General features: G+C 48.0%; 5 protein-coding genes across 7 annotated transcripts in view; 3 read left to right on the top strand and 2 right to left on the bottom strand.

The window, feature by feature from the left end:
- The first annotated feature begins 12271 nt into the window (after positions 1-12271).
- On the top strand, positions 12272-14980 carry LOC126066081 (nuclear envelope pore membrane protein POM 121-like). The gene has a single exon (XM_049866900.1). It carries the CDS (start codon positions 12272-12274, stop codon positions 14978-14980), a length of 2709 nt encoding a protein of 902 aa, XP_049722857.1.
- Positions 14981-53573: 38593 nt separating this feature from the next.
- On the top strand, positions 53574-103043 carry KLHL22 (kelch like family member 22). Its single transcript, XM_049865674.1, has 7 exons — positions 53574-53617; positions 61616-61881; positions 75248-75413; positions 79681-80399; positions 86883-87075; positions 99798-100031; positions 102032-103043. The coding sequence occupies exons 2-7, from the start codon at positions 61655-61657 to the stop codon at positions 102407-102409; spliced, it is 1917 nt and encodes a 638-aa protein (XP_049721631.1). The 5' UTR covers positions 53574-53617; positions 61616-61654; the 3' UTR covers positions 102410-103043.
- Positions 103044-103113: 70 nt separating this feature from the next.
- LOC126066080 (uncharacterized) lies at positions 103114-106577 on the bottom strand. The gene is made up of 7 exons (XM_049866899.1): positions 106479-106577; positions 106354-106419; positions 106192-106299; positions 105015-105131; positions 104322-104390; positions 103791-103987; positions 103114-103513 (listed from the first exon to the last, which is right to left on the bottom strand). Exons 1-7 carry the CDS (start codon positions 106575-106577, stop codon positions 103372-103374), a joined length of 798 nt encoding a protein of 265 aa, XP_049722856.1. The 3' UTR covers positions 103114-103371.
- A 203-nt stretch (positions 106578-106780) lies between these two features.
- Positions 106781-118075, top strand: SCARF2 (scavenger receptor class F member 2). 2 transcript variants are annotated; one of them, XM_049865670.1, is made up of 11 exons: positions 106781-106941; positions 111737-111795; positions 111895-111996; positions 112234-112753; positions 112843-113061; positions 113204-113332; positions 113829-113932; positions 114004-114121; positions 114305-114420; positions 115471-115623; positions 116375-118075. In XM_049865670.1, exons 1-11 carry the CDS (start codon positions 106781-106783, stop codon positions 117283-117285), a joined length of 2592 nt encoding a protein of 863 aa, XP_049721627.1. In that variant the 3' UTR covers positions 117286-118075. The 2 variants fall into 2 exon arrangements, with proteins under 2 accessions (XP_049721627.1, XP_049721628.1); XM_049865671.1 differs by lacking the exon at positions 106781-106941 and adding an exon at positions 106979-107586.
- A 19263-nt stretch (positions 118076-137338) lies between these two features.
- Positions 137339-143018, bottom strand: part of ZNF74 (zinc finger protein 74) — a 17230-nt gene continuing 11550 nt past the window's right edge. For both annotated transcript variants that reach the window (XM_049865672.1, XM_049865673.1), the window contains one exon: positions 137339-141224. In XM_049865672.1, the coding sequence (XP_049721629.1) occupies positions 139570-141224 (1655 nt within the window). In that variant the 3' untranslated portion in view covers positions 137339-139569. The remainder of the gene's footprint in view (positions 141225-143018) is intronic.

The following is a 143018-nucleotide window of genomic DNA, read 5'->3' as shown; positions in this document are numbered from 1 at the left end:
GAGGTTTTCCTGGAGTTTATAAAGGGTTTTAGGTGGGAAGGATCTTATGTTTTATTCATTGCTTTCAGGGGGAAAATGCAGGGCTTTCCAGGAAATGGCAGGGTTAAAGAAATTAGGTGGGTGCACATCTGGAATCCAAGGTGGAGTCAATTTGGACAATGTCTGTCACATCACCACTGTGCAGTCCAAGTGGCCACTTGACATGACTGTAAAGTCGCACCCATTTTCACTGCACATGCCCTGCGGATCAGCTAATTCTGTTCGGGAAACAGCTTGTAGGGAAAAAAATAGGTATGTAGAATTCCATGCCTCAGGATGCAGGATGTGAGTTATCTTGTGACACTACCCCCTATTGGTGGAGTCCTGAAAAACAACTTACAAGAAAAAAAAGGGAGATGCAAAACTTTGTGACTCCCGAGCTGCAGGGCTGCACACGTGGGTTATCTTGCAGCACTACTCCCAGGATAGAGTCCCAGATCAATGGGCCATTATTCCAGTCTTGAAGCTGTCCAGCCTTCTGTCCCTGTCTCAATAGTATAAAGTCACAATGAGGATATGTGGGGGGGAGGGGTCTGCGTGCATTTATTTCTGTACAATTAGATCATCAGGGTATGACTGCATATCCCCCATGACATCAAGACATTGAGCAGTTCCAACAACACAAGGTGCTGCCACCTCTCTACAGCAAACCCACCCCACACCCCCTCGCAACCACTCATGTGTCTAAAATTTTGTCATTTCAAAAATGTAATATAAGGGGAGCCATACAAGATGAAAGTTTTTGGAATTAGCTTTTTCCACTCAGAAAAATTCTCTGGAGGTTCATCCCATGTACCTATCATAGTCTGTCCCTTTTTACTGCTGAGTATTTCATGGCATGGATGTACCACTTTAACTAGTCACCTGTTGAAAGGTATCTAGTGTGGCCTCCAGTTCTGGGCTATTACAATGAAAGCTGTTACAAACATTCATGTATAGGTTTCTGTGTGAACAGTTTGCATTTCTCTGGGATAAATGCCCCAGGATGCGACACTGGGTCGTACGGTAGTTGCATGTTCAGTTTTTAAAGAAACCACTTTATTGTTTTCCAGAATGTTTGTACCATTTTACATTCACACCAGCAATATGTGAGAGATCCAGTTTCTCTGGACGAGTAGAGACCAATAGTTGCATCTTAGATGACTGCTCATAAACTTTTAAGACTCCAGACACTGCTCTCCAAGCTAGGATGTAGAACATAACGTTACGAACAATGTTATGGCAAATGACCAAGATGATCCCAGGGACTATGATCCTAATCCTTCAAATTCAGTGTCCTGAATTGAACTGTGTTCCCCAAAAAATATGTGTCAACTTGGTTAGGCCATGATTCCCAGTGTTGTGTGGTTGTCCTCCATTTTGTGATTGTAATTTTATGCTAAAGAGGATCAGGCTGGGATTGTGACACCACCCTTACTCAGGTCACCTCCCTGATCCAATGTAAAGGGAGTTTCCCTGGGGTGGGGCCTGCACCACCTTTTATCGCTCAAGAGATGAAAGGAAAGGGAAGCAAGCAGAGTTGGGGACCTCATGCCAACAAGGAAGCAGTGCCAGGAGAAGAGCGCATTCTTTGGACCTGAGGTTCCTATGCTGAGATGCTCCCAGACCAAGGGAAGACTGATGACGAGGACCTTCCTACAGAACAGACAGAGAAAGAAAGCCTTACCCTGGAACCAGAGCCCTGAATTTGGGTTTGTAGCCTACTAGACTCTGAGAGAATAAATTTCTCTGTGTTATAGCCATCCACTTGTGGTATTTGTTATAGCAGCACTAGATGACTAATACCATACTTTTGAAGCTCTAGAGTCCTGTCACCAGATGCTCAGAGCTTTTACTAGGTACACAAGCCCAGGAGTCCGTTTACTTTTTGTGTAAGGTGTACAGATAGTCAGTCACCAAGTGTGTTGTGCACGCTCTCATCTACAATCCTAAACAGGCAGGGGTGATTGGTGTAGGCACAGGTATCTGGCTGTAGTAGGGGGTCATGCACTGAGCCAAGCACAGGGCTGACAGCCACCCCTGAGTATCTGTGAGCAAAGTGTGACCCTGTTCCCTGGAGAGTGTAGGGGGATGGATCTACAGCTGTACTATGGGCATCCAGTGCTGTTGGCTGTAAGGGCTGGGAGGCACCACTTAATTTTGGACCACTGTCACCAGTGGCTAGGTGGTATGGGTGGAGCCACCAGTCCTCAGGCCCCTGACCTGGGAAAGTGAGGACCCCGCTTACTAGGCAGAGCAGTGTCAAATGTCATGAAACTGCCTCTCCACAATATGGCCGATAAAGTTGAGGTTAGACTTCAGGTATATACCCCGTTGTACTGTACTAACGAGGGCGTACGCCGTTGTAATGGGCTCACACAGGTCTATGCAGGTGTGACAGACATTCAAAGCCCATGGACCCCTTATGCCTTTTCCTAGTCAAAGGAGCTGTTTCTGCCCTGAGTTCCCAGCTTAGGACAGCCAGCAGATTGTTTTTTCCTGTTTGTTAATTTGTTGCCTCTCCAAGGCCAGGAGATTGGCTCAGGGCGCGTGACGCCCAGGGGACGCGGCAATCTCTGAGGCCAGCTCGGACCCAGTGCAGAGCAGAAAGGGGGCAGGTAAACAGGAGAGAGGTTTTTCCCAAAGGGGCGCTTTTTGATTTGCGGTGCACATACTTATCTTTTACCAACTGAGCGCCACTTTCCACTGATTCTGGAGGTGTGAGTCGAATCTTGGCCGCTTGGTCTCTACTGATGTGGAAAAGGCATCCCGAATGTCACTGTTTGCCTCACTGCGCTCGTGTCAGTGGATCCAGCCTGCAGGGTGCTGGTTCTCACCAGGTCAGGTCTGGCAATTCCTTGCTGCTTCTGAACCATCTCTCCCTCCCCCTGCCACTCAATCTGATTCTTCAACTTTACCTTTGATGTTCAGGGCTCCTAGATTGTTATATATAATCGATTCACTTGTTTTGGGGGGTCTTTGTTGTAAGAGGGACCACAGGAAGACTACTGACTACTCTGCCATCTTGGCCCCACCTCCCCTCCAATCCCCCACCCTCTCTTTGAAGATAGCTCCTTCTTCTTGTCTTTAAATTCTGGGCTTCCCCAAGACGAATCCTTGCCCCAGGGGCTTCTCTTGCAGAAGAAAAAGTTTCATCTATAGACAACTTCCCAATCTACATATCCTACTTTGGGTGTAGAGTCCCTGGGTGGTGTAAAAAGTAAAGCATGTGGCTGCCAACCAAAAGGGTGGTGGTTCAAGTCCACCCACAGGTACCTTGGAAGAAAGGCCTGGAGATCTACATCTGAAAAACTAGCCACTGAAAACCCTATGAAACACAGTTCTACTCTGACACACATGGGGGTGCAATGAGTTGGTGTCAACTCACTGTGCACAGCAGTAAAACACTGTTCACCATTTCTGCAAGACCTGCAGAACTGTCGGAGGCTGTTCCATGGCAATGCCTACATAGTCCATGCCCCTCCCACTATACCAGGAGGAGTCCTGGCCTTCAGCCCATTTTCCTCCTTTTCCAGTGATACACAGTCCCTGTCCCCCCATCCACTTAGTCATCAAGCACTGTCAAAGTCTCACCTGTCTGGAATCTGTCTTCCTCTCAGTTTCTACCACTGTAGAATGCAGGCCTTTATCATCTCTCACCTGCTTAGGTCATCCACAACTGTTTCATGTGGGGCATTTTACGTGACAATCGCTGACCTAGGATTGGGAATACAGGGATGTAAAAGGACTGATTCCTAGCCCCCAAGAGTCTAAAACTCCTCAAAATGGCCTCCTAACTGGCTTCTCTGAGTCACCTCATCTCTGTCCTTGATTCATCTCCAGGTACTTGGGGGAACCTCCCAAATCTGTTGTTTCACTAAGGGCCTCAAACCAGTTCATTCCGGTTCCACCCCCTGATGAAAACTTGCATTTCCACCTTAGATACACTGAATCAGAACCTACATTTTAACAAGATCCCCAGGCGATTCTTACATACACACAAGAATTTCAACATAAGAATCACCTGGGGATCTTGTTGACTCTTATGTATACGTAAGAATCACCTGGGGGATCATGTTAAAATATAGATTCTGACTCAGTACATCTGGGTGGAAAGGCAAATTCTCAGCAGGGGGTCAAGCCACAAAGAACCTGTTCGAAGCCCTTGTTCCACTACCTCAAAGCATGCTATATGCCAAATATAAACTCAAATCCTTGGCAGGACTAACCTGCCAGGGGGCTGCTTACCCTCATTCCATTACCCTCTCCCAACTGCAGAAGCACTCTAAGCCGAAGGAAAGTCTTGTGTGCAATGAACCACTGACAGGCCTGTCGATCTAGTGCTCATTTACTCCTCACCTACTCCACAGGCTACTTTGTGCCTACCCAAGCTAACTGCCCAGGCAGTGCCTCTAGTATTTTGGAGCAATGGTAAGAGTGCACTGTAATTGTCCCTTTACTGGCTGTGTGTTCCCTGAGGGCAGGGGCTGTGTCTCATGCAAATTTAAGACTAGCAAAACAGCTGGTAAACACAATAAGTCTGGTAAATAAGCAGACGGTGTGAGGGGCTGGATTTCACTGGGAGGCACGCCTGAGTGCTCTGGCAGCCCCAGCTGGAAGGAGTTGCAGAGGTTGTGGCTGTGTGGAGAAGGTTCTAACCCAGCTCCTCGCTCCCTCCTGCAGAACCCACAGATGCTTTCTGCCACACCTCACAGGGCCCCCACCACCCACAGCCCAAATTGCATATTTCACTCACCCTTCTCCAATGCCTCCCTCTCTCCCATGATGCGCTTTCCTAGAAGAGGTGCCACGAAGCACTGAGACCTGTGAAACCCACCACAGACTGCCTCCTTCCCTTTTTGTATTCAGCATGAAGAAAGACAGGAAAATCTGCATCCAAGGCACACAAGTGACCAATGAGCAAGCTCAGGAGGAGGACTCATAGCCAGGGCTCGCTAGTTTACAGAGTTCGGGCCCCAGGAAAGCCCAACAAGCGGAACATGTCAGCCAAGAGTGGAGGCAGGAGCCAGGGGAGGGTTGCGCCCTGGGACTCACTCGAGTCCGAGTCCTCGGCATTTTCGGTCTCCAGGTGACCTCAGACCCCAGCAGTCCTGTGTCTCCTGCAGGTCTGGCCCAGCCTCGCCCACCTGAGAGGGATGGCTGAGGGGGAAATGTCCCCTGTTTCTGCTTCTTCATCCCTCCTGGCCCCTACCCACATTTGACTAACCAGCTTCGCCAGAAGGCGGTGCTCCGCCAGTCAGTCTCCTGCCATGAAATGTCCATGCCAGACCCTCGCTCCTGCCACCTTCGCCCAGCTCTGCAGCCATCCCCCTGTTACCCCAAATTGTGGATTTGAGCCGCCTGCCACAAAGCCAATACTGAGACAGGAGGAGGTAAGCAGCAAGAGGGCTTTACTGAATACCGGTATTCAAGAGACCAAACCAAAACCAAACGAAACCCAGTGCCGTCGAGTCAATTCCGACTCATAGGGACCCTATAGGACAGAGTAGACAGAGGGGGTTAAATTTCTCCCAAATTCTGTCTAACTCTAAAGAGCTAACGGGAGAGTTTTATAGGGGAAAGGTCAGGGTTACCTAATGTTTTTAAGCACACAGCCCACAGATGGTCTTATATATCACAAAACAACTACAAGAAACTCTTTGTTAAACTGAAGATATGCATGTCAGACATCTGGACTCTAATCTGTACATTTGTAACAGGCTGAAAAAAACTTACACAAGAATCTCTCAGCTAGTGGAACTGCTCTGCCAAGTCCACTCGGACTGAGATAAGGAGCAAGAAAGAAAGTTGCAGATCAAAACCACCAGGCAGCCTTCCTAGCTGCTGTCTTGCAGGCTGAAGGCCATTTGCAAAACAAAGCTCAGTCATGCTTGTTATGTTAAGAGTAGAACAAGGTGCTCACCCATATCCTGAACATAGCCTGCACCATTTTTCAAAGACTAGAGATTAATTGCAGCTTATACAGCTATACTAAAACAAACTAGAAAATATATTCCCTCTACTTTAATATTAAAACACTGGAGAAAATGTACTTTCTCTACTTCACCCTCCGCTGCCATCATCTCAACTGAAGTGCCAGGCCCAAACCCAGAAGCCGTTGGCAGTGCGGCAGCTGCTCTGGAAGTGGCGCGGGAATTGTGGAAAGTGCAGTTGCTCCTGGAGCCTTGTGAAGAAAGCAGTCCTGATCCCTGGCTTCTTGCAGGGCCTTCTGGACGATTCCTGGCTGCTGGAGTTACGCGCTCCTCTCCCAGCTCTGCTAGCAGATATACTTCACTTACCATATAACTCTTTCATTTAAAGCTTGCAGTTCTATGTTTTTTACTATACTCTCATATTCACAAGGTGTGCAACCCTCACTTCTCTCTTGTACGTTTTTAGGTTGCCATCTGAAATTTTTTCTGTAAATCAGTGGAAAGGTGTGCTTGCTGGCGTATCCTATATTGTGTATGGGCTTCAGATGCGTTTTGTTAGATCCTGAGCCCTGCAGAATTCATTGATTTATGAAAAACATCAGTCTCCTAACCTCATTGGCAAAGCCAATCCTCAACTGTCAAACCCACAGGCAAATTAAGACTCCCCCAAGGCTTTTGAAAGAAAGGGGTGGACTTCACATTCAGCTTAAGTCAGTACATTAATTGGGTTCCAGGACAAGCCTCCCCCTTCTGCACACTGATTCTACTGAAGGCCGATAGAGCAACAGGCACCTACATAAAATTAAGTACTACTTCCTTCATTCTTTGGTCTGGAGCTCTTTTCCTTCCTTTGGGGCCCTGAGATGGTGATGCTCAGGGCTCCCTGCTTGGAGTCTGGATAGGTGACTAGGGAAGGAGAGGTGGAGATGGCCACCAATCTCCTGGCCTCAGAGAGAAAGGGAGGCCACGGGAAGGCCGATTCTGAAACGGACCTGCACCATCCTGACACCTGAAGACAGCCCTGTGGTCCCCAGTCTGAAAGCAGAGGATTTAGACCCTGAGGAAGAAATGATGGAGCAGTCCTGCATCCCACAAATCACCCTGGGGATGTCCACCTGAGGTGGGCCCAAGCTGGCCAAGTCTCCCAGCTGGTTCTTGCAGGCTGTGGTGCTGTGACTAGTTAGAACTTTTGCAAGAACATCTATTGCTGTACTTAATTTTTACTACTATCTGGCAACCATACTCTTCTGTTTCCTCAGGTCAAGGATCCCAGGCCCTAAATTAAGGTTACACAGGAATTGGTTGCAGATCAAAAGTACAGGTTGTTTCATGATTTTTTATTTATTGTGGTAATATATAGAGAGAACTTTTTAGCATTTTAACTATTTTTAAAACCTTTTTTAATGTGTACAATTCTTTGACATTCATTATATTCACCATGTTGATTAACCATGAGAACTGTTTAAAATTTTTTCCATCACCGTTAACAAAAACTAAGTGCCACCCCTAGGCCATGACTCTCCCTTTCCTGTCCCTCCTGCCACTGGTTACCACTAATAAACTTTGGTCTCTATGCATTTGCCTATTCTGGATATTTCATATATGTGGGATCATACAAGATTTGTCCCTTTGTGTTTGCCTTATTTCACTCAGCATAATGTTTTCAAGGTTCACCATGTGGTAGCATGAATCAGGACTTCATTTGTCTTCCTGGCTGAATAATATTCCTTTGTTTATCCATTAATCTCTTAATGGACATTGGGTCAACTCTACCTTTTGACTACTGTGAATAGTTTGCAAGGAACAATGGCGTATAAATATCTGTTTAAGCCCCTGATTTCAATTCTCTTGGGACTATACCTAAGAGTGGAATTGTTGCATCATATGGTGATTGTATGTTTAACTTTTTGAGGAAGTGCTAAAACTGTTTTCCACATCAGCCACACCATTTTACAATCCCACCAACAATGGATGAAGGTTCCAATTTTTCCATATCTCTTAAACATTTGTTGATTTCCATTTTTCTAATCACAGCTATCCTAGTGGGGGTGAAGAGAAATCTCACTATGGTTTTGATTTGCATTCCCCTAATAACCCAGTGGCTCTGTGGCGATCCGCTCACGTAAAGATTACAACCTAGAAAACCCTATGGGACAATTCTACTCTGTCACACCAACTACTGAGTCAAAATAGACTCAGCCACACCAAACCATGACAACCACTTACAATGCTGAACATCTTTTCATGTGATTGTTCGCCATTTGTATATCTTCCTTGGAAAAATGTCTGTTCAAGTTCTTTGCCCATTTCTGATTGGGTTGTTTGTCTTTTTTCATGTTGAGTTGTAGGAGGTCTTTATATATTATTGATACTAAACCCTTATATGGTTTGCAAATATTTTCTCCCATTCTGTAAGTTGACTCCTGGCTTTGTTGAGAATGTCCTTTGATGCACAAAATTTTTTTCAATTTTCATGAAGTTCAATTTATTGATTTTTCTTACATTGTTTGTACTTTTGGTGTCGTATCTAAGAATCCATTACTGTTAGGTTTTGTTCCAAGAGTTTTATGGTTCTAATTCTTATATTTAGGTACCTAATCAATTTTAAGTTCATTTTGATATATGCTGTGAGGTATGGAACCAATTTCATTCTTTTGCATATGGAAATCCAGTTGTCCCAGGACCATTTACTGAAGAGACTATTCTTTTCTCCATTGGTTATACCTAGCACCCTTGTAAAAAATCAGTGTAAATGTCAATTGACCATAGATGTGTGGGTTTACTGCTGCACTCTCAATTCTATTCCTTTGATCTATATGTCTGTCCTTAACCGGTAACAGTCTATTTTGATTACCGTAGCTTTTTAAAAAAATACTACTTTATTTTGTTTTTGGTGAAAGTTCACTTAGCAAATAAGGTTTCCATTTAACAATTTCTCTATATATCATTCAGTGACGTTGGTTACATTTTTCATATTGTGTCAACATTCTTATTATTTCTTTTCTGCTTGTTCTGTTTCCATTAATCTAGCTTCCCTGACCCCTCCTACCTTTCATCTTTGCTTTAATGTAAATATTGACTGTTTGGTCTCATATAGATGATTTTTTAAAGGAGCACAGTACTCATGGCTGACATCGTACATTTTATGAGCCAATCTGTTACTTAGCTAAAAGATGATCTCTGAGAGTGGTTGCAGCTCAAAGTTTAAAGTGTATCACAGGGTGATAGTCTCCTCTAGTCTCTATCATTCAGTAAGTCTGGCCATATTTAAGAATTTGAGTTTTCTTCTGCATTTTTCTCCCATTTTAGACAGAGCCATTGATTGTGTTACTGGTAAGAACAGTCAGTAGTGGTACCCAGGCACCATCTAGTTCTTCTTGTCTCAGGATAGATGAGCCTGTGGTTCGTGTAGGTTATTAGTCTTGTAGACTAGTTTCTTCTTTGAATCTTTTGTTTCCTTATTTCTCTTTTGTTCCAGACATGTAGAGATGAATACTTGTGTCTTAGATGGCCACTCACAAACTTTCAAGACACCAGATGCTACTTACCAAACTAGGATGTAGAACATAAACTTTACAGTCTATATTGTGCCAATTGACTATGTGTTCCCATGAGACTACAGTCCTAAGCCTTCAAACCCAGTAAACCAATCCTGCGAGGTGTTTGGTTATGTCCAGGATGTATCCATGACAGTGCTCCAAACTGTGCCACCTGCCCAGTGACTGGCAGCACAAGCCATCCCTACCCTCCAACCACCGCAAGCAATGTGCATGTGCCCCGCCTACCCAGCTACTGGCAGTGCCCTCCTGATGCTCCCCCCCCACCTGGTAATTGGCAGAGTGCACGCCTGTGCCACCAGACCAGGAACCAGTGGCATGCATCTACCCTCCCATCCTCTCTCCCCACTGCTCAGTCTGCCCAAGGTGTGCTGGCATACACCCACAGCACCCGTAACCAGAAAGAATGGTCCCTGCACCCACGCCCCATCACAGGCCAGACAGGCACACCACCTTATTCGCAATCCCTGTCACATACAGACAGGCACCATCTGCACCTCTCCCAAATGACCAGCAGAAGATCCTAGTGCCCCCATCCAAGGTCCACCCAGCTGCTACATCACACATCCCACACGCAGACAGTTCTTGCAGGCTGAACGCACATGCACTTAAACCCCTTGACCCCCCACCACCTACTAAGATGCCAGTTCCTGCATGCACAGAGAGCCTATCCTGTCCATTTGGCTAGCACTCCGTCACAGCAGCTATAGAAGCAATCCGCCCTGACATCTAGAAGGTGCACTAACTGCTAGCACTATCCTGGAAGAACCCCACAGTCCTACAAGAGTTGTGGAGAAACCCTGATACCCTACACTTGTCACTCAATATCACGGAAAGACCCTGCTCTCCCACCTCCACCCTATCCTGTCAGGGAAGATAACAAGCCTAACCACAGAGGTCTCACACGTGGCTGTGATCCACCACACACACTAAAAACCAAAAGCCTGTTTCCTTTGAGTCGATTCTGACTCACAGCAACCATATAGGACAGAGTAGAACTGCTCCTATAGGGTTTCCCAGGAACACCTGGTGGATTCTAACTGCAAACCTTTTGGTTAGCAGCCATAGCTCTTAACCACTACACCGCCAGGGTTTCTGCCACACCCATTAATAAGAGAAAATTACATGCAGTCAACCAACACCACCAAAGCTGCACATAGACCACTACCACCAAACAACAATAATTAAAATAATACAAAGGAAGAAAGATATTCTAAAGAGAAAGAGAAGAAACTCCTGATATATCAAAACAAAACAAAAATTAGGACAAAAAAATACAATCAATAAAGAAATATATTAATTAATTAATTAACACTTTAATGCCTCAGAGACAGCAGACAATAACAAATCATATGAGGAAACAGGATAAGATGGCTCTAAGAAGTGAGCAAAGTACGGGGGCAGAAAACCTTCCTGAAGAAACCAAACCAAACACATTGCTGTCGAGTCTATTCTTACTCATAGTGACCCTATAGGACAGAGTAGAACTGCCCCGTAGAGTTTAAGAGAAATGATAATAAAATCACCTGATAAGGAATTCAAAAGATTTACATTTAGTCTCCTCAAAGTGGTCAAGGAAAACAGAAAAAACCCTAGGGGAATTAAGGACAACAATACAAGAACAAAATGACAGACTAAATAGACAATGAGAAACCATACAAAAACAACTAGAATCCAGAAAATTAACAGTGACATATCAGAAATAGATAACTTAATGGGAGGACACAGTAGAATTGAATCAACAACACACATGAGGAACATGCTTCTTAGTTCAATCACGTATACGAGACCAAAAGGTCAACACCTGCCCAAAAGCAATGATGAAAAGTCAGGAAGGGACAGGAATAATGGATGGATGGAAACAGGGAATTGAAGTATGGAAGGGGAGACTGATGACACATTACAGGGATTGCTACCAATGTTACAAAACAATTTGTACATAAATTGTTGAATGAGAAATTATTTGCTCTGTAAAGTTTCATCTAAAACACAACAAAAAAAAAGTTTTAAAAAAAAGTACACATCAAAAAAGAAGGTCCAAAACCAATAACTTGAACAAACAGAAAGAGAACAGCAAAAGAAGACCACAGTTGCCAAGGGAAAGGAAATAATAAAGATCAGAACAGAAATAAATGAAATAGAAAAAAAAAAAATAGAATCAGTAAGACCAAAGGTTGTTTCTTTGAGAGGATCAATAAAATTGACAAACCATTGGCCATACTGACAAAAGAAAAAAATGAGAAGATGCTAATAACCAAAATAAGATGGGCAACATTACAACACAACCAACTGAGATAAAGAGGATCGTACAGAATATTATGAAAATTCGTATTCCAACAAATTTGAAAACCTAGAATAAACGGACAAATTTCTAGAAACACAATACTCGCTCCTGCTTCCTCGGTTCCTTTGCGGGGCTCCTGTCCTCGCCCACACCTGTACTTAGAGCATGCTTTGCGCATGCGTCTGTTACTCACTAGTCCTTTCCACTTTCACTTGTTCCTCGAGGGCGCGCCATACTACCTGGCGCATGCGCGCATACTTCCCGCAGTCTGTGCGCGCGCCCCTTTTTGGCGCGTGCGTTCTGTGCACGCGCCGATGCATTGAAGACAAGTTCAAATGACGCGTCCCTGCAACCGGCCCAACAGTGCGCGCTCTGCCTTAGCCTGAGTTGGCAGCCAAAGGAGAACGCTCTGCACTTAAACCCGAACCTGTCCCTTCCAGTCGGACCCAATCAAGGACTGAATATTCACAACTGTCCCGATGGGCAGTTTCGTGGGCAAGCTTAGCCCACGGCCTCGGCCCCCTGCACTGGGGGCCGAGGTGCCGCCAGGGGGGCCCCTGTGTCCACAGCCGGCAGCCGGCTCCTGCCACAGCCCCCCAGCTACACCTGCCTCTGCCTGTGGAGGGACTCACAGGCCAGCCTACAGGTCTCCAGGGACTTTACAACAGCGCTTTGTAAGGTCCTCCTGGAGACGAAACCCCGGGATCCTGCAGACGCTGTGGTCCTACCTGGGGGCCCTCACCTCCGTGCGCTGCCCTCGCCCTCAGAGGAGGCAGGGGCTGTCTGCACACCACTCCAAGGTGCCCGGAAGGGCAGTGAGCGTAGGGAGAAAACTGATCCTCTCTGTGGTGCAAGAGCAGGCAGTAGCCTCTATGCTGCCCACAGCACCCCAGGGTGCCCAAGACTCTGGAGCAGAGAAGGCTGTGAGGAGTGCCATCGGAGAGAGCGGGAAGGGGATGGAGAAGCAGGAGGAAGAACTTCCGGTACTAGAGGCGCAAGACCATCAGAGAAGGGGCCCTGATGGCACTGGGAGGGCACAGTCTGCATTTAGGCCCCTGGGGGTCCACGGAGGTGAATCTTCCTTCCTTCCCAGGCCTGGGCCTCTGAAGAGAAGCCTCCATTCCGAGAGCTCAGAAGACAATTCCATCAAGACATCCCAGAACCCCTTTCTGAGCTCATGCACCAAACGAAATGCCATCACGAGCTCATACAGCTCCACCCAAGGATTCCCGCCACAGAAGAGGAGGAGAGGTCCTGCCACATCTCAGTCCCAGCTGCCCTGCAGGTCCACAGAGGGAGTGAGCCAGAAGACCCGGCAACCTCGAACTTCAGATCTAGCGAGAAAGATCCAGAGTGAAGAGGTTTCAGGTGTAAACTCAGGGCAGAAACACAACTTGAGTGACTGCTCTCCCACATATGACAGCTCGAGGCCCCGGAAACGCAGGATTCCTCTGCTACGACCTAGGCGAGGGGAACCTCTGGTGTTGCCACCATTCCCCCAGCCAGGTTATCGAGTCACAGCTGATGACATGGACCAGGAGAAGAGGGCAGCGCTCCAGCGCATCAACATCGCTTTGAGGGGTGAGATGGAAGCCAAATCTGGCTGCAGCGCCCCTCAGCGTTCAGGTGCTTCCGCTTTGCCTCCTCCAGCAGCTGCCCTACCACCTCCCAGCCTAAGTCATCAACAGGAGACATGGAGGAGGAAGCAGGACTCTCTGGGCACAGTGGCTGTCCTGGAACCTGCTGGAGTGGCCACCCCTAGCCATCCCATGTGTGGGAGGAAGCCCAGCTCATCAGACCCCCTTTTCTCCTCATTGCCACCGCTCCTCCCACCCACCTTGTCACACTTGCTGCCCTCAGCCCCTTTCACCTTGCTGGCCCCTGCTCCCACCCCACTATCAGACACTCACAAAACAGACCTGTCCTCTGGGCCCCCAATCCCTTCCGTGCCTGCTCCCACCCTACCAGGTCTGGACTCTAAAATGGGAAGCCCACCTCCTCACCTGCCTGCTCCTGTAGCTCCCCTACCCACTGCTCGCAGCACTGTCAGAATGGAGTCTCCTACACCTATGGCTGTAGATGATTCTTCTGTTTCCATCTTGGGGACCCCCTCTCCAACCAGGGGTCACAGTGCCCCTGTCTCCCAAGGCCTGACAGTCACTGGTTTTTCACTCAGCGCTACCTCTTCAGCCAGCACATCTGCAAGCTTGGTCCCACAGCCTGTTTCTGAGGTTGGGGTCACTCCCATGGACATCTCTCTGCCCTCTCAGACTCTCCTCCAGGGGTCTCCCATGGACACCAGCAGTCCCATCCCATCTGCCCAGACTATGCAGACGCTCCCCAGTGGCAGCACTGCCTCAGCTACAGACACTAACAGGATCCTAGCAGCTCCAGGGCCAGCCTCAGGCTCGAGCTCCACTCCAGGTCAGCCAGCCTTGAACACCATCACAGGGTCAGCTTTTGGGGGTTCACGTCCCACTACTTCCACCTTGGGCACCCATGTCACCACACAGCTGGCCTCAGGTGTCCCCCCAGCACTTTTCACCTCTGGTGCCACCACTACCTCTGGCGCCACCACCTCCATGCCCGGCACTGTTACCAATGGTAGGCCCAAAGGCAGGCAGCACCGCTCACCTGGTGCCAGCACAACCCCAGGTCGCTCCAAGTTGAAATTTTCAGCTACACCCATGGGCTTTGGGAGCAGAGACACTGGCTCAGATCTCAGCTCCAAATTTGCTGCACTCAGCTTTGGAGCAGGAACGAGCGAAGCCACTAGCACGCCACACCACAATAAGAGAAGCGTGGTCCTGAACACCAGGGGCTTCGCTAGCCAGAGAACCCCTTCAATGAAGACAGGACCCAGCAAGACTAAGAAAAATCCTGTGATTGGAGGCACTACTGCCCCTACTATAAGTCAGAACGCCAGGAAATTGCCCAGGCAGAGTCCCTTTATTGCAGGTGGAGAGCCTGACACCCCTGAAAGCAAGGCTTCTTCAAGGTCCATGACTGTCCCTGCCTTTTCTCAAAGTACCCGGGCTTCTGGCAAGCCCAAGGCAAAGAAGAGCCTTGTCTATATGGCTCCCTCATCACCTGCCCAAAGCTTTGCAGGACACAGAAATTCCAGGCCGTCCACCAGTTCATTTTCTTCTGGGTCAGGATCCAGGAAGCTGGGGTCTAAGAGGAAGTAGCCAGTGTCCACTTCTTCCAGGTGAGACTTTGTGCGTGCCCTGCATCAGTAGGTGGGTTATACAAATCTAGCGCTAGAGTCTGAAATCCTGGAGTGAGCTGAGGGCCAGAGATCCCTACTCTAAAGAGGCAGCGTATGGCCAGTCAGGGCAATGCAGTAGGGAGGAGGCAAGGAGACCATGAAAAGTAACTAAATTTATTACACATCACATTCCCCGGAGGGTACACAAAACAGCACGCCACGCAGGGCCACACGGGAGTATGACTGGACACAGGGCAACCACAACGGGAATGGTGAGAGAGAGGCAGCTGCTTTATTGGGGTTTCAGGGTGGGGTTATGCAGTTAGCTTGTCTCTGTGTGGTTAGCTAGGAATAATTTTAAAGTTTTCCTCCAGGGGTGAAGTAGCACCGGTCACCAGTGGGGGTTATCATATACCAAAGCGTGTTTCCTTGACTTCTCCAAATAAGGCCTGAGACTAGGGCAAAGGGCGAGAGCCTGGAGCTCAGAAACGGAAGCATCAAAAATGATGTAAATTGTTAGTGCAATGGGACCTGTGATGCTTCCACATTCTTGAGTGGTGTGGACTCATTGGTTTTGTTTTCCTAGGTCCAGATAGTAGGAGGAGCATTTTTTTTTTAACTGGGGTAGTGGGGACATGAAAGGCATGTGGTAATGCCTGTGAGGTCCAGTGAAAATGACCTTAATTAAAGTTACTACTAAAAAAAAAAATGTTACTACTAGGGGCAGATAAATATTGTTTGAAAAGCATTCTGAAACCGTGATGCCGAACTACTACAGAAAAGCCAGGAGAACAGAAACTGGTGGATTAAAAAAAATTCAAAGACTTTAGTAGCACTAAAAAAAAAGACTTTATTCTGCTTGTTAGAGTACAGTTTTTCATAGTAGTCCATTAGGATCCTTTTTTTTTTTTTTTTCAGTTGGGTCTGTTGTAATGTCCCCACTTCAGTTCTTATTTGGGTTATTTGCTCCCTCTCCTGTTTTTCTTTTGTCAAAGTGGCCAATGGTTTGACAATTTTGTTGATCCTTTCAAAGAGCAACTTTTGGTTTTGTTGATTCTTTTTCTTTTCTCTTTTTGATTTATATCTGCTCTGATCTTTATTATTTCCTTTCTGCTGGTGGCTGTGGGCTTCTTTTGCTGTTCTCTTTCTTTTTGTTGGAGTCATAGGGCTAACATTTTGATGTTGTCCCTTGCTTCTTTTTTCACGTTTGCCTCTATTTCTATCAGTTGACTTCTGAGCACTCCCTTTGCTATGTCCCAAAGGTTTTGGCATGAAGTGTTTTCATTGTCCTTTGATTCTAGAAATTCTTTTATTCCATCTTTGATTTCTTTTACCCAGCGTTTTTTAAGCAGGGTGGTGTTCAGTTTCCATGTACTTGATATTTTTCCTTGTTCTTCCTATTACTAACTTTTACTTTTATGGCATTGTGATCAAAGAAGATGCTTTGTATTATCTCAATATTTCGGATTTTGTTGAGGGTTGCTTTGTGGCCTAAGATTTCGTCTATTCTGCAGAATGTTCCATGTGTGTTGGACAAGAACGTACGCTTTGGTGGTGTTGGATGGAGTGTTCTATATATGTTTATGACATCAAGATGGTTGATTGTGGCCTTTAGATCTTGTGTCTCCTTGCTGAGTTTCTTTCTAAATGTTCTGTCCTTTACTAAGACTGATGTGTTGAAGTCTTCTGCTATTATCGTGGAACTGTCAATTTGTCTTTTCAGTGCTGTTAGAGTTTGCTTTATAAATTTTGGAGACCTGTCATTGGGTGCATAAATAAAACAGATGTTTATTATAGCTATGTGATCATCATGCATTGTCCCTTTAATCATTATATAGTGTCCTTCCTCTTCTTTGATGGTGGATTTTGCTTTAGAATCTATTTTAGCTGGGATTAGTATTGCTACTCCTGCTCTTTTTTGGTTCCTGTTTGCTTGATATACTTCTTCCATTCTTTGATTTTTAATATATTTATGTCTTTGTGTCTAAGGTGTGTCTCTTGTAGACATAATATTGATGGGTCATACTTTTTAATCCACTCTGTTTACTCTCTGTCTCTTTACGGGTGCATGTAAGCCATTTACATTCAGTCTGATTATCGATAGGTGTGAGTTTATTGCCGTCATTCTGTAGTACGTTTTGGTAGTACTGACATTTTCTTCGTTACTTTTACTCTCCTGTGCTGAGTTCCTTTTGTTTTTGAAATTTCTTTTGTTATTGTAGATTTTGTGTTTACTGAGACTTCATGTTTTTCTTCTTTACTTTGATGAGTAGGTTTGTTAACACTTTTGTGATTACCTTGAAATTTACCCTTATCTTCGTAAGTTTGAACTAACACCTTGATGTCGCCTTGACTTCCTCTCCATTTTAAAGTTCTACGCCTATACCGTGTATTCCCCTTTTATCATTCTGACGTGGTCATCTTTTATGGTTTGACGTCTCTAGTTTCCTGTTTTGAATCATTTAGTTTTGCATTATCGCTGAGAGTTCATTACCTAGGTCAGTATTTGACTGATACTGACCTGTGTCCTAGATTCAGGTTCTTGTCTGATGTTGTTGGTTCTCTAACCAAAGAACTCCCTTTAATAATTCTTGTAAGTTTGCTTTGGATTTTACAATTTCTGTTTTTCTGGGAATATGCTAATTTGACCACCATATTGGATAGCGTTTTCCAGGATATGTTATTTTTGGTTGGCATCTTTTTTCCTTTCAAGATTTTATACACATCCTGTCGTTGCCTTCTTGCCTGCATGGTTGCTGCCGAGTAATCAGAGCTTAGTCTTATCGTTTCCCTTTTGTACGTGATATTTTATTCTTATCAAGCCGTTCTCAGGGTTCTTTCTTTGTCTTTGGTTTTGGCAAATGTAATTATGACATGTCTTAGTGACCTTCTTTTGGGGTCTATCATATATGAAGTTCATTGAGCTTCTTGGATAGTCATCTTTTCCTCTTTCATGATGTTAGGAAAGTTTCCTGTCAGCAAATCTTCAATGATCTTCTCTGTGTTTTCCATTTTCATTCCCTGTTCTTGAACTCCAATCACATACCAATGTTGCTCTTGATTGTATTCCACACAGTTCTTAGGTTTTCTTCATTCTTTTCTCTGATTTCTCCTCAAAGTGGCACCCGTGAATTAACTTCAATTTCATTGATTCTATCTTCCATTTTTTCAACTTTGCTCCTAAAACGTTCTCTTGCGTTGTCCATTTCTGAGATTCTGTTGTGTATCTCTGGATTTCTCATTACTGTTTTTTTATGATTCCTAATTGTTTATTTATTTTGACATTTTGTTCTCATATTATTTTCCTGAATTCTTCTATTGCTTTGTCATGTTTTCCTTGATTTTGGCTATGTTTTGTTTGGTTTTGTCTGTGTCTTACATGATTTTGTCTGTGTTTTCCTTAGTCTTTTTCCTTATCTGGTGGTGAACCCTGAATGTTACACTTTTGAATTCCCTATCAGATATTTTCAGTGACTTTTTTTCTACTGCAAGCTCAGCTGGTGCTTTATTGTGGTTGCTTTTGATATTGTTTTGATATTGTCTGCTATTTATTGACTATAGGCTTGTTTTTTTCATCCTGCTTTTTTGTTTTGTTTGGTTATGTTTGGGTGTGTGGGCTGGGTGTACATTGTGGTTTGCTCATCTAGGGATGTGATAGTTCTTAGCACCTTTTCTGGGTGTGCACGGCCTGTCACTCAGCAGGTGAGAGAGTCTCGGTCCCTACTTAAGTTGCAGCCAGCAAACGTGGTCATATTTAGCCCTGGGTGTCTGCACTGTACACCTATCTCCTATTGGGAATCCATGGAGGATCCTTTCTGCCATGCAGGGTTCTTGGTATTATTTCACGACTTAAGTCGTATGGCCGGGAATCTCTACTCCATATCTCTATTCTTTCCCCATTTTCCATCAGTTTCTTCTTCTCTTTAGTGACTTCTGATCCAATACCTTATGCCTTCATTTAAGGTTCAGCGTTCCAGGATTGGCATCTGTGTCTGTTTTACTTGCTTTTTCAGGTTTTGTTGCGGTGGGTTATGTTAGTGTATCTGACTGGACCAACATCCTGGCTTAAACCAGTCAAACCCTGTTTACTAACCTCAAAAGTGTCCTAAAGTAACTTAAGCCTCATTAAGAATTATTAGAATATTAAAATCTCCACCCAGGGTGGGACTTATCTGCCATTTTCTGTACATTCTAAAGAAAAAAAATGCAATTTGTCTTACTGCACCTGTGCGTCGTGTTAACCTATATAGTCCATGATGTTTGTATGTACTTCCTTGCGAGGGACAGTATAAAAGGTTCTGATTCCCTTTGTTCCGGGAGCTTGATTTGAGGTATACACCTTCTTGCTCCTTGCCTGCATGCTTGCCATAAATCCTCTTCCTCCATCCTTACCTCAGTGTGTCCTTATTGATGAGAAGCCACACCGGACACGGCCTGCTTTGGGAAGCACATTCTGGTGAACCCGGATGGGACAGCACTGCCTTGCTCCTAAGATCACCTCCAGCTGATGGGAACTGACTACTCCTCCCAAATGTATGTCGGCGATAACATTTGCCCAGAGGAGATTCATCATCGGTCCTTGAGGTCGGAGCCCACCTTGGACCACTCGGTGGCTGGCTACATGAGGAGGAGAGAGAAAAGTGTAAGGTGTCCTGGGAGGAGGGAAAAGCTGCCCTTGGTGAGTACAGAAATAAGTCCTATAGTTCAGAGAGTGAGATAGACCTTAGATCTGGTAGTGCTTACCCAGTGAAGGTTGGGTCAAATACTTTCATTTTAAATAAGTGTTCTGTAGTTTCAAGTTTTGGTACCATAGGAAATAATGCAAGCATTCTTGAATGTAGTATATTAGTGTATATTTTTAAAAATTGGCCTTATGTTGGATATGACCCACTGGAAAAGTATAAAATGAAATTTTTCTGTAAGACTGTCTGGCCCCAAAACATGCTCTGGGGTTGCAAGAACTGGCTTGAGAATGGATCCTTAAATTAGGATACCATAGAGTAGTGAGATAAGAATACGTATGTTGAAGCTTTTATGTCATTGTAGCAAAATAAGAGTTTGCAGAAACAATGTAAAATCATGGTTCAAACTGAGGTCAAAACCCTTGTTTTATCTAGTCCTCAGAGGACCCAGTTTTAACTGGAGGTTATAGACCTTCCCCTTCCCCTGTAAACCCTCCGTCAGCCCTTGAGGCCCGTGGCGCTGAGATGTTGTCTAAGGTGCTCACTCGCAGTGGTGCACGATTTGGTCAGGGGACCCAGAACCTTCAACAGGGCTATATCCATTAAGGCGAATCCCTGCAACTGGTGGAGGCAAGGATGGAGCTGCAGGACCTCCAGCCATGGTCTGGGTACATAGCCAATTCACAACTTATGACTACTCAATTGGAAAAACAATCTACCAGCATGTGGAGAGGATTTTAAGCGAATGCAAGATCTCTTTGCTTCTATTTTTAAAACCCATTACCCAAATTGGGCAGACTATCAAGCATTATGTGGCATTTTACTCACTCCAAAGGAGAGGAGAGTGGTTTTGGAAAAAGCCAGGTAGGAAGCAGACAGTCTTCAATGGCAAAATGACGATGACCACACCCTCCCCTGTAAATCTGGCCATACCTAATATTGAACCCGTATGGGACCCAAACACCCAGACCAACAGAGCTAGTTAAAGTCAGTACCATGCCTGCTTGCTTACTGGGCTCAAAAACAGGGCACCCAAACAAAAGAACTTAAAGTTATAAAGTCAAACAAAAACCTCAGAAGGGCCCCTCCATCTTCCTTGAATGAATTTTCATGGTTTTCAGACAATTTACTGATCTAGATCCTGAGGTGCCTGAAAATGCTCTTAAGGTAAATATGATATTCATAGGGCAAAGTGCCACAAATACAAGAAAGGAATTACAGAAAGAAGAAGGCCATGCGGAAGTGGGAATCCCACAGTTGATAGAAATAGCCGTCAAAGTCTATTCTAACCAAGAACAAGTGCAGGAAAGAAGGAGAACCAGTTTGTAAAGCAACAGGTAGCTATGCTTGTGGCAGCCTTCCAGCTGACAGGATGTTTCTGCTCCTGGACACTGGGGAATTTTTCTCCGGGGTCTAGGACCCAGCCTCAGCACGGGAAGAACCAATGCGTGTGGTAAACAAGAAGGGCAATGGAAGACAATGCTGTAAGAGTCAGAAGGCCCTGAAGGAACCGGAAAATATTCTGATACAACAAGTGGAAGAGTTGGACTGAGGACTGGGGGCCAATATTATTCCAGTTTTCCCCAACCAACCCCCAATTAAAACACACATCAGCAGAGAACTGTTTGACTTTTTATTGGACACAGGATCCACCCATTCTGTTCTTAACCATCTGAAGGGACTCGTAACAAAGAAATCAATACAAGTGATGGGAGTTATAAGAAAAAAGGTTACTACGAATTTTATCCAACCCATGGAGTGTTCGGTAGGTGACTCTACATTGTTGGTACCGCCCTGGCAGTTTCCCCTTTAAAACAGACTTCTGCTTCAATATGTCAGTGACTTGCTCTTAGCAAGCAAGACTGAAGAAGAGTCAGATTTAACCTTTATCACCACTCTTAACTTCCTGGCCCAGGCTGAGTACAAGGTATTCAGAGCTAATTAATGCCCAGATTTCTCAAGCCAAATTTACCTTCCTGAGTTTCTGGTGCTCTCAGGGAAAAAAGATAATTGATCCCATAGAGAAAAGAAGCTATTTGTGCTATCTCACCTCCCCAGTCCTGGAGGCAACTCTGAGGATTCCTAGGAATGACAGGTTTTTGCAGAATGTGAATTTCCAGCGTTGGACTAACAGCCAAGCCTTTATACAAAGCAACTGAAGAAAAAGTTTCAGATGTTTTTGTTTGGACTATGAACAACAAAAACCTTCCACACAATTAAAGAAAAGCTCATATCAGGCCCCAGCCCTGGGGCTCCCCATTCTAGCAAAACCCTTTGAACTCTTTGTGCAAGAGAATCGAGGAATAGCCACAGGCATCCTAACCAAAAACTGGGGGACTGGTGACTACATACAGCCTGGAGACCACAATCAAGTGGAAAGGTTGAAAAAAAAATGAAGCTTAAAAGACTCTTAGCAAAGGGGGGTCAAGAAGCAAAATTAACATGGATACAGGCTCTCCCTGTAGCCTTGCTTGGGGTTAGGGCGGCTCCCAGAAGCAGTCTTAGATTAAGCCGTTTTGAGCTAGTCCAAGGAAAGCCCTCCTGAAAATTCATGGGCTGATGGATTAAAAAAAAAAAAAAAAATTTTTTTTTTTTTTCTTATCCGGTGACCATTTAATTGTATTAGGTGTAAAAACCGTAGAAGAGTATTTGCGTTCTTTGGCTGCTGTTCTTTATTCTCTCCACAGGTACACCCTTGCCAGACAAGAATATCCTCCTGAGGTGACGGTCCACCCATTTCAACCTGGAGATTGAGCTCTGCTGCATACCTGGAAAGACAAGCCTCTCCAGCCCAAGTGGAAAGGACCCTTCAAAGTGCTTCTCATCACCCATACTGCAGTAAAACTGGAAGGAGTCAAGCCTTGGATTCACCACAACGTCTAAAAACTGGGCCCGTTCCAGATCTCAGTTCGCCAACGGCAGCCTCAAAAGACAACTGGAAATGTGAGCCCTTACAGGATCTAAAATTTATGTTCAAAAGACTATGAAGCCTTTTTCATTTTTATCCTTGTTCCTACCCCTAGCCTAAGCCTGGCATAATCCATTGCCCAATTTAGAAGGTGCTCTCCACAACCAAGGGAATATGGCTTATCGCCATATTCCCAAAAAGAAGGAGGGATTGGATAGCAAGTGCAGACAGAAGCTATTCAGCCACTATGAAGCAATACCTGCTTGCTCTTCCTGCACGTTGTCAGCAAGTCCTTAAATGATACAGATGCACGTGGCTCAATTAGCAGCTGCTATTTTTTTTTTATGCCATTATCAAAGGAAACCTGCCAGCTCCTGTCCATTGTCCTCAAAGACCCAGAGCTCCGCGCGTGGCTCAGTTTGTGCCTTACACCAGTCAAACCCAGTTTACTCGCCTCAAAAGTGCCCTAAATTAACTTAAGCCTCATTAAGGCCTAATTAACTACTAAAATCTCTGCCCAGGCCAGGACTTAGCTGCCATTTTCTGTGAGTGCTCAAGAAAAAAATGCAATTTGTCTTCCTGTGCCTGTGTGCCATGATAGCCTATATAGTTCATGATGTTTGTATGTTCTTCCTTGTGGGGGCGGTATAAAAGGTTCTGCCTTGCTGTTCAGTGAGCTAGATTTGAGGTATACACCTCCTTGCTCCTTCCTGCAGCTTTCAATAAACACTCTTCCTCCCTCCTCACCTCGGGTAACACTGTGAAGGGGAGATTAGCCCAGGCCTGTGGGTTGTTAGTGGCTTGTTGCCAACTCAGGCACAGATGGACAAGCCTGGAGGCAGAAATCATTATAAGCCAGATTTCTCTGGGCGCGGAACTTCCTGAGTAAATGAACAAGGAATGGATAGACTCTGTTAAGCCCCATGTCTGCCAGTCACTGGACTGGGTATTGCCACCTTCCCTTTTGCCATAAACTAAAAGGCAAATCCACAGGGGAAAATGGTTCCAGACTGCCTGGCATAGGTTATAATCTTTTTATGAAAGTGTTTGTAAAATTTGATGGGAAAAAAACCCAGTGGAAAAATGTGAAAAACAGAATGTAAACAAAATTCACAAAAGGGACAATGTAAGTGGAGACCAAACATGTTTGAGTAGATGTAAAAAGGTCAAATAAACTGGCATTCTCTATCAAAAGCTAATCCGTCAGTTTTCCAGAATCTTTGAATTATTTTTCACTTACTCTTTTACATACCAGATACTGTTTCTGTTTCTCCTAAGTGAAATAATGATTTATCCATAATTTTATCATAGATTATAATTTACAAAATTGGAACATTATTTACAGTCATTCCAAATTGGATCTATTACCACATCTAATTCTAAGAGAATGGTTATTATAGTTATTAAATCTTAGAATATGCATCCAATAGAAATTATATTTATGAAGAATTTGAAATGAAAAAATGTAAGATGAGTTCAAAGAAAATATAAGATGAGTTCAAAGATTTGTACAATCCAGTCCTTGCCTGTCTCAGGCCTCGTCTCTGCCTTGCTCATTTGACCCCTGCCGCATTTTTCCTTTCCCTGAAGTATGCTCATATCGCTTATTATAACCTGGCGTTAAATTACACACACACACACAGTTGTTGTTTGCTTATTTAATGTCTGTCTCCCAGACCAGTGGGAAAACTCATGAAGACAGACTCTTTGTTTACTTACTCCACTGCTCACAATGCCTACAACTGTGCCTGCCACATAGTAGGAGCTTGGGAGAGACTTGTTTGATTTTTTATTACTGAATTGTAAGGGTTCTTCAAGTGTTAAGAATATTAATCTTTTCTCATAAATCCAGATTATCATTTGGCTTTTATTTTTTACATGTTTATTTTTGATTAGTGCATATATTTTCCGTTCAAGACAGTCTTTGATTCTAGAAATTCATATTTCATATAAAGATCATATAAATGTTCTCTTATACTTTGATGGTTTCTATTTTTACATTTAACTTTTCAATCCCTGTGGGATGGAGTTTGTTTGCTAATGGTGTCAGGTATGAAGTTTTTCCCAGAAATGTAACAATTTTCATTCATTCTTTATCGCATAATGCTTCTTGCCTATCTATTTATTCATCCATCCATCCATCCAAGCTGGATCCCATTTCTGAACTCCCACTACCACTATGTTTTATTAAAATACCACTATGAAAACCAGTTGCTGTCGACTTCAACTCCTGGTGATCCTATGTTTGTCAAGAGTAGAACTATGATCCATAGGGTTTTCAATAGCTAATTTTTCAGAGGTAGATTACCAGGCCTTTCTTCCGAGGTGCCTTGGATGGACCTCCAACCTTTCAGTCAGCAGATGAGTGCTTTAACCACTGGCGCCACTCAGGGACTGCTCCTTTTTCACTTATTCTTCTAACAAAACTATATAATCAAATTACTCACCATGGCAAAACTATTCTCCAGGATTTTATTGGATTTGCTATAAGTTTATACGTTTAATCATGAATTCTTATGATTTTTCCACATGGAATCTGCTCATCGAGTCCTCTTTCAATATTGTCAGTAAAGTTTTTAGTACTTTTTTTTAATAGATCTCATTCATGTTTTCTTAAGACTTTATTTCTTGTGTTAGATTAAAGGTGTCTGGAAATTCTTTGTTACTCCTCCCATCAACACTCTTTCCCTTGCTCTAGTCCTGTGACTCATTTGACCGATAGAATGCAGTGGAACTAGTGTTTCTGGATGTCCGAATTTAGGTCTGCACATGTGGAACCACTTTACCAAAAAAAGAAATCTGGCCTTTTGATCCTGATTCCTAAACTCCCTCCAGTAGTTGTCCTTTACTATAATTGGCTGGTAGGTCTCACCTAGTCTGACCTTTACCAGGATTGGCTGGGGAGGTCTCACCAACTGGTGAACCTGAAGATGGATTGGATAGGGTACATGCCTGGTGACTAATAAAAGCCCTAGAACATGGAAACTAAGATGGGGCTTCTTGATCAATGACAGCCAGGAGAGAAGCGTGTCATGGGTACCTGTCCTATAAACCACCCAGGACAAATTAAAACTGTGATGGTTTTAGAGGCAGCAACCGTGATGGTCCCAGAAAAAGCAGAGACAAGGAGCATACCCAGAAAGTGGCAGCAGAGTGTAAGGAACCAAACCCTGCTGAGAGCTGAAAGGAGCCAAAATAGCAGTGTGCACCAAGTGACATCATTTAGTTTCCTGTTTGAAAGTTTCCTGATGGGTGAGAATGGACATCCATTTTCTGGAAGGGTAAGCAGGTCTCCTTGAGACATTGAGGCCTCATGCTGTGACCCCTCCCAAAGCTCACTCTTTGCATATAATCGTTAGTTTTTGTATCCTTCTTTGTGATTTAAGTTTTTATAGCAGTTATGTTGTTTCCCTGGATTCTCTGTGACCATTAAAATGAACTAACAATAGAGAGCTCTGGGAGAATGGCAGGTGTAAGAAATAGAGGACAAGTGGGAGAAGCAGGGTATATTTAACCTCTGCCTTTTGTAGGAACCAGCATGAGCCTCTTGGTGATTCTCACGGTCAGGGTTGTCATTGCAGTTGGTGTTCCGGAAGTTTTCCCTATCTGCAAGGTCATAAGGAGACTTGCAGATGGGTTTCTTGGAATCTTTACTCTTTGGTTCCCCCTCTTAGAACTCAGTCATTGTGTCGTGAGAAGCCAACACCTCACGGACAGGCTTTTAGTAGGTGCTCTGGTCAAAAGACCCAACTGAACGCCGAGGTATGTGAATGCACCATCTTGGATGCTCCAGTCCAATTGAGGCGCTGCTGACCCCAGATTATGGAGGAGACATCAGGAGGAGCAGAGAGCTGCCCAGTCAACTTGTAGATTTGTAAGAAATAATAAATTGTCGTCCCGTTTCACTGAGTTTGGGGTGGTTTCTTACACAGAAATAGGTTATTGAAATGCTTGGTATTTTGTATTTTTTGGTGCTATTGTTTTTTTATTGTGAATAGGAACTTTTTCTACAATATTTTACAACTGGCATTGCTGAAACATAGAAAAGTTGTTTCCATATTTCTTTACTAACTGGAAAACTCAGTGAGTTATTTAACTATATTTAATCATTTTAACATTATCCTTTTGGTTTTTCTAGTTAATCACTTTTCTGAAACATATACTTCTGTTCCTTCCTTTCCAATATTATGTCTTGTTATATTTTGAATTTCTTGATGGAAACGTGAAATTTCCAAATAATGACAAACGGTAACGACTGTATCCAGAATCTTTGTCTCCTTCATGGCATTTATGGAAAAACCTCCAGTGTTTCACATAAATATTCTTTTTCATATTTAGGAAGTATTTTTCAATGCCTGATTTAGTAAGAGTTTGAATTTTAAAATCAAAAAGGATGTTAAATTTTATGAAACTGTTTTCTAGAATTTATTGAGATGATTTAGAAATCAAAATAGAGAAAGCAGGACATCAAATTGTGCTTGTACTGTTTTGGCTATCCATGGCAGTGTAACCATCCACCCCCAAAACTTAGTGCATGGAAACAGCAGCCTTTTTTTTTTTTTTTTTTTTTCTGATTCTGTGGATCAGAAATACAATCAGGGTTCAGCAGGGACAGTTTCTCTGCTCCGCCTGGCATCAGTTGAGTCTACTCATATGGCTGCTGTGTAGGGCTAGAAGGTCCAAGATTGGCTCATTCACATGCTAGAGCCTTGTTGGTACTAGCTATAGGCTGCGGCCCTTGGCTCTACTCCATGTAGATCTCTCTCCATTGATTGTGGTCTCTCTCTTTCTAGGAGGATATCCTGGACTTATTCATCTGTCAGCTGAACATTCTGTCAGTCAAAGCAAGTCACAAGTTCAGCCCAGATTCAATGGAAAGGGACATAGACTCCATCTACGTGGTTTTTTTTTTTTTATGTGGTAGTTAAAAAATGTGTGCACATTCTTTGATACTCCTCCCATTGAGATAATGGAGTCTCTGTCTCCACCTTTTGAGTCTAGGTGGCTTCAACACATAAATTATTGGCAAAGGGATGCAATGTGATTTCTGATGCTAGATCATAATTAAACCATCCTAATTAGCTCTCGGTCCTGAGGAAGCATTCTGAGAGAAAGTGGTGTTCCAAAAGTGCCAGGTAGAATCTGCATAGCCTTTTATGATTTAGTCTTGGAAGTCACATAGAGTTACTTCTGCTCTGACCAATAGAATGGCTCTCTCTACCTGCTTCTCTCAGAACACACTCTCTTCAGATGTTTCCTGTCAGTTTGCACCCTGTCAGAACAGGCTACCGTGCTGTGAGACATCCAGGCTCATGGAGAGGTCACGCGCAAGTCCTTTAGTTGACAAATTGAGCTGAGCCCAGCCTTTGAGTCCTCCCAGGTCAGGCTCCAGATATGTGAGTGAAGAAGTCTCCAGATAATTTCAGCCCACAGCTGTTTGAGTCATCCCAGCCATTTGAGTCTTCCTTACTGAGGCGCCACAAGTCGTGGGCAGAGACAGGCACTGTCCAAATTCTCCACCCACAGAATGTATGAGTATCATTCAGTGGTTGTTTACACCAGTGAGTTTGGGGTGGAATGTTATGCAGCACAGATGACCAGAATAGGGTTTGGTACCTGGACATGGGTGCTGCGATTAACAAAAACCTAAAACATGTGGCATTGAGTTGGGGACTGAGTAGCAGGCAGAACATGATGGGCCTTGAGGAGGATGCCAGTCAGAAACTGAGGAAAAGCAAAGCATGTAGTTGGAAGCTGGAGGAAAAGGGACCCCTGTTGTATAGTGTTAGGAAATGTACCAAAACTTTCACATCTGTAGTAAAATGGAGAACAGGAAATGTACCTAATAAACTAATGAATCTAAGAAAATTTCCAGACAGAGTGTTGAAGGTGCCGTGAGGCTGAAAAAGCCAGGGAAGAATCAGAAAGGCTTCCACAGCAAAATGCTGATGACCATGCCCTCCCCTGTAAATTTGGCCATACCGACCACTGAGCTGGGTTGGGACCCAAATACCCAGACCAGCTGAGCCAATTAAAGTCAGTACGATGCCTGCTTGCTCACTGGGCTCAAAAATGGGGCACCCAAACAAAAGAACTTAAATAAGGTATATAAAGTCAAACAAAAACCTGAGGAAGGCCCCTCCACCTTCCTCGAATAAATTTTCATGGTTTTCAGACAATTTACTGATCTAGATCCTGAGGTGCCTGAAAACACTCTTATGGTAAATATGAGTGTGGAGAGCAGGCTAGCTGAAAGCAAATGAGGAAGTAAACAACATGTGAAGAAAGGAGATAAAAAAAAGATGATGTAACCTAGAGGAGAAAAACAACTTTATCAACAGAAGAACCGGGACCAACTAAGTCACAAAAAAAAAAAAAAAGTCACAAGCAAGGACTTATCGGTATCAACCAAACAGGCTCAAAGAGCTCCAGCTAAGTTGTGAACAAGTATTTATCAACACCAACCAAAAGGGCTCAGAGAATCCCAACGTGTATAAGAGACATTGAGACTCAACTTTGCTCGGAGCATATCAGAGCCACCCTCTTGTGTACAGCGGAGAGATGGTGTGAGACCCCTCACCTGCTAGAGGACTCCCTGTGCAAGAGGTTGATCCACCGAGGTCCCAGTGCCAGGTGAGTTTGGAAGTAAGGGTGATTGGCCTTTGAGCCACCCCAGTCTCCAACCAGTCTGAAGGGAAGTCGATCCCTCCATGACCCTAGCTTGATGAAAGTCTTGCTGAGGCAGAGGCCTGAAATAGTGCTCCTGAGCCCAATGAGACAATGTGGTCAAGAGTGACAAAGGTGTCTGGACTTTCGACTTCGGAGTTTGTTTGCCAGTAAGCTTGCTTGCTCTCTTTCTCTCTCTTAATCTGTTGGTGGCTGAGGCCTCTGGCGACCGGGATAGCCAAAAACCTGTGTGCTTAATAATTAATAAAGACATTATAGAAAGACACAAATTGTTTGGAGCAGTCAATAGCGACCCCCTCCTCACGACAAGGACATTCATAGGACAAAGTGCCCCCAACACAAAAAAAGAAATTACAGAAAGTAGAAGGCAGGGTGGGAGTGGGAATTTCACAGTTGGTAGAAATACTCTTCAAAGTCTATTCTAACCAAGAACAAGTGCAGGACAGAAAGGAGAACCAGTGTTCCAAACAACAAGTAGCTATGCTTCCAGCAGCCTTCCAGGTGACAGGAGGTCTCTGCTCCTGGATGCTGGGGAAGATACGCCCATGGTCTGGAACCTGGCCTAAGCTAGGAAAGAAACCAATGCATGTGGTGTAAACAAGAAGGGCATTGGAAGAGAATGTCCTAAGAGACAGAGAGCCCTGAAGGAACCTGAAAATGTTATGATACAACAAGGGGAAGAGCTGGACTGAGGACGGGGGGGGGGGGGGCCAAAAGCATTCCAGTTTTCCCCAATGAGTCCCCAGTTAAAATAAAGGTCGGGGGAGAAATGGTTGACTTTTATTGGACACAGGAGTTACCCATTCTGTTATTAACCATATGAAGGGACTCTTAACAAAGAAATCAATATGGGCAGTGGGAAGAAAGTTTACCAGGAATTTTATTCAACCCATGGAGTGTTCGGTCGGTGACTCCACATTGGTACCACTCTGGCTAAAGACTTGTAAAACGGAGTTCTGCGTGACTTGCCCATAGCAAGCAAGTCTAAAGAAGAATCAGATTTAAACCCTATCACTACGCTTAACTTTCTGGCCCAGGTTGTGTACAAAGTATTCAGAACTAAGGCCCAGATTTCCAAAGCCAAATGAACCTTCCCGGGTTTCCGGCTCTCTCAGGGAAAAAGAGAATTACTCCCAGAAAGAAAAGAAGCTATTTGTGCAATCTCTCCTCCCTGGTCCCTAAGGCTACTCCAAGGATTCCTAGGAATGGCAGGTTTTTGCAGAGTCTGAATTTCCAGCGCTGGACTAACAGCCAAACCTTTATACAAAGCAAATGAAGAAAAAGATTCAGATGCTTTTATTTGGACTATGAACAACAAAAAGCCTTCCAGACAATTAAAGAAAAGCTCATATCGGGCCCCGGCCCTGGGGCTCCCCATTCTAGCAAAACCCTTTGAACTCTTTGTGCAAGAGAGTCAAGGAATAACCACAGGCATCCTAACCAAAAATTGGGGGACTGGTGACTACATGCGGCCTGGAGACCACAATCAAGTGGAAAGTGTGAAAAAAAAATGAAGCAGAGGCTTAAAAGACTCATAGCAAAGGTAGGTCAAGAAGCAAAATTAACATGGATACAGGCTCTCCCTGTAGCCTTGCTTGGGGCTAGGGCGGCTCTCAGAAGCTGTCTTAAGTTAAGCCCTTTTGAAGCTAGTCCATGGAAAGGCCCCTCCTGAAAATTCATGGGCTGACAAATGGTGACCACTTAATTGTATTAGGTGAAAATACTGTAGAAGAGTATTTGCGTTCTTTGTCTGCTGTCCTTTTTTCTCTCCACAGATACACCTTTGACAGACAAGAACAGTCTCCTGAGGTGACAGTCCACCCATTTCAACCTGGAGATTGAGCCCTGCTGCGTGCCTGGAAAGATGAGCCTCTCCAGCCCAAGTGGAAAGGACCCTTCAAAGTGCTTCTCATCACCCATACTGCAGTCGAACTGAAAGGAATCAAGCCTTGGATTCACCACACCCGTTGAAAGACTGAGCCAGCTCCAGACCTTGATTCACCAACAACAGCCTTGAAGGACAACTGGAACTATGAGCCCTTACAGGACCTAAAATTTATGTTCAAAAGGCTATTAAGTCTTTTTCATTTTTATCTTTGTTCCTACCCCTAGCCTAAGCCTGGCGTGATCCATTGCCCAATTTAGCAGGTGCTCTCTACAACCAAGGGAATACGGCTTATCACCATAGCCCCAAAGAGAAGGTGGGTGTGGATAGTGAGTGCAGGCAGCAGCTGATCAGCCACTATCAAGCAAGACCTGCTCCTCCTGTCCACTGTCAGCAAATCTTTAATTGAGCATGTGGCTCAATTAGCAGTTACTATGCACTGTTTTTTTTTTTTTTTTACTGGGATGCCATTCCCAAAGGAAACATGCCCTCTCCTGTCTGCTGTCCTCAAAGACCCCAAGCTCTATGCGTGTCTCAGTTTCTAACTTACACCTGTCAAATCCAGTTTAGTAGCCTCAGAAGCGTCCTAAATTAACTTAAGCCTTATTAAGTCCTAATTGAATATTAAAATCTCCACCCAGGGTGGGACTTAACTGCCATTCTCTGTACACACTAAAGAAAAAAAATGCAATTTGTTTTCCTGTGCCTGTGTGCCATGATATCTTATGTAGTCCATGATGTTTGTATGTTCTTCCTTGTGGGGGCCAGTGAAAGGTTCTGCCTCCATGTTCAGGGAGCTAGATTTGAGGTCTACACCTCCTTGCTCCTTCCTGCACGCTTGCAATAAATGCTCTTATTCCCTCTTCACCTCGGGTAACACTATGAAGGGGAAATTAGCCTAGGCATGTGGGTTTAGTGGCTTATTGACATCACAGGCACAGACGGACAAGCCTGGAGGGCAGAAATCACTATAAGCCAGATTTCTGTGGGTGCAGAACTTCCTGAGTAAGTGAACAAGGAATAGACAGACTCTGTTAAGCCCCATGTCTGCCAGTCACTGGACTGGGTATTGCCACCTTCCCTTTTGCCATAAATTAAAAGGCAAATCCACAGGGGAAAATGGTTCCAGACAGCCTGGCATAGGTTATAATCTTTTTATGAAAGTGTTTGTAAAATCTGATGGGAAAAAAACCCAGTGGAAAAATGTGAAAAACAGAATGTAAACAAAATTCACAAAAGGGACAATGTAAGTAGAGACCAAACATGTTTGAGTAGATGTAAAAAGGTCAAATAAACTGTCATGCTCTATCAAAACCTAATCTGTCAGTCTTCCAGAACCTTTGAATTTTTTATTATTTTTCACTTACTCTTTTACATACCACATACTTTTTGTGCTTCTCCTAAATGAAATAATGATTTATCCATAAAGTTATTATAGATTATAATTTACAACACTGGAACATTACTTACAGTCGTTCTAAATTGGATCTATCACCACATCCAACTCTAAGAGAACAATTATTATAGTTATTCAGAATAGTATTATTATAGTTAATCAGAATAGTCTGACTCCATGGACTTATTGTGTTGGCTACTTAGTCATGGTGTCCCTAGGAGTGAAACAGATCTGAAATCTACTAAATATTTACTTGATCTGTACAAGCAGAAAAATTCTAGGTCAAGTGAATGGCAGTCTAACTCGAATTGCCAGCATAGAGAGTCACGGCACCTCCATCAAATCCCAGACTTGAGCCAGGTGACACCTCACAGCCCTTTGAATGAAGGGGTGGGCTGGTCTCCTTGAGGAAGGACCCCACTACACTGCCAAAAACTTATACTATTAATCTTTCTCCTCACCTTCCCCAAAGGGGTCCTATGGCCTTTTACACGAGTGACTGTTCACTGGGGGAAAGGAAATAATCAGCTTTTTCATAGTTTACTAGATACTGGCTCTGAACTGACATTAATTCCAGGAGACCCAAAACATCACTGCAGCCCACCTGTCAGAGTGAAGGCATATAGAGGTCAGGTTATTAATGGAGTCTTAGCTCAGATTTGGCTCACAGTGGGTACAGGGGGTCCCCAAACTCATCCTGTAGTGATTTACCTAGTTCCAGAATGCGTAAGTGGAATAGATGAGCTCAGCAACAGGCAGAGCCCCCATATTGGATATCTGACAAGAGGAGTAAGGGCTATTATGGTAGGAAAAGCCAAGTGGAAGTCATTACAATTGCCCCTACCTAGGAAAATAGTAAACTAAAAGCAATACCTCTTTCCTGGAGGGATTGCACAGATGCACCACATCTCTATTCAACTCACCTATTTGGCCTGTGCAAAAAACAAACGGATCTTGGAGAATGACAGTGGATTACTGGAAACTTAACCAGGTGGTGACTCCAATTGCAGCTGATGTTCCAGATGTGGTTTCACTGCTTGAGCAAATTAATACATCTCCTGGTACCTGGTATGTAGCTATTAATCCAGCTAATGCCTTTTTCTCCATACCTGTTTCTAAGGACCGCCAGAAGCGGTTTGCCTTCAGCTAAGCAAGACCAGCAATATACCTTCACTGTCCTACCTCAGAGGTATATCAACTCTCCGGTCATATGTCATAATTTAGTCCACATGGACCTTTGTTACCTTTCCTTTCCACAAGACATCACACTAGTCCATTACATTCATGGCATTACGCTGACTGGACCTAGTAAGGAAGAAATGTCAATGAATCAGGCTTACTGGTAAAACATTTGTGTGCTAGAGGGTACAAAATTAATCGGACAGAAATTCAGGTGCTTTCCACCTCAGTGAAACTTCTAGGGGTCCGGTGGCATGAGGCATGTCAAGATACTCCTTTAAAGTAAAGGATAAGTTATTGCATCTGGCCCCTCTCACAACTAAAAAGGAGACACAATGCCTGGTGGGCCTCTTTGGATTATGGAGGCAACATATTCCTCACTTGCATGTGCTACTCTGGCCTATTTATCAAGTGACTGGAAAAGCTGCTAGTTTTGAGTGGGGCCCAGAACAAGAAAAGGCTCTGCAACAGGTTCAGGCTGCCAAGGAAGTTGCTCTACCACTTGGGCCACATGATTTGGTTGATCCAATGGTGCTTGAAGTGTCAGTGACACAGAGAGATGCTGTTTGGCGTCTTTGGCAGGTCCCTACTGGTGAATCATAGAGCAGACCCTTAGAATTTTGGAGCAAAGCCCTCCAATCCTCTACAGATACAGTTGAGGAACAACTTTTGGCTTGTTATTGGGCCTTAGGAGAGACTAAACACTTAAATATGGGCCACCAAGTCACCATGCGGCCTGAGATACCCACAATGACCCTTAGAGTCATAAAGTCAGATTGTGCAACAGCACTCCATCATTAAATAGAAGTGGTATATATGAGGTTGGGCCCGAGCAGGACCTGAAGGCACAAATAAGTTGCATAAGGAAGTGGCCCAAATGCCCATGGTCTCTACTCCTCTCACATTTACCTTCTACCTCCCAGTCTTCACCCATGGCCTCATGGGGAGTTCCATAAGATCAGTTGACTGAAAAAGACAAAATCTGTGCCTGGTTTATGGATGGTTCTGCGTGATATACAGGCATCACCCAAAAATGGACAGCGGCAGCATTACAGCCCCTTTCTGGGATCTCCCTGAAAGACAGCGGTGAAAAGAGATCCTCCAAATGGGCAGAACTTCGAGCAGTGCACCTGGCTGTTCACTTCACTGGGAAGGAGAAATGGCCAGATGTGTGATTGTATACTGACTCATGGGCTGTGGCCAATGGTTTGGCTAGATGGTCAGGGACTTGGAAGAAACACGATTGAAAAACTGGAGGAAAGGAGGTATGGGGAAGAGGTATGTGGATAGACTTCTCCTAATGGGCCAAAGAAGTGAAAGCTCACCAAAGGGTAATCTCAGCAGAGGATTTTAACAATCGAATGGATAGAATGACATGTTCTGTGGAAACCAGTCATCCTCTTTCCCCATCTACCCCCATCATCGCCCAATAGGCTCATGCACAAAGTGGCTATGGTGGCATGGATGGAGATTATACATGAGCTCAACAATATGGACTTCCACTCACCACGGCTGACTTGGCTACAGCCAACACTGAGTGCCCAATCTGCCAGCAGCAGAAGGTAACACTGAGTTCCCAATACGGCATCATTCCTTGAGGTGACCAGCCAGCAAGCTGGTAGCAGGTTGATTACATTAGACTATTTCCATCATGGAAAGGGAGTGCTTTGTTCTTACTGGGATAGACACTTACTCTGGATGTGGATTTGCCTTCCCCGCACGCAATGGTTCTGCTAAACTACCATCCGTGGACTTACAGAATGCCTTATCCACCATCATGATATCCCACACAGCATTGCCTCAGATCAAGGGACTCACTTCAGAGCAAATGAAGTACGGCCATGGGCCCATCCTCATGGAACTCCCCACCATGCATCGGTCAGTTTGTCATATTGTGGTGGCTTGCCTGTTGCTGTGATGCTGGAAGGTATGCCACCAGTATTTCAAATACCAGCATGGTACCCACAGTGGATACGTTTCAGCGGAACTTCCAGACTAGGACAGTGGAACATTGTCTGGTATAGTGCCTGAAGATGAGCCCCTCAGATGGAAGGCACTCAAAATAACAGTGGGGAAGAGCTGTCTCCTCAAAGAAGGTTGATCTTAATGAAGTGGATAGAGTAAAACTTTCAGGACCTTCTGTTGCTGAGGTGGCATGACTCAAAATGAGAAGAAACAGCTGCAAACATCAATTAACAATTGGAACATGGAATGTAGGAAATATGAATCTAGGAAAGTTGGAAGTCGTCAGAAATGAACTAGGCTGCATCAAGATCAATATTCTAGGCATTAGTGAGCTGAAATGGGCTGATAATTGCCATTTTGAATTAGAGAATCATGTGGACTACTATGCCGGGAATGACAAATTGAAGAGGAATGGCATTGCATTCACTGTCAAAAAGAACATTTCAAGATCTATCCTGAAGTACAATGCTGTTGGTGCAAGGGTAGTATCCACACACCTACAAGAAGATCAGTTATTATGACCATTATTCAAATTTATGCACCAACCACTAATGCCAAAGGTGAGGAAATTGAAGATTTTTACCAACTGTTACAGTCTGAAATTGATCAAAAACACAATCAAGACGCATTGATAATTACTAGTGATTGGAATGCAAAAGTTAGAAACAAAGAAGGATCAGTAGTTGGAAAATATCGCCTTGGTGACAGAAATGATGGTGGAGACGGCATGATAGAATTTTGCAAGATCACTGTCTTCTTCATTGAAAACACCTTTTCTCAACAACATAAATGATGACCATACACATGGACCTCGCTGGATGGAATACACAGGAATCAAATCAACTATATCTGTGGAAAAAGACAATGGAAAAGCTCAATATCATCAGTCAGAAAAAGGCCAGGGGCTGGCTGTGGAACAGACCATCAATTTCTCATACAAAAGTTCAAGTTGAAGCTGAAAAAAATTAGAACAAGTCCATGAGAGCCAAAATATGACCTTGAGTATATCTCAACTGAATTTAGAGACAATCTCAAGAATAGATTTGACGCACTGAACACTAATGACCAAAAACAAGACAAGTTATGGAATGACATCATACATGAAGAAAGCAAAAGGTCATTCATTAAAAAGACAGGACAGAAAGAAAAGACCAAAATGGATGTCAAAAGAGACTCTGAAACTTACTCTTGAATGTACAGGAGCTAAAGGGAAAGGAAGAAATGATGAAGTAAACAGCTGAACAGAAGATTTCAAAGGGTGGCTCAAGAAGACAAACTAAAGTATTACAATGAAATGTGCAAAGACCTGGAGTTAGAAAACCAAAAGGGAAGAATACACACTGCATTTATCAAGCTGAAAGAACTGAAGAAAAAATTCAAGCCTCAAGTTACAACACTGAAGGATTCTACAGGGAAAATATTGAACAACACAGTAGGCATCAAAAGAAGATGAAAGAAAAACAGAGTCATTGAACCAAAAAGAACTGGTCGACGTTCAACCACTTCAGGAGATAGCATATGATCAAGAGCCAATAGTACTAAAGGAAAAAGTCCAAGCTGCACTGAAGGAAATGGCAAAAAAAAAAAAAAGGCTACAGGAATTGACGGAATACCAAGTGAGATGTTTCAATGACTAAATGCAGTACCTGAGGTGCTCACTCATCTATGTCAAGAAATTTGGAAGACAGCTTCCTGGCCAGCCAACTGGAAGAGATTCATATTTGTGCCCATTCCAAAGAAAGGTCATCCAATAAAAAGGGGAAATTCTCAAACAATATCATTAATATCAATTGCGATTAAATTTTGCTGAAGATCATCCAAAAGCAGTTGCAGCAGTACATTGACAGGGAATTGCCAGAAGTTCAAGTCAAATTCAGAAGAAGACATGGAGCAAGGGATATCATTGCTGATGTCAGATGAACCGTGGCGGAAAGGAGAGAATACCAGAAAGATGTTTAACTGTGTTTTATTGACTCTGCAAAGGCATTCAACCATATGGATCATGACAAATTACAGATAACATTGAGAAGAATGGGAATTCCAGAACACTTAATTGTTCTCATGAGAAACCTGTACATAGACCAAGAGGGAGTTGTTGATAGAACAAGGGGATACTGTGTGGTATAAAGTCAGGAAAGGTGTGCATCAAAGTTGTACCCTTTCACCACACTTATTCAATCCGTATGCTGAACAAATAATCCAAGAAACTGGACTATATGAAGAAGAAGGCAGCACCAGGGTTAGAGAAAGACTCCATTAACAACCTGTGACATGCAGATTACACAACCTTGCTTGCAGAAAGTGAAGAAGACTTGAAACACTTACTGAGGAAGATCAAAGGCTACAGCCTTCAGTACAGATTTCACGTCAACATCAAGAAAACAAAAATCCTCACAACTGGACCAATAAGCAACATCATGAAAAATGGAGAGAAGACTGAAGTTGTCAAGGATTTCATTTTACCTGGAGCCACAATCAACGCCCATGGGAGCAGTTGTCAGGAAACCAAACTACATGTTGCTTTGGACAAATCTGCTGCAAAATGACCTCTTTAAAAGTGTTGAAATGCAAAGATGCCACTCTGAGGATGAAGGTGTGCCTGACCCAATCCATGGTGTTCTCAATCGCCTCATATGCATTCGAAAGCTGGACAATGAATGAGGAAGACTGAAGAAGAATTGACACCTTTGAATTATGGTGTTGGCAAAGAATATTGAATATACCATAGCCTGCCAGAAGAACAAACAAATTTGTCCTGGAAGAAGTACAGCCAGAATGCTTCTTAAAAGCAAGGATGGCAGGAGGGGCGGGGCCAAAATGGCAGAGTAGTCAGACACTTCTGGTGAACCCTATTAAAACAAAGACCCAAAAAAACAAGTGAAAAGATTATATTCATGACAAACTAGAACCCTGAACATCAAATGCAAAGTTAGAAAACAGACTGAGCAGCAGGGGGAGGGAGAGATGGTTCAGAAGTGGAAAGGAGTTGCCAGACCTGAATCGCAGGGAATCCTCAGGCACCATTCCCAGGAGCTGCTGCTGTGGTGGGCCAGTGGTAGCGTTCAGGCGTGGTTTCCTCAGGTAGAAACATCCAGCTGCACAGCCTACTCACACCTCGGGAACCAGAGAAGAACAGGGCTCTCGGCAAAAGCAAAGTACTCGCGTATATTTTACTGCCGCCCACTCCCTGAAGCCGGCTTCAGTGGCTGTCAATTACCCTAGGCCTGAGATAGGTCCCATGGCGTGTCCTGAGCCACTGTTCCGGCCTTGGAGAAGGAATAAATTCACAACTGGGGAAAAGATAGTCTGCCAGCTCCACTAACCTGGGGAGATCAGGACAGAAGCAGCTCCTGTCCAGGCATAAAGGGTCCATGGACTTTGAATACCTTTTCCCCCTGCATGGACCTGTGCTGGCCTATATCAGGAGAATAGGCCTTTGTTCGCAGACTGCAACTGTTTCAGCTCTGCGGTGGAGAGGTGGGTGTTTGATGTTTGACACCACTTTGCCTATTAAACATGGTCCTCACCTACCCACATCATGGGCCTAAGGACTGCTGGCTCTGCTCAGGTCACCCAGCCACCTGTGACAGGGATCCAAGGATAACTGGTAACTCCCAGTCCTTACAACCAAAAGCACTGGGTGCCCAAGGTCCGTCTGCAGAACCCACCCACCTATGTGCTCTAGAGAACAGGGATGCATTTTCCTCACAGGCACTCGGGGGACAGTTGTCAGCCCCCTGCCTTGTTCAGAGTGCGATCTCCTGCTGCAACCAGCGATACCGGTACCTACACCAATCACCCCTACCCCTCTAAGACTTTAGGACAGAGCCTGTACCACACATGTGATCACCAACTACCTGGACACCTGAGGTGAATCCATGCAAGAAAGGTGAATGGACTCCTAGGCTCATATACCTGGTAACAGCTCTAGCCATCTGGTGACAGGACGTTAGAGCTTCAAAGTTGAAAAGAAGCTAGCTCACTCAAGCAACCTTTTTGGGCATATCAAAACAAAACAAAGCAAGAAGCTAGGATACAGTAAGCAGACATAAAATAAACTAATACAATAACTTATAGATGGCACAGAGACAACAGTCAATATCAAATCACATAAAGAAGCAGACCATGATTGCTTCAACAAGCTCTCAAAACAGAAAATCAAGGGATCTTCTGGATAGAGGTGCCTTTCTGGAATTACTGGATGCAGAACACAAAAGATTAATACACAGAACCCTTCAAGACATCAGGAAGGAGAACAGGCAATATGCAGAACAAGCGAAGGAACACACAGATAAAACAGTTGAAGAAATTAAATAGGTTATTCAAGAACATAATAAAAAATTTAATAAGCAATCAGAAATTCAGAAGATTAACAATAAAATTACAGAAGTAGACAACTCAATAGAAAGAGGAGCAGAACTGATGAAACAGAAAGCAGAATTTGTGAGACTGAAGATGAACCACTTGCCACCAATATACTTGAAGAAAAATCAGATGAAAGAATTTTAAAAAATGAAGAAACCCTAAGAATCATGTGGGACTCTATCAAGAGAAATAACCTCCAAACAAGTGATTGGACTACGAGAAAAGGGAGGGATAACAGAAAATGCAGAGAGAATTGTTGAAGATTTGTTGGCAGAAAACTTGCCCGATATGGTGAAAGATGAGAAGATATCTATCCAAGATGCTCATCGAACTTCACATAAGGTAGATCTTAAAAGAAATTCACCAAGACATATTATAATCAAACTTGCCAAAACCAAAGATAAAGAGAGAATTTTAAGAGCAGCTAGGGATAAACAAAAAGTCACCTACAAAAGAGAGTCAATAAGAATAAATTTGGACAACTCAGCAGAAACCATGCAGCCAAGAAGGCAATGGGATGACTTATACAAAGCACTGAAGGAAAAACACTGCCAGCCAAGAATCATACACTCAGCAAAACTGCCTCTCAAATATAAAGGCAAAATTAGGACATTTCTAGATAAACAGAAGTTTAGGGAATTCGTAAAAACCAAACCAAAACTACAAGAAATACTAAAGGGAGTCCTCTGGTTAGAAAATCAATAATATCGGATATCAACCCAAGACTAGAACACTGCACAGAGCAATCAGATGTCAGTTCAGACAGGGAAATCACAAAAATAAATCAAGATTTAAAAAACGCTCAAAACGGGAACAGCAATGTCACTATGTAAAAGAAAACAATAAAGAGGAACTAAGAAACATAGTCATAGGTGTTTCATATGGAGAAGAAGACAAGGCAATATAAAGGAATAAAAGTTAGGTTTAAACTTAGAAAAATAGGGGTAAATGTTAAGGTAACCACAGAGCAGACTAACGATTCTACTCATCAAAATAAAACACAAGAAAAAAATAGAGACTCAGCAGAAACAAAATCAACTACAACAAATACGAGGAAAAGACAATATATAAAGATAAGCTATTCTGAAAAAAAATTAAATGGGAAAAAGCAACTGTCAACAACACACAAAAAAAAGACATCAAGATGATAGCACTAAACTAATACCTATCCGGAACTACGCTGAATGTAAATGGACCAAATGCACCAATAAAGAGACAGAGAGTGGCAGAATGGATAAAAAAACACAACCCATCTATATGCTGCCTACAAGAGACACACCTTAGACTTAGAGACACAAACAAACTAAAACTCAAAGGATGGAAAAAAACGTATCAAGCTAACAACAATCAAAAAGCAGCAGGAGTAGCAATATTAACTTCTGACAAAATAGACTTTAAAGATAATCCACCACAAAGGATAAGGGAGGACACTATATTATGATTAAAGGGACAATATACCAGGAGGATATAATCATATTAAATACTTATGTACCCAATGACAAGGTTGCAAGATACATAAAACAAACCCTACCAGCACTGAAAAGTGAGATAGACAGCACAACAATTATAGTAGGAGACTTCAACACACCACTTTCAGTGAAAGACAGAACATCAAGAAAGCAGCTCAATAAGGACACGGAAGATCTAAAAGCCACAATCAACCAACTTGACCTCACAGACATATACAGAACACTCCACCCAACAGAAGCCAAGTATACTTTCTTTTCTAGTGCACATGGAACATTCTCTAGAATACAGCATATATTAGGTCATAAAGCAAGCCTTAGCAGAATCCAAAACATTGAAATATCACAAAGCATCTTCTCTGACCATAACGCCATAAAAGTAGAAATCGATAACACAAAAGCCAGGGAAAAGAAATCAAACACTTGGAGACTAACAATACCCTGCTCAAAAAAGACTGGGTTATAGAAGATATCAAGGATGGAATAAAGAAATTCATAGAATCCAATGAGAATGAAAACACTTCCTATCAGAACCTTTGTGACACAGCAAAAGCCATGCTCAGAGGTCAATTTATATCAATAAATTCACACATACAAAAAGAAGAGAGGGCCAAAATCAAAGAATTATCCCTACAACTTGAACAAATAGAAAGAGAGCAACAGAAGAAACCCTCAGGCACCAGAAGAAAGCAAATAATAAAAATTAGAGCAGAATTAAATGAAATAGAGAATAGAAAAAAAAGTTGCAAGAGTTAACAAGACCAAAAGCTGGTTCTTTTAAAAAATTAGCAAAACTGATAAACCATAGGCCAAACTGACAGAAGAAAAACAGGAGAGGAAGCAAATAACCCGAATAAGAAATGAGATGGGCAATACTACAACAGACGCAACTGAAATTAAAAGAATTGCATCAGATTACTATGAAAAATTGCACTCTAACAAATTTGAAAACCTAGAAGAAATGGATGAATTTCTACAAACACACTACCTACCTAGACTAACACAGAGATAGAACGACTAAATAAACCCATAACAAATGAAGAGATTAAAAGGTAATTAACCCCCGCCCCCAAATAAAAGCCCTGGCCCAGATGGCTTCACTGGAGAGTTCTACCAAACTTTCAGAGAAGAGTTAACACCACTACTACTAAAGCTATTTCAGAGCATAGAAAAGGATGGAATACTCCCAAACTCATTCTATGAAGTCAGCATATCCCTGATACCAAAACCAGGTAAAGATACCACAAAAAAAGAAAATTACATACCTATATCCCTCATAAACTTAGATGCAAAAATCCTCAACAAAATTCTAGCCAAAGAATTAAACAACATATCTAAAAAATAATTCACCACAACCAAGTGGGATTCATACCAGGTATGCAGGGATGGTTCAACATTAGAAAAACAATTAATGTAATCCATGATACAAATAAGAAACCCTGGTGGTGTAGTGGTTAAGTGCTGCGGCTGCTAACCAAAGGGTCGGCAGTTTGAATCCGCCAGGTGCTCCTTGGAAACTCTATGGGGCGGTTCTACTCTGTCCTATAGGGTCGCTAGGAGTTGGAATCGACTCAATGGCACTGGGTTTGTTTTTTTGATTGGATGATACGAATAAAACAAAAGACAAGAACTGCATGATCTTATCCATTGATACAGAAAAGGGATTTGACAAAGTTCAACACTCATGCATGATAAAAACTCACAGCAAAGTAGGACTAGGAAGAAAATTCCTCAACATAGTAAAGGGCATTTATACAAAGCCAACAGCCAACATCATTCAAAATGGAGAGAGTCTGAAAGCATTCCCCTTGAGATTGGGAACCAGACAAGGATGCCCTTTATCACCACTCTTATTCAACAATGTACTGGAGGTCCTAGCCAGAGCAATTAGGCTAGATAAAGAAACAAAGGCCATCCAGACCGGTAAGAAAGAAGTTAAAGTATCTCTATTTGCACATGACATGATCTTACACACAGAAAACCCTCAAGAGTCCTCAAGAAAACTACTGAAACCAATAGTAGAGCTCAGCAGAGTATGAGGATACAAGATAAACATACATAAATCAGTTGGATTCCTCTACACCAACAAAAAGAACATAGAAAAGGAAATCACCAAGTCAATATCATTTACAGTAGCCCCCAAGAAGATAAAATACTTAGGAATAAATCTGACCAGAGACGTAGAACACCTATAAAAAGAAAACAAGACACTGCTGCAAGAAACCAAAAGAGACCTACATAAGCGGAAAAACATACCTTGCTCATGGATAGGAAGGCTTAACATTGTAAAAATCTCTGTTCTACCAAAAGTCATCTATAGATACAACGCAATTCTGATCCAAATTCCAATGACATTTTTTAATGAGATGGAGAAACAAATCACCAACTTCATACGGAAGGGAAAGAGGCCCTGGATAAGTAAAGCATTACTGGAAACGAAGAATAAAGTGGGAGGCCTCACACTACCTGACTTTAGGACCTATTATACTGCCACAGTGGTCAAAACAGCCTGGTACTGGTATAACAACCGATACATAGACCAATGGAACAGAATTGAGAATCCAGACATAAATTCATCCGCATATGAGCAGCTGATATTTGACAAAGGCCCAAAGTCAGTTAAATGGGGAAAAGACAGTCTCTTTCACAAATGGTGTTGGCATAACTGGATATCCATCTGCAAAAAAAATAAAACAAGACCCATACCTCACACCATGCACAAAAACTAACGCAAAATGGATCAAAGACCTAAATATAAAATCTAAAACGATAAAGATCATGGAAGAAAAAATAGGGACAATGCTAGGAGCCCCAATACATGGCATAAACAGTATACAAAACATTACTAACAATCCAGAAGAGAAACTAAATAACTGGGGACTCCTAAAAATCAAACACCTATGCTCATCCAAAGACTTCATCAAAAGAGTAAAAAGATTACCTACAGACTGGGAAAAAGTTTTTAGCTATGACATTTCCGATCAGCATCTCATCTCTAAAATCTACAGGATACTGCCAAAACTCAACTACAAAAAGACAAATAACCCAATTAAGAAATGGGCAAAGGATATGAACAGGCACATCACTAAAGAAGACATTCAGGTAGCTAACAGATACATGAGGAAATGCTCACAATCATTAGCCTTAGAGAAATGCAGATCAAAACTACAATGAGATTCCATCTTACTCCAACAAGGCTGGCGTTAATCCAAAAAACACAAAGTAATAAATGGCGGAGAGGTTGTGGAGAGACCGGAACACTTATGCACTGCTGGTGGCAATGCAAAATGGTACAACTACTTTGGAAATCTATTTGGTTCTTCCTTAAAAAGCTAGAAATAGAACTACCATACGATTCAGCAATCCCACTCTTTGGAATATACCCTAGAGAAATAAGAGCCTTTACACGAACAGATATATGCACACCCATGTTCACTGCAGCACTGTTTACAATAGCAAAAAGATGGAGGCAACCAAGGTGCCCATCAATGGATGAATGGATAAATAAATTATGGTATATTCACACAATGGAACACTACACATCAGTAAAGAACAGTGATGAAAATCTGTGAAACATTTTATAACATGGAGGAATCTGGAAAGCATTACGCTCAGTGAAATTAGTCAGTTGCAAAAGGACAAATATTGTATGAGACCACTATTATAAGAACTCAAAAAATAGTTTAAACAGAGCAGAAAATACTCTTTGATGGTTAAGAGAGCAGTAAGGGAGGGAGAGAGATTTCACTAATTAGATAGTAGATAAGAACTATTTTAGGTGATGGGAAAGACAACACACAATACAGGAGAGGTGAGCACAACTGGACTAAACCAAAAGCAAAGAAGTTTCCTGATTAAACTGAACACTTCGAAGGCCAGCATAGCAGGGTGGGGGCTTAGGGACCATGGTTTCAGGGGATATTTAAGTCGATTGGCATAATAAAATCTACTAAGAAAACATTCTACATCCCACTTTGGAGAGGGGTGTCTCGGGTCTTAAACACTAGCAAGCAGCCATCTAAGATGCATCAATGGGTCTCAACCCACCTGGAGCAAAGGAGAATGAAGAATATCAAAGACACAAGGTAATTCCAAGCTCAAGAGACAGAAAGGGCCACATAAACCAGAGACTACATCAGCCTGAGACCAGAAGAACTAGATGGTGCCCAGCTACAACAGATGACTGTTCTGACAGAGAACACAACAGAGAACCCCTGAGGGAACAGGAGAGCAGTGGGATGCAGACCCCAAATTCTTGTAAAAAGATCAGACTTAATGGTTTGATTGAGACTAGAACGACCCCAGAGGTCATGTTCCCCAGACCTTCTGTTAGCCCAAGACAGGAACCATTCCCAAAGCCAACTCTTCAGACAGGGATCGGACTGGACTACAGGATAGAAAATGATACTGGTAAAGAGTGAGCTCCTTGGATCAAGTAGACACATGAGACCATATCTAGAGAAGAGATGAGAGGGCAGAGGGGAACAGAAGCTGGCCGAATGGACCCGAAAACGGTCTGGAAGGAAGGAGTGTGCTGTCTCAATAGAGGGAGAGCAACTAGGAATACATAGCAAGGTTTATATAAGTTTTTGTATGAAAAACTGACCTGGTTTGTAAACTCTCACTTAAAGCACAATCAAAATTAAAAAAAAAAAAATTAATAAAAATTTAAAAAAACAAGGATGGTGAAGCTTCATCTCATGTACTTTGGACGTGTTATCCGTAGAGACCTGTCCCTGGAGAAGGACATCATGCTTGGTGGAGGGTCTGTGAAGAAAGAGGAAGACCTTCAACAAGATAGTTTGACACAGTGGCTGCAACAATGGGCTCAAGCATCACAACAATTGTAAGAGTGGTGCAGGACCAGGCAGTGTTTCATTCTGTTACACATAGTTTGTTGTTGTCACAAATTACATATACATACATTGTTTGACCAGTAACAAAAACTTTAATTATTTTTAAGCATTTGATCCATTTTGAATTGATTTTTGCTTGTGATATAAGGATATCGTGTTTTCCCAGCACCATTTGTGGAAAAGACTGCCGTTTCTCCATTGAACAGTCTTGGCAGCCATGTTGAAAATCAACTGACTATATGGGGCGTTGCATAGGGTCGCTATGAGTCGGAAACGACTCGATAGCACTATATATGTGAGGTTTTCTATTTGGGCTCTTTATTCTATTCCTCTGGTCTATATCCCCATTTTGAAGAAGTTTTTGCTGGATATAGAATTCTTGGTTGACAATTCTTTCCTTTCAGCACTTTAAATATGTCATTCCACTGCTTTCTGGCCTCCATGGTTTCTGAGGAGAAACCGGCACCTAATCTCGAGAATCTCTTGTATGTAATGATTTGCTTCTCTCTTGCTGCTTTCAAGATTCTTTATCTTTGGTTTTTGAGAGTTTGAGTATATGTGGATCTCTTTGGGTTTATCCTACTTGGAATTCGTTGAGCTTCTTCTGTGTAGATTCCTATCTTTTGTCAAATTTGGAAAGTTTTTGGCCATTATTTCTTCAAATATTCTTTTTGCCCCTCTCTCTTCTCTTTCTGGGACTCCCATAATGCATGTTTGCCCACTTGATAGTGTCCCACAAGTCCCTTAGACTCTGTTCACTTTTCATTTTTTGTTCTTCTTATTCCTCAGATCTGAAAATTTTCAATTGTCCTATCTTAAAGTTTGGGAATCCTTGGGTGGTGCAATGGTTAAAGTTCTCAACTGCTAACCCAAAGATTGGGGGCTTGAGTCCACTCTGAGGTGCCTCAGAAGAAAGGTCTGTTGATCTACTTCTGAAATATCAGCCATTAAAAACCATGTGGAGTACAAGTCTACACTGATACACATGAAGTCATCATAATTCAGAATCAACTCAATGGCAACTAGTATCTTCAAATTCACTGATTATTTCTTCTGCCTGCTCAAATCTGCTATTGAACTCTTCCAGTGAATTTTTTTTTTCAGTTATGGTATATTTCAGCTCCAATATTTCTGTTTTGTGTCTTTTTTTTTAATAGTACAATTTTATTCTTCTAAATGACTATAGAAGTTGACATCTGTTCCTTTGATTTTATGACATACTTATGCTAAATCTATGATTTATCTTACACTGAGTTCTTAAGTCAGGGCCCTGGTGGCACAGTGATTAAGAACTACGGTGTGCTACGGCTGCTAACCAAAAGGTCAGCAATTCAAATCCACCAGCTGCTCCTTGGAAATCCCATGGAGCAGTTCTACCCTGTCCTATAGGGTCCCTATGAGTTGAAATCAACTTGATGGCAGTGAGTTACAGGTTACGGGAGTTCTTAGTCATGAACAACTCCCCATCTTTAAATTTTTTTATTGTGGTAAAACATATATTTCTGCCAATTCAACAATTTTTATCTGTGAAATTCAATGACATTTTATGTTCATCATGTTATGTAACCTTCACCACTATTCTTTTCCAAATTATTCCACTACCATTAACAGAAACTCACTGGCCCCTGAGCAATGATTCTCCCTTTCCCCTTACTTCCCACCCCTGCTGTTGTTGTTAGGTGCCACCAAGTTGGTTCCAACTCATAGCAACCCCATGTAAAACACAACAGGTCACTGCCTGGTCCTGCACCATCCTCACAATGGCTGCTATGTTTGAGCCCACTGTTGCAGCCACTGTGCCAATCCCTCTCACTGAGAGCCTTTTTCTTTTTCATTGACCCTCTACTTTACCAAGCATGATGTCCTTCTCTGGGAACTGGTCCCTCCTGATAACACGTCCAAAGTATGTGAGACAAAGTCTCACTATCCTTGCTTCTAAGGACCATTCTGGCTGTACTTCTTCCAAGTCAGGTTTGTTCATTCTTCTGGTGGCCTATGTATATTCAATATTCTTCGCCAACACCATAATTCTTCTTGGGTCTTCCTTACTCATTGTCCAGCTTTTGCATGCATATGAGACAACTGAAAATACCATGGCTTGGGTCAGGCACACCTTAGTCCTCAAAGTGACATCTTTGCTTTTTAACATTTTAAAAAAGTCATTTGCAGCATATTTGCCTGATACATCATTTCATTTCTTGATTGCTACTTCCATGGGTGTTGATTGTGAATCCAAGTAAAATGAGCCTTTACATGAACAGATATATGCACACCCATGCTCACTGCAGCACTGTTTACAATAGCAAAAAGATGGGAGCAACCAAGGTGCCCATCAACGGATGAATGAATACACCTCGCTATATACTCCTAGTTGCTCTCCCTCAAATGACAGCACATTCCTTCCCTCCACTCTCTCTTTTTGTGTCCATTCGGCCAGCTTCTGACCCCCTCTGCACTCTCAGCCAGATGGGAGCTGCCCACATAGTCTCATGTGTCTACTTGATCCAAGAAGCTCACTCTTCACCAGTATCATTTCTATCCGATAGTCCAGTCCAATCCCTGTCTGAAGAGTTGGCTTTGGGAATGGCTCCTGTCTTGGGCTAACAGAAGGTCTGGGGAACATGAGTCTGGGGTCTTTCTAGTCTCAGTCAGACCTTTAAGTCTGGTCTTTTTACGAGAATTTCAGGTCTGCATCCCACTACTCTTCTGCTCCCTCAGGGGTTCTCTGTTGTGTTCCCTGTCAGGGCAGTCGTCTGTTGAAGGTGGGCACCTCTAGTTCTTCTGGTCTCAGGCTGATGTAGTCTCTGGTTTCTGTGGCCCTATCTGCCTCTTGGGCTCATAATTACCTTGTGTCTTTGGTGGTCTTCATTCTCCTTTGCTCCAGGTGGGTTGAGACCCACTGATGCATCTTAGATGGCTGCTTGCTAGTGTTTAAGACCCCAAACGCCACTCTCCAAAGTGGAATGTAGAATGTTTTCTTAATAGATGTTATTATGCCAATCGACTTACATATTCCCTGAAACCATGGTCCCCAAACCCCCATCCTGCTATGCTGGCCTTCAAAGCATTCAGTTTAATCAGGAAACTTCTTTGCTTTTGGTTTAGTCCAGTTGTGCTGACCTCTCCTGTATTGTGTGTTGTCTTTCCCGACACCTAAAATAGTTATCTACTACTTAATTAGTGAAAACCCCTTTCTCTCCCTCCCTCCCCACTCTCATAACCATCAAAGAATATTTTCTTCTCTGTTTAAACTATTTTTTTCTTATAATAATGGTCTCATACAATATTTGTCCTTTTGCAACTAATTTCACTCAGCATAATGCCTTCCAGATTCCTCCATGTTATGAAGTGTTTCACAGATTCATCGTTGTCCTTTATCGATGCATAGTATTCCATTCTGTGAATATACCATAATTTATCCATTCATCCATTGATGGGCACCTTGGTTGCTTCCATCTTTTTGCTATTGTAAACAGTGCTGCAATGAACATGGGTGTGCATATATCTGTTCGTGTAAAGGCTCTTATTTCTCTAGGATGTATTCCAAAGAGTGGGATTGCTGGATAGTATGGTAGTTCTATTTCTAGCTTTTTAAGGAAGCACCAAATAGATTTCCAAAGTGGCTGTACCATTTTGCATTGCCACCAGCAGTGTATAAGTATTCCGGTCTCTCCACAACCTCTCCAACATTTATTATTTTGTATTTTTTGGATTAATGCCAGCCTTGTTGGAGTAAGATGGAATCTCATTGTAGTTTTGATTTGCATTTCTCTAATGGCTAATGATTGCGAGCATTTCCTCATGTATCTGTTAGCTACCTGAATGTCTTCCTTAGTGAAGTGTCTGTCCGTATCTTTTACCCATTTTTTAATAGGGTTATTTGTCTTTTTGTAGTTGAGTTTTGGCAGTATCCTGTAGATTTTAGAGATGAGATGCTGATCAGAAATGTCATAGCTAAAAACTTTTTCCCAGTCTGTAAGTGATCTTATTACTCTTTTGGTGAAGTCTTTGGATGAGCATAGGTATTTGATTTTTAGGAGCTCCCAGTTATCTACTTTTTCTTCTGCATTGTTAGTAATGTTTCGTATACTGTTTATCCAATGTATTAGGCCTCCTAGCATTGTCCCTATTTTTTCTTCCATAATCTTCATCATTTTAGATTTTATATTTAGCTCTTTGATTCATTTTGAGTTTGTTTTTGTGCATGGTGTGAGGTATGGGTCTGGTTTTTTTTTTTTTTTTGCAGATGGATATTCAGTTATGCCAGCACCATTTGTTAAAGAGGCTATCTTTTCCCCATTTAACTGACTTTGGGCCTTTGTCAAATATCAGCTGCTCATATGTGGATGAATTTATGTCTGGATTCTCAATTCTGTTCCATTGGTCTATGTATCTGTTGTACCAGTACCAGGCTGTTTTGACTACTGTGGCAGTATAATAGGTTCTAAACTTAGGTCGAGAGAGGCCTCCCACTTTGTTCTTCTTTTTCAGTATGTATTTTGCATATCTTTACTCTCACTGAAATTGATGATTCTTTCAAGTACTTATCAAGTTATTCTTCCTCTTTTGAGTGCTATTCATGTCCTTCTCATTTAACTACCGCAATCTTAAAATTTTCTTACTTTTGTATGAATTTTTTACATAGGATTATTCACCATTTGCTATCATTTTTGTTGCAAAAATTTCCTCGAGTGTTTTCTTTTTATTTGTTTGGGTTGGCTGCCATCAAACTATTTTGCAACCAAATGAGTTGGTCTTTACCTTTGTGATATCTTCCAATGGTTTGAGGCTTAGAAAGTCTTCCATCATCTGTAATAGCCAGTTTTTCTGCTTTGCATTTCTCTCGTTTCCTTCAGTTTGTATTTACTTAGCACCTGTTGAGTACCAGACCCTGTTCTAGGTGCTGGGAATACAGCTGTGAAGCAGATAAAGTTTACTACCCTCAGGAAACAGAGGATCTCCTCAGAAGCAAGTTCACCCATACTATGGAACCTGCCCGCTTCTATCAGAATTTCCTGTACACCATGACTACAGACGCCGCCTCCTCTTCCCTCCTCTGGAATTTTCCAATGGGTGAACTACTCACCTGATATATGGTGTATTTTGAGATAGTACCTTTAGCTCAGAGATGATTGAGGAGTGTGTTTCCTAACCCCTTGTCCTGGCCAGCCCCGACCCTTATTCCAGGACGTCTTCTCTTCACTCATTCCCACTCTCTCCACCCATTAGCTCCATTTTCCCACATGTGAAGGTGCTATCCTCCAGGCTTTCAGCCTGTAATCTTACCTGTCCTCCTCATCTCAGAGACTAGGCTCTCCTGGGCAGTCTTCCTGTCCTCAGCTCCTTTCACACCTGAGTCCCTGGAGACTGGCTTCTGTCACTCGGAGAAAAGGGCTCCTGAAAAACCACCGAAGTTCTCGTTATTGCAGATCCTGGGTTCTCACCTCCTCTCCATTCTGGATCTGCCCTCATACCTGGCTCTCACTGAGCCTTTGAGATCACCCCCTCCTCTGTCCCCTCTGTGGGTTCCTGATCTCTTGGTGCCCATGGAACACCAATGTGCCTTGTGCTTCTGCTCTCAGCCGATTCTTATTTTCCTCACACTTCCTCTGGCTCCACATGTCATGCCCAGCTGTGGTGCATGATACGCACCTCCAGCCTGACCCTCCAGAGGGGCCCTCATTTGGATGTCCGCAGGCCCCCCACCTTGCCAACGTGAGCTTCATCTTGCCCACACCAAGCCACTCCTGCTCCAGCCTCCCTGTGGTAGGGTGGCTCCACAGTCGCACACCATCCCTCTTGTGCTCACCTCTCACCCATCACTCACCCATACTATGGAACCTGCCCGCTTCCCAGGTTTCCAGCCAGCACCACTCTGTCTTCACTCCCTGCCACCTGAGGCCACAGCCTCTCTGTTGCTTCTCATCCTCCTTTCTCCAGCTCTCCAGGCCAGCCTTTATGGCCCAGGTTGGTATCTGAAATGCAAATCAAACCTTCTCCCTGCCCTGGCTAAAGGCTGCCCTGAGGATCAAGTCCAGCCTCTAAAAGCTGGGTCTGGTCTCCAACTTTTCCTTCAGACTGAGACAATTCTGGTGACCTTCTAACCACCCGCTTTACTGGATCTCACCTCCATGCTTTTACTCACCTCACCCGCCTTCCAGGAATGCTCCCCAAAAATCATCTTTTACACAGCTCAAAGGTCACCTCCTCCAGAAAGCCTTCCAGAATTTTCTCCCTCTGCAGCCCAACCTGCTCCCACTAGGCACCTCTGCTCTCAAGACCCGTCCCCTCTCCCTGCCCTTGTCTGGACCCTGGGTGGCTCTCTCGGCTCAATAAGGTCGACTCTCCTGGGACATCATTCCTTTCATTTATTTTCTCCTCCTACATTCCTCTTCACTTTTACTTATTACTACAAACCATCCCTCCCCCCACAGCTCTCTCCACCCTTCCCAGCCCCTTTCACAACCGCAGTGTAGGACACCTGAACCCCATCTATCAGGAAGTTCTGTGGTGGCTTTTTCCTCTGGACACAGCGATTACAGATGTGCGTGGGAGGATCGGCTCTTCTTGGACCAGAGGCTGACAAAAATGAGTGCCAAGCAGTCCCTAGTGGACGGCTGGAGCCAGGCCTTAAATTTGGGATCGCATTTACTGCAGAATCTCAGTAAACAAGAAAACAAAGACCTGTTCACGCGTGTTTCTCCTGCCTTAGCTCCCAGGGCCGGGCCTTGCCTTATGGACCTCTTTTCCCCAACACCCAGCAGAGGGCGCGCGACAACGCCCGGTCAGGAAAGGCCTGAACGAATGAATGAGTGAGGGCGGGAAGGTCGGAGTGAGGGGATGCTTGAGTGAGAGAAGAGATTTACAAGGCGTGACCCTCGCCACAGGCATTGGTTCATTTCTTCACTTATTCATTCGTTCAGCACCGCCAGGTACCAGGAGCTGTGCCAAGGTGTGGGATGCATCGCGGACCCGGCGATCAAGCGCCCTTTTCCACAGAGGGATCCAGCAGAGCCGCATGCGCGGGAGGGGACGATGCTCGAACAGCTTCTCCAGGGGGAGATCCGGTTCCGCGCCCCTGCGCCCCCGCCCCCCGCGCCTGAGTCGCTTCGCCCCCTGGCCTCCGCCCGCGCGCTCCATAGCGCCTGCGCGGGAGGACCACGTGACGCGCGAGGCCCCGCCCCGCCCCGCCTCCCGCGAGTGCGGCCTCGGCTTGCGGCGGCTCCAGGTGAGCTGCTAGGCACGGATCGGGCGGGCCAGCGGGCCGGGAGGCGGGAAGCGCGGGCTGCGGGCGGTCGGGCAAGCGAGCACCGGCCCCAGGCCAGCGACGCCGGCGGCCTGGGAGCGCGGGAGTGGGCGCGGCTCGAGGCGCGGGGGCGGCGGCCTGAGGTGAGCCCGCGGCCTGACGTGGCGGGGGCGCGGCCGGCTGGACCTCCCGGAGCAGTCGGGGCCGGAGTCGCCGCCCGGTGGAGGGACAGGTTCCCGGTTCTCCGCGCCTGCGGGGGCCGGGGCCGGCCTTGTCGCCTGCGGCGTTCCCAAGCTTGGCCTTCCCGGCCGCGACCCTCCGCCCTGCACGGCCGGGCCTGCAACAGGAGGGCGGCTCAGGTCTGCCGCCACCGCATGACCTTGGCGAGCCTCAGTTTCCTCAGCCGCGCGCCCAGGCCGCCATCAGGGGCGTCGCCGGGGACAGAGTGCGTTCCGGGCGCGGGGGTCCCGAAACTGCAGTCGTGGACCCCAGCCGCGCCAGCTCGCCCCCTTTCATGAGAGAAGTTGGGGGTCGCGCTGTCTGTGTAAAACCTCCGGGTTCCGAAATCCTGGGCGGACCGAACAGACCTGGGCCGGAGCAGCGGGGACTGGCTGCAGGGTCGGCGCTTCTACCTGTTCCAACTATGCTCTCCGCGGAATTCCTTCCAGAACTCTTCCCCAGCTCAGGGAAATAAGACCCACTCCCTCCTCCCCTCTTCTAGAGCTGCCCCCTTTCTCTTTGTTTTGGCCCTTGCTTCATGCTACCAAAAGTCCTGGTTTTGGGGGGGCACTACGGAGGACTTGGTGTCTACTCAGTAAATGGTTGCTGAGTTGGAAATTCTTAAATGCTTTTGACTCGGTCGTCCATTAATTCATCAAAATTCGTTTTACGTTCTCCAGTTCGTACCTGCTTGGGACATAAAATTTACTTCCTGTACCCCCTAAAGCTTTGAGCAGCTCAGAATGGAGGGGCCTTGCTTGTGATGTTTGGAATCTGGGAGATTATGGGGCTGGATTAACCTAGGGAAGGGCTTCAAGACAGAGTTGTTGTTGAGTGCCTTTGAGTGGATTTCAACTCATGGCGAACCCATGTGACAGAGAAGAACTGCCCCATCGGGTTTTTTAGGCTGTGGTCTTTGCTGAAGCAGATACACCGGTCTACTTCAAAGCATTTGGGTGGGTTTCAATCGCTTACTTTTCGAGCGCTTAACCATTGTGTCACCAGTGCTCCTTAGAGTACCACCACCACCCATTGTAGTTGAGTGGATTCTGACAGAGTAGAACTGTCCCATAGGGTTTCCAAGGCCGTAAATCTTTGTGGAAGCACACTGCCACATCTTTCTCCTGAAGAGCAGCTGGTGGGTTCGAACTGCCAACATTTCAGTTAGTAGCCAAGCACTTAACCCCAGCACCACGAGGGCTCCTCAGGATAGAGTAACCCCCTGTAAAATGAATCGGGAGACCAGGGTGCCACTCAGTAAGTGAGCTCCTAAGAGCATTCTTTATTCCAGGATATCAGGCAACACAGAGGACTCACAAAGCTGTGCTGCATTCGCCTTATTATTTTTAAATACTGTCTTTTACAGAAAGGTAGTTACACTCTGAAATGCTGGGGTTTTTGTTTCTTTTTCATCTGTTAGATCAACAGTGATTAAAAAGAAACACTATTGGTGAGCTAGACAGTAGGGAATCAGGTTCTTATACTTTGCTGGTGGGAGAATAAATAGGTCCAACCTCTTAGAGGGTAGGTTGGCAGTATCCATTAAAATTCAAGATCACCGTTTTTCCATAATGACCCAGGAGTTCTGTATCTAGGAAATTTACTTGGATAACTGCTGCATGTGTGATACTGCACTTGTACTATCAAACAGTTGGAGGAAACCCAGATGTCCCTTTGATGTACCTTTTGTACTTTTTGAATTTGAATCGTGAATGTAATCATATTCAAAAATACGTTTCAGAATTTCATTATGAAATATTTCAAACTGACAGAAAAGTATAGAGATTAACCTACCACCTCACGCTATCACATCCTAATTTTTTTTTTCTTTTTAATGGTGGTGAAAATACAAACCAAGACATTGGCCAGTGCATCACCCTCCACATTCACAATTCAGTGACATTGATTACATTCCTCATATTGTGCCAATATCACTCTCCTTTTCCCAAATACTTCACCACCATTACCGAGAATTCAGTGCCCCCCCCAAACAAAAACTTCCTCCTCGCCCCTCCCACGAATAACTTCTGGTTTCTGTACATTACTTCGTATAAGTGAGATCATACAGTGTTTGTCCTTTCGTAACTGAATTATTGCACTCTGTAGTGGTAGTTGCCTCTGGGACAGGATGTGGCTGGGACATGTGTTGAAGGGAAACTTAAGTTTCATAGTGTACTTTTCTGTACCGCATTATTAGCATAATGTTCTCAAGATGTATCCATGTTGTAACACGCACCAGAACATCATTTCGTTTTAGGGCTGCATAATATTCCATTGTATGTACATTCTATATTTTGTTTATCCGTTCATCCGTTGATGAACATTTTGGTTGATACTACATTTTGGCTGTTGGGAAACATGCTGCAGTGGACATTGGTGTACAGATTTCTGTTTATGTTCCTGCCTTTACTTCTTCAGGGTATATACCTAGAACGAGGATTGCTGGGTAATATGCTAGTTCTAGGTTCAACTTTCTGAGGAACTGCCAAACTGTTTTCCACAATGGCTGCATCAGCTTACCTTCCTACCAGTAATGGACGAGGGTTCCATTTTCTCCACAACCTTTCCAACACCTGTTTTCTGTTTTTCTTTTTATTATTGCCATTTTAATGAGGGTGAAATGATATCTCATTGCAGTTTGATTTGCATCTCCCTTGACTGCTAACCAGAAGGTTAGCAGTTGGAACCCACCAGCTGCTCCACGAGAGAAAGTTGTGGGAGCCTGCTTCCATAAAGATTTATAGCCTTGGAAACCCTATGGGGCAGTTCTACTCTGTCATATAGCTATGAGTCGGGATTGACTACACAGCAGTCAGTGAGTAATGGCTAATGAAGGAGGCCTGGTGGTGCAGTGGTTAAGTGCTTGGCTGCTATTTAGAAGGTGAGAGATTCGAACCTACCAGCCACTGCACAGAATGAAGATGTGGTAGTCTGCTTCTGTAAAGGTTACAGCCTTGGAAACCCTATGGAGCAGTTCTGCTCTGTCCTATAGGGTCGCTCTTAAGTTGGAATTGACTCCGATGGCAACAGGTTTTTTTGTTTTATTTTGATTTTTAATGGCTAATGCTATTGAACATCTTGTTTATGCTTGCTGGCCCTTTGAATATTCTCACTGGTAAACTGTCTATTCAAATCCTTTGCCCGTTTTTTGATTGGGTTGTTTGTGTTTCTGTTGTTAAGTAGCGCAAGTTCTATATACATTTTGGATTTTAGGCCCTTATCTGATATATGGGTCCCAAAAATTTTCTGCCGCTCCACTTTGTTGATAAGATCCTTTGATGTACAAAAAGTACTTAATTTTTATGAGGTCCCACTTACGTATTTTGTTTTTTGTTGATCAAACTTTTGTTGTCATATCTGATAATTTTTAATTAAATACTAGATCTCACAGCCTTGCCCCTCCATTTTCTTCTAAGAATTTTATGATTTTAGTTTTCACATTAAGGTCATTGATCCATTTAGAACTGATTTTTGTGAATGGTGCGAGGCATGTGGAAATCCATTTTTTTTCTTTTTTTTTAAGAAATAAAACATTACTTTCTCCTTCCTGGAGGTAATCATGTTTCTAAATTTGTCATTTATCATTCCTATAAATGTCTTTATATATTTTATACCATGATGCCTCTCTATAAACAATATATAGTATTGTTTTGCGTGTTTTCAAACTTTTTGTAAACGAAATTGTACTAATTCTGCAATTTGCCATTTACTGTCTGCATGGCTTTGAGATTTTTCCATGGTTGATGGCTTTAGCCTGAGCTCTGGTTTGCTCGTTTTAATTGTTGTGTAGTGTTGACACCAATTCCCCGAGGATGGACTTTTAGGGGCAAGGTTGTAATCGGTGGTCTTGAATTTGAGTATGTTGCACTCTGTGCTGTGCCCCTTCAGAGCAGGGAATGGCTTCATTTTTCTTCACACTCCCCTCGGCACCTAGCTTAGTTCCTTAAATTGTACTTGATAAGTATGCTTTGCCTGCCCAAGGAAGTGGTCTGCCTGCTTTACTGACCTTGTTCTTGGAGTCGGTTTGTGGAGTCAACCCCATCCATCCCTTCCCAAGGGGGCAAAAGGGCTGCTGTGCTCACAGTGGATGGGGATCCGGCCTAGGGGGCTGTTACAGCAGTCTGTCCTCAGGCAGGAAAAAGAGGTCCTCTCAACTCCTTGGTAATGATAAGGCATCCAAGGCTAAGCACCTGGTATCATGTGATGCCACTGGTCACGGGGCTGAGAGATGTGTGTGAGATACAGCTCTAGCCATCAAGGGACCAGATGCTGGTGGTAGTAAGGCTGCTTGGAATGGAGAAACATGATAGAGGGAGAAGTGATTGGGCTGGACCATGACCAGTATGGGGCTATAAGAGACAGAAAAAGAGGCCAAAGGTGTTGAGAGGATGACCACGATGACCAAACCTGTTGCTGTCGAGCCAATTGCAACTTGTGGCGGCCACATGTGTTACTAAGTAGAACCGCTCCATAGGGTTTCTTGGCTGTAATTTCTGTGGAAGCATATTGCCAGGCTTTTCTTCCATGGTGCTGCTGGGTGGGTTCAAATCACCAACCTTTAAGTTAGTAGCCCCATGCAAACAATTTGTCCTGCCCAGGTACCTGAGAGGATGACAGGCGTCTGTTGGGGTTTAAGGACTAGTGACAATAGGGGGACAAGTGAATAAGGCTTGAAGGAGAATTGAGCCAGATCAGAGAGCCCCAAGTGTGAGAAGTAGGGAGACAGTGCCTGAAAAGTCAGATGGCACGATCAGAGGGGCACTTTAGGACCCAATATAGCCTAGGCTGACGGACCAGGGAAGGATGAGGTAGGGAACTCAGCTGGTGTCTGAACGAGGGTGGTGGTCACTGAGTGGAATAAGGGGATGGCTGTCCCAGACAGGGAAGAGGAGAAGGAATCAGAACTGGACGATCTGATCGGATACAAGGGTTAGAAAGGAAAAGGGATCATTGAGGCCTTGAGGATTCCAACATGGAAGACGGTGGTTATACCAGTAACAAAAATAGGACAGTCAGGAGGACTGCCGTCTGGATCAGGTGTTGAGCTGGAGGTGCCATTGGGAATGCAGGGTGTGGAGCAGGGTGTGTTGGGTGAAGGGAGGAGGCCAGAGAGAGAGTTGCCTTAGGAGAGTTTCACGGCAAGAGAGAATCCCGAGTGAAGGAGGTGGTCAGCAGTGATATGCCTCAGCTCCGGCCCGCTCAGGGACCTTGGTGAGAAAGCCCAAGGCAGTCCAGGGTGAGGAGGAAGGAACGGGTGGATGGGCACAGGTTCCAAGTCCAGGAGGAGAGGCAAAAGAGTGTGCCAGACTGGAGGGGGCAGGTACAGAGGACAGGTGGGGAAAATCAAGCATGTTTGGTGGGATGCAGTGGTGGCGCAGCGTTGAAGAGCTCAGCTGCTAACGAAAAGGTCAGCATTTCGAATCCGCTAGCCGCTCCTTGGAAGCCCTATGGGGCGGTTCTGCTCTGTCCAGTAAGTAAGGTTGCTGTGAGTCGGAATCAACTCAATGGAAACTTTTTTGTGTGTGTGTGGGATGGAGAGGGGGCCCAGGGTGGAATTAAAGAGTGTCCAGGGGAGGTAGGAGGGGGGCCCCTGAGAGTGGAGGGAGGCCTCTTCTTTCTGGCATGGTTTACATTAGAATCTTTTTTTTTTTTCTTCTTTTAAAGACATAGTAGAAAATTAGCAAAGAAACAAGTTTTGAGGTTGGGGGAGGGAGGTAACATAGGTAGAGAAGTGGATGTTCACCGCCTTGTAGGAGACCGCCCCTCGGTTCCCCATCTTCAGACTGGCTGTTCTACCAGTACCTCACAGTGCACAGGCCTACGGTCCACACACCCGCAGTCCACATGCCCACAGTTCTCATGCCCACAGTCCACACACCCGCAGTTCTCATTCCTGCAGTCCACACACCCGCAGTTCTCATTCCTGCAGTCCGCACGCCCGTAGTCCACACACCTGCAGTTCTCATTCCCGCAGTCCCCACACCCGCAGTTTTCGTGCCCACAGTCCATACACCCTCAGTTCTCGTGCCTGCAGTCCACACACCCGCAGTTCTCATGCCCGCAGTCCACACACCTGCAGTTCTCATTCCTGCAGTCCATACACCCACAGTCCACACACCCACAGTCCACACACCTGCAGCTCTCAGTCCCACAGTCCGCATGCCCGTAGTCCACACACCTGCAGTTCTCATTCCCGCAGTCCCCACACCCGCAGTTTTCATGCCCGCAGTCCACACACCCGCAGTTCTCATGCCCACAGTTCACACGCCCGCGGTCCACACACCCGCAGGTTTCATGCCCGCAGTCCACACACCCGCAGTTTTCATGCCCGTAGTCCACACACCCGCAGTTTCATGCCCGTACTCCACACACCTGCAGTTCTCATTCCCGCAGTCCCCACACCCGTAGTTTTCATGCCCACAGTCCACACACCCGCAGTTCTCATGCCCACAGTCCACACACCCGCGGTCCACACACCCGCAGTTTTCATGCCTGCGGTCCACACACCTGCGGTTTTCATGCCTGTAGTCCACACACCTGCACTTTTCATGCCTGTAGTCCACACACCTGCACTTTTCATGCCTGTAGTCCACACATCTGCAGTTTCGTTGCCGGTAGTCCACACACCCGCAGACTGCAGTCGCTCCTTGGCTGGAATCCGAGGCAAAGTATGCTTGCAATAGATCCGTTTACTGATTAGGTTTTTGAGGCTCCTATTCAAATCATTCTTTGTATTCTTTGAACATACTGATTTAATTATTAGGAGATAACAATTTATGAAGGCAGAGATTCAGTGGTAGAATTCTCTCCTTTCATACAAAAGACCTGGGCTCCATTCCTGGCCAAAGGACATCATTCGCAGGCGCCACCCGTCTGTCAGTGGAGGCTTGCGTGATGCTATGATGCTGAACAGGTTTCAGCGGAGCTGCTAGGCTAAAACAGACTAGGAAGAAAGGCCTGGCAATCAGCCAGTGAAAACCCTATGGATCACAATGGTTTGATCTGCAACCGATTATGGGGTTGGCACAGGACCAGGCAGTGTTTTGTTTTGTTGCACTGTGTCTCCATCAGTCGGGGCTGACTTGACAGCAGTTAACAGCAACCTAGAATTTAAAACACAATACAGCTGATCTCAACTGCACCAGGTCTAGTCAGAGTTACTGGGTTTGCCTCTCAGAATCTTGGTAAAGGAAGGCAGGTCTTGGCCGCCAGCCCCACCCCACTCTTCCATGCAGTGTTAGAAGCCTTCCCTGAGTCTCCGGACCTCTACTCAGGCCTTGTCATTTTATGTATCCATTCTGGGTGAGAACTCCCAATTTTGTTTATTCTTAGTGGGAGGGAGGACGAGCTCTTGAGAACCTGGTGCATGCTGGTGTTGATGTTCGTCTTACTAGTTTTACAGAACCCCAGCAGGATGGGGGCTTTTACCTCCCTCTTTACAGCTGAGGAACCAAAGGGCATGTGGTAAGTCTAGAGGGGCTGGCACTCTGACCCACATCTATCTCTCAACTTCTTCTATCTTACAGTAATCCTGAGGAAGATAAAATGGGAGAAAGAATCTGGGAAATAAAGGGACACAGGTCATCAGGAAGTCTAAGTTTTGACCAGAAGTGGGAGTGGAGAGGGCATTAGGTTACTTGAGACCATGAGGAATGCACAGGTGAGCTGGAGGTGCTCCCTCCAGGAGCAAGGTGAGCCGCAGGTCCATGCATGGAATGATGCTTGCCTCCCCGCTCATCCCTGTGCCCTCTGTTTTGCCAGCTGACAGCCGCGGTGGTGAGGTCTTGTGTGGCTGCCAGGATGGCGGAGGACCAGGAGTTCACCCAGCTCTGCAAGTTGCCTCCACAGCCCTCTCACCCGCACTGCGTCAGCAACACCTACCGGAGTGCACAGCACTCCCAGGCCCTGCTGCGTGGGCTGCTGGCCCTCCGAGACAGCGGGATCCTCTTCGACGTCGTCCTGGTGGTGGAGGGGAAACACATTGAGGCCCACCGCATCCTGCTGGCTGCGTCCTGCGATTACTTCAGGTGAGTTGTACCTACACTCTTGTTATTCTTTTTGTTTTAAAATTTTTATTTTATTGTGGTAAAATGTGTGTAACATACAATTTGCTGTTTTAACATGCACAGCCTGTTTTTATAAGTAAGATAACACAGCCCCACTGGGTAGATGTACTCGCTCACAGGGACTGGGCCTCCCTGAGTCACTTGTCCTGCCTCCCACTCACCCCAGAGCTCCTCCCACTGCTTGTTGTGATGACTCAGTGAGCAAGCCACAGAGACAGAAGGGGTCGGAGGGTTGCTTGTTTCTCTTCAGCTGTCCTGTCTTTCGGGCATGTTCTCCCATTTTTTTTTCTAGATGATGGCTTTACTTGTAATACTGCATTTTATAAAATGAATTATCTGCTGTAAGTACAATATCTTGGTATAAAACAGATTTCTTTATACTTTATTCTGTCTTCCAGCCCCCTCACCCTCAAACATTTTATTTTGAAAAAATTCAGACCCGTGGAAAAGTTGAGAAAATAATTGAGCGTACACCTGTATACGATTGTTAACATTTTGTCATGTTTGCTTTCTCTGTTTATATACATATCCATTTCTTTTAAAGACAACTGACACTTTATCCCTAAGTCTTTCAGCGTGTCCCTCTCCACGTCCATGTTCTTGTAATGCTGCTGGCAGGTCCACACGAGCCCTGGTCACTTCTCAGGGCCTCTGGTATCCTGTGGTACGGAAACCTGAGGCATGGGTGGTTATCACTATAGACACACTGTCCACACAGCTGTGCAAGTTTTAGAGCCACGGTGTGTCATCATTACCCCTGTTCCTTGGCCGTCTACCCTCTGGATCCCGCTGTCTCTCCCTCAGGTCTTATTTAGACACTGACTCTCCCAGTGGGGCCCCTGTCCCCCAGGCTTCTCTTGGGCTCCTGCATGTCCCCATCCCAGCATCTGGCACACTGGGAGGAACTGGTGGCTTTTCTGTCTTACGTACTGGGTTGGAGTTCTCATGTAGATACTAAAAAAATGCCTATGGCTTAAATGAATACGTTTATGTTTACAAAAAGCAAGTCAGTGCACCGTTATCACTGTTGTCTGCACTGCTTGGCACCCCAAAAAGGTGAGTGCCACCGTCGAATTTTACACAGGTGGGAATGTGACTCAGAGAGGGAGAGCCACCCAAGGCCACTGGCAGTGGGAGCGACTCGTGACTTCAGGGCCCGAGGTGTTTCCCTTCCACATCCAATTCTGTTGAATCTTTTTGTCTTCAAGGCTAGGTTATGGTTCTCTCTTTTTTTTTTTTTTTTTTTAGTAGCTATTGGGAATAGCACTGCAGTGAATGTTGGTTTACATGTGTCTGTTTGCATTGCTGCTTTCAAGTCTCGTGGATATATACGTAAGAGTGGAACTGCTGAGTTATATGGTAGTTCTATGTCCAGCTTTTTAAGGAACCACTAAAGTCTTTTCCACAGCAGGTGTACCATTTTGCATTCCCACCAGCAGTGGGGTGAGGGTTTCAGTTTCTCACGTCCTCACCAACATATGTTATTTTCCTTTTTTTTTTTTTTTGATCTTAGCTATCCTGGTTGAGGTGAAGTGGTATCTCATTGTGGTTTTGATTTGTATCTCCCTAAGGTGCAAACAAGCAGCCCTGGCAGCACAAATGATTGAACACTCAACTGCTAACTAAAAGGTTGGCAACTCAAACCCACGCAGGAGCTCTGTGGAAGAAAGATTTGGTGATCTGTTTTCGTAAAGATTGCAGCCAGGAATACCCTACGGGGGGCAGTTCTGTTCTTCACATGGGTTTGCTATGAGTTGGCATTAACTAGATGGCACCTAACAACAACAAAAAGTACAAACGGTTACTGTGCTCAGAAGCACAGTTCTACTGTGACACACATGGGGTTGCCATGAGTCTGAATCAACTTAACGGCAGCTGATTTTAATGGCTAATGATGTGTTGAGCATCTTTTCAGTATGCTTGTTGGCCACTTGTATATCTTCTTCGGTGAAGTGTCTGTTCACATCCTTTGCGTATTTTTTGATTGGGTTGTTTGTGTTTTTGTTTTTAAGTTATAGGAGTTCATCTTTGTATATTCTAGATGTTAAACCCTTATCCAATATATGCTTCCAAAAAAGTTTCTCCGAGTCTGGAGGTAGTTTCTTCACTTATTTTAATAACTATTAAGCAAAATATTTTCCTATAATTTAAGTGCTTCTTGTCTCCAGTGATGGCTTGTTGCAGATATGTCCAGGCGCTGTGGCAGTGGCATCTCTGCAGTTCAGTCGAGGTCTTTAATCTTGAAGGTACTGTTTTAGTTACCTAGTGCTGCTATAACAGAAATACCCCAAGTGGATGGCTTCAACAAGCAGAAGTGTATTGTCTCACAGTCTAGTAGGCTAGAAGTCCAAATTGAGGGCGCCAGCTCCAAGGGAAGGCTTTCTTTCTCTGTTGGCTCTGGAGGAAGATCCATGTCATCAGCCTTCCCCCTGGACTCGGAACTACTCAGCACAGGAACCCTAGGTTGAAAGGACGCGCTCACTCCTGGCTCTCTGCTTGCTTCTCTCTTTTATATCTCAAAAGAAATTGATTTAAGACAAGCCAATCTTGTGGATTGAGTCCTACCTCATTAACATAACGGTAGCTGATCGTGCCTTGTTAACATCATAGAGGTATGATTCATGGTGCATAGGAAGATCACATCAGATGACAAAATAGCAGACACATATAATGCTGGGAATCATGGCCTAGCCAAGTTGACACATTTTTTTTGGAAAACAGTTAAATCCATAACCGGTACCAAGTGGTACAGTGTGTAGTAGAATGCTGGGAGCCACCTGCCAAGGGAGACTCAGGGTGGGAGTGTTCCTGGGCCTAGCACTGGGCCCGTCCAGCAAAGTCTGAGGCCTGTCTGGGGCAGGCTGGCAGGGGTTTTGGAGGCCAGCAGGACTCCCGTGGCTCGCCTTCTCCCCTTTAACCTCTCTGCTGACTTTAGGCCAGAGCTCATTCCCCCACGCAGGCCATGACTGAGGGGGCAGTCATGGGCGCCTCCTTTCCTCAGTAATTTAAATCTTCTGTGGCTTTCCATGTCCTTCAGGAACGTTTTCCTACCTCTTTTCCACAGCCCCCTCACGTGGGCCTCTCATGGGAGGTGTTCCCCTTTCAGACATGGCCACTGCCTGGCTCACTCCCCTGGTCACCACACTGCTTTCTCTTCCATTGAGAAGGGGGGCAGGGAGTGTGACATTATCGGGAGAACCCAGATTCATCTCAAATATATAAGAAATAAATGATTCCCAAGCTTCAGCATGTTCATTTTTTATTATTTATTCTTGTTATTTGATTCAGTTTAAAATGATGGACCATTTTTTCCCAGTAAGACTGGTGAAAATGTGAGAGGTTTGTAATAACCTGATGTGGGCAAGAGCAAAGAGAATGCATTTCAAACAGTCTTTTTGGTGGGTGGGTTGGCGGTACCAAAATGTAAAAGGTCCGTGGTTAGGTCCTGTGGAATGATGCACCAGGCACTGGGAGGCCTGGGTGCAGGGATGGCCTTTGCTTCACAGTCTGTACCTAGCAACAGGGGAGGGCGTGGCCCTTCCATTCTGAGGGGTTAGTGCAGCGGTTTAAAAAAACTAGGTAGGCCCGTGCATACTAGTAGAGAGATGGACACCATGCATTACAGAGTGAAAAAGGACAATGTGTAACGTGGTCCTACTTGAAAGGTCTGGAAGGACTCAGACTGAACTCCAAGCGAAGGGGGAACGAAACTAAAGACTGTCACTTCTCCTTGCAGGATTATTTGAGTCGCTTTATAAAGAATAGGAATTACTTCGCAAATTTAAGAAAAGTTTTAAATTGCATGTGGTGCTCTTTGCAGCTGGTGGGGCTGTCCCAGCATATGTGACACAGGTTGAGAAGTGCTGCCCCAGGCTTTGGGTGCACTGGTCCTGGTGCCAGGGTCTCCAGGAGTTGCCTTTCTCAGTCTGGTCTTCTGCTATTTGCCACTGTGTCTTCTTTATGGCAGTCCCACAGCCAAATCTACTATTGTACAAACAAGCTCTCAGCTTTCTTGCCTCTGTGCTTTTGCTGTTCTTCTCTCAGCCTGTGCTGCCCTTCTCTACCTTGCCTACCATGCAGAATTGTATCTTCCTTCAAGGCCCATCTGTAGTCCTCCTGCTCTGAGGACCCTTCCCGTATTGTTCCTCACCTTCCCAGACAGAAGGAGCTCTTCACTTGTCCATGTAGAAAGCTGCTAACTCCTAGTGAGCAGGAAGTGGTGTCGTCTTCACCTGGGTAACCCCCTGCGTAGGAAGTTTCCTTTGCTCTTCGTGTACACTCAGTGTGTGGTCAAGGAATTGAATGGTCAGATACTATCTTAGATCTTAATCTTTTGACTTTTGTTGGTAACTTTCCACACGCTTCTTTTGGCTTCTGCGACCCTACCCCCGCCCCCCCCCGGAAAAAAAACAGTGGCCGTGAAGTTGACTCCACGTCTGCCCCTGTGTGTGTCAGAGTCGAGCTGTGCTCCACAGGGTTTTCAATGGCTGATTTTTTGGACATAGATCACCAAGCCTTTCTTCCGAGGCACCTCTGGGTGGATTCAAACCACCAACCTTTCAGTTAGTAGTCAAGCGTGTTAGCTGTTTGCACCACCAAGAAACTCCTATAGTCTCCAACTTTTCCTTGCATATTTTCTGTGGCTGGTTCCTCCTGGTTGGAAGTATTAAGTGTCAGAGGAATCTAAGCCTCTATCCTATATGTAAATAACCCCCCTGAGTCATCTCATCTCTTCCTGAATTGTTGTTTTTTTCTTCTCTTTTTTTCATTGTGGTGAAAACATACAAACCAAAACATCCCCCAACACAACTTCCACATTTACAACTCAGTGACATCGATTACATTTTTCATGTTGTACCTCCATCATCACTATCCTCATCCAACATTCCACCACCATTAACATAAACTCCAGAACCAAAAACCAAACCCATTGTCATGCAGCCAATTCCGACTCATAGTAACCCTATAGAACAGAGTAGAGGTGCCCCATAGGGTTTCCAAGGAGCAGCTGATAGATTCAAACTGCTGACCTTGGTTAGCAGCCAAATGCTTAACCACTGTGCCACCACAGCTCCAGTATAAACGCAGTGCCCCCAAACAAAAATTCCCCCTGCCTCCCTTCCTCCCAGTCCTGGTTATCATTAAGAATCTTTGGTTTCTGTATATTTGCCTGTTTTATATAAGTGAGATTATACAGTATTTGTCCTTTTGCGACTGACTTATTTCGCTCAGCATAATGTTTTCAGAGTTCATCCATGTTATGGCATGCAGCAGAACTTCATTTCTCTTTATGGCTACATAATATTTCGTTGTATGATGAGCAACAGAAAACAAAGATAAATGGGACCTCATAAAAGTTAAATATGTTCATCAAAAGACTTTATTAAGAGTAAAGAGACAACCTACAATAAGGGTCTAATATCCAAAATACACAGAAAACTTCTACAGCTTACCAACAGAAAGACAGATAACCCAGTCAAAAACTGGGCAAAGGACATGAACAGACATTTTACCAAAGAGGATATTCACATGGCCAACAGACACATGAAAAGATGCTCAGTGTCATTAACCATCAGAGGAATGCAAATCAAAACCATAATAGGATACCATTTCACTCCCAGTAGAATGACCAAGATAAAAAAAAAAAGGAAAATAACAGGTGTTGGAGGGGACGTAGAGAAATTGGAACCCTCATCCATTGCTGGTAGGAGTGCAAAATGGTACAGCCATTATGGAAAACAATCTGGCAGTTCCTCAAAAAACGAGAGGCAGAGCTGCCATGTGACCCAGCAGTTCCACTCCTACGTATATACCCTAGGGGTCTAATAGAAGTGACACGAACAGACATTTGCACGCCTGTGTTCGTTGCAGCACTCTTCACAATAGCAAAAAGTTGGAAGCAACCCAAGTACCTGTCATTGGGTAAATGGATAAGTAAACGGTACATGCATACGATGGAATACTACTGAGCCATAAAGAAAACTGAGTTCCTGAAACATCCTAGAACGTGGATGAACCTGGAGGACATTATGTTGAGCAAAATAAGTCAATCACAAAATATATATCTATATTGTGTGTTCTCATTTTTATGAAATAACATGAACAAGTAAATATACAGAAAGTAATGTTCATTACTGGTTACAGGAGGGGTTTCACTCTCTAGTAGAAGACACTTGTTACTTTTGATGATGGGAAAGGTAACACCAAATGGGATGAAGTGTACACAGCTTGACGATGGGTAAACTATGTCACTAAAAAGTACACAAGAAAAAAGGACCTATTGGTAATTGCTGTGGCATATATAATTTTCAAACAACCAAAAAATATATGTGTGTATATGTATGAATGTAGCTATATATATGTATAAACCCGTTGGTGTGAGTCAGTTCCGACTCATAGCAACCTTATAAGACAGAGTAGAACTGCCTCATAGGGTTTCTAAGGAGTGGCTGGTGGATTCGAACAATCGACCTTTAGGTTAACAACTGAGCTCTTAACTACTGCACCACCAGGATTCCATATATGTATAGGTATATACATATGTGTGTGTTAATGTATGTGTGTACATATGTATATGCATCTGTGTGACTGTGTCTTAGTCATGTAGTGTTGCTGTAACAGAAATACCACAAGTGGATGGTTTTAACAAAGAGAAATTTATTTCTTCACAGCGAAGTAAGCTAAAAGACCAAAATCAGGGCATCAGCTCCAGGGGAGGGCAGGCTTTCTTTCTCTGCTGGCTCTGGAGGAAGGTCCTTGTCCTCAATCTTCCCCTGGTCAAGGAGCTTCTCAGACGCAGCGACCCTGGGTCCAAAGGACGTGTTCTGCTCCTGGTGCTGCTTTCTTGGTGGTATGAGATCTCCCTGTCTCTCTACTCGCATCTTTCTTTTATATCTCAAGACATTGCCTGAAGACACAATCCAATCTTGCTTATCTTGTATATTGAGTCCTGCCTCACTAACAAAATTGCTGCCCATCCTCCCTCGTTAATGTCATAGAAGCAGAATTTACAACATACAAGAAAATCACACAGAGAACCCCTGAGGGAGCAGGAGAGCAATGGGATGCAGACCTCAAATTTTCCTAAAAAGACTAGACTTAATGGTCTGACTGAGACTAGAAGGACCTGGAGGTCATCGTCCCCAGACCTTCTGTTAGCCCAAGACAGGAACCATTCCTAAAGCCATCTCTTTAGACAGGGATTGGACTGGACTATGGGATAGAAAATGATACTGGTGAGGAATGAGCTTCTTGGATCAAGTAGACACATGAGACTATGTCGGCAGCTTCTGTCTGGATGGGAGATTAGAGGGCAGAGGGGGTCGTAAGATGGCTGAATGGACACGAAAATAGAGAGTGGAGGGAATGAGTGTGCTGTCTCATTACGGGGAGAGCAACTAGGAGTTTATAGCAAGGTGTACGTAAATGTTTGTATGAGAGATTGTCTTGATTTATAAAATTTCACTTAAAACACAATAAAAATTAAAGAAAATCACACAAAACTGAGAATTGTGGCCCAGCCAAATTCATACACACATTTTGCGGGGGACATAATTCAATTCATGACAGACTGTATGCACATGTATTCATATGTATAATAAAGCACAGAGAGGGCACACCTATGGATACTTCTTAGACATAACCAAACACCTCTCGGGATTGGATTTCTGAGTTTGAAGGATTAGGACCATAGCCTCATGGGACATCTCAGTCAATTGGCATAATATAGTTCGTAAAGTTATATTCTATATCCTGATTTGGTGAGTAGTGTCTGAGGTTTTAAAAGCTTGCGAGCAGCCGTCTGGGATACAACTATTGGTCTCTACTCATCCAGAGCAAAAAAGAAAGCAGGAAACCAAAGACTGAAAGAAGAAACTATTCTTCAGGACAGATAGTCCGCAGGAGCCATGGCCTCATCTACCCTGAGACCAACAGAACTAGATGGTGCGCAGCTAACACTACCGATGGTTCTAATCAGGGCCACAATAGATGGACCCCGATAGAATGGGAGAAAAATGTTGAAACAAAACCTCAGTTTCCTTTAAAAAAAAAAAAAAAAAACGAAAACCAGACCTACTGGACTGGTTGAGACTGGGGGACTTCCCTGAGGCTGTTCCCCTGAGATAGCCTTCAAACCTTGAAACCGAAGCTAACCCCTGCTCTGAGAAGCTCCTAGGCCAGGGGAAGATTGATAACAAGGACTTTCCTCCAGAACCAACAGAGAGAGAGAAAGCCTTCCCCTGGAGCTGTCACCCTGTATTCAAACACCTGGCCTCCTGGACTGCGAGGGAATAAATTTCTGTTTGTTAAAGCTATCCACTTGTGGTATTTCTGTTATAGCAGCACTAGGTAACTCAGATAGGTATATAACATTAATATCAAAAGTGGACAGACAGCCCCCACACAGACAACTACAGTGTGAACATCCTCAGTGAAACTTTGGCGCATAGGGTTCTGCCGTCTGTAATCCAACATTCAGAGTCATATACCCTGCCCCAGTTGGGGTTTATTCCTGAAACAAAAGATTAGTCCCATGTTGGAAATCTTTTTTCTGAAGCACAGCTTCAGTGGATCAAAAAAAGACGTAGCATATGGTATTCTATGTGCATGGTAAATAAAATTAAAAAAAAAAAAACCAGTTACCGTTGTCAGTTCCATCTCATCGTGACCCCATGTGTGTCAGGTAGCACTGTGCTCCATAGGATTTTTCAGTGGCTGGTCTTTCAGAAGTAGATTTCCAGGGTGCCTCTTGGTGAACATGGACCTTCAACCTTTCAGTTAGCAGCCTAGCACATTAACAGTTTGCACCACCCAGGGACTCCGCTTGGTAAATTTGTTGTTAGCTGCCATCGAGTCAGCCCTGACTCGTGGCAGTGGGATCCGTAGGGTTTTCACTGGCTGATTCTCAGAAGTAGATTGCCAGGCTGTTCTTCCTAGTCTAGTCAGAAAGTGCCATTGAAACTTGTTCAGCATCATAGCAACATGCAAGCCTCCATAAACAGATGGATGGTGACTGCACACGAGGTGTGTTGGCCAGGAATTCAACCTGGGCCTCCTGCATGGAAGGCGAGAATTCTCCCACTGAACCAATAGACGTATGATAAAAATTCATCCTGTTTCTCTAGTTTAAAATTTTTTCTTAAATAAATAAAAAGATACGCCCAATGAAGTGCCTTTCTGCCCCACTTCCCCTCCTGCCCCCTATGGTAACAAATTTTAAAGCATTCTTATTCATCCATACAGTGTTTCCTTTTGCAAATACTAGTCCACAATCCCTGATTCTGACACCCCAAAAGCTCTGAAACTGTAACTTTGGCACAGATTCATTAAACCACAAAACCCACACTGAACTGATAATGAGCCTATTTATATTTTTTAATCCTACTTCGTGCGAGTCTTTATACATTTTGCTTTGGAAATATTAAGCTGTTTGAATAAGGAGTACTGACCCAGACCCCACGGGGGTGTAATACAAGACTTGTGTACAGTAGTCCTCAAGTTGAAACCTGAATTCTGAAACACATCTAGCCTGGAGATCAAGCAAAAAAACCAGACCTGTTGCCATGGCCTCTATTCTGACTCTTGGCGACCCTGTGTATTAGTGAGTAGAACTGAGTTCCATAAGGTTTTCCTGGTTGTGGTGCAAACAGTTAAGCACTCGACCACTAGTGGAAAGGCTGGCTTGTTGAACACACGCAGAGCACCTCAGAAGACAGGTCTGCAGTCTACTTCCAGAAGGTTACAGCCTTGAAAGCCCTTTGGAGCAGTTCTGCTGTGCACACCTAGGGTCCCCATGAATTGGAATCGACTCGATGGCAACTAATAACAATCTTTGTGGGAGCAGATTGCCAAGCCTTTCTTCCACAGCACCACTGGGTGGGTTTGAACTGCCAACCTCTAGGTTAGTAGCCAAGAATAAATTACTTTAAGGTCCTTAGGTGGCAAAATGGTTTACGCTCAACTATTAACCTAAAGATAGGCAGTTCACACCCACCCAGCAGTGCCACAGAAGAAAGGCCTGGCAATCTGCTTTCATAAAAATTTCAGCCAAGAAAATCCTACAGAGCAGTTCTGCTCCGTACCACATGGGGTTGCCATGACTTCATTCAATGGCAACTGTGGGGCGAGAGGGGCGCAAGCAGACGCATGGAAATGCTCTCCTCTCCCACTAAGGCCAGGATCAGAGGCAGAAGCTGGTGCCAGGTGACCTCCAGACACACTGGAGCTATCTCAATCCTTGCAGTAAACCTAGGGGTCACTCAGCACCAGCAGGTAGAGGCCACCCACATCCTCTGTGTGCCGCAGAGCAGCCCCTTCACGTGCTCAGTCGGTCTAGTCCCCTGCTGCCAGGTACTTGGTGAAAACCCCCCCCCCTTTTTTTTTTCAGGCTTTTTGTTTTATCATAGTTTCAGAGTCACAAAAAAGTAGCAAGAATAAAATAAAACTTAACCACCATTTTTGGTTAAAAACAACTGCAACAATTAAAAAAAGAATGTGTATTTTTCTTTCAGGCCTTTTTCCTCAATTTTTACTTTAAAAAAGTCAGCCCTACTCAAATTTGAAAGATAAGTATAGTGAATACCTGTGTCCTTTATCTGCATTCATCAGTTATTAACACTTTGCCATAGCCATTTAAAAGTAAGTTGAGGATATTATGACACTCTATGTCTAAATACTTCAGTGCACCTCTCTAAGAATAAGGACATTCTCCGACAAACCTACAGTGTTGTTGTTGTTAGGTGCCGTGGAGTCGGTTTCAATTCATAGCAACCCCGCATGACAGGGTAGAACTGCCCCATCAGGTTTGCTTGGCTGTAACCTTTATTGGAGCAGACCTCCAGGTCTTTCTCCCACAGAGCTGCTGGGTGGGTTCGAGTCATCAGCCTTCAGTTAGCAACCAAGTGTTTAATTGTTAGTGCCACCAGGGCTCCCTCATAGCTACAATACCATTATAAATCTAAGAAAATATAGATCATTCTGTAATTCCATCTAATAATGAATCCATATTCACATTGTCCCCAAAATGTTTCTTATATCTCCCCCAGCCCCTCTTCCTGATCCAGTCAAGGCCCATACATTTCACAGATCTTTTCGTAAAGTGATAAAATATACATACCTGTGTTATCCCGAGTGCCTACACCTGTTCCAGGGGCACTGCTCACAGCATTCCTTCCTAAGCTATCTGCCATCCCACTGTGGCCAGTGTGGCACAGGAGGTGTCAGGAAGAGGAATCAGCCCAGAGAAGTGGTCAGCACGTAACAGCACAGTCCTGGAAGGTGCAGACAAGCTGGGCCAACCTCAGCACAGAGTGAGTCAGGGGTACTAGGGGATTGTGCACCAAGGGGCTGCTGTGGAGTGAGCAGAGCAAGATCCATCATCATCATAAACACAAATAGCAGTCAACTAGGTGGTGGAAGAAAAGGCCATATTTGCAACAGCAACAAAGTGTAAAATGTCTAGGAATTAACATACATGTGTCATGTGTCTAGGAAGATGACTTGCAAGACCTTCAAAGAGACCCAGAGGATGGGTCTGGGTCCCATTGTGTCCATGGGTGCAGAGATCCACATACAAAGATGTCAGTTCTCTAGATCAATCTAGTTTAACCTGTTCCCAATAACAATACTATCTTAATCAACAAGTACTGCTATAACAGGAATACCACAAGTGATGGCTTTAACAAAGAGAAATTTATTCTCTCACAAGTCTAGGAGGCTAGAAGTCCAAATTCAGGGTGCTATCTCCAGGGGAAGGCTTTCTGTCTCTCTCGGCTCTGGAGGAAGGTCCTTGTCATCAGTCTTCCCTTGGTCTAGGAGCTTCTTGCAGGAACTTCAGATCCAAAGGACACGCTTTGCTCTCGGCACTGCCTGGTGGTATGAGGGCCCTGTGTCTCTCTGCTTGCTTCTTTCTTTTATATCTCAAAAGAGATCGACTTAAGACACAGCCTTGTAGATTGGGTCCTGCCTCATCAGCATAACTGCCCCTGATCCCACCTCATTAACATCATGGAGGTAGGATTTACAACACGTGGGAAAATCACATTAGATGACAAAGTAGTGGACAGTCACACAATATTGGGAATCATGGCCTAGCTAAGCCAACGCACATTTTGGGGGGACACAGTTCAATCCGTAACAAATAGCAACAAGATTTATTGGGGGCATCAGACGAGCCGATTCTAAAGTTCAAATAAAAAAGCAAACCATGTCCAGGAAATTGTTGAAAAAAAAAGCAGACAAAGGAGACTAGACCTAAACTAGTTACTGTTGAGTTGGTTCCCACTCGTGGCGACCTCTTGTGTGTCAGAATAGACTGTGCTTCACAGGGCTTTCAATGACTGATTGTTCAAAAGTAGATCACCAGTCCTTTTGTTCAAGGTACCTCTAGGTGGGCTCGAACCTCCAGCCTTTCAGTTAGCAGCCAAGCATATTGACTGTTAGCACCACTGTGGGGCTGTGATCCATTAATACACGTGACAAAGCTGCAGTAACTGAAACTATGTTCCTCACCTGTGAAAAGACAGATTATTGGAAAAGGATAGGAAATTTAGAAACCGTTCCAAACACATCGGGAACTTTATGTGTGATCAAGATGACATCATAAATCAGGACAGAGAGCCGACGGAACAGCCATTTAAAACATAATGCTGGACCTTTGCTTCACACCTTATACCAAAGTAAATTCCAGGCAGATCAAAAATTTGAAACAGTTTTTATTGCTTAATAAAAAGAGGAAATCGGGGGAAATTTTTTCTAATATAAGCACGGAAAGAGAAAGCCTTTCTAAGTTTGACACAAAACTCAGACAAGAAAAGAAAATGATAACTTTGACTATATTAAAAGAAACAAGAGGCACACTTCTGTAATCAAAAGACTCTTTAAGTAGAAAAAAGTTCAGTTCATCCAGAAAAGAGGACAAATTCCTCAAATTGATAACACAGAGAGACTAATAGAAAATGGGCAAAGAATCTGGGCCATTCAGAAAAGTAAAGAAAACTGGCTCTTAAATATATGACGAGATTCTCTGTCCCATTCATAATAAGGTTTCACTTCTTCTTGGTGGCAGAGTTAGAGCTGGCATCTTCCTCAGTAGCAGAAGACAAGCTAGACGTGGCCCTGTCCTCATGACGTCCACTGTTGCCTTCCTGGGCGCACGTGGCAAGAGGAGATAGGGCCATTCCTAGTATGGCTACCCAGACCTTGCCAGGCAAAGAGTGCACAGGTATTGAGTCCGCATCGGTACCTGGTCAGCCCACTCTGGCTGTCTGTGGCCTGGGCTCACATCCAGATGGCTGTAACTCTGGTGCCTTGTCTCTTCACTCTACAGAGGAATGTTTGCTGGGGGACTGAAGGAGATGGAGCAGGAGGAGGTGCTGATCCACGGCGTGTCTTACAATGCCATGTGCCAGATCCTGCATTTCATATACACGTCAGAGCTTGAGCTCAGCCTGAGCAACGTTCAGGAGACGCTGGTGGCCGCCTGCCAGCTTCAGGTGAGCTGCACCTTGTGCAAACAGGACAGACCCACCCCCAGGCGGGGCTTCTCTGAGATGCCCACCGGGCAGTGGCATTGGTGTGCGGGTAGGTCAGGAGGGCCAGAGAGGAGGGCACAGATGCTGAGCCATAAAGGAGACCGACTGCATTAAGGAGGAATGGGGAGGAGGAGGAAGCTCTCGGGCTCGGTGGGAGGGGTGCCTCAGCCAGCCCTGGGGCTGAAACAGAGCTTCCCCAGAGGCCCCAGCACAGGCTCCTCGTCTGCCATTGCCTGCTACTGTTTTGCTGTTTTCCCTTCCCTCTGTGCCTGGGTCCCCCTGCCGCTGAAAAGATCCCATGCAGAAAGCGGTGGCCAACCCTACAGCCCCTCAGGTGGCGCCCTGTGCGCTCTGCCCTGGCAGTGCAGAGCTGTCTTTAGCATTGCCTGGTGGGCCCCCTCTGCCCCTCGTGCTCAATCTCTGATCTTTCTCAGTTTTTCCTTTAGAGCTTTTAACTATTTGTTTCCCTACAGAATTCAGAAAGTTTTCAGAGGGTTTGGTGGTGTGACTCACATTTTGAAAGTTTCTATTGAATTTTGGCGGTGTTGATGCAGTTATACGGGGTCTGCAGATGCCCTTGCTCTAAGAGCTGTCAGACGGCCTGACTGAGGCTGAGAGACAGCTCTCTGGATGTTTCTTAACGTGCGTTCATTATGCTGACCTTTTTTCAGGTCAGAGTGCATTTGGGCAGTTAGCAGTTTCAAGTCACAGGAAAACCAACCTCTCAGAGGCTCCTGAAGGCTGGCTCCATGTGGCAGGGCTGCAGCAGCTAGCCCTGCTCTTCCCTCCTCAGGTTGGCGGGGGGAGTCCTGGGTACATGTTCTGGGCTCTGGCTCAGCTCTCCATGCTTGCTTGATGGGTAGGTGGAAGTAAGCCAGCATAGCCTTCACAGCAGAAGACTTTCTTGCTTTCTTTGTTCAGATACTCCTCTGTACCTAAAACCAAACCCAAACCAGTTGCTGTCCAGTCAGCTCTGACTCATGGCAACCCCATGTGTGTCAGAATAGAACTGTGTTCCACAGGGTTTTCAGTGGCTGATTTTTCAGAAGAAAGTTGCCAGACCTTTCTTTTGATGCACCTCTGGGTGGGTTTGAACCTCAGTCTTTCAGTTAGTAGTCAAGCACTTAACCATCTGAGCCACCCAGGGCTTTCTGTCTCTACTGCTCTGCCATTGTTGCTTTGGGAACTCTCAGCTGGCTCTCTGACCTTGCAGCACTTAACTCCTTCCCCTATTCAGCTGCCTCCGGAACAGCTGCCCCAGGGCTCCCCATCGGTCTGTTGAGAACAGGCTATCCGTCTTCTCCTCCTCCCCAACCATCCCACTGCCACTCCCTGCCACCTTCCCTGTTCTGTGCAGAGCATGACCCTTCTACCAGGGCTCTGGGCCCAAAACCTGTGTCTCCTTGAACCCCTCCAACCTTCTTCATTCTCTGTATCCAAGTGGTGACAGCTCACCTTTAAATATGCCTGCGTCTAATTCTTCACCTCTGCCCAGGCCTCCATCTCCTCAGTTCTGCCTCCCACGTGGTCTCTTTGCCTTCTGTTTCTCTTCCCTTGCATCGACCATGCAGGCTGATACCAAATTACCTCCCCAAAGACCATCTTCCGTCTCTAACCCTTTGTTCACCTGCAGTCTCTCCCCAGTGCTCACAGCAGAGAGTTGCCCAGTGCTCCTGGAGGCCCAGTGCCTCAGAGGCTGGGGCAGCGCAGGACAGGGAGCTCCACTTCCCTTTGAGCAGCTCTGCTTTATTTTTATTTTGTTTTTAATATATTTGAGCTCCTAAGCAATTTTTTTTTTTTTTTTTTTACTGTAGATGAAGGTTTACAGAGCATATTAGTTTCTCACTAAACAATACACATACTGTTTTGTGACATTGGTTGCCAACCCCACGACATGTCAATATATTCCCCTCCTTGACCTTGGGTTCCTCATTACCAGCTTTCCTTTCCCTTCCTGCCTTCCCTTCCTTGCCCTTGGGCTGGTGTGCCCATTCAGTCTCCCTAGGCGGTATTTTAAGGAGCACTGGCGGTGTAATGGTTAAGCAGCCCGCTACTAACCAAAAGGTCAGCAATTCAAAGCCACCAGCCACTCTGAGAGAGAAAAGACCTGGTGAATCTGCTCCCATAAAGATTACAGCCTAGGAAACCTGTCGGACAGTTCTACTCTGTCATATAGGGCTGCGTTGGAATCAACTTGATGGCACACAACAACAGGCTGTATTTTAAAGAAAATTTTACTTGGTATAAGAGTTTTGAGTCCATAAACCTTGTCAGATGATACTTGTTCATGTAGTCAGGAGTGTTTGTGGCTTGCTCCTGCCACTACATGTTGTGCCCTTTGCTAGCCCAGGATTGAGTTCAGACTCTTTACAGCGTCCTCGGAGACCAGGTCTGAATCCCATCGAGACCACCCCCGTCAGGTCACCCTAAGCACATGAGTCTCCTTCTGTGAGCCTCTCAGCCACTCATGGGCAAGAGGCTCAGGCACAGGGTAGGTCTGGGTACGTTCTCTGTAAGCTTTCCCTTGGCAGGGGCCTGCTGCTCTAAAAAGAAGGATGAGAAGGAGAGAGACAGCCCTGTCCTCACTGGGATGCTTGCATGTTCTCAGGCTCACTTGGAGGTACTTTCTCTTACATTCCAACCACTACCTGGTCTCCAGTCTCCTGGCCATGACAAATCAGAAGCAGTATTTCAGAAAAAATTGGCAAAAGCAAAAGCGTCTGCTGAGGGAGAAAACAGATAATAAAGAAAGAAGCTTCATACCTAACGAAGCACTCTGGGGCCGTTTGGTGGCGGGCAGATACTTGCCTCACAATTCACAGGTTTCCATTCAGCTCTTAACGTACCACCTGGCAAGCAGGAAATGTCTTTTGAATTTAAAAAAAAAAAAAAAAGATTTTTAAACAGTAATTATTAAGCTTCAGATAGCAGCAAATTACTCTGTGCAGTGATTAAGTTGTTGATGATGTTGTATAAGTGAGGTTATTCCCATTTCACGAGAAATTCTGAGATTCTATTTTCCTAAAGAATTTATAAGCACCTGGTTTGTTATACTGGGCGGTTTTCCCTGGAACCCTTTATTTTATCTCATTTTATCCTGCTGTGTTTTGGTTCTGTAATCACAACCAGCTACCGTCAAGTGGACTCTGACTCCTGGCGCCCCCACATGTGTCAGAGTAGAACTGCTCCATAGGGTTTTCAGTGACTGGTTTTTCGGAAGTAGATCGCCAGGTCTTTCTTCTGAGGTGACTCTGGGTAGACTGGAACTTCCAACCTTTCTGTTAGCAGCCGAGCACGTTAACTGTTTGCACCACACAGGGACTGTACTCATAGGGTGCCTTTTTAGGGTGTGGTTTAACTGTCCTTGGGGCCCTGTGGCCTAATTTCTCCCTACCCCTGACACACACACCCTCTTCCCAGATGACCAATACTTTGGCAGGGCTAGAAAAGGGAGGGTACAGAACCCCTGGGGTCCCCTGTACTAATTATAATCTGGGCACTGACCTATGCGGGCCCTCAGACACATTACCAGCTTTCAGGAACCTGGAGTCAGATCCCAGGATGGGGCCCGGGCAGAGTGCCGGTGAACACCCAGCAGGAGGGCTGGCCCACTGCCTGCCACTTGGGCTGAACCTCAAGTTGTAGAAGGGCTGGCAGAAGAAGAGATGGGTGTGTGTGCCTTTGGTTCCTGAGCGCTTGGGGAGGCAGACTTTTGTAGAGTGCCCTGGGGGGTCCCAGGTCCATTCCAAATCAGGGTTTCCTGATATGGCGATCCTGATGTGCTAGGACCTGCTTCTCTGGAGTGCCTGTACTTTTTGTCTAAAAAGCTGGTGACATGTACGTTACAGGTCTACTATGTGCCAGCTATTTCCTGTGTGTTATTGCACTCTTAATTTATTCCTCTCCGCTTAACTGCCTCCATTTTATAGTTGAGGAAACTGAAGCTTAGGGAGGTTAAGAACATGCCACAGAGCCAGGATTTTAGCCCCATCGGGCTGGCAGTAAGCCACTTTTATCTCGTGCGTCCGAGGAAGACAGCGGTAACAGGCCTCTGAGTCGGGAAAGATTGGATGCAACTGAGGAGAGCTTTGGCTTTGCTTTCCATTTGCCAGGCCAGCCACAGTGGACGGCAGTACGAGCTGTGTTTCTGCCGTTATCCTCTGTCTCCCATCCCCAGACACAGTTTACCAGCCTGGACTTTAACAGGCGGCATCCTTTCTCCCCGCAGATCCCAGAAGTCATCCATTTCTGCTGTGATTTCCTCATGTCCTGGGTGGATGAGGAGAATATCCTTGATGTCTACCGGCTGGCAGAGCTATTTGACTTGAGCCGCCTGACCGAGCAGCTGGACACCTACATCCTCAAAAACTTTGTGGCCTTCTCAAGGACTGACAAGTACCGCCAGCTCCCCCTGGAAAAGGTCTACTCCCTCCTCAGCAGCAACCGCCTGGAGGTCTCCTGTGAGACCGAGGTCTACGAGGGTGCCCTGCTCTACCACTACACCCCAGAGCAGGTGCTGGCCGACCAGATCTCGCTGCACGAGCCGCCTAAACTCCTCGAGACCGTGCGGTTTCCGCTGATGGAACCTGAGGTCCTGCAGCGGCTCCACGACAAGCTGGACCCAAGCCCTCTGCGAGACACAGTGGCCAGTGCCCTCATGTACCACCGGAATGAGAGCCTGCAGCCCAGCCTGCAGGGCCCACAGACAGAGCTGCGGTCGGACATCCAGTGTGTCGTGGGCTTCGGGGGCATTCACTCCACGCCGTCCACTGTCCTCAGTGACCAGGCCAAATACCTGAACCCCCTGCTGGGAGAGTGGAAGCATTTCACTGCCTCCTTGGCACCCCGGATGTCCAACCAGGGCATCGCGGTTCTGAACAACTTTGTGTACTTGATCGGAGGGGACAACAACGTCCAGGGATTCCGTGCCGAGTCCCGGTGCTGGAGGTAGGAGAGGCACTTGTCTGTACCTTTGTCTGCGGGAATGATGGACTGAGAGGGCAGGGGTTAGTGGTGCTCAGTTAGCAAGTGGGTTCCACAGAGCAAGTCACCGCAGCCCAAGGCAGCATAAGCAGGAAGTTGTGATTCCCCCATTGGCCACTTAAACCAATGTTGCAGCTTGTCAGGGGCACAGCTGTTCTCTAAGCCCAGGTTAATTAAAAAGATGGAGATGGCATGAGAAAACAACAAGGAGAACCTGGAGTGCTTTTCTTCCCTCTTGTCCCTTCTCCTTCCCAGAAACCCACGCGCCCTTGATTGTGCGTGCTCCATCTTGTCGGAGAGGGCTGGGTTGTGGTAAGCAGGGTGCACTCAGACTGGCAGGAGCCAGAGGCATGGGGAACCCTTGGGCAGGAGAGACAGTCGAGCCTTGGAAAGGGGGACCCAGGAGCTGGAGAGCAGCTGGAACAGGCTGCTGCCTCTTCCCCAGTGCTCTCTTGCCAGCTGTGACCGGTCTTGTCTTGGCTCGCCTTTGCCTGTCTGGTTCGATCTTCTCTTAACCACAGTGCCTGGCAAAGGACAGCTTCCTGCCACTGCTCCTGGGTGAGCAGTGCTTGGCACAGAGATATAGGAAAGGCCATTGAGCATCATGGGCTTTCCTGCAGGTTTCCCCCACCCTGTAGTCAGCTGCGTACCACGTGCAAGGTCCCTGGAGGGGACAGTTTCCGAGAGGGTTGCAGACCGATGGGGTCCAGGGGAAGCATCCAGCTCTGTTAAGTCTATGAGGTGGCGATCCCACAGTCTGGCTCTTTGGGCTGAGCAAGGGAAGTAGCCCAGGTGCCCACATCCTTAGCTGCCATTAAATTCCCAGGGCCTCCTCCTCTGTACTTTGGAATTTTATCCATGTGAGAAGGCTCCCCACTCAGCAAGCTGAAAGACAGTTATGCAGCGATGGCCAGCTGCCTTCTGGCAGCTGTGAACTAGGCGCCTACCGAGTTCCTATTCATGTGTCCACTTTCAAGGGTGGGGTAGGGGTCTGGCCTGGCCACACCACTTGGAATCAAGTGTGACTGTGGCTGAGGAGGAGCAGACAGCCTATCCTGGGCCACGTCTGTTTCCTGGCTCCAGGGGGCAAGTCACTTTTGTTAAACTGATGAGATGCAAACAAAGCTTGGCAGTACATTTGGTTAAACACGAGGAAGGGAGTATTCAGAAAATGACTACCTTCATTTTCTCCCTCACCAGATGCTGTCCCCAGCGGAGTGGCCAAGTGATTTCAGGCTTCTCTTTGGCCAAGCCTTGAAACTGCTTTTTTAGGTGCTCAGTGTTCCTGTCGTCGGGCAAGGCCAGCGCTCTCTGTGGAGAGCAGCCCACAGGACTGTCAGCCAGAGGTCTCCCTGAGTGCTCTGGTCCCTGGCTTTCAGCTCAGGGTAGAGACAGTGTATTAAATTTAAAAAGGACCCCAGAAAATATTTGTACTAGCTCTGGATTTTACTTCTCAGTTTGCCGTAAGATGAACTGAAACCTGGATTATACTGACTAAAACTGTTCAAATCTTTGTATATGATAGCAAACCAAACCAAACCTACTGCCATCGAGTCGATTTTGACTCATAGCAACCCTATAGGACATAGTAGAACTGCCCCATTGAGTTTCCAAGGAGCGCCTGGCGGATCTGAACTGCCAACCTTTTAGTTAGCAGCACGCCTCCAGGGTTTCCTTGTATATGATAGGAAAGCTTATTTTTGTTAGCAAAAAACATTACTCGAGGATTTATTCCGGCACAGTGGAAAATTAATCCAATAAAGAAGAAGATGTGGGGTACAGGACACAGTGGGGAGATTAGAGATAAGTGAAACTCTGGTTATGTGTGAATCGTGATGTATAGTGTATATCTGTGTGTGAGTGGCTGCAATGGTTATGCGCTCGGCTGCAAACCAAAAGGCTGGTGGTTTACGCCTGCCAGCAGCTCTACAGGAGAAAAGACCTGACAGTCTGCTCTCATAAAGATTACAGCCTAAGAAACCTGTTTTAGTCGTCTAGTGCTGCTATAATAGAAATACCACAAATGAATGGCTTTAACAAAGAGAAATTTATATTCTTACAGTTTTTTTTTTAGTAGGCTAGAAGTCCAAATTCAGGGCATCAGCCCCAGGGGGAAGGCTTTCTCTCTCTTTTGGCTCAGGAGGAAGGCCCTTCTTGTCAATCTTCCCCTGGACTAGGAGCTTTTCCGCGCAGGGACCCCAGTCCAAAGGATGCACTCTGCTCCCGACATTGCTTTCTTGGTGCTCTGAGGCCCCCCACTGTCTACTTACTTCCCTTTCCTTTTGTATCTTTTAAGATAAAGGGTAGAGCAGGCCACACCCCAGGGAAACTCCCTTTACATTGGATCAGGGCTGTGACCTTAGTAAGGGTGTTAGAATCCCACCCTAATCGTCTTTAACATAAAATTACAATCACAAAATGGAGGACAACCACACAATACTGGGAATCATGGCCCAGCCAAATTGATATGCACGTTTTTGGGGGGGACATAATTCAATCCGTGACAAAACATGGGGCAGTTCTACTCTGTCACATGGGGCCGATGAGTAGGAATGGACTCAGTGGCACACAACAACATATGTAGTTACGTGTGTGTGTCCTTAAATCTGAAAGATGTCCAAATGAACTCAGCCTAGGAACTGGAGAGCAGGAGGTCAGAAGGAGGCAAGGGGAACCTTTGGAGGTTCTTGTCTCACTCCAGTTGAAGGTGCTGGTGCTTACTTGGTGGGGAGAGAAGATACATACACACACAAACCTCAGTGTGCAGGAGGGGCAGTGGAAGGAGACAGCCCAGACAGTTGACAGGGCTTCGGCGCGTGCTGTGTCCTGTCCCAGCCAGACTGGCACCTGGCTTGCTCCTCCCCGGCACTCAGGTCTCAAACACCACCTTCCAGAGTCCTTTCCTGGCACCCTAAGAGAGCCCTGCCCTCCCAGCCCCCTGGTAAGTCTCTCTCTCCCTGCCTTCCTTTTTTTTCCCATATGATACTTGCGATTATACTGAATACCTGCTTGTTTCCTCAGTTTATTTAGCCCATTTCCGTATCTCAGTGGAAGGCAAGGTTAGACTTGTGTCCCAAGTTCACCTCTGGATTTCCAGCACTGAGACCAAGTCTGACGCCGTGAACAGCCAGTGATTTGCAGAGGGGCTGGATTAGTTCCTACTGGTTTCCCACTCATTGGTGTAGTAGTACATTCAGCAGACTACGTGGTCCACCCTGAACTGGATGCTCAGGGTCTGAGGGCCTGAGGTCCAGGAATGCAGAAGGAAATCCCAGTCCTTTGTGAGTGTCCCACAAGTTAACACTGTCTGGTTACGACCCCTCACGATAGCTCTTCCAGGCAGGCAGTACACCTTATTGGGCAGATGCAGAGACTCAGTGAATACTGAGAAATTAAAGTGACACCTAGGACCACCCAGCTAAAAAGGGCCAAAGCCAGGATTCACAGCTGTTGGTGTGACCTGGGACCATGTTCTCTCTCTCCTGTTGACCCTGTTCCTGGGGCATCCTGTCATCTGTAATCACTTGGCTTTGGAGCACAGGGTGAAACTGGTCTCTTCTCTAGCCAGCATATGACTTAGGCAGAGAAAACTACCCATTCTTTTCCGAGCCCAGTGAAGTTAGACTTGTTTTCCTTGGAGTTGGTCTTCTTGTTGTTGTTGCTGTTAGATACCATCGTGTCAGTTCCAACTGACAGCGACAGTGTGTACCACAGAACGAAACACTGCCCGGTCCGGTGCCATCCTTACAATCATTGTTATGCTTGAGCCCATTGTTGTAGTCCCTGTGTCAGTGCATCTCATTGAGGGTCTTCCTCTTTTCCGCTGACCCTGTACTCTGCCAAGCATGAAGTCCTTCTCCAGGGACTGATCCCTCCTGACAGACAACATGTCCAAAGTATGTAAGACGCAGTCTTGCCATCCTTGCTTCTAAGGAGCATTCTGATTGTACTTCCTCCAAGACAGATTTGTTCGTTCTTCTGGCAGTCCGTGGTATATTCAATATTCTTCGCCAACACCACAATTCAAAGGCGTCAGTTCTTCTTCGGTCTTCCTTATTCACTGTCCAGCTTTCACATGCATATGATGCAGTTGAAAGTACCATGGCTTGGGTCGGGCGCACCTTAGTCTTCAAGGTGGCGTCTTCGCTTTTCAACACTTTAAAGAGGTCCATTCCAGCAGATTTGCCCAATGCGGTACATCTTTTGATTTCTTGACTGCCGCTTCCATGGATCCAAGTAAAATGAAATCCTTAACAACTTCAGTCTTTTCTCCGTTTATCATCATGTCGCTTATTGGTCCAGTTGTGAGGATTTTTGTTTTCTTTATGTTGAGGTGCAATCCATACTGAAGGCTGTGGTCTTTGATCGTCATCAGTAAGTGCTTCAAGTCCTCTTCACTTTCAGCAAGCAAGGTTGTGTCGTCTGTATAACGCAGGTTGTTAATGAGTCTTCCTCCAATCCTGATGCCCTGTTCTTCTTTGTATAGTCCAGCTTCTTGTTGGTCTTACTCTGGAGAAATAAAAAACACTTATTTGAAGGAGAGTGATATATCTCTCCATGGTGAGCTGTTGAGCAAGGAGGTTCCAGAGGCTGGAGTTTACCACATGCAGGTGCCTGGGTGGTTCCCAGGGGAAAAGCTTGGGCTTTGGGCTCAGGAGGCCCAGGGCCCTCATGGCTGTGTGACCATACTTTTCCATACAGCTCACCTGCCTGTGTGCCACTTGTTTTGGACCTGAGGGGTAGAGAGAGTAATGTGGCAGTGAGAGGCCCAGGAACTGCAGAGGGGGTGGGGCCAGCTGGGGCTGTGAGGTCGTGCTAGACGGCAGGACTGGACTTGAGTGTAAAGAGCCTCAGGTCCAGGCTGGAGCATGTGGACAGGGTGTATAAGCAGGGCATCTCGTGTGGACTTTACCCTTGAGGTGGGATGGGCTGGGCCAGAGAAGGAAGACTGAGGAGGCGGGGGACCAGGCTATGAGGCTCTGGCTGTGAGTACTTCGGTAACTGATGGGGCAGCAGGACTAAGGCCACAGCAAGAGGACGTCTCCTAGGGGTACAGTCTGCAGGTCTTCCCCCTGCTGGTTGTAAGGAGATGCAGGAGTTTCTAGTTTGGAGGTGGGGGGCGAGTAGGTGGCACCATTGAGAGGAGTTGGTGGATTGCAGGGAGAGCAGGGTTCCATTTAGGACAGGTGAGCAGCCAGGTGGAGAGGCTCTGGCAGGTGTTGGAAAAGTAGGTCAGATGTCAAGGAGAAAGTGCTGGGTGATGGCGGATAGCCTGGAGTGGGTGAGACACTGGATAGGAATCCAGAGCCCTCTGAAGGCAGAAGAACAGGCTGCTGAGAAGCCGGGAGGAGCAGCCTGAGGGGGCGGCAGGAAGGGCAGGGCAGAAGTACTCGCTCCAGGGAAGAGCAGGCGGGGGTGAACCCCCTCTGCTTAGTGGAGTCAGCAGCAAATGGGGGGAGGGGAAGGAATCCCAGGGACTAGACTTGTTCTGGAGGTTAGTGGTGAGGAAGAGAAGGCAAGGCCGTGGCTTGGGGAGAGCTGCATCTCCATAGGAGGCTCACAGATGTCAGGGCTGTGGGCCGTGGCAGCAGAGCTGGCATGATGTCAGGACTTAGGAGGCCAGGCTGCTTAGCAGTGCAGGCCAGCTCCCAGGCAGCCCGCAGCACTTCTTCTGGCCCAGGCCACATTCCTCCAGCCTCGAGGGCCTGCTGCAGCCAGCCCTGAGGCTCCTGGAATCTGACAGACCCGTGCCCCTATGGTACCCACAATCCAGCTCAGCAGGTAGCCCTCCCACAGGAGAAGAGGGGCCCTGAGAAGTGAGGGAATGCTCCAGCTGGAGCGGCTGGGAGCACCTGGAGTGTGGGCCAAGCGTGAGGGGTGCCTCAACGGGGATGAGCAGTTTGAGGGAACACAGAGGAGGAAGTGAGGCTGGCAGGTGACTGCTTGTGCAGACTCAGCTGAGGCAGGAACACAGTGCATACTGAGCGCTAAGGAGGCCTTGGCACTGACGGGCACCCTGCACAGGGCATGTCCTGATCAGACAATCCCCTGGGCATGCGACAGAATGTTGGGGGAAAGTGGAGGCCAGGAGGCCATTGAGAGGGAGGCTACTGCACTGGTCCAGTCTAGAGGCCATAATATGGGGGCCTTTTTGAAGGAGGACAGGGCCCTAGGGACCATGAGTTGACATAGATGAGACTGAAGTGGCTGCAGGAACAGCCATTGGGCAGCCTGGGGTAGACAGTTGGGAGCCGCACCTGTGCTCAGATATATAGGAGGCCTCTGGCATGGCCATGTGTTGTGCATGCATTGGTGAGTGGGGGCAGCCAGGGCGGGATTCAGGCTGGGTTGTGGTGAGGGGAAAAAAGGCCAGAGCAGGAGGGGTAAGGTCTGTGGGTGGCTTTCTTACCTGGTCAATGACGTGCAATTCTCGTGTCCCCACAAAAGGTATGACCCACGGCACAACCGCTGGTTCCAGATCCAGTCCCTGCAGCAGGAGCATGCAGACCTGTGTGTGTGTGTTGTGGGCAAGTACATCTACGCCGTGGCGGGCCGTGACTACCACAATGACCTGAATGCTGTGGAGCGCTACGATCCCGCCACCAACTCCTGGGCCTACGTGGCCCCGCTCAAGAGGGAGGTAAGGAAGCCCCTCCAAAAGAGACCTGTTTCCAACCACTTTCCTTCCCTGGGAAGTGGAGAGGGTGAGGTCCAGGCATCAAGGCCAGTGCCAGTCACAGGCTAGGGAACAGGCCCAGTGAGCAGAGTCTGTGTCCCCTCAAAGACCTTGCACTGAGCATTGCTGGGGAAACCACTGAGGCTCAGCTGTCTTGGAAGAGGAGTCATCAAGCTGTCCTGTCCCTGTTCCTCAGAATCTCACCCCCTTCTCGAGGCTCACATGTGAGACCTTGATCCCAAAAAACTGCTTTAACCTTGTAGTTCAAAGGTGGACAGAAACCTTTCCCTTGTCTGTCCTTCACAACTGAGACTAGCTGAGGTGTTTCAAAGGATGTTAAACAGGAGGGATGTTGACAGAAATGAGACTTTGCTGCTTAGATCACAGACCTGCCCATGCTATGTCCTCAGACTTCTCCACCAGAGGCTCCCCTGAGGGGTAGGGCTACAGCCCAAGAGCCTTCCAGAAGCCAGAAATGTTTTTGAAGCTTTGTTGTTGTTGTTGTTTTTAATTATGGGCATCTGGGCCTCTTACATAATACCTTGGTTTATTCCAATATGAAGATGTTTAATACTATGTTCATTGTGCAAAAGTGGTGTTCTGGGGAGGTGGCTTTGGAGTACTCAGACCTTGGCCCAAGAACTAGACATGGGATTCCAAGGGAAGGAAGAGGCCTTGCTGGCCCCACACTTCCAGATTCCAACCTCTGAGGGCAGAGTCTGCGCCCACTGGTACGAGCACTACCATTTGAGGAGTACCTGCTGCTACAGTCCGGGTATTTTCTTCGGGAGTCCCTGAGCACCCCAGAGGCAGAGGATGGTTCCAGACAAGAGTGCAGGCTCTGTCCCTGGCTCTCCCCACACTAGCTGTGGGACTTGGGCAAGATTTTTGGCCTTTCTGAATTATTCCATGGCTTCATCTCTTTATTTCTGACCTCCCCTGACCCCCCCAGTTGCTTAGACTTAGACCTCGGGGCTGGGGGCTCTCCCCGTGGGGCCTCGCTTCTGTCCACCTGAGTATGGCCTCACTCACGAAGCATAGCCACACTGCCATAACCTCTGGTACCGCAACCTCCAAGCCAGTGATACCCATCGTTGCTCGCAGGCAAGGAAGACTGGACTTGCTCTTTGTGCCTCAGCTTCTTTTGGGGAAGGAAGCCTCTCTGGAGGGACAATCCCTATCCCCATCCCAGAGCGAAAGGAGCAGATTTTGCATAGGAAAGATCAGGGGACCCTTGAGATATGGTAGATGAGAACAGACTTCCCAAGTGCCATTCCAGAGTTGTGGAAGGGTACGAAAGAGCGTTTTGGGGCGGGACGGAGATGGGTGGGGGCAGCAACATGTCCCTCAGTGAATCTTTATCATGTGTTGCCTGGGGAAGCTGCAGTTCTCTAGCTTGGCCACAGAGGGGCAGCCTTGGTCTTCAACTGGCTACACCCAAGCTTCCAGCTTCCCCTCCTTTCCTTCCTTCATGCATTCATTCAGCAGCTATTTATCAAGCAGTTACCATGTGCCAAGTCCTGGGGATCTAATGGTGACAGCAGCTGACAAAGATCCCCCACACCCCATGGTGTTTACAGCCTAGCAGGAGAAACAACTCAACCAGGAAACAAATCAGTAATTACTAGTTTTGGTAAGTGTAACGAAGGCAGTAAAGAGGAACTGAACTAAAGAATTCCCAGAAGGGAGTTCAGTCAGGACTAATCTAGTGAATGAGTTGAGGGAATGCCCATCTGAGGAGATGTCACTTAAGCCAAGGCCTAAAGGAAGACAGGCAGCCATTTGGAGGAGGGAGGGCCTTGCAGGCCAGGAGCAAGGAGAGCAGTTCTGGGCTATTAAATGGTCCGCACAGAAAGTGGTGGCTGCTCTGCTGGGGTGGGGGCTGTGGCTGTTGGCAGTGGTGGTTGCCAGGCTGTGGGGATGGAGGGAAGTGAGTGGATTCAGATGTATTTTGGAGGCGGGTTGCCCCAGACATGAACACCTGGGGGCATGGCAAGGCCAGTCGCTGAGAGGACAAACACATTTGGGAGTGAAAAGGAAAGGTTCCATCTAGAGTATGATAAATGTGAGGTGCCCTGGGGACATCCACATGAAATGCCAGGTTGACATTAGAGAAGCTCAGGGGAGTGAGAAATGGGGAGGCGTCATCAGGACATGACGGTGTTCTGGCAATGGGAATGGATGTGATGGGTTCAGAGGAACAGGGACAATGAAAGATTATTGGAGGAGAAGCCAGGGAGGTAGGTGGGAAACCTTCCAGAGAGCAGAGGTTTCCTCCTAGGAACAGAGGGGAGCCTCCAGGTCCCGGAGGCGGTAGGCGTGCAGCCAGCATAAAAAGTCTTTACAGTGTCTGCAGGAACTGTAGACATGGCAGGGCCACATTGCCAGCTCAGAACCCATGCTCTGGCAGAGCGAATGACCAAGGGAAAGACTGTCATGTAGCCTCACCCATTTGTTGCATTCCCCCACTTGTGTTTTGAGGGACTGCTATAATGTGCAGTCCCACCAGCATGCTCTAGACAAGTATACTGGTCACTGCAGCTGCAACAGGCTGTGAACTTGCTGACCCAGCAGCAGGCATCATCCTCTGGTCACATGTGCGTGGCCCAAAGCTTAGTGTTGTCTTCCTGTGCTTCAGAGGAAAGCAAGGAATCTCTGCACAGAGTCCCTTCTCTTCTCATTTAAAAACCCAGAGAACTTCTGTTTCTTGGAAGATGGAGTGTATGTCCTTTTCCCTGTTCCTCCACTAAATACAGCTAAAAATCCTTAACATTACATGTAAAATAAATATTAGAAGACCCTGAAAGGTTAAGAGAAGGCAGATCAGCTAGGGACCTTGGGACCCAAGGAATGACAAGGTGAAGTCTACCCTGGGTTTTCTTTTTGCCTCAAATATCTCAGGCTTGAAACTAATGAAGCCAGCAACTCAGAAATGCTAGTGGATGCAGACAAAAAAAGCCCCAACAAAAGACTATTCTCTTTAGCCAGAGGATCAGGAAAGAGACAGCCTAGTAAGACAGAAAACTTTTAGATAATAAGCACTCTGCTTTACCTAACACCACCCACACCAGCAAAAGCTGAGTGGGGAACCTAGACTTCCACCGTTCCCAGGCCCCCACCAGTAGGTTGGTGTCAGAGAAGGCTGAGTAGGGAACTGGGACTTTCATCCCTGCTGAGTAGTAACGAGACCTTCCCCTGCCCTGCTCAGAGTCAGGAAACCATGTGGAGAGCCCAGACTTCACCTCCAGCCAGCCATAATGAAGAACCCCTCCCCTTCCTCACTGAGGAGGCCTGGTGGAAAGTCAGGATTTACAACACCGACCAGAAGGAAAGAGGCCACCTCCTCCCATGTGGTGGCTGTGCATGTCACATGGGGAGCAGTAACTAGGCACTCCTGCCCATTCCAGCCAGGGAGGTATCCGTGGAAGCCTAGTAGGAAACTGAAACTCCCATCCCTGCCCACCAGTAAAGGAGCATTAAGAAGGCTGAATGGGGGACCTGGACTTTTACCCCCACCTGGCAGTGATATAGCAGCACCCACTTACCCTTGCCTCAAGTAATAATGAGAAAAAGCCAACTAAAATGGAAGGGTCAAGCTCTTAGAGTCTCATAATACCCCAAATGTCCTGACTTCAGTTGAAAATCACTTGTCATGCCAAGAGCCAGGAAGATCTCAAATTGAATGAAAGAAGGAAAAAAAAAATAATTGCCAACACAAAGGTGATAGAGATGTTAGAATTATCTTTCAAAGATTTTAAAGTAGCCGTCATAAAAATGCCTCAGGAAGCAATTATGAGCATGCTTGAAACAATCAAAAAACCAGGAGGTGAAGAAATAGAAATTTTTACCAAAAGATACATATAAAAGCAATAAAAAAGAACCAAATGAACTGCCTCCTTTGCCATAAGACCGGAAGAACTGGATGGTGCCTGGCTACCATTACTGAACTTTTTGATCAAAAGATTCTACGGAAGGATCCTAATCAGAAGGGGAAAGTGCAGAAGAGAATTTCAGATTCTCATGGAATCCAGACTTGCTGAAGCCACTGAGGTAATGGCTTAAACTCTTGCCCTGAAGTAATCTTCACACCTTAAACCAAAAATACCCCCTGAAGTCTTCTTTAAACCAAACAACAGTTTAGCTTAACTAGTAAAAAATTTCTACCTTGAGCATTGTACTCTTTTAAGAACTATCTATAAGGGATCAAACTGACAACTGCAACTCAAAAGTTTAGGAAATTTAGGGGGCAATGAGTTTATATTAAGAGCGGAGGAACAATTCAGAAAGGGAAGGTGAGAATGGTTACACAACTTGAAGAATATAGTCAGTGTCACTGAATTGTGCATGTAGAAATCATTGAATTGATGTGTGTTCTGTGTAAATTCTCAACAGCAAAAAAAAAAAAAAAAAAAGAACCAAATGGAAATTTGAGAATTGAATAATTAAAAAAAAAAAAACCATTGCCGTTGAGTTGATTCCAATTCATAGCGACCCTACTGGACAGAGTAGGGCTGCCCCACAGGATTTCCAAGGAGCGGCTGGTGGATTTGAACTGCCAACCTTTGGTTAGCAGCCATAGCGCCTAATCACTGCGCCACCAGGGCTAAAAATAACAACTGAAATTAAAAACTCAGTGGGTGGGCTTCACAGCAGAATAGAAGGGACAGAGGAAAGAACCAGTGAACTGGAAGATAGGACAGTAGAAATTACCCAACCTGAACAACAGAGAGAAGATAGACCGGGAAAAAAAAAAAAAGTGAACAGAGCCTCAGGGACCTGTGAGATGGCAACAGAAGATTTAATATTTATGTCGTAGGATTCAGGAAAGAGAAAAAGAGAGCAGGGCTAAAAAAAGTACTTGAAGAAATAATGGCAGAAACCTTAACAAATTTAGCAAAAGATGTATAAACCTAGAGATTTAAAAGAAGTTGTGTGAGCCCCAAACAATATAAATCTAAAGAAATCCATGCGGAGACACATCATAATTAAACTTCAGAAAACTAAAAACAGAAAAATTTTGAAAGCAGTCAGAAAAAAACAAAACCTTACCTTTCAGGGAAAAACAATTTAAAGGACAGTGGATTTTTCATCCAAATCATGGGGGCCAGAAGGAAGTGGTGCAACATTTTTCAAGTACTGGAAAGACTTGAACTGTCAGCTCAGCAAAAATAATCCTCTGGGAAAGAAGCAGAAATCAAGATATTTTCAGATAAAAGAAAACTAAGAGAATTTGGTGCCAGAAAACTTACCCTGATAGAACAGCTGAAGGAAATCCTCCAAATAGAAAAAAGGATGTGATAAAAGAATGAACTATGGAATATCAAGAAGGAACATGAGCAAGAATATGAGTAGACACAATAGGCTTTCCTTCTCCACTTGAGTTTTCTATGTTTGACAGTTGAAGCAAAAATTATAACTCTCTGATGTGGTTTTAAATTTTCTAGAGGGAATGTTTAAGACAATTATATGATAAATGGGGAGAGTAGAGGAACATAAGGGAGGAAAAGCTTCTACACTTCACTTGAAATTACCAGCAGACTGTTAATACCTAGAGCAACCACTAAAAAGCTACATAAAGAAATAAAAAAAACACTATACATAAATCAAAACAGAATTAAAAAAAAAAAAGTTAAAGTAATTCACATGATGGCAGTAGAAAGAAACATTAAAAACAGAACAAAGAAAAAAAGTATAACTGATGAACTTAAGCTCAAATGAGATTATGAACAGGAAAGGTTTATTGAAGAGCAACTGTTTGTGAACAGGGGAGTCTGCTTGAGATGAGCTCATCTGATTACAAATTTTGTTGGTTTTATATATTTAAAAAAAAAAAAATCAACCCATTACTGTCGTTAATTTTGACTCGTGGTGACCTTACGTGTTACAGAGAAGTAGAATTGCTCCGTAGGGTTTTTTGAGGCTGTATTATGGAAGTCGATAGCCAAGTCTTTCTTCTGTGGCACCACTGGGTGGGTTCAAACTGCTAACCTTTAGGTTTGTAGTTCAGCACAAGCCATTTGTGCCACCTAGGCACCTTGTTGGTTTATATAAAAAACCCATTGCCATCAAGTTGATTCCGACTCATAGCGACCCTATAAGACAAAGTAGAACTGCCCCATAGAGTTTCCAGGGAGCACCCGGTGGATTTGAACTGCTGACCTTTTGGTTAACAGCCATAGCACTTACCTGCTATGCCACCAGGGTTTCTGTTAGTTTATATACTCAGTACAATTTAGGGTCTTTCCATGCAAACAGGGATCTTCCAAGGGGGAAATTACAGTAATTGGGTAACATTTGCTTAGTTGGCAAAAGGTGGGCTGTCTAAAAGCAGGGCTTTGGTTCATTACAGTTGTGGATCAGCAGTCTGTAGGTTAGTTTAAGCTTACTTAATCCCTTGTGGTTAGATTTGGTTATTTCAGTAAGTGCTTAGCTGACCTTTTCTGAAACGTCTTTGTTGAGCTGACCTTTTCCTAAAGCTGTCCTTACTAGAAGTTTTCGATTTCTCTGAAGGGTTCCAGTTATGTTTCTGGGTTAAAATTCCAAGAGTCTGACTACTCCTTCTATGTCAGTCCTTGTAAATATAAATAAGGTAAAGTGTAATTTATAATTGGGGACTCCTAAAATTGGGGTTTGAGTAAGGGCATATTTGAAGGTAGTAAAGGCTTTTTTATGTTTCTCTGTCCATGGAAGGGGTTCTGGGGCTCAGTTTTTTATTATTTATGTAGAGATGAAGCCAACTGAGAAAAATTTGGAGCCCATCGACGGCAGTACCTTGTAAGGCCTAAAAATCCACATAATTGTCTTTTAGTTTTGGGTCGCATAAAGGTCTGGATAGTCTTTTGTGTGTCAAGGGACAGAGAAATACCTTTTGAGGATGAATCATGTCCCAGATAGAAGACTGTCTTTTGGGTCAATTACAGTTTATCCATTGATACCTTATGGCCCTTTTCAGCCAATTTATCAAATAAGAAATGGGAATCAGCTTTGGAATTTTCTTCAGAGGTTTAACAAAGCAGAAGGTCATCTTACATATTGAATTTGTGAATTTCTTTGAGAATTTTAATTTTTGTAAATCTTGTTGAAGTGCTTGTGAAAAATAAGATGCTGCCTTGATAAATCCTTGAGGCATAACTGTTCAAGTACATTGTTGATTCTGCCAGGTAAAGGCAAAGAGATACTGGCTTTTTGGATGTACAGGGATGCTAAAGAAGGCTCAGCAAAGGTCAACTGTCATGAACCACTCTGAGTTTTCTAGAAGTTGCAATAATAAGGTATTGGGATTGGGCACACTGAAAAGTTAGGAATAAGAATTGTATTTATGGCTCTCAGGGCAGAGTCTCTGGGTGGTGCAAATGGTTAAGCAGTTAACTACTAACCAAAAGATTGGAGACTCAAACCCACCCAGAGGCACCTGGAAGACCTGCATGGCAATCTGCCTCCAAAAGGTCACAGCCTTGAAAACCCTGTGGAGCAGTTCTCCTCTGCACACATAGGGTCGTCATGAGTTGGAATCTACTTAACAGCAGCTAAGAACAACAACAACAAAGGTCTTATACAAACAGATAACCTGCCCATGAGGTTTGTGGACAGGTAAATTGGGTGTGTTACAGGGACTAGTGTAAGGGATGATTAGACTTTTTTGTATTACTGCCTAAGCAGTGGGTTTGAGTCCAGTCAACACTTCAGGTTTTAAGAGATATTGAGATAACCTGGGAAAAGGTTTTGCTGGGTCAATTGAATTTTCATAGGGTCTACACCTTTTATTCAAACCATATCTGATGTTGATAGGCTTTCAGGAACTTGAGATAGTAAATGAGTTTTGATTTACTAGGTCTAGTCAGTCTTGATGTTGAAGGTAATGAACCTGAGTTTGGGGTAAACTTAAGGGTACAGGATCATCTTTGATCTTTAAAACAGTGTTTTCCGAAGTAAATTTTATTTCACAATTTCATTTTGTTAGGAGATCTCTTCACAGCAAATAGGCAGGGGAAGAATCAACAGATTTAAAAAGCGTGTTTCTCAGAGGTCCTGTAGAGGTTGCCATAGGTTCAAAGAGGGGGGAACCTTTTGGATCTAATTGGGAATTCCCACCACAGATATAGTTTTGTCACTCCAAGGAAGATGTTGATGTAGGGTAGCAGGGTTTATAGAAGACATAGTTGCTCCAGAATCCACAAGAAAAGAGTAGGGATCCCCATTTAATAATATTTTTTGTTCCTCCCTATAGATTTAAGGAGAGTAAAGGGGGCCCCAAAAAACCCCAGTGCCGTCGGTAAAGGGGGCAGTTTACATGAATTTCCTTGGAGCGCGACACAGTGGAGGACCTTGTAGCTTTGATTTTAAGGGTGGGGGATTTTTCTTTTTTTCCAATGCCCTTTTTGTTTATAGTATTGGCAGGTCTTTGACTATGTGTGGGAATCTGTGAGGTGGCTGTCTGTAACTTGGCCGCAAGCAGTTGTTGTAATTGTTGAATTCTAAGTGCCATTAATTTGGAATTTGTATTTGATTTTTTTTCTGTTTTAGGGTTCTTTCAAAATACTTGGCTAAATGTTAGAGCTCAGGCATGGGAGTAATTTCCCATTCTATTTTCTGCCTTTTCATCAAGTGTCCAATTTTATTTTTTAATCCATTTACAAAATGTGAGGATAAAGTAAACTTGGCATCATCTAAGTTCTTGACTCCTGAGTATTGTTTAAAAGTTTTTTCTAGTTTATTTTTGTAATCGCTTGCTGATTCATCTTTTGTTTATATGGTTGAATAACTGTCCAGTCAATTTTTATTGATAAGGTATCAGGAATAGTTCCAAGTAAGGCTTCGTCTATTTTTCTGGCTCTTTTTATACCATTTCTGGAGGCATGAATGGAAGGATCTTTAAGATCTTCGTCAAGGTTGCTCCAGCTACTTTTTCTATTCATTTCTGGGCATCTGCAGGCCCCTCTAGCACATGAATAAGTTGGTAAAGGTCTGGGAGTCAAGGGTTGTATGTTCCTAGAAGAATTCTAAAATCTTATGTAAACTTGACTTGGTCTTGTTTAGGATCAGGAAAATCTTTTTCTATGGCACAGAGTTTGGCTGTGCTCCAAAGTTCAAATTCAGCTGTCGCCAGAACTTCGGGCTCATGGGAGGGTCTGATTTTCAAAGAAAACTGACCTTCCAGAAGATCTGAAAGAAAAGGAAGGGGGTAAAAAGGGTCAGAAGCATGTATAGGGTTTGTTTTTTGAGGGATAAGAGAGTATAGATGATAAGGGGTGTGGACAGACTAGCAGCTGTTCCTCCCAAAGTTAGAGAATTAACTTTATCTTCTATATGCTTTACAGAATCTTGTAGAGAGGCAGTTTGGAATCAGTCTGTCTTTTAGGAGCTTCATTATACCAGTCAAAATAAGCACCCCATTCTTTTTATGGAGTGTGGAATCCCCTTTTTTAGTGCACCTTTTAAATGAACCAGTTTACTCATGTTAAAAGTCTCCAAAGTGGCCTTGGTGTAGTCAGCCCATCTGCTTAAAAACTCACAACACACAGCTCTGTAGTGAGAAGACATGTAACGGGGAACAGAGGTCTTAGGAGGGGGAGGAAAGGAGGTTTAGAACAGGAAGAGCCTGTATTAGAATTCCTAAGATGACTATGTCTAAACTGGGGTCCCCATCAAAATGGCTGTCTGAAGGCACAGGTATTCAGGTACCTTATCCCAAATAGAACAAAAGGGTGACTTACCAAGATGACACCAAGGCTTCAAGTCCAAGTCACTCAGTAAACCAAACCAATCAATAAACCCAGGATCTCAAAATGCAGCGAGCAGAGCTCAGATCCGAGAGAGATTTACCCATCAGACTCCAAAGGTTGGCAAGGGATCAGGGGATGCAAGGGGTCCTGTGGGTACTGACGCCTGGTCACTCACCAACCACAGGGTCAGTCAGGGGCCTTCTCCAGATCCCACTTCTGACGGTATCAATAATTACATTAAATGTAAAGGGTCTGTATACACCAATTACAAAATAGAGATTGGCAGAATGGATTTAAAATATAACCCAACTATATGCTGTGTATAAAAAAACTCACTTGAAATATAATGATATAGGCAGGTTGAAAGTAAATGGATGGAAAATGATATATCATAAAAGCATTAATTAAAGAAAAGCAGGAGTAGCAATATTAATATCACATAAATGAGACTTCAGAGCAAAGAGAATTACCACAGACAGAGAGGGACATTTTGTAATGATAAAAGGGTCAATCCATCAAGAAGACATAGCAATCCTAAATGTGTATGTACCAAACAACAGAGCTGAAGAAAAATACATGAAACAAAAGCTGATAGAACTGAAGAGAAGTAGACGAATCTATAGTTATATTGGAGACTTCAACTTCCCTCTCTCAACAGCTAGACATAAAAACCAGCAAGGATGTAGAAGACCGTAACAACACCATCATCTAACTGGATCTAATCAACATTTATAGAACACTACACAACAACAGAAGGCTACACATTGTTTCCAAGTACCCATGGGACATATGCCAAGACAGACCCTGCCCTGGGCCATAAAATAAACTGCAACAAATTTTTTAAAATAATTGAAATCATACCAGTGTGTTCTCTTACCGTAACATAATCAAACTAGAAGTAACAGAAAGATAACAGGAAAATCTCCAAACACTTGGAAACTAAACAACACACACCTAAATAATCCATGAATCAAAGGAAGCCTTAAAAAAAAAAATTGAACTGAATAAAAATGAAAATACAGTGTCAAAATTTGTGGGGCACAGCTAAGGCAATGCCAAGAGGGAAATTGGTGGCACTAAGTGGCTTACATTAGAAGGGAAGAAAAGCCTAAAGTCGATAATCTAAGCTCCCACCTTAAGAACCTAGAGGAAGAACAAAATTCATCTGTAAACACACAAATAATTCCCCTTAGAAAATGTACAAAAGATGTGAGGAGACATTTCACTGAAAAGAACATTACAGATATCAGATGAGCACGTGAGACGGTGTTCAGCATCGTTAGCCATTAGGGAAATGCAAATTAAAACCATAATGAGATATCACCACACACCTATCAGAATGTCTAAAATAAAAAATTGTGACAACACCAGATATCAGCAAGGATGCAGGGAAACTGGATCACTCCCACATTGCCAGGGGATATAAAATGGCACAGCTACGCTAGAAAAGAGTTTGGCAGTTTCTCTTTAAAAAAAAAGTAAACGTCCAACATACAACCCCGCAATTGCTCTCCTGGGCATTTATCCCAGAGAAATGAAAACTTCTCTGTACATGAATATTTATAGCAGCTTTATTGGGAATAGCCAGAAACTGGAAACAAATCTGATCTCCTTCAAGGAATGAATAGTTAAGCTGGGGTAGGCACACACCATGGAATACTACATAGCCATAAGAAGGAACGAACTATTGATACACGCGACAACCTGGGCGAACTTGGATTGGCTTAAAAGGCCAGTCTTCAGAGGCTGCCCACTGTATGATTGCATTTATATATAACACTCTTGAAAAGACAAAATTACAGAAACAGAATAGATGAGCGGTTGCCAGGGGGGAGGGTGCCAGGGAAGAGGATATGGCTATAAAAGGGTAGATGTGAGTTGTTCATGGTGGTGGAATGTTTTGTGTCTTGACTGCATCAGTGTGTCCTGGTTGTGATATTTTACCGTAGTCATGCAAGATGTCATCATTGGGGGAAACTGGATGAAGGGCATGGGATGTCGCTGGATTATTTTTTACAACTACATGTAAACCTACAATTATCTCAAAAGCTTAATTTAAAAAAAACTCCCCAGTGAAATGGCACGTAAAGTGTTTTATATAATTTAACAACCAAAAAAAAAAATTCCCCAGACTTCCACCATTTATGGGAGAAGACCCGAACTCTGAGTGTGCATCCTGTCCACTGCTCTGTCCCCTGCCCTCTGCCCTGCCCACCCCTCCAGCCTCCCCATGTGTTCCCCAAACAGCCTGAGTGTCGGTGACACTGAGGGGGCAGACTGTGGAGTGCGGAGGTGGCCCGCCAGCATGGAGGTAGAAATAAGTGAAACGCTGAGGACCAAAATCAGAAGTACTGGGTGATATATTTTCTTTGTCCACGCACGTCCATCACTAAAGTGGGTTCACCCTGTGTATTTGATTTTGCATCTCTTTTTTCCTTGCGTATCATGAGTTTCGTATCGCTAAACGTTATTTACAGACAGATTTTGAGAGTAGGGTCAGCAGGCCTAGAGGATTGGTTGACGGCTGGAAGTTGGGGAGGTGGTGGTGACTGAGGGTGGGTTTGTGGTTCCCAGAAAGGCAGTGCCTTCTTCCTTGGCTGGCTCTGGGAAGGATGGCGTGATGTTTGAGTTCCCAACACAGATGGGATTTTTTAGGAGCAGAGGAAGGACAAGATTCGATTTCCCCCCTTGTAAGAGCTCAGAGTCTATCTCCGGTTCTGTAGATGTGTCCCCTATTGGACAGAGGTCTGGAGTCAATGAGTACAAAAATCCGGGGAGCGTTCTGTGAGAACATGAAGATGAGGCTGGGCCTCTGGGCCAGGAAGCTGGTAAAGTTCGAAGCAGAAGGCGGGTGTGGGTCTGTGACCAGCCTCGGGGGAGGCTTACAGGGCCTTGGCACCACTGTCTGGGTCCCCTCCTCATTGCCCCTTGTACCCTGCCTGCTCTCTCCATGGCACTGCATAGGTGTACGCCCATGCAGGCGCAGCGCTGGAGGAAAAGATGTACATTACCTGTGGCCGCAGAGGGGAGGATTACCTGAGGGAAACTCACTGCTATGACCCAGACAGCGATACATGGCACAGCCTGGCAGATGGGCCGGTGCGGCGGGCCTGGCATGGCATGGCCACCCTCCTCAACAAGCTGTACGTCATCGGGGGCAGCAACAACGACGCCGGCTACAGGAGGGACGTGCACCAGGTGAGCCAGCATGGCCTCAGGGCCAGCAGCCAGGGGAAGAGGGAGGTCATTTTCTCTCTCCCACAACCTCGCTGCTTCCTTCTTTGTTTTCTTTCGGGCTAGAGATGGATGTTTCCAGCACAGCGTTCCTCCAAAACCCAGGCCTAAACCCATTGCCATCAAGTCCTCCCACCCCTTCTAGTTGTTACTGATGGAAAAGTTAATAACTGTTTGTTTAGCAACGTGAGCCTTTTTTTTTTTTCTTAATTAAAAATTAATTATAAAGTTAATATAGCCACATTGCAGAAACGTTAAAACTTTAAACTTTAAAAACAGAGAAGGCTGAGGAAAATCACCCAGAATCTGGCCACTGTGACACTGGTTCTCAGCCTTTCTCCCTGCATGTGGTTTCTGCCCAGTCGTGGTCAGAGAGCATCTGCCACTTTCTCCCTGACGCTGGTCCCAGCCGCCTCCCACCTGCTGGCCATGCAGGCTTCTCTCATACTGATGCCCCATTCATGGGATTATAAACTATGCGGACTAAACTACAAGTGATTTTCAGGTATTTTGGGTTATTGCCTTAGGCTAAAGCATTGGTTTTCAAAGTGTGGTCCCCAAACCAGTAGCATCAGTGTCGCCTGGGAACATATTAGAAATGCAGGTCCTTAGGCCCCGCCCCAGACCTGCTGAATTGGAGGCGCATGACATGGGCTAGCAATCAGGGTTTCATAGCCCCCACGGGTGAGAACCGCCAGGCCAGCATGTGAGTTTGCTCCTGCCATCGTAACAAGCCCTCACAAATTTAGTGGCTTAAAATAACGCACCATTACAGTTCTACTCTGTCCTGTAGGGTTGCTGTGAATCTGGATCGACTCAATGGCAGCGGGTATGATATTACCCTTACAGCTCTGGGCGTCGTACACCTGATATGTGGCTCACGGGCTGAGACGCGGTGTCAGCAGGGCCGTGCTTGTTCTGGAGGCTCTCGGGGCCTCTGTCTCCTTGCTTTTTCGGGTCATTGGCAGAGTTCAGTTCCTTGCAATTATAGTACTAGATCCCGTCTCTTTGCTGGCTGAGGCTGGAGGCCATTCCCTGGCTTGTGGTCTGCTACTGCTTCAAACCAAGCAGCGGTGGGTTGGATTATTGAATCCTTCGCACCTTGCATCCCTCCTGCTTTCTCCTCTGCCTCTTGCTTCTGCTTTCAGAGCTCATGTGCTTAGATGGCCCACTCAGGTAGCCCAGAATAAACTCTCCACCTCCGCCATGCCCTTTTGCCACTGAAGTAGCATGTTGCCAGGTTCCAGGGATTCAGGCTTGGATATCTTTGAGGGCATTACTCTGCCTACCACAGCCAGAGAGCGAAAAGTGATGAACGCAGCAAAAAGACTGTGGCTCTCAGTGCATGTTGCCAAATTGCATTCCTGAAGGGTCAGACTAGTGTCGATAGTGGGGTTTTACCACACCTTCTCCAGTGTCGGGTTCTGTGATTTTTTCCCCCCCAAGAGTTGTTAATTAATAGTTGAACATTTGTCAGTGCCTGTCGTCTTATGTTCCTTGCCTTGCCAGTAGATTTGAATATTTTTCTGTGCATTTGTGTGAGCAGGGATAATGTCTTCTAGCACCTTTCAGTGTGTGGAGGAGAATCAGCACCCTCAGACGTACTGGCTGAGAGATGCCTAGCACATCGTGGGAGCCCAGAGGCAGGCAGAGGGATTGGGGTTGCTTGGAGTAAGCGTTGTACCCACGTAGGGGCAAGGGGAGCAACGCTGTTGAGGTGAGGGGCCTGGGCAGCAGACAGGACCAAGCAGCAGCCTGGCCCACAGACAGGATGTTCACACCAGCCACACACTGTCCTTCAGGGGTGCTGGGTCTGCCCACAGTCTGCCACACCCCTCATCCTAGGGGTGATCCTGGGGCCCGTTGGAGAATCCCGGTGTCTGCTCTGGTCGCATCCCACCCAGCCCTGCCCAACAGGCTACCCTGTCCCAGGGGCTGGCTGTCACCTTGGCCTTGCCTTGCAGGTGGCCTGCTTCAGCTGCACATCTGGGCAGTGGTCATCGGTCTGCCCGCTCCCAGCCGGGCATGGCGAGCCTGGCATGGCCGTGCTGGACAACAAGATCTACGTGCTGGGCGGCCGCTCGCACAACCGTGGCAGCCGCACAGGCTACGTGCACATCTACGATGTGGAGAAGGACTGCTGGGAGGAGGGGCCGCAGCTGGACAACTCCATCTCGGGGCTGGCCGCCTGTGTGCTCACCCTGCCCCGCTCCCTGCTCCTTGAGCCACCCCGCGGGACCCCTGACTGGAACCCCGACCGTAGCCAGGCCGACCCAGACTTCGCCTCTGAAGTGATGAGTGTGTCTGACTGGGAGGAGTTTGACAACTCCAGCGAGGACTAGGCCCTGGTGCCAGGTTCAGAGGGGAGGGTGGTGGGAGCTCCGGGGTGGGGGCAGAGGCCCCGGAGGCACCTGGACCAGTGCACTTTACTCCAGGGTGCAGGAGGCCTTCCCCCAGCACCTGGTGGCTTGCCTGCCCAGCCACCCTTTCTTCAAGCCAGCGCCTTGCCAGCCTTCCACAGGCATGGAGGAGTTGTACAGTGTTGTTGCTGTGGACTGTCACAATGAGAAATGTTCACGAGAGGCATGGTCCTCTGAAGGAGTTTACTAGGCCTGTCCCCCTCAGTGTGGACAGGGCCCGCCATCACCAGCTGTCTTGGCCTGGCCCCACTCACTCCCTGGTTCCGGTCCTTGCTAGGGTGAGAAGCCACCCTTCCCCAAAGGGATCTGGCCACTGGCAGCCCTGGGTGGGGAGGCTGGGCACATTGAGCCCCTTTCTGTGGGTAGAGGGTAGGGGAAGCGTGGGGACCGAAGGACGGCAGGGGCAGCTCCTCCGCCCAGCAGCCCACACAGCAGCCCCCAAAGGGCCTCGAGGGAGAGGAGACAGATAAAGTTGTCTGGGACTGGTTCTGGCAGAAAAAAGATCCCCTACAGCTGGGTTTTTCTGATCCCATGTTGTTATTAAATGAAATAAAGCATCTTGCAAAAGGTGTTAATTGTTTTCCTGTGGCCATAGCCTCACTTCCTTTCAGCGCTGTGGCGTGCCTGAGCGGGTTTCCGGGTCAGAGCTGCTGTGGTCCTACAGACTGGTGTGGCAGCGGCAGATGTGCTAAGTCACACTGGGAGGGGAGAGCATCATAAACTCCCAGGGCCTGGGCGGTCACCTGCGGACCAGCTACCTGCCCTGTCTGGTGGCAGCCAGGGGGCACCAGCCCTATCTGGGCACTTTGTCCTGTGGTGAGCTCCTCCCATCCAGGGCACCCTGCTGAGTCCAGTCCACCTCCAGTTAGAAGTCTCTGGGCATGTCAGCAGAGACCCAGCCGGAGGGTCAGGACACGAAGCCTTAGAGGAGTTAGAGTCACACAGGGCAGGATGAGACAGTCCTGAACAGGAGGCCGTCCCACAGGGGTTCTCTTGCCGTCCCATGGCCGGCTCCCCTGGCTGGGTCTGGGGGAGGAGGGTAGACCTGCATTGTCTACAGGTTCCAGTGTGTCTTAGGCACATTGCCCCCAGGGCTACACTGGGGCAGCAGACACAACCCTCCCCATCCACCTTCACCAGTGCTTCCTGGCTCTTGGAGGCATCACGTAGAGCCTGTGCCCCCACACTGGTCAGCTGGGGTGCCTGCATCAGCCTGGGTGATGCGGAGCTTCTGGGCCACACAAAGCCACCCGCCCGCGCCCCCCCCAACATATCCCCAATTGCTTGCCCACAGCTTCCCCACCTGCAGATCCCTACCCAGCAGGCTTTCCCATGGGCACCAGCTAGCTCTTGATCCAGCACTGTGGGGCGCCGCCCTTCAGACAGGGCGTGATTCCCTGAGGCCTGCGCTCCCCCGGTGGACTGAGCAGCACGTGGGAACCGCCACATAGCCTCCTGTGCTGGTGGATGGTAGGAGAGACGAGGGGGCAGTGTATGTGCCTGTTGATGGGATTAGGGGAGGGAGAGGCTGAAAAGGGAAAGGGGCAGGTAGTCACCCAGCCCGGGCTTTCCCGTTGGTGCCCTGAGGAAAAGTGCCCCATTCCCTAGCTAGCCCCCATGTGACATTATGCACATACATCACTTCTAGCAGGACAGGATGGTCACATTGTCTAGTATCATCTCCCCTTCTCAAGGGTTGGGTGCAGTAACATGAGTCCAGTAAGGACCCTTCTCGTGGGTCATGGGCCCACCACTTCGTGTGACTCTGCCTCAAAGGTCAGGGGCGGTAGTACCTGCAGAAGACGATTCTAGAAGAGCGGGTCACCAGAGGTACCTGGCCATAGTGCACCAGTGCGCCGGAGCTTGCTGGTGCTCTCCCTGACCAGAGCCACGAAGGGTGCAGCTGTAAGTTTGCCAGGAGAAGGGGCTCCTGAGGTCCTGTGTAGCGTGGGGTCGGGTAGAGAGCCCTGGAAGAGGGGTCCGGAGAGGGGCAGCAGCCTGGCCCTGTCACTGGCAAGCCTGGAAGCAGCCATACACCCGCCACCTCCTCCTGCCCTGAACTTCAGCACCCAGCTGTCCAGCTGGACCAGGTGCTCAGCCCCTGCCTTCATCCCCATGGAATCCCCTTTGCCTACCAAGGTCGGCCTCCTCTGTGAAGCCTCCCAGCCAGAACCAGCCAGTCCATCTGCAGGACTGAGCAAGCTGGCCTGCTCAGGGGCCAGTGGTGTCTGGGTGCCTGTGGGACCAAAGCTCCCTCCTCCTGGTATTCCCACCTGGCACAGGCCTGGTCCAGGGCTGTCCTGCATTCCACAAGTACTTCCCAGCTCTAAGTGGGGTGCAGGGAGCCCGTCCTCAACACCCCCACATACCATCAGCTGAGAAGCGTGATGGACAATGCAAGGGGGCCATGGGTTGAGTGAAATTAGGCTGGGGACAGTCCTGAGGGCAGTGGGCGACAGCCAGATGTGAGATTAGAAAGATCACTGCAGAGTGGCACACAGATGGGGGATGGGTAGGGATTTGGGACCTTTAGGAAGTCCTGATGGCAGGCCTGGGGTGGGGCATTGTCCAGGGCTGGGTCAGGTGACAGGTCCAGGTGGTGCCTTTCACAGAGGTGGAGTCGGGGGTGTGGGGGGGACCAGGTCTGGGAAAGAAGATGATGCAGTTTAAGATGCCTCATAACTCAGTCCAGCTGGGTCGAGTGTCTCCTTCAGCCCTGGATCAGCACCTCTTAAGTGGGGAACAGGGCCCCCTTGAGCTGCCAGAGCCACTGGGATGGACAGTGGCAGTGGCATGGACCTCCCGCCAGCCAGAGTAGATGCCCCGCCAGCACTGGGAGGGCACTGCCAAAGTTGGATCTGTGTCCAGCTGAGCTGACCCAGCCGTGGCTATTTGCCAGTCCCCTACATTCATGACTTCCAGCCAACCCCACGGATGCCCAGCCTTGCCTCTCCTGCACCAGGGTGGGGCGTAGCGCCCTAGCCTCCAAAGGCCCCACCCTGCTCCCCCATCTACCCCTCTGCTGGCCTGAAGATGCCCACGACCTTCAGCCTTCACCAGGGCTTTTGTCTCCAGCCCCCTCCTCCACTCCACCCTCCACAGGTGAGGGGCCCTCCATATGACTCCTCCTCAAGGAGCCTTAGGCGCAGGCTGCCTGCTACCCAAGAGAAGGTGGGTGCTCTTCCCTGCCGGGGCCCCCAGCCCCTTCCACTCTCTTGGGATCCGTAGTCCATGTTGTCCTCAGAAGACAGATCCCATCCTGGCTGGGACCTGGCTGTCGCCCTTTTGTTCCAACCACAAGGATGTTTGCGTTTCCTGCTGACCCCTCCCCCACCTGCCCTTGGGGCCCTGGATTGGGTCAGCCCACTGGGGGTCAGGCAAGGCCGGGCACCCCTCTGCTCACCAGACCCATAGTTCCTGCCTCCGCTCGGGCTTCCAGGCCCTGTCCGGTTCAGTCTTGCCCCTTCTCACCTATCCTGTGGTCACTGCTCTGCTCTGTCGCCCACCCCGCCTGATGCAGGAGCCGGGCACCTCCAGTACCTTCTCAAGCAGAACCCACCTCCTAGGCTCCGGCCCCTTCTCCCCTTGTCAGGACATCGAGGTCTCAGTCCCCAAAATCAAGCGTTGCCTCGACCCACACATGTTAGGCCATTCTATGCCCGTCCCTAAGGACATCCCCTCATCCCATGCCTCAGGTCCTGTACCCCCAGGCCTCCAGATTCAGGCCGGCCGGGTGCCAGCACCTCGCTCACTGAGAAGGGCCGGCGTTGCTTGCGCTGACGCGTGAGAAGTGTTGGCCGCACAGTCCGCCACTACAAGGGAGCTTGGGGCCTCTTCCTGGGCCGTCTGTGGGCTCACTCCCTGGCCGGTTCCGAGGCGCTGGGGCTAGGAAGGGGGATCTGTCGCGCCCGGGCCTCGTCTCGGGTGGATGCCTGCAGAGGTGAGGGCGAGGCGTGGGGATGGAGGACTATTCCGGCGGGCCCCGCGGCACCTTCCTCCCCCACCGCCCGGCGGGCGGGCCTCCTGCAAATTCTCCCCCAAGTTTGCGCGCCGGCCCGTGGGGGCGGGGGGCGGTGCGGAGGGGCGGCATCGCGGCCGGAGGGTGGGGTCTGGCGCGCGGGGCGGGCGCTGCCGCCTGGCCGGCCGCGGCTGGCCGGGGATCAGGGAGCCGATGTGGAATTTCCTGCCCGGCCGGGCGCCCCTCCTGCCGCCCCCCGCCCGGCCGCGCACTCCGCTTCCGGCCGCGCTCGCTGCGGCCGCACCCGCGCCCGCCCCGCGCCTGCCCCGCGCGGCATGGAGGGCGCAGGGCCCCGGGGGGCCGGGCCGGCGCGGCGCCGGTGGGCCGAGGGGCCGCCGCCGCTGCCGCCGCTGCTGCTGCTACTCGGGCTGCTGCCTGGCCCCGCGGCGCCCCAGGAGCTGAACCCGCGCGGCCGCAACGTGTGTCGCCCCCCCGGGTAGGAGCTCGGCCTGGAGAAGGGAGGGGGCCGGGGGTCGCTCGGGACCGGAGTTCTCCGGCGTTGGGGGAGGGGGACGCCAGGGGCCTCTCACGCCAAATGCGCCGCCCCGCGGGCCCCTGAGCCGCCCTCGAGACGTCCGCTCCGCTCCGGGCTGATCTTGGGCATCCGGCCACGACGGTGCCTCCGAGGATTTCCCAGACGAGGAGTTGGCCGAAGGGGGAATGATGTGGGCGCCCGGAGGGGTGGCACATGATGTCCGAGATTTCAGGAAAGGCCCGGACACAGGGCCCCCCGGGCGGGGTGGTGAAGTCCGGCCGTGGGGAGAAGCTGTGGCTGGGCTTTCTAGGGAGCAGGGACGGCATGTGCACAGGTCCGCGCCACGAGCGTGGCTTGAGCCGGAGGTGGAGGCTTGAGGGGGAGGAGCAGCTGGCGAGAAGTGGTGGCCGGGGTGGTCTTGGGGCAGGCGAAATTTGGAAGCACAGATTTGTGTCTTAGAAAGAGCATACGTGGGTCAGAGGAGGGTGAGGATGGAGGCAGGCACCAGGGAACCGGCGCTCAGTGTGGACCAGGAGCGGGAGTGGAGAGGACGGTGACGGGCGCCCGGGACAAGAGGATGTGGAACTCCCAGCGACTCTTGCTTGGGTAGGGACCCCGGGTGTACTAAGTGGCCGCGCCTAGGTGGGACGCCCCACGGAGGCGGCTGGGGATGCTGGTGTGGGACAGGCAGGGGGCAGCCCGGCCGGAACCTGCGCCTAGCAAAGAGCCGAGGCAGTAGTGGGTGCAGGGGTCGGGGGGCCTGGTCGTCCGGCCAAAGGCCAAGATGAGGTCAAGGGCATCTCGCGCTGAGGCGAGGAGCTGGTGTGTGGGGTGCCTTCGCGCGTGGTGGGGGCGCCGCATGGGCGAGAAGCCGCGAAGGCGATCTTGGGTCTCCGGGCTGGGTCCCATCCGTGCGTCCTGGGCGGCAGGGCCCGTGGAGGCCGCGTCCAGAGCTCAGCAGTCGCCACAGACAAGGGGCTGCGAGGGGCCGCGCGGGGTTTCCGAGCGCCGATCCGGAGGCGCTCAGACCCCTCCCCGCCGTGAGCCCCGCCCCCGGGGCGGGGGCTGGCCTGGCCAGCCATCTGCTTCACATCGACGCCGCGCCGCCTCCCCGGCCTCCCCGGCCCCAGGAATGCAGTGGCGGCTGCGGGCGGGACGCGCCTTGAGAGGGGGAGGGCGCGATCGCCCGGCCCTCGCTACGGCCCCAGCTTCTCCGTGGCTGCTCCGACATTCCCGGGGACCGGCGGGCCGGCGGTGGTCTGCCCCTCTGCAGTCCCTCACCGTCGGATGCCTGATCAGGGAGGGGGCGTCAAGGCTCGGCTGCTGGGATCCTGGCTGGGGACCCTCAGCTCCCACTTCCCTTGTTGAGACAGGTCCCCATGGGCAGCCTGGACCAAAAAGCCCTGGTTCGGCCCCCTCTCTGCCAGCCCCATAGTCTCATTGGGCATGTTTTCGACTCCGTAAAATGGTGCTGGTGATGGCACCCACCTGGCAGGCTGGGGGATGCCTGTGACCATGTGTAAAGATGGTTTAGGGGAGGAAGGCCCCTTGAGACACTGCCTGCTGTCTTTTTCCTTACCCTCCCAGGGCTAGGCAAGGCCTGGCCAGGCTCCCTTCCAGCTGCCAGTGGGGAGCAGGGAGTCAAGAGAACCAAAGGGAGCACTCCACCAATAAGCCTGTGCACCTACTGTGTGCAGGCTTGTCCTTGGGTCAGATACAGCAGCGGAGACTCCTCCCTGTGCCTGGAAGAGGAGACACAGCCAGAGATGCAGGCTGGATGCTGGGGAGGACTACTGAGTTGGAGTTCCTGTTTCCTGTGGGATGATCTGGGGACACCCCCTGTGGGGCCTGCAGGAGGAGGTGGGAGCCCTGTGGGAGTGGGGTTGAGCATCCCTGAGGTGGGAGAGCAAGGAGCCATGGGGGCTAGACAGACCTGTGAGGGGGTCCTGGAGGAGAGACCAGACAAGGAGGGTGGGCAGGCCACAGGGGGCTGTCTGGTGTTCTGAGGATTTGGGGGTTTTCTCTGTGGGATATGGGAGCCCCAGGGCTCTTTGCACAGAGGAAGTGTCAGGCCTCACTGCCAGGTGACTGTGCACTAGGGCTGATGGGCGGACGCCATTGGAAGTCAAAGAGAAACTGCAGAGAGTTATCTATGGTGGCTCACACAGGCAAGGGAGGGGAAGCATTCAATTCTAGACGTCGTTTTGAAGGCAGAGTCAGCTGCTTCCTGGTGGATCTGGTGTGGACTCTGCGTGTGTGAAAGAGAGAGAGGAGTCAAGGATGCTGCCTGGGGGTTGGCTTACTAGATACAAGGATGGGGACTACCTGAGATGTGGACTCTGGGGGATGGGGTGTCAGGAATTCAGTTTGGACAGGTTGCCTATGAGACACCGGCAAGGCCTCCCTCTGGCCTGGCAAGAGGCCCCCAGGCAGTGTGGAGTCCAGATGAGCCAGGCGAGATTCCAGAGGAACTAGCGAGGAGAGGGGAGAGTAGTGGTCTGGGCTCAGGCTCTTCAGGCAGACACCAAAGAAGAGGTGGGTAGGAGACCCAGGCAAGAGTGGGGTCCTGGTCCTGGTCCTGGTGGCGCATACTGCTGACAGGTGCCTGAGATGAGGATGGGCCCTGGGGGTCCCACCAGGGTGGCTGGAACAGGGTTTGCGAGGGACGGATGGCACTAGCCTGGGAGCAGGCTATATTCTCAGCTTAGCTGTCTGTGCGGCTTGGGCAGGGCAGAGAGGTTTAAGATGGGAAAAATTGTGGCTGGTTGGTTTGTGGGTAACAGTGATCTATAGTGGGTGCTCCAAGGGGCCCAGCTCCCCAACATCTTGCCAACTCACAGAACTGTCCCCTGCACCAAGCCCTCTTCCTGCACCTCACCTTTGTAGGATCTCGAGAGGACTCCCACCAGGGCTCATTACCAAGAGGGAAAAGCCCTTATTACAGGCTTGTTGTTTCTGGTGAACCCTGAGGAGGGGAGGTGTGGGACGAGGGGTGGTGAGCCCTGCTGGAGTGAGCCCTGGGTGCTTGCCATGTTGGGGGTGACAAAGGGGACACAGAGGCTTCTGGGAGCCTGTTCCCAGAACTTCCTGGTTCAGCAGGGGCTGGAAAAGAGACAGTGACTTACACAAGTACAGCCTGCATCACCACTCTCTCAATCCTTCCACCAACCCGCAGGCCCCATTCTGCAGTGAGGAGCCTGAGGCTCAGTGAGGTTAGGCCTTGTGCCTGAGGTAACACAGCATGGGCAGACTCAGGAATCACACCCAGCAAATATGGCCCTACAGCCAGTGCTCCTCATCACAGCGCCAGGGTAGAAGGTGGTCTGGGGCAATCCAGGGCCATCTGGGAAGGCTGCCTGCAGGAGGAGACCCCAGTACAGAACTAGTGGATGGGACTGCAGAGGGACGGGCGGAACTGTTCCAGCAGGATCTCCCTGCAGATGGACACCTGGAGGCCATGGGGTCAGGGCTCGGTGGGTGGAGATAGTGGGGGCGGAGTCTCTGGTTTCCATTTTTATTTGTGAAAAATATGCTGGGCCCTTCACTCCCTTTTCCTGTTCCACAGGTCCCACTTCTGGCCTGAGGGAGAACCAGTCCTTTAGGGGTGGGCTTTCTTGGAGGACTGGTGCCTCATCCACGGTGTGGCCATTATCCTGAGCTGGGGAACGGTTGGGGGCCGTCCTCTACAGTTTGAGTAGGAGACCTTCATTCCACCTTGACAATGGGGTAGTGTGGGGCCTGCTACAACCTTTCCCTTCCCACCCCCATCTGCACCTCACCAGGCTCCTCAGGTCCCTTCCCCGCCTTCTCCCACATCTTGGTTCTAGATTCAGATCCTTCTGAAGAAGCAAACTTCTTTTCTCTAAAGTGTGATTGGCTGCTATGTGCCTTTAGGATCTGGTGAAGTCCTTTTGGGTCTGGTGGAACCCTATGAACCTGGAACCTCAGTGGCTGTTCCTTTTCAGGCTTCTCTGCCCCCAAATATGGGGACAGCCCAGCTCAGCCCCTGTGGCCTCTGTCCAGCAGTCACCTCTTCACTTGGGCAGTGGCCTCCCAAACCCAAAATCGGGGAGACTGCCAACCCAAAGTGTGACAGTTATAAATTATTTACCTTCTACTGAGGCACTATCATGTACTTTGTAAAGCCAAATGTAGTTAAACAAGATAAACACAAGTGTAAACAGATGCTCTTAAAATTGCCTTCTTCCAAGTCTTGCCCCCCCGCCCCATGTGTGCCACTCCTCCCTCCAGAGCCCCACTTGGTGTGGAGTTGACACCTCACACTCATGGTGTGTACACCCACCTCAGAGCTCCTCACCTGCCCATCCACCATGGCGCTTAGCCCCAACTGGGCCTCAGGACATCCTTCTGTCCCTCCAGCCCAGCCAGTCCTGGCACATCCCAATCCCTGACACCCATCTGGCCAGGCTCCCACCCTCAGGGATGTCCCCACCCAGCCCAATGGCCAGCCTCTGTGCTGCTTCTCCTCCTGGGACACTTGGAACCTCCTTTCTCAGGTCTAGTGGCTGGAGAAGGAGGCTCTTGTGGGTGGGGTTTGGGAAGACCTTGGAGGTCAGGGCTGTTTGTGGTGTGCCCTCCCCTGCAGAGTCTCCTGTACCTACAACAGTGCCCGGCACAAGGCAGGGCCTAGGTAGGTCACCACTTCCCTACAAGTCTGCTACAGCAGAGGCAGAGAGGTAGGCGGGGATGGGAGAGGGAGGGCCACCAGGCTCAGGTGCCCTCCCTCTGCTCGCAGCTCCCTGGTGCCTGCGTGCTGCACCGGTTGGAGGCAGCAGGGGGACGAGTGCGGAATAGGTGAGTGGGGCCTCCCGGGGGCCTGGGCAGAGGTGCGGGGAGGGTGGAGAGGGGTTAGGGGCCCGCACGCGCGGCAGCTTAGGCCCCTCTCGTTCCCAGCGGTGTGCGAGGGCAACTCCACGTGCTCGGAGAACGAGGTGTGCGTTCGGCCCGGCGAGTGCCGCTGCCGCCACGGCTACTTCGGTGCCAATTGCGACACCAGTAAGCGTAGGGCGGGGTGGAGTGGGTGCTGAGCAACGGGGCAGGATCCCAGACGGATGGGGCGGGGCCTGAGCTGGGAGGCTGGGTCCGGGGAATGGGGCGGGGCCTGATCTGGGGACTGGACCCGGCTGGAAGGACCCATAGGTCTGGGGTTGGGACACTCCGGCAGGTTGCGGCTTGGCTGGGGTTGCCCCCGCGAGTGCCCGAGCCTTCTGACCCCTCCACTCGCCCCTGCAGAGTGCCCGCGCCAGTTCTGGGGTCCCGACTGCAAGGAGCTGTGCAGCTGCCACCCGCATGGGCAGTGCGAGGACGTGACCGGCCAGTGCACGTGTCACGCGCGGCGCTGGGGCGCGCGCTGCGAGCACGCGTGCCAGTGTCAACACGGCTCGTGCCACCCGCGGAGCGGCGCGTGCCGCTGCGAGCCGGGCTGGTGGGGCGCTCAGTGCGCCAGCGCCTGCTACTGCAGCGCCACGTCGCGCTGCGATCCACAGACGGGCGCGTGCCTGTGCCACACAGGCTGGTGGGGACGCAGCTGCAACAACCAGTGCGCCTGCAACACGTCGCCCTGCGAGCAGCAGAGCGGCCGCTGCCAGTGCCGCGAGCGCACGTTCGGCGCGCGCTGCGAGCGCTTCTGCCAGTGCTTCCGCGGCCGCTGCCACCCGGTGGACGGCACGTGCGCCTGCGAGCCCGGCTACCGCGGCAAGTACTGCCGCGAGCCGTGCCCCGCCGGCTTCTACGGCCTGGGCTGCCGACGCCGGTGAGTGCGGGCCCGAGGCCCGGGAAAGGGAGGGGAAAGGGCGGCCCGCCGGGCCCTGCCGAGCCCATCGCCTCCCACTCCTCCCCAAGGTGTGGCCAGTGCAAGGGCCAGCAGCCATGCACGGTAGCCGAAGGTCGCTGCTTGACGTGCGAGCCAGGCTGGAACGGCACGAAGTGCGACCAGCCGTGCGCCATGGGCTTCTACGGCGAGGGCTGCGGCCATCGCTGTCCGCCGTGCCGTGACGGGCATGCCTGCAACCATGTCACTGGCAAGTGCACGCGCTGCAACGCGGGCTGGATCGGCGACCGGTGAGCAGCCAGCGCCCGCATCGGGCCCCAGAAACGTAGCCCCCCAGCTCTTCCTCCCCCTGAAGGCCCTTCGCGGAGGACGCTGGGGACTTTGGGTCCATTTGCCCCGGTCCCCGCTGACGGCCCCTCCCCGCCTTCCGAGGTGCGAGACCAAGTGCAGCAATGGCACGTACGGCGAGGACTGCGCCTTTGTGTGCGCCGACTGCGGCAGTGGCCACTGCGACTTCCAGTCCGGGCGCTGCCTATGTAGCCCTGGCGTCCACGGCCCCCAGTGAGTGTCCAGGAACCCGGGAGGGGCTGGGGGACGCATGCCCAACACAGGAGGCTTCAGCCAGACCCCAGGGGCTGCTATGCTGTCCCAAGAGGTGAGGCCCAAGGATGGCCTCTCTGCCCTGGTCGGAGCCTGTGGTCAGTGGGCTCCTGAGGACCTGCAGGGCCGAGGTGACCCCGAGCTGGCATGCAGAGAGCAGGGACCTCCGCTTACAGCCAGGGGTCTGGTCTGCCAGACCCTCTTCCCGTCCACAGAGGAGCCAGCCCTAGGAATGGGCGTTGCACCGGCTAACCACAGCTCCGCCCCCGAGACCTCTCCTGCTGGTTGTGTACACAGCCATTCATGTTCAAAACTGACCACCCACTCTGTGCCGGGAGGTGGGGTGGAATTTAAGTCCTTGGAGAATGGAGCTGGGGAACCTGGCTCCGTTCCGGGGCAGGGCGGGGGGCATCACTAGAAGGCCGTTGCGGGCGGTCCTGACCCCGCGTCCCCGCAGCTGTAACTTGACGTGTCCGCCTGGGCTCCACGGCGTAGACTGCGCCCAGGCCTGCAGCTGCCACGAAGACTCGTGCGACCCAGTCACCGGTGCCTGCCGCCTGGGTGAGGGGCGTCCCGAAGGGGAGGTGCGGAGGGGAGACTCAGTGCCGGTGCTGACCCAGGCCTTCCCGCAGAGACCAACCAGCGCAAGGGCGTGATGGGCGCGGGCGCGCTGCTCGCCCTGCTCCTCGGCCTGCTGCTCTCGCTACTCGGCTGCTGCTGTGCGTGCCGAGGCAAGGACCCCGCGCGCCGGTGAGGCCCCGCCCCGCCTGGTCAAGACCCGCCCCACGCTCCCTGGCTCAGGCCCCAGCCTCTCTGGCGATGCCCCGCCCTTCCCGGCCCCAGGGCCCGCCCCCTCTGTTTCTGCGCCCGCGGAGATCGACCTGCCCTCTCCAGGCCCGGCCCCGCCCCCTAACCCAGGCACCGCCCCCTCAGGGAGCTCTCGCTGGGGAGGAAGAAGGCGCCGCAAAGGCTGTGCGGGCGCTTCAGCCGCATCAGCATGAAGCTGCCCCGGATCCCACTCCGCAGGCAGAAGCTGCCCAAGGTTGTAGGTAAGGACGCCGGCGCAGGGTCTTTGGGGAGACACCTCCCGACGCAGGAGCCTGCTGGGAAATGGGTGGGCGTGGGGAGGTGAGACCAGTGGGAACGGAAGAGGGGGGATTCTGGTGCGGGTCAGCCGGGAGCGGAAGGCGGAACCCTTAGGTGTGCGGGAGGCGTAGACCCTGTTTCTGTGAGAGGGGGAGATGTGTGAACATCCAGCCCTGGCCCTCCCCAACCCAAGTCTGCACAAGAACGCTGCGCATCCCAGTGCTTAGCTGTAGGGGAACGTGCGCGCATGGAAGCGCCCTCCTGCCAGGATCCCTGGGCCCTTCCTGGGAGGCGGGCGATCTGGTCCCTCTTCCCCTCCAAAGGGCCGACACAGAAGGGGTGGCCTTGCCCTCCCTTTTCCACTGGATTCAGAAACGGGGACCGGGGATGGGGAAGGGAGGGACAGCAGAGAAAAAGCTTTGGCCCACCAAGCAATGTGGGATTTCTGGACCTAGGTGTGGGGGCTGGATCCCACATCCCCTCTGTGAAGTGAGGACAGGCTGGCCAGCCTCTAGGGTCCAGTTGTGGGTTCTGCATCCCTGGGGGCCAGGCCTTGTGGGTACAGCCTGCTGAGATGGGCCTGAGCCAAAAGGCAGCCTTGACACAGCACATATGGACTCAGAGTGCTTCCAGGCTCCTTGGGTGCCACAAGGCAGGGTCCGAAAGCACTGCTTAGAGGCCCCAGGGCCTGGCCACAGCCAGGTGTCCTCTCCAGCCCTGACTGCCACCTTTCTGACCCTTCCATGCAACACTTCAGCCCAACTCTTTCCAGCACCCTGGCTGCCCCCTTGCTTTGCACCTTTGCGCTGCTGTGGCTGCTCTCTACCTGGTTCACCGCTACCAGTCCTGGCCTAGTGTCACTCTGCCTGTTGCCTGGCACTGGCAGTCTGAGGGCAGGGCTGGTCACAGTCACTCCATCAACATCATGGCAGAAGGGCTGGTGAGGGCCTGTTTCTGAGGGCACAGGCTGGGCAGGCCCGGTCCCTGGCATCCCTGCCTCACTCCTCCTCCAGTGGCCCATCACGACCTGGATAACACACTCAACTGCAGCTTCGTGGAGCCGCCCTCCGGTCTGGAGCAGCCCTCCCCTTCATGGTCCTCCAGGGCCTCCTTCTCCTCCTTTGACACCACTGATGAAGGCCCCGTGTACTGCGTACCCCACGAGGGTGAGTATGGCTATGCCTGAGTCTTATCTCCAGCCCAAAGGTCAGGAGACAGCAAAACATTTCGACAAAAGCTCTTTGCTCCTGGAGGGCAGGCAGCGGAGGGGCTTGGCGATGCTGTTAATGGGGAGTGGAGAGAGCAGAGGCTATGGAGCTGGGTGGGCTCTGGGGAGATGGCTGAGCTGTCCTGGCTCAGACAGCCCAGGTTCACTTCGGGTGGAGACCAGGGAGAGCGAAGACTCTGAGGCAGGGTGGAAGGGTAGCAGAGGAGATAGGAGGAGTCCACAGGACAAGGGGGTGTGCCTTCACCTGCAGCCTGAGACCCACAGACAGCAGAAGGAAGCCTGACTGGCTGGGATTCCGGCTCCTCCGGACCATCCCCCCTGTGTGACCTTGGGCAGGTGACTAACTTCTAAGCCTCACCCCTTAAAGTAGGATAACGGAATCTCCTTGGGGATGGAAGGCTGAAGGATTAAATTTGATGGTTATTTCTGAGGCTGAGGGTGTGGCTGGGTAGGGGTTGGCGAAGTGCCAGGACCCTGCCCTTCTCTCACGTCCTCGCCACGGTCCCACACCCAGGAGCTCTGAAGGTTTGTGGTAGGCGCTGTGAATGCCTAGGCCGACAGGGCGCGTTGCGAAGCGGGGGTGGTGGCGCGACGAGGGAAGACGTGGGGTTTACGCCCCGAGGCTGGGGGGGCCGAAGTTCTTGCAGATCTTTCTGGAGGCAGTGACCGCCTGGCTCTTCCCTTGGCAGAGGCGGCAGCCGAGAGCCGGGACGCAGAGGCCCCGGCCGTCCCACCTGAGGCGACGGCGTCATCCCCAGAGCCCCTGACCACACCGGTGTCTGCAGAGGAGGCGGCGCCCCTCCCCGCGTCTTCGGACAGCGAGCGTTCGGCCTCAAGTGTGGAGGGGCCCGGCGGGGCGCTGTACGCGCGCGTGGCCCCGCGCGAGGCCCGGCCGGCCCGGGCTCGGGGTGAGGCTGGGGGCCTGTCGCTGTCGCCCTCGCCAGAGCGCAGGAAGCCGCCGCCGCCCGACCCCGCCACCAAGCCCAAGGTGTCCTGGATACACGGCAAACACGGCGGTGCCGCCGCCACTGCTCGTGCGCCCTCGCCACCGGCCCCAACACCCGACGCCGCGCCCAGTCCCAGCAAGAGGAAAAGGACGCCCAGCGACACGTCGGCGCTGCCGGACGAGCGCGGCAGTCCCCGAGCCCGCGACCCTGCCCCGCGGCCTCCAGGGCTGGCTGAAGAGGCGCCTGTCCCCGCCGCGCCCTCGCCGCCCCGGGCCCGGGCTCGAGGTCGCGGCCCTGGCTTCCCAGAGCCCGCAGACGCCGGCGGACCCCCGCGCAGCGCGCCCGAGGCCGCCTCCATGCTGGCCGCCGAGCTGCGCGGCAAGACTCGCAGCCTAGGCCGCGCCGAGGGGACCCCGGGCGCGCAGGGCCCACGGGAGAAGCCGGCGCCGCCGCAGAAGGCCAAGCGCTCGGTGCTGCCTGCCTCCCCGGCCCGCGCGCCCCCCATGCCCGAGGCACCAGGGCTGGAGAAGGCAGCCGCTGGCGCACCCGCACCCGAGACCCCTCGGAAGAAAACGCCCATTCAGAAGCCACCGCGAAAGAAAAGCCGGGAAGCGGCAGGCGAGCTGGCGAGGGTGGGCGCGCCCACTCTCTAGCAACGCGTCGCCCGGCCGTACCCGCAGCTTCTCCCCGGCTTCGCAGCGCTGCTTCCACCCCGCGTCTGCGCCCGCGGCTCCCGCCGTGGGCCTGGCCGGGTCAGCCTCCCATTGGCCTGCTGGAGCCGCGCGGCGGGAGGCTGCGTTCCATTGGCTCAGGCGCCAATTGCGGCTCAGTGGCTGGCGGGAAGGCCTATCCGATTGGCCGAGGCCTGACTTAGCAGGCGACTCCTCATTGGCCGAGTTGCGGAGTGCTCTGACCCGCCGGTGTCTCGCTGGCCAAGGTCAGGAGGGTTCGGCCTAGAGACCGCTTCTTATTGATCGGAAGTGCACAGCTGGGCTACCTTCTCATTGGCTGGGGCCAGAAGCCGTTCCTCTCCGGCTGCCTTTCATTGGCCAAGGCCTGGCGCCTTTGGCTGGAGGTGGCTTTCCTTGGCAGTAGCTGCAAGCTACTTCCACTGGCTTGGCCCCAGGGCATTTGGTTGACCGGAACCTGGGGAGGAGAGCTGGTCTCTGCTCCTCTTGGGCCTCCGCGCTCCCAAGCTCAACCCGTCCACCCTTCCCTACCCTGGTACCCCAGCCTGGCTTCCCCAGCCCTGGTCTCTCCGCTGTCAAGCTGGTTTTGATGGCCTCCCCACACCCACCGTGGGCATCCCAGGGGCGACTCCAATGGCCAAGGGGACGTGTATTTATCGGCCCACGGCAGGGCTGCCCTACCCCACCCGGGTGTCCCCGGATGGGATCCTCCCGGCAGAGGCTTGGCCAAAGCTTTCTTAATAAAAGTGCCTTTTCCTTCTGTGTGCTGATTGCTTCCTGGCTGCAGGGGAGAGGGTCATGGAGGGGAGGCCTCAGCAAGGATGTCACCAGAAGAAATTGCGCATGACTGTCCTGATCTGCACCTCCATCCCAAGACTCCTCAGCCTAAATGAGGCTTTAAGGCCCCAAGTGTAGGTCTCCCAGGACCACATGGAGAATGGGCCCTGTCCATTGTTCATTCTTGTATCAGGTTTATTGAGTGCCTGCTGTGATCGGCCCAGTCCTGGACTGGCTCCTGGGACACTGATCCTTGGTGGATGAGGCTGGACTTTGGGCTTGCCTCAGAGCGGTGCCTGCCTCCGGGAGTGGCCACTTCTATTTAACTGGGGGCGGAGAGCTGCTTGCTGTGGCTGGCGGGGGCGCTGGAGGCTGGGGGCAATGGGTTGCAGGCGCACCTCCAGCCAGGCCTCGCCTACCGCAAACAGGACGGGCTGCCGCCACACAGAGCCCCGCTGTCAACCTCAATGGGCTCCTTGTCCTCAGCCGGAAACTCTCAGCACAGGCCTGACCGGCCGCTGCGCAGGAGGATGGAGGGAGGGGGAGACGCCCACCTCCTGGGCCAGCCGTTCTGCGGCTGCCAGGGCCTCACTAGGCCCCCTCTGACTGGACTTCCGTCTGTGATGATTTGTCCTACCAATCTCCTCAGGCCAGGCCTCTTGAGTGACTTTCCTAAGCCACAGACCCTTTCTACGGCTTGCTCTGTCTACCTGAGAGTCCGCGAGTGATGCAAACGGTTAAACTGCTTGACTGGCATCTGAAAGGCTGGAGATTTGAGCCCACCCAGAGGCACCTGGGAAGACAGGCCTGGCGATCTACTTCTGAAAATTCAGCGATTGGAAACACACGTAGGGTCACCATGAGTCAGAGTCAACTCCAAGGCAGCTGGTTTGGTTCTTTTGGGACTGTCCACCCCGCTAAGTTCCAGTAGCTTCGTCCATCTGGGCCCCTCCCATCTTCCAGCCCACCTTGCAGGCCTCTTCCCTTTCTCCTGGCCTTGTACCCATCTTTGGATGCCCATCTTCGGATGCTCAGCTTGAAATCTTCTGTGTCCGGCAAGGTCCCTACCCCCCCGCCCCCCCTCCCCACACACACCTGCAGCCCTCATTATGGCACTGTGGTCTGCCCAAAGCTGGCAGCTCTTATCCCAGCACTCAGGGAGCTCATCCTGGCTCCCCGCCCTCTGGCCAGGGACCTCACTGAGGTAAATGTGGGTCACCCCTACAGTTATCAGTCACCTGGGTGCAGACGGCATCAGGATATGGGGGGTAACTAGAGTGACTAGCAGGGCCACAGTTGAGCCTCTGCACCCGGCCAGGTCAGGCAGTTCATCGAGTGCAGCTCCTGTCTCAGGGCCTCGATGCTACTTTGGGCCAGCAGGCGCCCTCCCAGCTGTGGCCCTGTGGCTGCCAGCTTGGCCCATCACATACCACACCATGCTGGCTGCTGGGGCTGAGAGCATGGGCTCAGAGTTGGCCAGGAAGGGCAGATCCTCAGCTGGGTTCATTGGGGGCAGGACAGTGAGTGTGTGTAGGGGGTGGACAGTGCAGTGGTCCAGGTCCCCAACACCATAACGCCACCTCACTGCTGCCCTCTGACGACCCAGCCACCCACACTGGGATTCCCTCCCTTCCCCTTTGTGAGGAGACCAGGAACGTTCCAACAACCGGCCTTTCCTGGGTCTCTCCTCCCCCTGTGAGCCTCCCGAGGGGCCTGAGTCCCTGCACCTTCAGGAGCCCCTCTGTGGGAGTGCCTCAAAACTCAGGCATCTCCGGCCCCTGCCACCCGCCCCATGTGCCCAATGCTGTGGCCTGAAAGCCAGGCAGGGCCTGGGCTGAGAAGCCCCCAAGAAGGATCCAGGACTGCCTGGGGTGGGAGCTGCCGGGACCCCCCCCCCCAACACTCCTCAGCCCTGAATGCACCACCCACTCCCTCCCCACCCCCTTGGCCTCACAGCAGTGCCAGCTCCTGGAGCAGGCGCCACAAAAGGGAACCGTGGTTGCTGGAACCTCCGTTGCCATGGGGATGGGGACCGCAGGACCCACATCTGGTAGCGATTGAGGAGTAAAAATTATGAGTCGTGGAAAACGCAAATATTTTTTGTAGCACAGAGCACAAAGGAGCCAGAGGAATGTGGGGACTGGAGGAGGGCCAGAGCCCAGCCTGGCCTCAAGCAGGGACGCAGCACATGGCACACAGGGACACAGACACGTTACCAGACTCGCAGGAGCACTGAGGAAGACATCCACACTACAACCACCATACACACACCACCAGACACACAAACACACCCTGCAACATACATACACTCCACCAGACGCATGGAAAGAGACATTAACCCTGTAACACACACACACTGCAATAACATGCACAAACAAGCAGACCCCCAGTAATATCGAAGCACTCATCCTGCAAGACTCACACACCGCATCCACTCAGAAACAGAAAAGAACACGCCCCCTGCCATGCACAACATATACCACCAGACCCAGAAACACCGAGACAGACACTGTGAGACACACACATCACCAGAACCAGAGAAACGTATGCAGCTGCAACACACACGTGGGACACAAAGAAGCCACAAGACAGACACACACCCTGCAGCACAAAGACACACACCAAAGACACACACCACCAAACTTACAACCACACAGAGAGACACAGACCCCGTGACACACATGGACTCACAGCGACAGACACTGTGCACAACATATTCCACCAGAAATCTAGAAACAGATACAGACATATGCCCTGCAGTAAACCACTAAAACCACAGAAATGACAAGACTGGTGCACACCCATCAACACACACGTACCGTCATACCCACAGACACACCGTGACAGAAATAAACCCCTCAACACACGCACACCACCAGACTTAAATACAGATACAGACCCTGAAGCATACACAGTCCGCCAGACACACAAAAACACCAAAACAGTTACACACCACCCAAAACATACCACCCAACAAACACAGAGGGCCACGCACACACGCAATACACGCACACACACCATGAAATACAAAAACCAAGCAAAATATTCACCCTGAGACACACAAGCGCAACACCACACCCTAATAAACAGAGGGACATGCTATGCAAACACATACAGACTCCACCACAACCACAGAAAGATAGAATACATACATACCCTGTACAACATATACACAAATATTCACACTGAAAGAATCACAGAAGCACCAAGAAACACACACACACACAGCAATATACATACACATACAGCTAGACTGAGGTAAACACACACACTCTGGCTGTTGCACATAGTGACTGATACAGACTCTGCAACACACACATCACCACCAGAACCAGAGAAACACCAAGATAGATACACACCCTGCAAGTACACACATATTCTCCCAGACACCCAGAAACATAGCAGCAAACCCCTCAACACACACACACACCACCACCACCTGGTGCAGAAGCAACAAGACAAACACACAGCCTGTGGCACAGACACACACTCTACCGCAGAAAACTTGAGACATACACACATCCTGCAAAAAAGCACACCCACCACGTGACTTAAAGAAGCATAAAGACACACTTGCGCCTATACAAACACGCCCCAGGCCCAGAGAAACAGAAGACAGACATGTCCTGCAGCACGCGCACTTACATCGCTATGCCCAGCTACACACAGAGACATTCACTTACTGTGTAACACACACACAATGACCCACAGGGTCACTGGGACTGTATGTACAAGATGCACAGGAACGTAGAGATGGAAGCACAGCCTGCAACACACACACATACACACCCCAACAAGACACACGCACAGAAAAACCAACGTAAGCTGAAACGCACATTCCACTAAAAGGACAGAGACACCGCAATAGATGCACACATTACAACACACAACATACACTCACTTCACTAATCCAAAAACCCTTCCGACTCGTAGCAACTCCAAGGCTATAAATCTCTACAGAAGCAAACTGCCACATCTTCCCTCCCCACGGAGCTACTGGTGGTTTCAAACCACTGACCTTTCGGTTAGTAGCTGAGCTCCTTAACTACTGTGCCACCAGGGCTCCTCATTCCACTAGACCCACAGAAACAGCCGCATTCCATGAAACATATACACATCCCAACAGGCGGAACTACATACCCAAAACACACTCTCTGATGGACACACACAGAGACAGAACTGTGCAATACACACACACACACACACACACACACATCTACCAGATCTACAGAAAGACGAAGTCTCACATCCTTTAGACACACACACACTCCAACAGAAACACAGAAAGAGACACTCGGTACAGGACACACACACAAAACCAGATGCATGACACAGACACTGACATAGCGGTAGAGACACCCTCTTCACCAGATCCACAGAGCAGACATGCACCTTGAAACACGCACACACACGATCAGACCCACATTAACATAGAGACAGACACACACACATCATACAGCAGAAATGGACAGAAATCAGCAGATCCACAGAAATAGCAAGACAGACAAACAGCCTGCAACATACACACACACATTCCACAAGAACCACAGAAACCCACATATTCTACAACATACACACTCACATGATAGGACACACAGAAACACAGGGACAGACATGCCCACTGCAACACACGTACAGCCTCACACAGAAACACTGACACAGAAAGACACTGCAACACTCACACACCTCACACCCAACTAAATATTGAGACAGCTTCCCGAGAAACAAATACAGACCCTACCAGATTCACAGACACAGTCAGACAGCACAAACCTTGCAAGTACACCCACATACCACTTGACACACAGACACACACACACCACCAAACCTATAAAGCACCAAGAGAGACACTGTATTGGTCATCTAGTGCTGTCATAACAGAAATACCACAAGTGGATGGCTTTAACAAAGAGAAATTTATTTCCTCACAGTAAAGAAGGCTAAAAGTCCAAATTTGAGGCGTCAGCTCCAGGGGAAGGCTTTTTGTCTCTGTCAGCTCTGGAAGAAGGTCCTTGTCCTCAATCTTCCCATGGTCAAGGAGCTTGTCAGGCACAGCGACCCCATGTCCAAAGGACTCACTCTGTTCCTGGTGCTGCTTTCTTGGTGGTATGAGGTCCCCAACTCTCTGCTTGCTTCCCTTTCCTTTTACCTCTTGAGAGAGAAAAGGTGGTGCAGGCCACACCCCAGGGAAACCCCCTTTACCTTGGATCAGGGAAGTGACATGAGTAAGGGTGGTGTTACAATCCCACCCTAATCCTCTCAACATAAAATTACAATCACGAAATGGAGAAAAACCGCACAATACTGGGAATTGTGGCCTAACCAAGTGGACACAGATTTTTGGGGAGACATAATTCAGTCCATGACAGACACACACATTGTGATGCACTCAAGCACTATACCATATCCATAGTAACACAGAGACCACATACACTCTGTGACGCACACCACCAGATACCAATAAACACACACACACACACCCCAACAGACAAAAGGAAACCCTGAGACATACCATGCAACGCAAATACATACTACAAGGTCCAAAAAAACACAGCACCTTGCTGCTCCATACACACAAATAACCAAAAAACCAAACCCGTTGCCATCGAGTCGATTCTGACTCATAATGACCCTATACACAAATAACCCCAAACCCATTGCCACTGAGTCGATTCCAACTCATAGCGACCCTATAGGACAGGGTAGAACTGCCTCATAGGGTTTCCAAGGAGCGGCTGGTGGATTCAAACAGCAGACATTTTAATTGGCAGCCCCGCACTTAACTGCTGCATCACCAGGACTTCTGTATGCAAATAAGACCACACAAATGCTGAGATACAAACACATAGCAACACACACACCACCTGCAAAACAGAAACACAGAAAAACAAACAGGAGACCCATAGAAGCACAGACAGCCACTTGCAATATACACACAGAGACACCCTGCAGGACACACACACCACCTGAAACACACAACACAGAGACAGACCCACACCTTGCAGCACACACCTACGCCACCATATTCACCAAAGTTCAGAACCGGGCACACACTGTGAAACACCAAAGCACATCACAATACCCACAAAGTCATAAGGAAAGGACACACCCTTTAAAACACATACACACAGCCCAGCAGGCCCACAGAAACACTTAGAAAAAAGAGCAGTCCTCACCACCACCTGACACACAGAAACACTGAGACAGACACACATCCTGCAACACAGGCATTCACAGAGTCATGGACTGAATTACGACCCCAAAAAAACATGTGTATCAACTTGGTTAGGCCATGATTCCCAGTATTCTGTGGTTGTCCTTCATTTTGTGATTGTAATTTTATGTTAAAGAGGATTAGAGTGGGATTGTAACACACTTAGCAGGTCACAACCCTGATCCAATGTAAAGGGAGTTTCCCTGGGGTGTGGCTTATACCCCAGATAAAAGGAACGGGAAGCTAGCAGAGAGGGGGGACCTCATACCACCAAGAAAGCAGCACCAGCAGCAGAGCATGTCCTTTGGACCTGAGACTCCTGCGCTGAGATGCTCCCAGACCAAGGGAAGCCTGACGAGAAGGACCTTCCTCCAGAGCTGACGGAGAGAGAAAGCCTTCGCCTGGAGCTGAACTCCTGAATTTGGACCTGTAGCCTACTAGACTGTGAGAGAATTAATTTCCCTTTGTTAAAAGCCATCCACTTGTGGTATTCCTGTTATAGCAGCACTAGATGACTAAGACACACGGTAAAAGGCCCAGAGAAACACCAAGAGAGACACGCACACTCTAACACACACACCCCTGAAACAGAGCAAGACACTCACTCCGTAACACACACACACGCCACCAGACAACTACACAGTGAGAAAGACTCGCAGCATGAAACACACAGATACACAGACACACCTCATCAGACACACAAAACACCTTGTCAACCACCTACTTTGTAACACCACACCCACAGGAGCACCAAGACAGACACATACTCTGCAAAGTAAACTCACACGCATTACAGCGACCCACAACAAACAGAGGTATCACAGGACTCACAAAAACACCAAGACAGACACACCTCCGGTGATTCACACACGGCATACAAGAACAACCAAAACAGGATGTCAAAATTCAGAGAATGGTGCAATCCTCTATCACCACAGAAACACAAAACCACACATACCACCTGACACAGAGAGCACAGAGTATTAAAGACACACACCCCGCTATACAGACACACTTCACCAGACCCACAGTAATTTTGAGATACACATACACCTTGCAACACACACACACTCCCCACACACTACCAGACCCACAAAAGCATTGGAACAGACACAAACCCTGCAACACACACATCACCCACAACACGGAAATGCAGAGACAGACAGACACACTAACACAGACACTTCATCACATTTGCACACTGTAACACACACACCACCAGAAACATGAAAAAAGATGCTCATTATGTAACACACATGTATACACACAAGTAGATCCCCAGACGGACTCTGCAACATGCACGTACCTCAAAAGACCCACAAGATAACAAGCTGGGTGAACACATTGCAACATATGTGAACATCACACACACGGAAACACAAAGTATGTTAGTTATCTAGCGCTGCTATAACAGAAATACCACGAGTGGATGTCTTTAAAGAGAAGTTTGTTCTCTCACAGCCTAGTAGGCTACAAGTCCATATTCAGGGTGTCAGCTCCAGGAGAAGGCTTTCTCTCTCTGGAGGAAGGTCCTTGTCATCAACCTTGCCTTGGTCTGGGAGCATCTCTGCACAGGAACCCTGGGTCCAAAGGAAGCGCTCTGCTCCCGGTGCTTCTTTCTTGGTGGCACGAGGCCCCCCTGTCTTTCTGCTCACTTCTCTCTTTTATATCTCTGAAGAGATTGGCTTAAGACACTATCTAATCTTGTAAAACAATCTTATAGACCTCATCAATATAACTGCTGCTAATCCATCTGATTATATCATAACAACAGGATTTACAACATTTAGGGAAATCACATCAGAAGATAAAACTGTTGAAAACCATACAATCGTACAAGGGCATCATGGCCTAGCCAAATTGACAGATATTTTGGGGACACAGTTCAAGCCATGACACAAAGATAGACATTCGACTGCAACAAACGCATTACCAGGTATACAGAAGGAGAGAGAGATTAATGCTGCAAAATACACACATCACGTGACCCACAGAACCCTCGTGACAGGCGTATTCTCTCTAATATACACACCCCACAGGACCCACAGAGACATCAAGACAGACACACACACATCACCAAATCCAGAGAAATATAGAGAAAAGCACACTATGCCACATACCCAAACCCATGGCCGTCGAGTCGATTCCGACTTGTAGTGACCCAGTGCCACATACACAACACGTGAAATCAGAAGCTAGACACACGCTCATCCTGCAACCCACACACCCTCCACCAGAGACAAACATGGAGAAGGCACATGGCTTTCAGTGCACACAAAACACCGAACCTGCTTCCCATATTGTAACGCACACATCTGTCACCTTACCCACAGTACACGGGACAGACATAATCCTGCAAAGCACACTCTCACTCAGCCAGACCCACACAAACCCAGGGACCCACAACACACACACAGACCCCAAGACCTACAGGAACATGGAGACAGATACCACTCAGCAAAACATGCACACGAACTGAAATGCAGAAACCAGCACTCTCCACCAGACACAGAAACACATCTTGCAAGACAAAAACAACACTAGACCCACACCAACACCTAGGAGACGTATACTCTGTAACACACACATATACCTCAGAATGGCTCCAGACACTCAGAGATTGACATAAATGCTGCACACACACACTCCACTAGACACAGAAATTCTAAAGACACCCTGAAACACACACTCCAGCACACAAAGAGAATTGCGTAAGCAGATAGAACCCTGCAACACACACAAACACACAAAATCCACTTGACCCAAATAACTCCATACCAAGACAGACACACCCTGCAACACACATACTTCACTAGATCCATAGAAGCATTTAGACATGCACACACATCTCGCAAACACACATACACACACGCCATCTGACACACAGAAACATATAGATAGGCACACCAAGAAACACACACACTCCACAGGCAAACAGAAACCCAGTGACAGATAAACACCCTGCAACAGACACACACACTCCACCAAACCCACTGCCTTCAAGTCAATTCTGACTCATAGGGACCCTATAGGACAGAGTAGAACTTCCCCATAGGGTTGCCAAGGCAGTGAATCTTGATGGAAGCAGACTGCCACATCTTTCTCCCTCAGAGAGGCTGGTGGGTTTGAACTGCTGACCTTTTGGTTAGCGGCCGAACACTTTAACCACTGCGCCACCAGGGCTCTTCACAGTTCACCAGACCCAACCAAGCCAATTGCCATCAAGTGGATTCTTACTCCTGGCAACTCCATGTGTGTCAGAGTAGAACTGTGCTCCATAGGACTTTTAAGGAAGCAGATTGCCAGGCCACTCTTCCAAGATGCCTCTGGGTGGATTTCAGCTGGTAATCTTTTTGGTTAGTCATCAAGTGCTTAACTGTTTGTGCCACCCAGGGACTACCACACAGTCACCCACCAAACCAAATACTGAGGCAGCCACTCACCCTGAAACACACACACTCCACTAGAAATACAGATACAGGTCAGACACACCCTCTGCAAACACACAGATACCCCACCAGCTGCCCAGACACACATGACGGAAACAAACACGCAATTCATCAAACACCCCAAAACGGTGAGGCAGATGGACAGTGTTGAAATGTCCCTGAGCCCTGTGCTCTCGGGAGAGCAGTGACGGCTGAGAAATCCCTCCACCCTTTTGTGTTCCGAGACATGTTGTTGTTGTTAGGTGCCGTTGAGTCAGTTCCAACTCATAGTGACCCTATGCACTACAGAACGAAACACTGCCCAGTCCTGCGCCATTCTTACAATCGTTGTTATGTTTGAGCTCATTGTTGCAGCCACTGTGTCAATCCACCTCATTGAGGGTCTTCTTCTTTTCCGAGACATGGCGGACTCTAAAGGACTACCTTGCTCTGGCATATTCCAAGCCCCACCTCCACCTTCTCCTGACTCCCTTACCTACCTAAGAACTCAGGCTCCCTTCCTTTTCTTGGAGGTGTTTCTCATTAATGGACTTCTTTCTACTGCTTCCAGATTTGCTTCCAGAAATCAAGCCTGAATAAAACCATCTCCTTAATTATCTGGTGCACTTTCTCCGTGGTGTTGGTACCAGAGTTTGGAATGCATTGGATCTTCCCTTCAGATCCCTGTTTACCTAGGTAAGGAGGGGAAACACTGGTGATGTAGCGGTTAAGAGCTACAGCTGCTAACCAAAAGGTCAGCCGTTTGAATCCGCCAGCCGCTCCTTGGAAACCCTATGGGGCAGTCCTCCTCTGTCCCATAGGGTCGCTATGAGTCGGAATTGACTCGACGGCAATGGGTACAGGTACAGTAGGTAGGTAAGGAGGCCTCTTGGAGCTCTTGGTGTGCCATTCCTGACTGGTGACCCCAGGGACCCAACGATGAGTTCAAATCCTGGTCCTGTGTAGTCCGTTGGTAGCATGAGAAGAGTTTTGATTCTTTTTGAGCATTTACTTGATTTCTGATGCTGGATTCTCTTGGGTTCATGGTCTGACCATTTGGGAGTCTCTGCAAATGAACTCATGCTTTACAGAGATCTTGTCTCTGTTGGGTGAGAAACAACGGTGTCCGGCTTGTTAGTTTTTTCTGTTTGTTTGTCTGTCTGTTTTGAACTTCAATCACTTAAGTATGTGTGCCAGCTGGGAAGCTGTCTTGGCAATGTGGGCCAGCTGAGTAAGTGGGTACAGGACAGGATGTGCTATAGCAAAGGGTTTTTGGAGATCCGTTGGGTAGGCTGTAAAGTGAGCAGGTAAGTGAGAGGGTGCCTTATGACATACCCATTGATGATTGTGGTGTTGTTGTCAGCTGCCCTTGAGTCCAGCCCCCGGCTCTTGGCAACCCCAGGCAGGATGGGACTGAACCAGTGTGATCGAAGCATTTCACTGGCTGATTTTCAGAAGATTACCTGGACTTTCTTCCTAGTGTCTTAGTCTGAAAGCCCCACTGAAACCTGTTCAGCATCAGAGCAACGCACAAGCCTCCGCTGACGCATGGTGGGTGGCTGCGCAGGAAGTGCATCGGCCAGGAATTGCACCCGGGTCTCCCACATGGAGGGTGAGAGCCCTACCCCGAGCTACCACAGAACCACCGTAACTTTACAATATGAGCAGTTCATTCCATGAGGTTTAAATAAAATTATCTGTAATGGTTCCCGAGAAGGCAGTGGTCTATCCCGTGTGGCGTTAGGAGAGTAGAGGTTTAGGGAGCAGAGAGCAAAAGGGTTCAAAGACAAGTGAGGGTGTTGTGGAGGTCGGGGCTGATGCTAGGGACCAGGGAAAGTGGGGAGAGTAGGAGGAAGTTGAGGGTGTAATGGGGATTGTGGATGCTATACCTGGGCTGAGTCCAGCTGTTGTGTGGGGGCCATCACCATGGACCAGCTCAACTCAGGGCGGAGGCCCTCACTGGGGAAGAGCCCAGTTGCAGGACTGAGGTCGCCTGGCTATTTTTCAGCTGCCAAGAAGTCAGTCAGGGTGAGGGCACGGACCTAAGTGGGTTTGTAATAATCTTGGGCCAAATAAAGGACCTTGAGCCATTTGTTGGTCGGAGTCATAGAAATATAGTTGGATAGTTAGGGGCGCAGAGGACAGTGGGAAAGGCGCTGTCCAGGCACCATATGGGGGAGATAAGATAGCAATCGAAAGGAGCTGTCGCACGCGTCCCCACATGAAACATTCTGCTGGCTTTTTCAGTAGTGGCCTGATGCATGTCAGTGTGAGTATAGGTCCATTAACTCAAGAGGCTGGACAGTGGAGCTTTCAGCAAGCGTGAGATTTGTCTGCTGCATGATATGACTCTCTTGTGAATTTAGGTTGGCCATAACAGTTTGTGCTTGACTACTAACCTAAAGAGGAGCCCTGGTAGTGCAGTGGTTAAGCACTCAGCTGTTAACCAAAAGGTCATCGGTTCAAATCCATCAGCCACTTTGAGGGACAAAGATGTGACAGTCTGCTTCTGTAGAGATTTACAGCCTTGGAAACCCTATGGGGCAGTTCTACTCTGTCCTATAGGGTCGCTATGACTAGGAATCAACTCAATGGCAATAGTGTTTTGTTTTTTTTTTTAGCTCTGTCACTAACCTAAATTTTGGCGGTTCAAATCCACCCGGCAGTGCCACAGCAGAAAGGCCTAGCGATCTGCTTCTGTAAAGATTACAGCCAAGAAAACCCTATGGAGCAGTTCTACTCTGTTATACATAAGGTCACCATAAGTGGGAATCGGCTCCACAGCAATGGGTTTGGTTTGGTTGGTTTATCAGGGGCTGCATTAATCATCGTCAGTTTGCCAGCAAGGTGGCAATGGGATCATGGTGCCATCTAGTGGCTGGCTGTGGCAGTCATGCTGAAGAGTCCAAACGAGAGTGGGTAACAGTGCGTGGAAATGGTGCCCAGCGGTTGTCTTATTGCCAGGTGGGGTCTGCCCAATGGGATGCGGTGTCCCAGGCCCAGATTATTGTCCAAAGTAGGCTCAGCCAGGTGTTCAAAGCCAAGCAATAGCATTTGCATGATGCGGGTGCTACAACTTGAGGCACCTGATGGTGGCTGGTCAATATGGGCATAGTTCAGACAGGTTGATGCCCAAGAATTTAACTGAGGGACAGAGCTTTATCCCTTATGTGGGCAATAGCCCACCCCTCCCCTCACAAGTGTGTATTCTGTGTAAGAGTGACAACTGAATCTTCACCAAAGTCATGCTGGGAAGAGCTGGATCCACTTAAGGTCCTACCTGCACAGGTGTGTGCTACCACAAGGGCAGCCAAGTGTTTGCGTCCCTTCCAAAGTCATGTGAGCTGAGGCTGAGAGGCTATTGAAATAGGTATTGTATAGAACATATTAGCCAAATGAAAACGCCAAAATATTTGCTTGTGGAAGATTGAATGGCCTGTCACTTCAGTCAAACCCAGGTCTCCCATATGTGCCATGTGGAGGCAGACAAGGAGGACTTGTTTACCTTTAGGCATAGGACCTTGATCAAATAACATATGCACTGGGCAAATTTGCTGCAAAAGAGCTCTTTAAAGTTTTAAAAAGCAAAGATGTCACTTTGATGACTAAGGTGCACCTGACCCAAGCCATGGTCTAGTCAATCACCTCATATACACGTGAAAGCTAGACCATGAAAAAGGAAGATAGAAGAACTGATGCATTTGAATTGTAGTGTTGATGAAGAATACTGAATATAGCATGGCCTGCCAGAAGAATGAACAAATCAGTCTTAGAAGACATACGACCAGAACGTTCCTTAGAAGCAAGGATGAAGAAGCTTGGGCTTCCTTACTTTGGACATATCATCAGGAAAGAACAATCACTAAGAAAGGGTATCATGCTTGGCAATGTAGAGGATCAGCGAAAAGGGGGAACCCTCCATGAGATGAACTGACCCAACAGCCACGACAGTGGACTTAAGCATACCAACCATCATGAAGACGGCAGAGGACCAGGCAGCATTTTGTTCTGTTATACATAGGGTCGCCATGAGTCAGAGCCAACTTGATGGTAACTAACAACAACAACAGGACTTTGATGGGTGGGACCCATCAAGGTCAAGGTTGTTGTAGTCCATCATGGGATGCCCTGCCTTTCGTTCTTTCCATGTTGAAGAATAGCCCAAACTGGGCTCTTCAATGGAGAAACAATGGGGATAAGTACCCTTTCTCTTAATGTGTCTTGTATAATGGGTCTCAATCCTTCAAGGCCTTGTATTAATTCATACTGGGGCCATATTAGCAATTGCAATGGCTTGGGCACGTCCACAGGGTCCCACTGGCAAAGCCACCAGTATCAGGCCAAGTGTTCATTTTATTCCAGTGGACCACACGAGCAATCAGAGCATTCACCCCAATAATGGGAAATCCAAGAGGAAAGAGAGCCCTAACCCCTGGAATATCGTTGTGAGGTGCTGTTGAGTTGCCCAACATACAGCTATCCCATACACGATGGAAGGAAATGCTGCCCAGGCCTGCTCCATCCCCGTGATCAGTTGTGGATTGGACTGCTGTGATCCATAGGGCTTTCACTGGCTGATTTTCAGAAATAGATCACCAGGCCTTTCTTCCTGGTCCATCTTAGTCTGGAAGCTCCACTGAAACCCATTCAGCATCACAGCAACCCAAAAGCCTCCACTGACAGGTGGGTGGATGGTGGCTGTGCAAGAGGTGTATTGGCCGGGAAATGAACCTGAATGCGGTGAGGTGAATTACTTAATATGGCTCTTCTAGCCATGGTCTTGTGACTACCACAAAATGATTAGGTGGGACTATTGAAATAAGGTGTTTGTGGCCCACTAAGGGGATTGGACAGCCTGCTAATGATGCAAATAAGGTGAATGGAACCCTTGCATGGGTGGGACAGTGCAAATAAGGTCTATGGAACTCTAATGATGAGATTGATCAGTTTTGCCATCCCACAAAGCTTGTTGTTGTTGTTGTTGTTAGGTGCTGTCGAGTTGGTTCCAACTCATAGCGACCCTATGCACAACAGAACGAAACACTGCCCAGTCCTGAATCATCCTTACAGTCTTTATTATGCTTGAGCACATTGTTGCAGCCACTGTGTCAATCCACCTCGTTGAGGGTCTTCCTCTTTTCCGCTGACCCTGTACCCTGCCAAGCATGATGTCCTTCTCCAGGGACTGATGCCTCCTGACAACATGTGCAAAGTATGTAAGACGCAGTCTCGCCATCCTTGCTTCTAAGGAGCATTCTGGTTGTACTTCTAAGACAGATTTGTTCATTCTTTTGGCAGTCTGTGGTATATTCAATATTCTTCGCTAACACCACAATTCAAAGGCGTCAATTCTTCCTCGATCTTCCTTATTCTTTGTCCAGCTTTCACATGCATATGATGCAATTGAAAATACCATGGCTTGGGTCAGGCGCACCTTAGTCTTCAGGGTGGCATCTTTGCTTAGTCTTCAGGGTGGCATCTGTCCTTTGTGGCAGATTTACCCAATGCAATGTGTCTTTTGATTTCCTGACTGCACTATATCAGACAATGTTCCACTGCTATTCATAAGGTTTTCACTGCCTAATGCTTTTCAGAAGTAGACTGCCGGGTCCTTCTTCCTAGTCTGTCGTAGTCTGGAAGTTCAGCTGAAACCTATCCTCCATGGGTGATCCTGCCGGTATCTGAATACCGGTGGCATAGCTTCCAGCATCTCAGCAACACGCAAGCCCCCACAGTACAACAAACTGACAGATACGTGGGGGCCACAAGGCTTAAAGGGAACTAATCCCAGAAGCGAAGAGGGGATCTCACTACCATCAAGAAGAAAATCCAGGAGTGGAGTCAGGATCCCTGCTCTGAGAACCTCCTAGACCCAGGAGATAGAGACAGCTGTAACACTGGAGATGACAAGAAGTGGCAGCAAGCACAACAGAGTCCAGTGGCAGAGAAACGGCAGCAGCAGCAGAACCATGAGACCAAAGCAAGACAGCACGGTGGGCTTCCAGGCCATGGAGCAAGGCAGCTACAGTGGGTGTGCTGACCTACAGAGCAGGACAGCTTAGCGCCTTCAGGCAGGAGGCTTCCTGCCGGATGGGGTGCCCCTGGGAACTTATCGATAGAGCTAAATTGCTTTGTAACACTTACCCAAGCAGGGTAGAGGCCAGGTCAAGGGCTAAGAGACTGAGGGGCTGAGAGCCAAGAGGGAGGCCTGGCTGTGGCACAGCTCAGAAGCTGTCCTGACAGAACTGTATCCTGTGTCGTTTTTGATCTAGAATTGTAACCTGTTGCTGTTGTTTGGTGCTGTTGAGTCAATTCCTACTCATTGCGACCCTATGTACAACAAAATGAAACACTGCCTGGTTCTGCACCATCCTTACAATTGTTGCTAGGTTTGAGCCTATATTGTTGCAGCCACTGTGTCAATCCACCCAATTGAAGGTCCTCCTCTTTTTCGTTGACCCTCTACTTTACCAGGCATGATGTCCTTCTCTGGGGACTGGTTCCTCCTGGTAACATGTCTGAAGAACGTGAGACAGTCTCACCATCCTTGCTTCTAAGGAGCATTCTGGCTCTACTTCTTCTAAGACAGATTTGTTCGTTCTTCTGGCAGTTCATGATATATTCACTATTCTTCACCAACGCCATAATTCGAATGAATTGATTCTTCTTCAGTCATCCTTATTCATTGTCCAGCTTTCGCATGCATATGAGGCAACCGAAAATATCTGTTACTTCCCTAATAAACCCCATAACTGTGAGTTTGGTCTGTGAGTTCTGCGTGACCATTGCAACAAATTGTTGAACCCAGCAGAGAAGTAGAGAGTGCCATGGGAGGGATGGCTGGTGTCAGTATTGGTAAAAAGGGAGGAAAGAGGAGGTATGCCTGACTTCCACCTCATAGGGATCAGCCTTGGGGTGATGTTGGTGATGATTCTCCCCGCATCGTGAAATTAGAGGAAGTACGAAGCCATGCCGCCATTTTTACACCAGGTCTCCCACATGTGCCAATAGTCAGGGTAAGGAGTACTTGTTTGCCTTTGGTCTTATGTCTGGTAATGCCCTGGAGTACATAGGGAGTTCCTCCTTCAAGTTAGTGGGATCTCTGGGGATCAGAATCAATTAAGGCCATAAAAGGTTGCTTAGTGTGTGGGAACCAGTGGACCACCATAGTTATATGGGGCAATAGTCCCCAGGTGGTGGCTGCGGTCCCAGAGCATGCATGTCCTTAACCAGGCTAGGGTGGGGAGTCCCATACCTTGAAGATTTGGGGTTGGGAGAGCAGAGGTCGGATGCTCTGTATAACTTGTTTTAGAAAAGCCTGTAGCTCCTTGCGGGGAGGGGTTTACCCAAAATCCAGTTAAGGGGGAAACTCGGGTTGTGAAGTTGCTCATACCAGGTTGATGGGGGGACCATCGTGGAAATTCTGAAATGGGGTTTTCCTCAGTAGTGGGATTTGTTGCTTTGGGATGAGAAGAGCAGGGTCTTGGGAAGCCCTCACGAGCAGCCAATAATTGTAGGCCACCTAAACCAAAAAACCAAACCAGTTGCCATGGAGATGACAGACTCATGGCAGCCCCATGTATGTCCGAGTAGAACTGTGCTCCACAGGGTTTTCAATCACTGATTTTTAGGAAGTAGATCACCAGGCCTTTCTTCCGAGACACTTCTGGGAGGATCTGAACCTCCTACCTTTTGTGTGGCAGCTAAGCGTGTTAGCTGTTTGCTAATGACCATCTGGGCAAGGACTTTCTAGGGCCTCTACAATATAGCCACTTGACTACTCTAAAGGAGCCATGAGGCCTTACCTTTTTGGTTCTCTCCTGAGAAATAAATGCCAGTGTCTGTGCCAAGGGGCTGCTCAGGGCTGGGGAGGTATCCCAGGCCTTTGGGGCTTAGCAAAGTAACGTATCCATTGAACCATATCACAGCATATTCATCATTGGTGTACCTCCTCTAAAGGACCCACTTGGCTAGGGCATGTACACTCGTATCTGGGCAGCAGGTGGGCCACTTTCCAAGCCATGGCCTCCCCTCCCTCCCACCCCGATGGAGCAAGGAGAGGCTGGAGGTCATACCATGAGTGCTGGGGCAGATGGGCAGTGTGGGCCCATTTCCATGAGTCCAGCGGGTCTCATGGAACAAATTGCTAATCTGGGGATTGTTATGCATTGAATTGTGTCCCCCCAAAATGTATGTCTACTTGGCTAGGCCATGATTCCCAGTATTGAGTGATTGTCCACTATTTTGTGATCTGATGTGACTTTCCTATGTGTTGTAAATCCTACCTCTATGATATTCATAAGGCAGGATTAGAGGCAGTTATGTTACTGAGGCAGGACTCAATTGATAAGATTAAGTTGTATCTTGAGTCAATCTCTTTTGAGATATAAAAGAAAGAATCAAGCAGAGAGGAGAGGGACCTCATTACCACCAAGCAAGAGCCAGGAGTGGAACTCCTCCTTTGGATCTGGGGTCCCTGCACTGAGAAGCTCCTAGACCAGGGAAAGATTGATGACAAGGACCTTCTCCCAGAGCTGACAGAGAGAGAAACCCTTCCCCTGGAGCTGGCGCCCTGAATTCAGACTTCTAGCCTCCTAAACTGTGACAGAATAAATATGTTTGTTAAAGCCATTCACTTGTGGTATTTCTGTTGTAGCAGCACTAGATAACTAAGAAAATCAGTAAGTTCGAACAAATAACATTCTTAACATATCAAATTGGCAAACATAAAAAGTGAGAAGATAACTCCAAGTGTCGGCAAGAATGTAGAGAACCCTGAGGGTGAGAGTGTAAGTCAGAATCGTCATGCTGGATGCAACCGAGAAATACCAACAATCTTATGATGTTCATAACTGTCTTCCAGTAATCCCAGTTCTCAGAATTTACTCTGAGGAAATAATCAAAGGTGGGCACACAGGTTTATGTTCAAGAATGACTTATAAGTATAAACAATCTTGATGCTCATCGGTAAAAGGAGAGATAAATCATGATACAACCATAAGACAGAAAATGAACCATTAAAAATGTTTTTTAAAAAATTTTATAACATGAAAAATGTGCATCGTAAAATGTTAAATGGAAAAGAATAAAAATAATATGTAGGGTATGAATCCAATTTTTGTTGTAAAAGAAAAAACATGTAAACATACTTAGAAAAAACAGGAAGGAAATACATCAAAATGTAAATAGTACTTATCTCCAGGTCACAATCCAGATACTGATACTTAGGGTTGTTTTTATATTTTATTCATTTAGCTTTTGGACTTTTTTGAATTTCTTCAGTATACATGTATCACTCTTACAATCGGAAAAAAGTTACTTATATATATATATATGTAAATAGAAAACCCTGGTGGTGTAATAGTTAAGTGCTATGGCTGGTAACCAAAAGGTCAGCAGTTCAAATCCACCAGGCGCTCCTTGGAAACTCTATGGGGCAGTTCTACTCTGTCCTATAGGGTCGCTATGAGTTGGAATTGACTCGACGGCAGTGGGTTGGTTGGTTGGTATATGTAAATAAAAGAAAAACATCAAGACCCCAGTGGATAGAGAGCCAAAAGGAATATTCATATAATTTTTTAGAAGAAAGACCAATATTAAAAACATTTAAAATATTCAACCTCATTCATTATCAAAGGCGCAAGGTAAAAAAATAAGATGTCAACCTTAACTTATTAAACCAAAAGCACCTTAGGATCCGCAGGCAAGGTGCCCAGGACCTAGGATACCTGTGGAACCCAGGAAATGCTTCAATTTTTATTTCTTTTAAAATAAGCAAAATAAATATTATAATAATGAACATATAACAATGAATGTAGCCTAGATTAAATTTGTCTTTTACCAATACAGTTGTGAAATATCATTTTTAATGTTTGTCAGGGAGGAAGTGTCCCTGACTACCATAGTGGTCCTGAGGACTGCATTATGACAACACTGGTGTGTAACGAGGAAGGCGATTCAGTCACCATGGTCAGGAATCATCACTATGTTGTCACCGGGCAGTGAGAGAAGATAATTCTGGGCACCAGGCTTCTAACAGGGCTGTCTCAGGGAGATGGGAACAAAGGGACTTCCCACCTCATCAATATCAGTAACTGATTTCTGAACAATGAAACTGTACTTTGTAAACACACAACCAAAAAAAAAAAAAAAAAGAAAAGAATTCCTTAAAAACATTCATCTCCTTTACCTAAAATTTTTCACTTCTAGAAATCTACTAAGAAAACACTGAAATACTGTGTTTTACGTAAATAACGCATGCCTTCTGCATTGGTTTGCTGGCTATGCCCTCCCCCGCTTGAGGTATTTTCGTAAGCAACATGTGGAAGAGGGCTGGCCGGATTGGCATGGTGTCCCTTGTGAGGGTGCCCTGAGGGGGAGGGTGCAGCCAGCAAACAAATGTAGAAGACCCCCATTATTTGCGTAAAAATACCATATAATGCAAAAAGATGCTCAGCTAAGAACGATTTATAATAGTGACAAATATGGAAATAACATCAACATCCAACAAAAGCATTACCTGTAGACTACATAGAACACTGTGCCTCCACTGAGAATTACCACCATAAAGAGCAGCTAAGTGAGGAAAAGATAAAACTGATGTTGACACTGTGTCTAATGTAATGTAAAAATGCACTATGAAAAAAGCAGAAGGTCATGTATCTAAGTGCAAAATGCAGTTTTATTAGGAAGTATGGGCTTTTCCTTAATTCCACATTTTCTGAAATGTGGTCCTATTGCCTCGATAATTTAAAAAGTATTTTAAAAGCACTTTATAAACTATGGTACTCTATACAAATGTGAAGTATTACCGCTGAAAAGGCAGCTCATACTAGCTTAGGCTGGAGTAAAAACAGCATTGATGCCAGGTTAATACCAGCTTCCTGTCTCTGTCAGGAGCAACAGGGCCTAGGAGGGTCTGGGGTTTGTATAATAAATAGTGTGATGTGGAGCCACCTCAGAGCTGTCTCCCTGAAGCTGAGGGTCCCCTCTCCAGTTCTCTTCTGTGGAGGTGCTCCTCCACTCTGAGTGAGCTGGTGACCTATGCCTCAAATGGTGCAGCAGACCCCACCCAGGAGCCGCCAGTGAAGGCATGCTTCCAGAAGCTTCTAGACACATCTATCCGGATATTGTGCCCACCTTCCCTGGGTGCATGGGACCTCTGCCAGAGGCTTCCAATTTTCCATACTAAGGGTGGGGCGTGTTATAGGGGTGTCAGGACCTGGCCATACCAAGGCTGAGCTGTGCTCTGGTGGCCATGGTGGGGCCAACCCCCTGACTGCACTGACACTAATGAATGACTCTGCAGCAGAGCCACTTAAATGAGGTAAGTCCAGGAAATTCACTTTTTTCCAAAACTCCACCATCCAAGATAGTCCCCCCATCCTGGAATATAATAACATTCACTTGTAATAGTGAAGAAAGTCATAGTGCTCAGACCCATTGCTGTATTGTTTTTTTCTTTTTTATTCCAAACATAACTGTTTAGAGAGGAAATTTCTGATCACGGTCATGTCAGGAATCTGTCCAAGGACACAGCAGTTGACATACTTTCTTTTAATTGTCAGGAAAGATCGATTCCCCTTGTTGGTGATTTCCCACCCATCAAGGAAGCAGAGTGACCGGCAGCTTCAAATGGCTGCAACTCTTCTCTTGGGCACCCTTCTTTCCCAAGGAGGGGACTGGCTCTAACTACAGAGGGGTCCCGGCATGTGGATGATCTGAACACGCAATGAGGGCCATGGAGGCACATCTGGGTTCATCTGGGGAAGGGAAGAACAATGCACTTGCTGGGGTGATGAAGGGAGCGGCTGCTGGGGAGAAACGGCCTCAGTTTCCGGGTTTGCTCCCCAGCGGGAACGTCCTGCTGGGCGCCGGCTGCACCGCACACAGCAGCTCGGCCACATCCATTGCATTGACCGCGTCGACATCACCCAGCCCCGGGCTCTCCGGGCCGAGCAGACTGCCCGGCACGTAGTACGTGCTCAGCAGGTGCTCGTTGAACTGGACGGCGAAGGGCTTCTCAGGGCTGTGCAGCCTCTGGTGCTCGAGGAGGTGGGAGCTCCAGCTGAACATTTCACCACACTCCTTACACTTCAAGGACTTGTCTCCAGCGTGGAGCTTCTGATGTTTGATGAGACAGTGGTTCTGGCTGAAGGCCTTGCCGCACTCGGCGCACTTGTAGGGCTTCTCGCCGGTGTGGACCCGCTGGTGCACGATGAGCGACGAGTGGCAGCTGAAGGCCTTCCAGCACCTGCTGCAGTCGAACGGCTTCTCGCCGGTGTGGACCCGCTGGTGCACGATGAGGTACGAGTGGGAGCTGAAGGCCTTGCCGCACTCGTTGCACTTGAAGGGCTTCTCCCCGCTGTGGATCCGCTGGTGCACGATGAGGTACGAGTGGCAGCTGAAGCCCTTCCCGCAGTCGCCGCACTTGAAGGGCTTCTCGCCGGTGTGGATCCGCTGGTGCAGCGTGAGGCGCGAGCGGTTGGTGAAGGCCTTCTCGCACTCGCCGCACTTGAAGGGCTTCTCTCCGTTGTGGATCGTCTCGTGCACCGTGAGGGACGAGTGGCACGTGAAGGCCTTCCCGCAGGCGCCGCACTTGTAGGGCTTCTCGCCGGTGTGGATCCTGTGGTGGCGCGTGAGGTGCGTCCTCTGGTTGAAGGCCTTGCCGCACTCGGCGCACTGGTAGGGCTTCTCGCCGGTGTGGACGCGCCGGTGCATGTTGAGCAGCGAGCTGCAGCTGAAGGCCTTCTCGCAGGCGGTGCATTTGTAGGGCCGCTCGCCGGTGTGGATCCGCTGGTGCACGTTGAGGGAGGAGTGGCAGCTGAAGGCTTTCCCGCAGGCGCTGCAGAAAAAGGGCTTCTCCCCGGTGTGGATCCGCTGGTGCTCGATGAGGTTGGTGCTCCAGGTGAAGGCTTTGCCGCACTCGTGGCACTTGTAAGCCTTCTCCCGGCTGTGCCAGCGCCGGTGCAGGGCCAGGGAGGAGCTCTGGCCGAACGCCTTCCCGCACTCGCCGCACGCAAAGAACCCCTCCCCGGGGCCCACCCCCAGTGGCCTGCCCGCACCCGAGAACTTTCCGTGGGCAGTGGACCGGCAGGCGTTTCTCCCTGCACACGTCCTCTGGTGCTGGGTGACCGCCGCGTTGGACTGGAAGTTTGTCACCGGTGTGTTGTCATGAGAGCCGGCCTCTGCAGGAATGCTTTGTGGGACCAACAGGGCTGACCTGAGGGGAGAACCTCCCTCCGACTCGCTGAGCCCCCTACCGCTCTCCTGCTCCTGGGACAAGTCCTCACAGGTGGCAGGCGCTGGGTGCCACAGTGCACCCTGACTTCCCGGCAGAGCATCTGCCTGCTCTTCCCAGCCCCACAGGTCACCCCAGCCGCAGCCGTGAAGACTGGGCCCCGTCAGCCTTTCCAGTGTTGCCTCCTGGCCAGGCTCTTCCTTGTACAGGCGCTGCTCCCTCATCGCAGGCATGGGCTCCCACTCTGTAAGAGGTGGCAAATGTGGTTTCTGTAAGCAGTTGGAAATATGGCCCTGGGCTTCAGACCTGAGATCTGGCCGGAGGTGCAGAAACCAAGAGTGGAAGAGCCTGAAGGGTGAAGGCGGAGAGGCAACGGACATCCATACCAAGAATGGAATATAAAGGAGGGAAGGCACAGAGGTTGAAGGGGAAGGGGCCACTGGAGAGAGCAGAGCCCAGGCAGCGAGGGCACAGGAAGAGGAGTGACAGGGGGACACTGGCGGGGCTGGGTGATCAGGACATGATGCATGACAGAAACACCAGCTGACTGACTGTGTGTTTGACACCATGCCAGGTGCTGGATACCTGCCCTCATAAGGGTACATGCAAGGCCAAAAGGGACAGAGGACTCCCCACCCCTTTTTTAGCACTGCCTTTAGAAAACTGGGAATTGTAAATGCTTTCTCTGTCTCTTTGCGATGTATGTAAATCTTTTTAAAAGTTATAAAGGACATGTGGTACATACATACAGTGGACTATTCTCAGCCATACAGAGAAGTAAAAGTCCTGATGGCATGCTGCAACCTGGGTGAACCTGGAAAACATCATGCTGAGTGAAATCGGTCAGTCGCAAAAGGCCAAATATTGTATGCTGTCTCTCACTCATATGAAATATCCAGGATAGGCCAATGTATAGAGACCAAAGTTTATTAGTGGTTACCACGGGCGGGGGGGGGGGGGGAAGCGGAATTACTACCGTCTGGGAAGCACTGAGTTTCTGTTTATGCTGATGGAAATCTGGCAACGAACAGTGGTGAGAGTTGCACAACGTGACGAATGTAATTGATGTCACTAGATTATACACGTGAAAAACGCTGAATTGGCAAACATGTTAGTTTTACAACAGTAAAAAGCTCAATGAGCCTCTTGCATTTTTGCATCCCAGGGCCACCTTTTCTGAGGGCCTTGGAGCCATCTGTGAAATGTGAGCATCAAGGAGACAGAAGTCCTGACACCCTGTGAGTTTTGCTCCCAGAGGTAACTCCTGGTTTGTTGAAAAGACGCCAGAAGTTTTATTGTTTCCTTCAGATGAAGGCAATTAGCGTGTATGTGATGGGTTGTATCTGCCTGGCTATATAAAGGGTAGCGCAAATGGTGAATGCTTACTTGGCTGCTAACTGGAAGGTTGGAGGTTTGAATCCACCCAGAGGCACCTTGGAAGCAAGGCCTGGCAATCTACTTCCCAAAAAGCAGCCGTTGCAAACGCTATGGAGTACAGTTCTACTCTGACACATGTGGGGTTGCCGTGAGTCGGAATCTGCTCGTTGGCAACCAGTTTGGTTTTTGGTTTTATATAAAAGGTCGGATTTTTATTTTGTCATTGCAATCTCCTTGGCAACTGCCGGCGAGACACATCACAGTTTGATTTAATGCTGATTCAACAAAAAAAATGGTTTTCTTTCTCTTCTATCATTGCAGGGGGGGTTTCCGGGTTGGTGGGAGAGTCTGTGTGTAATGATACCTTCCCCATGCCCTCCGGGAATGCAGTCTAGCACAGGGAGAGCAGCGGGCAGATGAGCCTGTGGGAGCACAAGGCACTGCTGTCTTTGCAATGCTCTGGGGACAGCCAGGGCCTGGAGAGCTTGGGAAGGAAGTTTCCAGAGGGAGGGAGGGTGAGCAGTGGACAGCCCAAGACTACAACAGCTCAGAGGTGAGAGATGGTGAGACAAAAGAGTGTGGGGAGGCAGAGGGGCCAGGTCTAGGGGTACCTAGAGCTGAAAGAGCCAGGGAAGGAAGACATCTATACACGGAGGGGTGA

Source organism: Elephas maximus, chromosome 22, assembly GCF_024166365.1.
Source record: "Elephas maximus indicus isolate mEleMax1 chromosome 22, mEleMax1 primary haplotype, whole genome shotgun sequence".
Classification (NCBI taxonomy): Eukaryota; Metazoa; Chordata; class Mammalia; order Proboscidea; family Elephantidae; genus Elephas; species Elephas maximus.
The sequence above is the reverse complement of the archived record's forward strand: the minus strand, read 5'-3'. Positions and strand labels throughout refer to the sequence as shown.

Bases quoted from the DNA above. Each gene is read 5' to 3' on its own strand.
- LOC126066081 (XM_049866900.1), top strand. From the start codon at position 12,272: ATGGGCAGTTTCGTGGGCAAGCTTAGCCCACGGCCTCGGCCCCCTGCA.
- KLHL22 (XM_049865674.1), top strand. From the start codon at position 61,655: ATGGCGGAGGACCAGGAGTTCACCCAGCTCTGCAAGTTGCCTCCACAG. The intron at 80,400-86,882 runs GTAGGAGAGGCA...TCCCCACAAAAG, and splicing joins GCCGAGTCCCGGTGCTGGAG to GTATGACCCACGGCACAACC. The intron at 87,076-99,797 runs GTAAGGAAGCCC...GGCACTGCATAG, and splicing joins TGGCCCCGCTCAAGAGGGAG to GTGTACGCCCATGCAGGCGC.
- LOC126066080 (XM_049866899.1), bottom strand. From the start codon at position 106,577: ATGCCGCCCCTCCGCACCGCCCCCCGCCCCCACGGGCCGGCGCGCAAA. The intron at 105,132-106,191 runs GTACAGGACCTG...CTTCTTTCCCAG, and splicing joins CTGAATCTGGAGGCCTGGGG to ACCTGGTCCCCCCCACACCC. The intron at 104,391-105,014 runs GTCCCAAATCCC...GCAAACTTACAG, and splicing joins GCCATCAGGACTTCCTAAAG to CTGCACCCTTCGTGGCTCTG.
- SCARF2 (XM_049865670.1), top strand. From the start codon at position 106,781: ATGGAGGGCGCAGGGCCCCGGGGGGCCGGGCCGGCGCGGCGCCGGTGG. The intron at 111,997-112,233 runs GTAAGCGTAGGG...TCGCCCCTGCAG, and splicing joins CGGTGCCAATTGCGACACCA to AGTGCCCGCGCCAGTTCTGG. The intron at 114,421-115,470 runs GTAAGGACGCCG...CTCCTCCTCCAG, and splicing joins GAAGCTGCCCAAGGTTGTAG to TGGCCCATCACGACCTGGAT.